The 140,909-nt window shown below is 39.5% G+C and overlaps 6 protein-coding genes across 10 annotated transcripts in view; 3 read left to right on the top strand and 3 right to left on the bottom strand.

The window, feature by feature from the left end:
- Nucleotides 1-5,532: 5,532 nt before the first annotated feature.
- On the bottom strand, nt 5,533-14,465 carry sdhaf4 (succinate dehydrogenase complex assembly factor 4). Its single transcript, XM_038296108.1, has 4 exons — nt 14,158-14,465; nt 10,604-10,824; nt 10,414-10,527; nt 5,533-5,758 (listed from the first exon to the last, which is right to left on the bottom strand). Exons 2-4 carry the CDS (start codon nt 10,680-10,682, stop codon nt 5,649-5,651), a joined length of 303 nt encoding a protein of 100 aa, XP_038152036.1. The 5' UTR covers nt 10,683-10,824; nt 14,158-14,465; the 3' UTR covers nt 5,533-5,648.
- LOC119790544 (p53 apoptosis effector related to pmp22) lies at nt 14,091-28,146 on the top strand. The gene is made up of 3 exons (XM_038296107.1): nt 14,091-14,460; nt 24,314-24,451; nt 26,207-28,146. The coding sequence occupies exons 1-3, from the start codon at nt 14,256-14,258 to the stop codon at nt 26,416-26,418; spliced, it is 555 nt and encodes a 184-aa protein (XP_038152035.1). The 5' UTR covers nt 14,091-14,255; the 3' UTR covers nt 26,419-28,146.
- A 13,072-nt stretch (nt 28,147-41,218) lies between these two features.
- Nucleotides 41,219-60,786, top strand: tnfaip3 (tumor necrosis factor, alpha-induced protein 3). 4 transcript variants are annotated; one of them, XM_038296111.1, is made up of 9 exons: nt 41,219-41,370; nt 53,022-53,418; nt 56,828-57,018; nt 57,107-57,248; nt 57,400-57,570; nt 57,653-57,833; nt 57,910-58,895; nt 58,998-59,206; nt 59,700-60,786. In XM_038296111.1, exons 2-9 carry the CDS (start codon nt 53,112-53,114, stop codon nt 59,979-59,981), a joined length of 2,469 nt encoding a protein of 822 aa, XP_038152039.1. In that variant the 5' UTR covers nt 41,219-41,370; nt 53,022-53,111; the 3' UTR covers nt 59,982-60,786. The 4 variants fall into 4 exon arrangements, with proteins under 4 accessions (XP_038152039.1, XP_038152037.1, XP_038152038.1 ...); XM_038296109.1 differs by lacking the exon at nt 41,219-41,370 and adding an exon at nt 43,360-43,693; XM_038296110.1 differs by lacking the exon at nt 41,219-41,370 and adding an exon at nt 43,700-43,999.
- Nucleotides 46,508-52,038, bottom strand: LOC119790540. The gene has a single exon (XM_038296100.1). The coding sequence runs from the start codon at nt 52,036-52,038 to the stop codon at nt 46,714-46,716; it is 5,325 nt and encodes a 1,774-aa protein (XP_038152028.1). The 3' UTR covers nt 46,508-46,713.
- An 11,539-nt stretch (nt 60,787-72,325) lies between the features above and the next one.
- On the top strand, nt 72,326-133,092 carry sdccag8 (SHH signaling and ciliogenesis regulator sdccag8). Its single transcript, XM_038296099.1, has 18 exons — nt 72,326-72,587; nt 74,354-74,506; nt 74,591-74,676; nt 74,815-74,928; nt 75,836-75,916; nt 76,034-76,093; nt 77,906-77,970; nt 78,058-78,258; nt 78,335-78,473; nt 78,578-78,730; nt 79,330-79,464; nt 79,977-80,093; nt 83,508-83,650; nt 106,491-106,618; nt 115,639-115,747; nt 117,135-117,266; nt 132,427-132,553; nt 132,772-133,092. Exons 1-18 carry the CDS (start codon nt 72,521-72,523, stop codon nt 132,808-132,810), a joined length of 2,049 nt encoding a protein of 682 aa, XP_038152027.1. The 5' UTR covers nt 72,326-72,520; the 3' UTR covers nt 132,811-133,092.
- A 6,368-nt stretch (nt 133,093-139,460) lies between these two features.
- Nucleotides 139,461-140,909, bottom strand: part of akt3a (v-akt murine thymoma viral oncogene homolog 3a) — an 87,427-nt gene continuing 85,978 nt past the window's right edge. For both annotated transcript variants that reach the window (XM_038296142.1, XM_038296144.1), the window contains exon 14: nt 139,461-140,797. In XM_038296142.1, the coding sequence (XP_038152070.1) occupies nt 140,712-140,797 (86 nt within the window). In that variant the 3' untranslated portion in view covers nt 139,461-140,711. The remainder of the gene's footprint in view (nt 140,798-140,909) is intronic.

Below are 140,909 nucleotides of genomic sequence, written 5' to 3'. Positions count from 1 at the left end.
ACTGAACTAAATGAAATGCTTACCAAAACTACTGTCCTGTAGAAATTACTGTTTTGCATAAGTTGCATTTAACTATTATGTAAACTCCTGCATTTATAAGAAAATACATGTACATGTAAATTGATTGTTTAGGCCTGTTTACACAGGCCAGGTATATTGCAGATCCCCCTCAAGGCATGGCTGAAGGGTCTAGGATACAGCAAAGATTGTCTGGCTTCATGCTGACCAGACTGGCGAGCTAACCGTTTAACGGATTGGGATTGTCTGAGGAAACTCTTCCGAACTGGTTGGAGATTCAGCCCAACAAGTCTTCACTGAAGGAATTGGATTATTATTTTTGTTTTTTCTCCCTTTCATCATCAACAAAGACTGGTTGACTTCCTTGGTTTAAGGAACCCATTTGGACTTTGAATTGTGGAATAACTTGTGTATATATTGTAAATAATAATACAACTCACTAATTTTGCACCATCAAACTGTCTCTGTGTTTACAATTTGCCACCTCCTCCAGCAGACGAACCTAGTCTATAAGAAAGCACATGTGTTGACTTTAATTTGGGTTATTTCTAATCCTAGAATGCAACTTGGGTTACAAAAATATCATAAAATATGGGCAGAGTAAGTTAGCAGGCTGTGGCTGTTCATTGGAGCTCCGCTGCTGGTCCTCCGTGTGATGCAGGGCTGTCGCAAGACACCGGAGGCTGGCTGGCTTACTGTTTGTTGACGTTAGCAACAGGGCTGCGGCTCTTGTTGTGAATTAGACATGAAAGTTATAAGGCTAGCGCCCCCAGTGGCAAAAAGTTACCTGGTGCGCATTTAAAGGAATGGTTCAACATTCTGATGTAACACAGATCATTCCCATTTTTCCCATAGATAAATACATTTTCACTGATCTCAAATTTAATAATTAAATGATAAGTAAACATACACTATATTGCCAAAAGTATTTGCTCACCTGCCTTGACTCACATATGAGCTTAAGTGACATCCCGTTCCTAATCCATAGGGTTCAATATGACGTCGGTCCACCCTTTGCAGCTAGAACAGCTTCAACTCTTCTGGGAAGGCTGTCCACAAGGTTTAGGAGTGTGTTTATGGGAATTTTTGACCATTCTTCCAGAAGCGCATTTGTGAGGTCGCACACTGATGTTGGACGAGAAGGCCTGGCTCTCAGTCTCCGCTCTAATTCATCCCAAAGGTGTTCTATCGGGTTGAGGTCAGGACTCTGTGCAGGCCAGTCAAGTTCATCCACACCAGACTCTGTCATCCATGTCTTTATGGACCTTGCTTTGTGCACTGGTGCACAGTCATGTTGGAAGAGGAAGGGGCCAGCTCCAAACTGTTCCCACAAAGTTGGGAGCATGGAATTGTCCAAAATGTCTTGGTATGCTGAAGCATTCAGAGTTCCTTTCACTGGAACTAAGGGGCCAAGCCCAGCTCCTGAAAAACAACCCCACACCATAATCCCCCCTCCACCAAACTTTACACTTGGCACAATGCAGTCAGACAAGTACCGTTCTCCTGGCAACCGCCAAACCCAGACCCGTCCATCAGATTGCCAGATGGAGAAGCGCGATTCGTCACTCCAGAGAACGCGTCTCCACTGCTCTAGAGTCCAGTGGCGGCGTGCTTTACACCACCGCATCCGACGCTTTGCATTGCACTTGGTGATGTATGGCTTGGATGCAGCTGCTCGACCATGGAAACCCATTCCATGAAGCTCTCTGCGCACTGTTCTTGAGCTAATCTGAAGGCTACATGAAGTTTGGAGGTCTGTAGTGATTGACTCTGCAGAAAGTTGGCGACCTCTTCGCACTATGCGCGTCAGCATCCGCTGACCCCGCTCCGTCAGTTTACGTGGCCTACCACTTCGTGGCTGAGTTGCTGTCGTTCCCAAACACTTCCATTTTCTTATAATACAGCTGACAGTTGACTGTGGAATATTTAGGAGCGAGGAAATTTCACGACTGGATTTGTTGCACAGGTGGCATCCTATCACAGTTCCACGCTGGAATTCACTGAGCTCCTGAGAGCGACCCATTCTTTCACAAATGTTTGTAAAAACAGTCTGCATGCCTAGGTGCTTGAATTTATACACCTGTGGCCATGGAAGTGATTGGAACACCTGATTCCAATAATTTGGATGGGTGAGCAAATACTTTTGGCAATATAGTGTATAAATAGCTAAATGTTCCCTCTCCCAGTTAAGAGGTATTTATCTTTAAACATGTTTTTTTAGAAATGAAATTTATTAAAGGAGAAGCAGCAAGGAATAATCAATGGATCATTATTGTAAAGAAGCTTCTATAAAATCATGCAAAACTGGTGGATGTCTTTGCACTCGCAGCTAGGTGTCGATGAGGACAAAAACTGGAGTTGGAATTTCCCTTTGGTATTTATTGAGCTGTTTGAGCAGTTGTACATACATGAAGATGTGGAGATTGTAGAAGATGTGGTCTAAAATTACAACAGAAATAGACCTTATCAGTTTACCTGATGAATACTTTTGCAGCAATGAAAGCTGCTACTGTTAACTCACTTCACATGCTTAATAACTACAAAATAGCTAATGGGAATGGCTTACTGACAAGTTAAACAAGTTAGAAGCTTAACAGGAGCATGTCTAGTAAAAAAATTGTTACTAATAACAGAACATAAAACTAAAATACTAAGAGTTACTAAGAAAACTCAAAACCGCAGTAAAATAATGGGAAGAACTCTCTAATTACACAGCACATGTTGGTAGGAAGAAGATAACGGTGCAGCATGCTAATAACGGTCTAATAAATTTCTGTATCATTATGCAACACAAACGAAACTAGTGTAATATAATGAACAAGCATTACTTAATAAGTCCATAACACACATAAACCACAAAGGAAACTGTCGTTATCAGCTACATGCAAGCAGAGATGGGAAGTAACGAAGTACAAATACTTCGTTACTGTACTCAAGTAGATTTTTCTGATATTTTTACTTTACTTTACTACTTATTTTTATGGCGACTTTTTACTTCTACTCCTTACATTTTTACACAAATATCTGTACTTTCTACTCCTTACATTTTAAAAAATTGGCTCGTTACTTTAGTTTTGAATAATTTCAATGGAGTTACCGTTATTATTTTTCACGTCATCAATACCAAATTCAATCTAATTGGATGGGAATCTACGTTGCATTTGACGCACCACTACAAGATGAATCGACAGATTCGGCGGTATTCATTCGCGACAAATCATTGCAGCTTGGTGGCGGTGGCGTTAGCATAGTAGTATGGACGACGAGATGATTGAAAATGAACACAACGGAGATCTAGTCCTATTGGCAGACATCCATTTAAAATGTAGGCAACGGCATGAAAAAAGTGGTTTCTACTTTTACTTTTATACTTAAAGTAAATTTACAAGCCTGTACTTTGTTACTTTTACTTGAGTAAAGAAGTTTAATCAGTACTTCCACTTTTACCAGAGTATTTTTTAACACAAGTATCTGTACTTTTACTCAAGTACGGAAAGTGAGTACTTTTGCCATCTGTGCATGCAAGTACTCACAGACATACCTCTGCAGTTTTATAAAGTGCTGAAAAAGCTCACCAGCAGGTGGCACTCTTACTCCATTCAGGCTTCCACTCAGGTTCAAAATAACAGAACAAAAAGTACTCAACACAATTATGCAATGTGAAATATGAATATCCAATAAAAAGCAGGAGCATTTCTAACAATTATATATACCTAAAACTAATACGTTTGTGGTGATTTCATGAATTTGTTGTTAATCGGTAAGAATAAAAACAATTTTCGTTGCGACCACCGAGTTTGGGAGCATTTTTACTCAAATATAATAACACTGTTCTCCGGACATCTTCCGGCAGTGACATCACGGTGCGGTAAGCCTAGCGCCATTCTTCCCGCTTTACAAGCAATATCAATGGGAACAACTAGACACATCTGTGATCAATTATTATAGTTAAACTGACAATGCCTACGTGCATGGCAGTTGGATGTTGTAATACATTGAGTAAAAGTAAAAAAAAAAAAAAGAGCTATATCACTATTCCGATTCATGATCCTCCACGGACAGGTTCGTCATTGGATTGTCAGCTTGGGAGTGGAAGGATTTGCCATCGAACTTCCGGCCAGAGAAAAAACACTTAATATGTAGCCAACATTTGGAAAAAGAATGTTTTCAAGATGACGCGGGTTGTGACAAACACCCGATACAGCACTGGGACTTGATAAACAGCCGATACAGCACCGTGACATCATAAACCAGGTGGCAGCAGTGTTCCTTGACAAACATGGATGTCTCCAGTAAAGCACATTCAAATGAAAATTAATCTTAATGAAAACCACTTATTTATTTTACAGTATGTAATTATTTCATATTTAAAGTACTTTTAGAAGTTTGAATTCTGAATAAGATCAGACTTTTCCTTTAATCATATAAATCTCAGGGAGTTCTGCCTCTTTACTCCCCTCTAGTGGGCAGAGCCAGCATCACATGTGTAACAGCGGCCTGCTTTTTCTCACATTATGGGGCTTTTCTGCGTAGCTTTGGCAAAATAATCAGAGGTGTCCAAAACATTCACTTTTATTTCTCGAGTGTAAATCCTGCTGTTTAAAATGCTTTTGTAGAAGTCAGAGGATCAACTTCAGCTTTTCACTCCAGTAAAAGTCTAAACGTACCATTTTTAAAACTCCTTAAAGTATAAAAGTGAAAGTAAGGCAGGAAAACAAAAATGTTAAAGACAGAAGCTTTACAGCACTGCCCTATTAAATAAACATTTTTCTACAATTCTGGATAACTTCCTTAGACTTAATTTTTTTAGTTTTATAAATAATGGTAACAGCATCAAATTCAACTTTGCATCATCTTGAAAAACCGATTTATTTTGGTATGTGGTGAGCAACAGGTTGGGGCAGCACAGAGTACAACCACAAAGAAATTGTCTGGATGAAACTAATCATGTTGATGTTTTGGGGTTTTTTAAAATACCAACAGGCTATAATGAAAATGAGCTTAAATGAAACAAAACTGAGTTGTTTTTCTTTTAATGTAAGAAAAAGTAAAAAGTCTAAAAAAAAGTATATCTATACTCCAGTAAAGTATAGATAGCCATTTAAGGTAAAGTATTTAGACTTTGTTAATACTCTGCACTAAGGACATTACAGTAAAAGAGCAAACTGTAGAGAAGGAGCTTTGGAAACGGGACAGAAGAGCGGTGAAGAAACTGAGCTGCTCACTTGAAATGTTATTTTATTACTGCTGCTCCTTGTGACCCACAGGAGGGATCAGCCCAAAACATTCGGTCCAGCTGAGCTTCCACGTTTGTCAGGAACAAACATGTTGGATGGAGATAAACTGGAGCTGGAGGTCCTGGAGAACATTCAGTGGTTTATTCTCTGCTGTCTCTCATTTTGATTCATCCTCCTTTAACTGAAGGCAGAACCTCCTGGACTTTAATGTCTCTCTGGGGACACTTCTAAGCAGGATTTATTCTGGGTACAGCGATCAAAAGAGCCAGAACCGACAGCGATTACACATACATCTTTTATTTTCATGGGTTAGTTGTTCGGAATATAAACAGATAAAATAATCCAACAGAAAGACGGAGCAGCTGCTCCTCTGGAGGAGCTGCAGGTGGGCTGCTAGAAGTCCACGCAGCGGCCTTTCCTCTCCCAGTCTCCATATCTGGTGGGTTCTGGGCCCCGGGGTCCGCCTTTTTCCTTGGTCACTGGGTTGACGTCGTCAGGAAACTCTGCAGAAAAAAAAAACACAGTTGTAAATGTCCAGTCGTTCACACCAGCTGCTTCCCCAACTCCTGCTCAGAAACCCGCACACAGGTTCTCTTCCCCAGAGGATTGAAACCCAACATTCAGGCTCTGAGATCATCAGATAGAGTGTTTAAACAGTTTGGTTGAATTGGTTCAGCAAATTTTATCCGTCGTCCACAGACAGAGGGAGCCACAGAACAAGCCTATCTCGGGAAAGTTGAGTGGACGGAAAACTGAGCCCTACAGCCTGCTGATGAAACGCAGGCAGAACCAGGTAAGGAAGTTGAGCAGGATGGACCAGAAGCCCCAGCTGCTGGAAGCCTTTCAGTCAGTGATGTGGAACATTCTGGACCAGAAGTCTCCAAAAGAAAAACCTGGGCTTCCACCGGACACAGGCTTTAGGCTAGCAATGCATACACCCTTTACTAAAAACATGAAGAATTTACGCCCTGTTTTTGGGAGACTGGATGATAATTCATTGGTTAGGGCAGGGGTCTTCAACATTTTCCAGAACAAGGAACCCCAAACTGATGGCGAGATGGAGCGGGGATCCCCTAATTATATATATTCAATTAAATTGTGTTATATCAAACTGGTCCTATAGTCATTCTATTACAGATGGAGTAATGTAATGAAAGTAATTTCTCCCTGGGATTGTTAAAGTATTTCTGATTCTGATTCCTGGTTGATGGGACAGGTGTTGTGAATGAAATGGTGCCCAGCTTGAAAGAGCTCCTGTGTGTCGCTGAATGTGTGCATTGATGACTGAAAGACATCTGCTGCCTCCATTTATCTGTTTACTACAGTGTGTTGAATTCATGTTAATGTGTATTTAAAGACATTTCAATTACCGTATTTTCACGACCATAAGGCGCACCGTACTAAAAGGCGCACTCTCAGTTATGTGTCCCATTTCTGTATTTAACACACACATAAGGCGCACCGGACTATAGGGCGCGTTTTTTATATACAGGTGCATGTCCTCTACTACCTTTAAATAGCTCTACTGCGTATTTAAAAATACAGCGGGGGCAAAACTGAGTATGACTGTGCTTTATTCATGTATTTATTACAAAGTATTAATCAAACCTGGCAGCTGGCCGTGAGACAGACACATTGCAGATGACACAGCGCTGTGATCACTCCTAAATTAACTTAAAATCCTGAAACCTGCCGACGGAATATGTTCGCTTTTATTACCGGTATCCTGGTGCCTGCAGTTTAAATTATTTAGATGAAAAACACCTGCCAGCAGCCGCGGTGAACCTGGAGGCTACCCGTTCTAGAGGCTGCTGATGAAGGGATTTCTACTGTCGGTGCACCGCTGGTATGTGGGGGTCTGAGCGCCTCCGACAGAAATAGATAATCTAGATGAACTGACTGCAATTATGAAGTTTTCAGTTGGACTTTCTCACTTAAAAACATATTAAAACTACATTATTCCCACTGATCACAGCAAATATAGCTGCAAGATTTAGATTATTTAGATGAAAAAACACCTGCCAGCCGCCATGGTGAACCCGGAGGAGACCCGGCCCAGAGGCTGCTGTAAGTTTTCAGGTAGAAAAATAGAGCGGGAGCAAAACTGAGTATGATTGTGCTTTATTCATGTATTTATTACAAAGTATTAATCAAACCCATCAAAGTCATCATCCTCTGTTTCTGAATTAAACAGCTGCGCTAAATCAGACATGCCAATTTCCCCTTCTTCGCTGTCAGAGTCACTTTCCGTGCAGCGCGGCTCCTCAGAAATAATACCGGCTTTTGCAAAAGCTTGAACAACAGAGCCAGCAGACACGTTAGTCCAAGCATCTACAATCCATCCGCAAACGGTGGCGTAACTTGCCCGGCGCTGCCTTCCACTTATCCTGAAACTGTGGTCTCTGTCGGCCATCCATCGCTCCCACGCCGCTCGCAGCCTTACTTTGAACGGCCGCTTCACACCGATGTCGAACGGTTGAAGTTCCTTTGTCAGCCCCCACCGGGATAACGGCGAGCACAGCGTTCATTTGATTCACCTTTTTTTTTCACATCGGCTGTGAGATGGGCACGCAGCGATGGTGATGCGTGGAAAAAACCAACTGGTCTCCTCATATACACCTGCCTCAGCCACGCTTTCATCATCTCCTCATCCATCCAGCCTTTTCCATTTGTGTTAATATCATATGTCATCAGTGCGCTGTCTGTCTCGCTGTCAGCTCCCAGATCAGCTGCTCTGATTGGTTGATGCGGCGCGTCCAGCAGCAAAACTTCAATTTTTCCATAGCTGCAGCAGCGCGTTGGCGGTGCATCAGATGCTTAAACGCTCCCGACGCGCTGCGCCTGCTGCTCAAAACGCGCTGCAGGACCTTTTGCTGCACCTATACGCGCGTCAACCATTGACTTTGCATGTAAACTCGCTGCTTCTGCTGCACCTGCTGGGTCCGGTTCACACCGATGTCGAGCGGTTGAACAGCGAGCACAGCGTTAATTTGTTTCCCCATGTTTTTCACATCAGCTGTGAGATGGGCACGCATGGAGTTACATATTAACAGCGATGGTGATGAGTGGAAAAAAAAACACCTGGTCTCCTTACATTCAGCCACTCTTTCATCATCTCCTCAATGAGGTGGTCTCAAAAGTCGCAGTTACAACACACATAGGGCGCACCGCACCATAGGGTGCACCGCACATTTTGAGGGAAAAAAAAGACGTTTAAGTGCGCCTTATAGTCGTGAAAATACGGTAGTTCAAAAAAATGCATGAGGAATATATAAAAAGTCTAATCAACTAAAACTTTCTGGACCCCCATGCAGTATCTCCGTGGACCTAGGGTGACCACCCATCCCGCGTAGCGCATGCGCACACAGCGTTTGAAGCCCAATTCATTCGTCCAGCGAATTGAGACCGTGTCACGCATAATCAATGCAAGAAATATGAAAAAGCTTATGGTCGACAAGTTGTGCTTACTCTCATATGACAACAGATGGCAGTGAAAGCCCAAATTCATGAGATTAAATGTTTGAAGTCAATTTTTAAACGTCTTTCTACCACTTTTTTGTGATTTGAATCATCAGTGGCCGGTCTAAACATTTTCCAAGAATGCAGCCAGAACGCGCAGTGACGTAAAAAAAGCGCGCTCGCGTAAAATACCAGTTGGAACTGCGCATTATTGTACTTTTACACTAATGTAGTGAAAGAGAAGGTTCTCCTCAATGCTGCACGCTCCAACAAGAAATACAACTTCAAGAAGAAACCTGAAGGTAAGAAACCTAGATATGTAAGACCCCATTTGTCTAAGATGAAGTTTGATTGATTTTGAACATTGGTGGGCTGTCTACAGGGGTGCAAATGTGTCACTTTTAGGAAACAGTAGCCTTTTAGGTCAAAATATGTCATTGTTTTGCATAGGATTGTATTTTGGCACCTTTTTGTATTGTTTTGTATTGTGATGGTGATAGGTTTGCACTCCTCTGTCTATACTGGAAAACCATTTGGAAGCTTATCATAAATTAATTCTGTCTCTTATCTTTCTTATTTTATTCAGATACTGGTGAAAAGGTTTGAGTCCTAAAGGTGACCCCAAAGTCAGTTCAGTGTTCTGGTGTCCCCAGAGCACTGAACAGTTTTTTTTTTTCCCTGTTCCAACATCCAAGTTCACCATCCTTCCTCCCCCTTCTCGTTCTGTGAACCTCTGGAGTCGTGAGTTAAGCCTTTTTTTTATTTTTTTAAGTTCCTGTGGTGTAGAGCAACTACAATTCCTGTTAATCCTTTAATTTCAAATTATAATTTATTTAAAGTGAATAAATTGTAATAAAAAATAAATAAAATTGAATAGCTAAAGTAAATCGGAATTGGAAGTGCATCTGTTCATTGAATGTTCAAAGTATTATGAATCTTTATTTAGAAAGAAACACACATTGGTTGGCCTATTCATGAGCATACATCAGCAATTACACATGTTAATGGGAACAGGGCATTATTAATATACCATGTAAGGTGGTATGTGCTAGAAATGTGTAAACCTCTATCAGTGAGTCTGCCCGTGAGGTGGGGGCACCGCTGCACCAAGCAGTGTCCCACTTTGTCCCTCAGAAACATACCCCTTGTCCCCCCTTGGGCTTATTAGCAGGTGGTCACCCTACGTGGACCCCCTGTTGAAGACCTCCGGATCAGGGCACAGAGCTTGGAATCCTGAGGTTGTGAGTTGAGGTCCACTCCCACAAACTAACAATCTAGTTTTGTTTTTTGTTCTTCTGGGCAATATCGTCTGTAAAATGGGGAACTAACTTGAATCGATAAACGATCCTAACTAAAGCCTGACTGGAGCTCAACAGAACCACAGGCTGATCCATGCAGAAAGAGCTCAGAGCTGGTACCGAGTCCAGACAATGAACAGAACATGGGCTTCCTGGTCAGTAGGTCCCCGTTTCTGGATCTAAAGTCTTTTCTCCGGTTCTGATGAAGGGAATGTTGGGTTTCTGTTAAACAGAACCACCAACAGAACCACACAGGTCCAAACCAGTCCTTCCATTGATTATCGAAAAATGTAACTATTTATTATCGATCATCAGAGTTCATGTCCACCTGATGGAACCAGAAAGATAACTGCAGCTTTACAGGATGGAAACAAGCAGACAGGTTCGGTTCGGTTCCTTACTTTCTAGAACATCTCTGCTCTTCTCCTCCGGAGCATCGAACCGGCCCTGCGGGGTTTTCGGCTTCCTTAGCGGCTCCTGATCCTTCAGAGCCCCGCTGGCTGACCGGACCGAACCTGGACAAAGACAACACGATCACAACAGAACCCGATATACCGGTACCAGACCCACCTACGAGCCAACAGAACCGACCTGGAAACACTGGATCCAAAGCTGCGGTTCGACACCAGAGCCGTCTGCCGGCGGAGACACACTGCCTGAGGAGGGACATGGTGGAAGATACCGGTACCAGACCGACAGAATTCCCTCCGAACCAGCTCAGAGGACTGTTATGCAAAGATGTTTATGTCCTCTTCTTCTTCTTCTCTTAGTTTCTGGCAGTCTGGGCACCTTTGGTGCTTTGCTGCCCCCCTCTGGTCATTAAATATAAAACACCCATCAAAACATTACTGGAAAAGAGAACTATGAAGTGATTTTTCTGCCAAAACGTTACAAACAAAAAAGCATCAACTGACAATAGAAAAATTATAAGTCAATATAAAACACAAATATAGATTTAATTACTTAATTTCACAAAGGATAAAGTAATATTCCTACAGGGTGTAGCCTATAACACATACACTTCATTTACTATTACATGTTTATTACAAGACTATGGTTAACATTTGGACACTGTGAAACAATGAGATATTTGTTTAAGGTACGTTTTAAAGTGAACAAGGAGCTGTTGGTTTTCAGAGAAAGGAAGAAATGGAGAACGGTGTGACAGCTTATCTGTGTTAGTCAAATTTGATTGGTTAAATGAGCTACAATGTCAAAATGTACAAAGGAGAGGGGAGCTGATCCTGCAGGTGATAGAGACGAAGCATGCTGCCGGATCCCACCTGCCCCTCGCTCAGCAGCGTTTTCGTCTCTATCACCTGTAGGATGAGCTCCTCCCCTCCCTCCATCCAGGCTCCATTTACTTTGGCTTCAAACAGCCTCTGCATGGAGCGTAGGTTTGATTTCCACTTTGGTAGGGACACTATTGGTCTCCAGTATCATTGGACTAATGTCTTTGGTCCTATGCAAAAATATGCATGCTCTTTTTTTATGCTTAATGTTTCTATTATACAAGTACATTTTTAATAGTAAATGATTCAATTTAAAGCAACCTTTTATCATCCTATATTGCTTACTGTCTTACTGTTTAAATAGCTCCTTGTGTCTATTTTACTGGCTTCATCTACAAAGTACAACACTAAGAATGAGCCTAAGTTTATTCAAATATAAAATCATTTTTCACAATCATAAAATACAATATAACACTATCTTATCTGTAATGTAATAGTATCCAAAATAAACAGCTAGATTCAAGCATTATGTACCAGACATCAATGTTCATACTAATTTTCTTTTGGACCATGTGGAAATCTAGAAAAAAAGAATCAATGTAAAAAGTGTTCCTCTGTTTGTCTTTATCCTATTTCTAGAAGTAGCAGTGAATTAAATAGAACTATTTTTATGTGGAAAACAAAAAATAGCAGATCTTCAGCATCCTTCTTGTGTTGTTACGTTGTAAAAAAGAAATAACACCTGTTATTCATACCTGAACTGCCGTCAAAAATGAAAACAGTAATAGATAAGAAATATTGGTAAAAGGGAATCAGAAATGTTGATAGCTTACAGTCTTTGCTTGTTCATTTTAACAGTAGTTTTCAGAAGTCCTGTCTGACTCAGAATTTTTTGTTTTATAAAAGAAATCCTAACATTGGTTACTTAATCTCTCAAGTTCCACAAATCCAAACCCTCTCCTGCTTCTTTACAGAACTGCAATCAGAACCTTTTGCCTGCTTTAGGGTAGATATTATTTAGCTTTTTTTAATTGGGACTAGTTTCGTAGCCTAATATTAATTTTGGTAACAGCCATATTCTAGTGTCTTTTTTTATTTTTCGCGGTCCAAGCACGTTTAATATGGGAAAAAAGTCAGAATTCTGACTTTAATCTCAGAACCCTGACTTTCTCAGAATTCTAAATCTAATCTCAGAATACTGACTTTTTTCTCGGAATTCAGAATTTTTTTTCAGAATTCTGACTTTTTTCTATGGAAGAGGATTAGTTTAAAATGGGAAAAAAGTCAGAATTCTGAGAAAAAAGTTAGAATTCTGACACTTTTCTCAGAATTCTGACTTTTTTCTCAGAATTCTGACTTTAATCTCAGAATTCAGACTTTTTTCTCAGAATTCTGACAGCTAACAAACATGTTAGCATCAAGCCATAGCCAGGTCTGTTTTAGAGACTAGCTCTCTTGTTTTAATGACCTTCTGTTCCTCCATTAATGAGGGGACCCCTCGGGCAAGTCAGAATTCTGAGAAAAAAGTCAGAATTCTGACTTTTTTTTCCATATTAAACTGAAAGAAAATTTAAAAATCAGTTAAGTTTTATTAATTTTTTTCAGTGGCCCTAATCCTCTTCCGTATTTTCCCATATTAAACTGAAATAAAATTTAAAAATCAGTTAACTTTTTTTCCTTTTTCAGTGGCCCTAATCCTCATCCATACGCACGCGCATACATACAGACTAGAAAACACGCAATCAGGATGACGCCTGAGCGCAGCAGTTGCTCCTTAAACAACCGACTTCAGCCCAGCTTGGATTGGTAAAGGGGGAAATCAAAAACCAAAATCATCCAAACATGCAAAGCACAAAAAAAAAAAAAGAAAAATGAAATAAAAGAAAAAAACACAATCCTGTTTTCCCCCGTGAATGTAGTGTTGGTGCGTGCCACACAACCGCTCCAACACTACATTCCCCACAATGCATCTGAAGCCCGCAAAGTCACAGCAGCGCATAGCAGCAGTGGCCTGTGGGCCGTTTCTAATGGTAAATAAAAATCCAGGGGGCCATGGATAAACAATTGGCGGGCCTTGACTTTGACATATGTGGTTTAGGCAGTGATAAAGCATTCATCCTTGTTGTAGATTGTAAAGAAAATATTAATGGTTAGGTCACCATGTCTGTGACACGCCTTAAATCTTTAGTAGCAACCTGAAAATGTGTAAACCAAAGTCAGGTCTAAAATAGAGTATGAAAAAGAAAAAACAAACAAACTTAACCTTGTTAATTTTTCTAAAAATCAACCTTTATTTGTATGTATATTTTTCTAAATAAAGGTAAATTATTTATTTGCCTTTGTTGTTCTTCATGCTCTAAGATATGTATCACTAGCATATCTTCTGCAATGTGTATCTTTAAAACATATTTTTTGTGTGGGAAAACATCTTCCTGATGATTCTCTGGAGTAAAGGATTACTTAAAGCAACCCATCCTTGTTTGGAATAAAGTCCCACGCTTTGGTGGACACTCCTGTTTGACTCAGACCTGACGCGTTTATGCGTAATCACTGCGTCGGTGAGTATTTATGGTAATGAATTAAGTATAAGCTTTAATTTTTGAGCTGCTCTGCCATCTTCCGGCTGAATATTGCACTGCTGCTTCATTCTGTTTAATTAATTCTCTTGTCTCTGTTGTATCCAAACACTCACCAAGTAAAACTTTTGAAATATCTCAGACTTATAGTTAGACTTATCTTTAATAAGCTTTAGTTTAGAGTTATTATTTTGTTTAGGGCCCCCGGTAGTTGTGTAATCTGACACTAAGTGGGGGCAGGGCTATTTTTCCTGGGACAACACTGTCCCGACTGCATTTCTCTCTCGGGTGTGGCAGACATTCTTAGCTCTCTCCCGCACCCTCTCCGTCCACTTACCTTTCTCGCTCTGCGTAAAGACGCACGCATCCAACCAAAACTCTCCCTGTTAGACAGATTCCTGCTTTGTTTTTTGTTCCTACGTTTCCTCTTCAGACATGTTTCGCTGTGGGGTCGACTACAAACGATGCAGGTGGATCATGCCCCTGCTGCTGTTGTTCGCCGTCATTTTTGACATCATCGCCGTCGCGGCCAAGTCCGGATGGGTCGAGAACGATGACGGACCTTCTCACTACGCCAGCATGTGGGATGAGTGCCGAGGAATTGACGAAAACGTGAACTGCAGGACCCTCATGGATGAAAGTAGGTGTTCTTATTGTTTGTTTGTTTGACAGAGTAGATCAGGTCTTTGAGTTGCGTTAAACTGTAACCAGAGATAACTGGTGGGAGGAGGGAAGACTGCAGTCAGGTAGACTGAACTTTGGTCTCTCCTCTTATTTTATTCTCCACATTGTCAACCAGGATATATTTTTTTGTAGAAGACAATTTGACCTTTAGAAGACTTGATCAAAGACTTTCACAGCACATTCAGTCAATGGCAAGCTCATTGTAGCCACAGCTGGCCTGGGGCTCACTGACACAAGCACAGGCGCCTACAGGCCCAATGATCACCATCAAAAGGCAATGCAGGTGAAGTGTCTTGAGTTGGGATATGAACCGACGACCCATTCAATTCAATTACGTTTATTTATATGGTGCCAATTCACTACACATTGCATCTTAAGGCCCTTTACAGAGACAATGCAACCAGATCATAGAGACAGGTTGGTTAAAAGCTTTCTATTTAAGGAAAACAAGCTGATTGCATCCTCATTGACTCAAAGGCAATCCCTTACACCAAGCATGTTTGTAGCGACAGTGGAGAGGAAAAAACTTCCTTTTAATAGGAAGAAACCTCCAGCAGAACCAGGCTCAGTGTGAGCGGCCATCTGCCGAGGACGACTGAGGTTCAAGGAGACAGAAGCAGACATAGAAAAAGAAGCAGAGATATAAAAGGCAGCTGTCAACCAGCTCCACAGGTGGCCCCATCCAGAAAACATACAGCCAGGCAGACGAGCCCTGAGCTAGCTTCCATGTCAGAGGATGAAGAGAGCACATCCAGTTAGTCGCAGTCAGAGAAACAGGACTACACTGAAAAACAGGTCAAGCTCCAACATGTATACTGGTAAACAAAGGCGTTGTTGGCAGCAGCACAGCTGATATTTCTCTCTAGGATGGCGTCACAGCTAAACAGAGACACACCAGACAAAGCCACTATGATGAGAAAAAGCAGAGAGAGCATTACGTTAAAGGCTGAACTAACAAATACTGCAGAATGATTGAATAGAGATTGAATTACGGGGGGGGGGGGGGGGGGGGGGGGAATCATCTAGCAATCTAAGTCTATAGCAGCACAAGTGTAGAAAATAACTCAGGGTAACCTAAATATTTTGGATGAGGTATAAGAAAGGTAGAGCCACAATGTGGCCAAGGTAGAGCCAAGGAAAAAGAACTATCCGGACTGAAATTCTCACCCAGCACAACAGATTCACCCCTCTGTTGGAGGGCAAACTCCTGCATCTAAACTTTCACTTACAAAAAAAGTAGAAAAAAGAAACCTCTCATCACTTTTATCGATCTATTTACTTGAACTTGAGCTGATTTTTAAAGATTAAACTCAAATCAAAAGACATGAATACGCATAGAAATCTTCTGAAGATATTTATAGTTTTGAACTTAAAGGAATAGTACACCCAAAACATGATTAGCCTTCATTTTCTACTCACCTCCATGCTGAACAACACTCTGGAGTACTTTTTTGATATCTCAAATGCATCTGGAGATCTGGGAGGCTTCTTGCTGTCTGCTGACATTCAAATAATGGAGGTCCATGGCGCCCGAGACAGAAAGGTCCATAAAAGTCCACAAAAACGTGTCAATATTCCTCCATACTGCTCGTCCAATGTAATCCAAGTGTCCTGAGTGGGTAGCATCCAGAATTTACTCGAAACAAAGTCATTTAGAATGTTTTTAGAGCATAAACAGTAGTGTATAGGATTTCCTAATAGCGCCCCCATGCGCGCTCACGATTCTACGGAAGCCGGCAGACCAAACCGGAAGAAAGTGCGCATTCAGCGTCTGGTCTGCCGATAATGCAAGCGTAGAAGAAGAAATGTGCTGTTTACCTGTGCAAAGAAAGAAACAACGAAAGAAAAATGTCTGAGGACTTCAGTGTTGAGGAAGAGCATGAGTTCTTTGCCGAGCTGAATGCGCTGGTTTGGTCTGCCGGCTTCCGTAGAATCGCGAGCGCGCATGGGGGCGCTATTAGGAAATCCTATACACTACTGTTTATGCTCTAAAAACATTCTAAATGACTTTGTTTCGAGTAAATTCTGGATGCTACCCACTCAGGACACTTGGATAACATTGGACGAGCAGTATGGAGGAATATTGACACGTTTTTTGTGGACTTTTATGGACCTTTCTGTCTCAGGCGCCATAGACCTCCATTATTTGAATGTCAGCAGACAGCAAGAAGCCTCCCAGATCTCCAGATGCATTTGAGATATCAAAAAAGTACTCCAGAGTTTTGTTCAGCATGGGGGTGAGTAGAAAATGAAGGCTAATCATGTTTTGGGTGTACTATTCCTTTAAGTTACTCAACAAGAGATCATTATGGTAAAGTTGTCTCATCTCTAGTTTTATTTTACTTTATAGTTTTGCTTTTAAAAAGATCTACAGACCAAAATGGCAGGGTTTAACTTGCAGATTCTTGACTGAATGTTCAGTTTATTTTTTTAGTTTTTAGCACAATAGAAAATCAGGGACTACATGTTTATTTTGATCAAGATTGAAGAGATGTTATATAGACAACAGAAAGGTAAAGTCATCTTTAATCAGTTCGTGAGGTGACTGAATATGTTTTTGGGCGTTAATCAACCTTTTGAAATAAAACTTAAAAGGATTCATTGTCTCTTTGATTTTTTAAATTAAAAAAAAAAAATCGCTGCTGTTGGCAGCGCTGATTGTATGGCAGCCTCGTTTAGGTCATTCTGCCCCAGGACAGCTGTGGCTACAATGTAGCTTCGCTGAATGATTGAACATAATGCAAAGCTCTTTTGGGTCCCTGGACTCGATAAAGCAACATATAATGTCTAATGAAAAAACATGTCAACCCTAAAATGTACTTCAAATGAATTTTTTTTTATGATGGACAAAAAAAAAACAAAACAACAACAGCTAATTGTATAAAGGCTCTGAAACGTATAATAACATTTTTCATCATACCATGTATATGTTTTTTCTTTTTTGTCCTTTAATCAGATTACAGAGAAAGCGATGGAGGTTCTCTGGCTATCTGTGGCTCATAGTTACCCCCCCCTACCTGCGCACTGCCAGTCAGCTGGCTACAAAAGCATGAACAGTTTCAGTTTTAGAAAACATAGTAATATCCTGTTACTTTCATTCCTCACAGTGAGCCTCATAGCAACTTATGATTCATGAGCAGGAATAAATCACAAGCTTTTCTGAGATTTACTGTAAAACTTTAGTTATGGCTTGTTCTTTCCAGAAAAAAAAGAAATAATTATATAATAAAAAAACAAAAAAACATTTGTGTATTAAGTCGTGCTTCTGTTTCAAGATTTTTATCTGCAAATCAATTATTTCAGTTTTGTGTAGGAAGCCAAAAATGTTATTTCAGAACTGGCTCCAAGCCGCAGAACGAACCTGTTTTTGTCAAACTGACAGCGAGAGGACATGTTTTTACTGGCATGATCAAAATGGAAATGAGGAGCAGTTGAAAGAGGCTGACTTGTTATATGCAGATACGATCATATTTATAGAGAAACTGCTTCTCCTTCAGTCCAGTGGTTCGGTCAGGGACACATACCCCAGTGTCACACACTCAGGGCTTCGACCACGAACAGAACAGACACCTGTCTGCTCCTGCCCAGGTTCATTCCAACTCTTTACTCACCAACAAACATTGTTGCTCATCCATAGCTACTCTGCTTATGTCACTTACAGTCAGCCACAGCCGATTGCTCCCTAGGCGCCACACGATGGCAGCCCACTGCTCCCCAAGGGGATCGGTTGAATGCAGAGCCAAATTTCTCCAATGTGTGATCTAAGGGAGGTGGTGGCCTACTGATTAGTGCATAGAGCTTTGAATCCTGAGGTTCTGAGTTCTGAGTTGCCACAGAGGGTCCTTTAGCCAGACCCTTCATCTCAGACTGCAGCCTTAAAAATAAAGTTAAAAAAAAACCTATAAAAAAAAGAATACTTTATAGTTATAATTGTGTTATAAAGAAATGCTTAAATATACATACGATAATAAGTGACAGGAAATGGTTGGCTTAACTGTTTTATAAGTTTCTTTATCGTCACAAACTCTATGTGATAAACCATCTCATGGTAGATGACTCAGACGTCACTGAGTAAACAGAGTCTCTGTCTGTATCTATTTGATTTTCAATATGTCCCAGGATTGGAAGGAACATATAACCTGTCTTTTTATTTGGGTAAATCAAAATCATAGAAGGCCTCAGAGTTTTTTAGAGAAAATGAATCAGTGAACAGCGTCATAAAGATTAAGAAACCAGCAGATGGGTCAGAGCTGCCGCTTAAAGCTGAGTTACCTTATAAAACAATAGCCAAAGCTTTGTCAGAGGAGTGTTCATTTCATCATCTTGTCTTATTAACAAATCTGTCCTTTATTAAAGAGTGGAAATTAAAAAAGGGCTGTTTGGAGAAAGTCAATAGAATAGCTGTTTGTATGAGTCAGGAATGGGGGGTGGGGGGGTGGAGGAAGCAAGAGTACCCAGAGATCATGCAAACACAATTCAGATTTGGATTTAAACCTAGACCTTTTTGCTGTAAGGCATAGGCACCACAACTGCAGAACCATAGAGCCGCTCTCTTTGGACATGTTGTGTTAAACTAACACTGCGCCTCACCCTGAAAATAACAGTGAAATATGGTGGTGGCAGCATGATGCTGTGGGGTCTTTTTTCTTCCACAAAGATACCGAAATAGGTTGGTGTGGATTTTGAAAAACAAAAAAAGCAAACCACATGGTAATCCTGGAGAAGATCTGAAACTGGGGCAGAGGTTTTGAGCATACATCCAGAGCTCTAATATATCGCTCTGTTCTAATTGATCTAGATCTATTTTACCCATAAAACCAGTTGAAAATTTTTTTTTCTAGGCTTTTTCTAAAATCTCAACAACCAACTTACAGACAACCTTATGATTTTCTTACTGTTGAAAACCTTTTATACTGCTTTAGACATGTATGAAAGCCAAGAGAGCTCAAATGTGACTTACTTAATAAGCAGAAATAAGCAGAATATATCATTTCAAGGCAATCACTCATTAGCTGTAGTTCAAGTTACTGTTTGGCAGCAGCAGCAGCAGAGCTATCATTGTTATGAGTTTGCAGTAAACACTGATAAAAAAAAATGTAATTAGTTCCCATTTCTATCTGTGGGTCAGTTTCCCAGAGCTAACATCAGGCGTTCTAGCCTCTGTATTTTTATAATAAATCATGAAGTTCCTGTTTTGTTTCAGCTGCCCTCTGCTACTGTTTTGGCCTCTCCACTCTCAGCATGCTTTGGAGCAATAGAACAAAAGATGAATTCAGCTCTCAGCAGAAAAACACTTGCTGGATAAAAAATTGGCTTATTTTCTCCTGGAGGTTCTGCTGGTTGAAATACTTGTGGGAAGGATCAGAAAAACCAAGGAAACAAACCCAGCTGCTGGGTGTAAATAAGATTGTTGGAGCAGGTTCAAAGAATCCTGGAGGTTGAATAGAAGGAGGAGCTGTTTCAGAAAGGAACTGTAGCTTTCCTGAGAAATGCAAGAACAAACATGTTGGGTTTTTAATGGAAAAATAAATTATACAGGATAATTGGAGCTTTATTATGATTAATTACAAGCTGTGAAGTGTTGCATAATATATCAGTTTTATCTTGAGAGCAAATCTCTGGATGTTTGTGTTCCTTTTACTTAAATTCAAATAAATTTAGATAAAAAACCCACAAACATTGCTACTTTGGGTTAAAATTTCCCACTCTCGCTAGATTTGAACCCACTTTTAAAAACCCACTGTCCAAAGTAAAGGATGTGCAATTAGGCCCTTATTAGAAATTTCCAAAAGAAGTGTTTATTAGCAGAAAAACTACTGAAAAGAAACTGAGAGCAATGTATTCATGTTTGAGTCTTACCAAAATAAACTAACAAAAAAGATCTGATTGGTCAGATCATTAGGAATACCAAACCCACTAAAGAACTGTTTTATATTGTCTGAAAATTAAAATTGCAAAAATAAATGATTTAACTTTTTTTTTACCTTGTTTTTGCACCATAACAGATTTATTGGTAAGTAATTAGTACTTAGTGCACAAAAGTGCAAGATTACACCATCAGTCTTAGTGTTTTTTATTGGAAGGAGAAAACAGATGTCAAATGGCTGGAAGACATAAAATGGTAATTAAAACAGGAACAGGGTGTTCTTTCCCTAAACGAAGCAAACAAATAAATATATTCACAAATAATCTGAATTTTCTTTTATTTCATTTCTGATAATGTGATTTTTAAGGTATATAAAATTAAATCAGACTCTACCTAATCAACAAACAAACTGGGACACGGTTTTACACCAAATGTTTGCTCAAATGAATTCTTCATGGTGTGATGAAAATATTAGACTATGCTACTATTACTGAAAACTGAAGGTTACTACCGACCTTCCTTTTTCTGATGATTGTCTTTCTTTACCATCACATAATCTCATTGTGTGCTTTTATATTTCAGCCATTAGAGATGTACATCTAAAATAGGAGACAGAGATATGCTGAGTGTAATAAACTGCCTGTAGAAACATCATATCCCACCTAATGTTTAATCTTCCCCTCTGCATTTGCACACACAAGTATTCCTATAATGATTGCTATTAGGGATGAATGATTTTTTTCCAAAAATAATATTTTAAACCAATATAACAATTTCTATTTTATTTCGATTTTTCTTTGCTTTAACCAAAATGATTTAAATGTTTCACTACATGATGTCAGTTTTTTCATGACCTGAAAAGTTTGCTTGTCCAGTCTTTTGTTGCTGGATTTTACTGTAAACTGTCTCCCATCTCTGTGGTTGCAAACCCACTTTAAGCATATTGTCCCCAGCTAAAGGGCTGGAGGGATACATTTAGCTACTTACTCTTTTTAAATGTAATATTATCAAAATTGATTGCCTCTGTGATTTGAAAATTGTGTTTTTGTTCAATTTCGATAATATTGCTAATGCAATTAATTGTCCAGCCCTAACTGCTATTCTATAGAAAGTTAGGCTCAAGTTTAAAACCAGCTAAAAGAAAAAAGAAAAGTCAGCAAAACTCAAACTTCCATAAAAGTTTGATTATATGACTTAACTTAACTATTCAAGTTTCAAATTCAAATTTCAGTTCTATGTTACTGTACTTGGAAAGCCGTTTTCCCCCCCAATTTGTTTGAAAGTAGCAGTGACTTAGAAAATATGGTGACCAAAATATGACTTTAAAAAAGCACTTTTTCCAACCCTATACCACAAAATAAATAAATAAGAAGCTTTTATTGTCATTGTACAGAAAAAAACAATGTTATTTCATTTGACAGCTTCTCTTTAGCCGTAACATTTACATTTAAAATTGTGCATTAAGAGAACACTGAGCCTCTAACTCAAAGGCCAACTCTTAAAATATCGCAGTACTTTACAGTTTTCTGGTTTTCACAACTGAAATTACTTTTTAGCCCAAAAGAAGGGAAGTTGTTTTTTTTTTTCCTGTTTTTTTTTTTTTTAATAATGTATCATTTTATTCTGATAGGCATCAATCCAGCATCTGGGAGACAAAATAAGTTATCAGCACCACCTGAAGCATATCACCACCTGATTTATTTTACATTCCAAACTTGCAAAGTTGTTGAAGCTAAAACCAGTATCATCAGTAATGTGTTTCAGTATCGCTGATAGATGTCTGGAAATCATTATAAGTTACTGGAATTTCAACCTCACATTGGCTTATATTAAAATTATGAAAGGGAAATAGAGATTAAAATAATTTGTTATCCTTAAAAACTTTACGTGATATCCTGCCTTTGTTTAAGTTATGTAAGATTTTCCTCCTAACTTAATCATAAGAGGTGTGGAAAATGAGTTCAGTTGAATTTAACCAGACAGCACCCAACCGTTTTATATGAAGAAAAGAGAAACCGTTTGTCATGGAGGAACTTGTGTGTAACTTAACAACATCATCATTAGGTAGAGCAGTAAACCAGTGAAACCAGCTTTGTGTGTACATTTATTGAGCAGGAATGCCTCTGGCTAGGACAAGTCCGACATTACATGAACCCACAGTCAACAACATGGCTGTGAATAATTCAAGGGCGTAGGCTGATCCGGTAACTGGAAAACAGCTTTGGAAAATTCACACTGTGAGTTTGTTTGAAATACAGAACAACTGGATTATTAAGACATGAAATGTAGATTCAACATTAAGGCTTTGGATGTTTTTCTTTTTATCACCTCCTGCAGGAAAAAAAAATCTGTTTGGAGCAAAACATAATAAGAGTATGTCATAATATAATAAATGTCATAATACAAGGTTTCTGCACAAGCAACAGAGGTTTTTGCACATATTGGATTTAAGGGAGTCCATCTTGGTTTTCATTGAAAGAAATGAAATCTTGCACCCAGATACTGTAGAGCTGCAGTTTTAAGCAAAGTGCGGTTGTTAAGGTAACAACGTGGTGAGCTGTTCCTTTAGGTGCGGAGTTAACGTGTTGAAAGCACACAAACCGTCTCTGTCAGCCAAAGCAAGTTCTGGCTGCTTGTTTACAGAAAGAAAAAAAACAAAACATCAAACTGACATTTTTTACACAAAAGTCATCATGCTTTGCTGATAGATACTTTGACAAGTTGTTTCAGAAGACTCAATTGGGCTTTATTTATGTGCAAGGTCTTTTAATGATATTGAATTGAATGTAGCCTTACAGAACGGAAATCACATTACTTGCCTTAAATCCCATTTATTCACTTAAAGACCAAGACAGACGCACAGTTAGGTTTGAACTAAGCTGTTTGGTTAATCACTGTGTGAAGATGTAATTTTTTGGTTAAATTGTGCTTTTAAACAGCTTGGACCGAGCTTAAACCAGCTTTAGTTTCTGACGTATTATTGTAGATTGTAAATAGAGGGCTACAAAGCTAGGCTAACACTACATAACAACAGCATGATTTACCAGATGCAGCATTTTTAAAGAACGGATTTTAGAGAAAAGGGATAAATCAATTAATGATAGGGAGAAACATTCAGAATACAGTATGAGTGTGGATTCTTAGTAAAGTTAAGCACCATTTTTCAAGCCATGTGTATCTACCTTTTTGTCATCTTGTTGTCCTGATGGTTCCATGTAGGAGGCTTACTTTTCAAAGTGGTGCAGGTTAGAGTCCCAGCCTGTTGACCACTGTTGCTACCAACCATTGGTTTAGCTGTTTTGAAATAAAGCAACCATTGCCAATAATCTTTAAAAGAGCCGATCAACAGCACTGTAGTCAGTCATGTCGTACATTTTGGCTCCAGTAATAACGTTCATTCACCGTAATAATTGTTTAATTTGTTTTTATTGTACTTAGTTTAACTTCTCCTGATCCAACTAACCGCCACTAGTCAGAGATTTTTTTTTTTTACCATTTGGAGAAACTATTGTTTCCAATTTGAGTGCTTGCTGATATATTATGAGTATAGTTTTAATGTCATTTAGAAGTGGCCTATTACATTAGCCATGTTTACTGAAGGCTAGAAACTTTTTTGTTATGCTCACTTGTTAAGCAATAAAAGCAATACCAGTTCTGTTAAAAACATATTGTCGCATCGTCTTTCCACCAAATAACAGAAAAGTATCGATAGTGGTATCGATAAAGACTCGGATCGATAAGGAGTATCGATAAAGGTATCGATATCAATAAATATTAACGATCCCCATCCCTACTTACAGGTAGAATGCAGGGCAAAGGGACAACAATGTTTCTTTCTGGAATCGAAACATTTTATAAATATATAGTTTATTTAATAAATGTAAGGGTGAAATTATGTCTTCTTGAGAAAATGACCCCTTTTTTGTTTCCCTTTTGATTCCAGGTTGGGCAAAGGCTGTAGCAGCTCTGATGATTATTGGCCTCATCATCCTTATCATTGCCTTCATCCTTTCCATCGTTGCCATGTTTGCCCCCAGCAGCGGCTTTTTTATCGGGATTGGAGTTCTGCTTTTTATCATTGGTAAGCTTTGCTCCCAAACATATACAGAGAGACATATTTGATCTGTCAATAAATAACTGTAATTCAACTAGTCGATTGTTATAAATCATAGGCTACCTTTGAATGAGATACACTCAATAACTACCATGTGATTTCATTAAAAAGGAAATAAATTCACTTGCCTTAAATCCCATTTATTCACTTAAAGTACAAGACAGACTGCACAGTTAGGTTTGAACTAAGCTGTTTTGGTTAATTCACTGTGTGAAGATGCTACATTTTTTGGCTTATTTTGCTGCTTTTAAACAGCTTGGACCGAGTTTAACCAGCTTTGTTTCTCAGTATTATTGTAGATTGTAAACTAGAGCTACAAAAGCTAGGCTAACACTTACACTAACACAACAGCATGATTTACCCAGAGCAGCATTTTTAAAGAACGGATTTTAGAGAAAAAGATAAACAATTAATGATAGGGAGCAACATTCAGAACTATCAGTATAGAGTGTGGATTCTTGAGTAAAAGTTAAGCACCATTTTTCTAAGCCATGTTGTATCTGACCTTTCTTGTCATCTTTGTTGTCCTGATGAGGTTCCATGTATGGAGGCCTTACCTCTTCAAAGTGGCTCGCAGGTTAGAGTCCCAGCCTGTTGACCACTGTTGCTACCAACCCCATTGGCTCTTAGCCTGTTTTGAAATAAAGCAACCATTGCCAAAATAATCTTTTAAAAGAGCCAATCAAGCAGCACTTGTAGTCAAGTCAGTGATCGGTACATTTTGGCTCCAGGGTAACTAACCGTTCCCATTCCACCGACTAATAATTGCTTTTAATTTGTTTTTATTGTATTTAGTTTAACCTTCTCCTGATCCAACTAACCTGACCACCTAAGTCAGAGATTTTTTTTTTTTACCCATTCTGGAGAAGACCTGAGTGGCTGTTCAGTCCAAAACTATTGAAAAATAAACTTACAAAAAAAGAAATTAATGAATTAATAAAGGTTAAACCCAAAGTTACGGCCTCAACACCTTGTGTGCTTGTCTGCAAAGCTGGATTCATATGTCGAAGTCAGTCAAACACATTAGGTTGAAACAATTATTGGATTGAATTATTTTTTTATTTAAAAAAAAGCCCCAAGTATAGTTACAAAATCTGTTCTCGTTGTTATTTTTAGCACAGAAACAAGCCGGTTACCAAAGCACGGTATGTTCCGTTGTTAAGACATACCTGTTTTAATAGTACTTGTTGATCTTCTGTTTGTCGTTGTGTGAGATCAGATTATAAAACACATTCCCTGGCTGGGCTTTTTAAATGTTTTCAAAAGTTTGCCACTTTAAGTATGTTTGAGGGAAAAGATTTAAACTTGCAAGTGAAAGCAACTTAACTGAGTGGTTGTTTGAGATGAGATAAGAAAATGTCTCTTATATTTTCAATCAGCCAAACGATCAGTTAAATTTAATAGTTTCTGAGGAAATGTTGTGTGGTGATAAGTGAAAACCTTTAGGATCAACAAACTCAACTCACTTATTTTAATTTGTTGAAGCAACTCTTACACATTCGTGCGAAGGCATTTTCCACACCCTGCTGCTACAGTCACCATCAGGGCTGCCTGCCAGGATTTTTTTTAAGATTTCTGGATCATCAAGTAAAAATCTTTATCGAGTAAACCCTCAAAGTTTTGTTCTTTTCTCCTAATTTAAATACAATGTATATTTTTTTTATGTGAGCATTGTTTAAGGTTTATGGATCTTTAGTAAAGCTTGTCCATCTGTCCCTACAGCGATCCTCCAGATCATCGCTCTGATCATCTACCCCGTCAATTTCAACGACAAGATCTTCGAGGGCCAGTATTTTTACACCTGGGCCTACGGGTTTGGGTGGGGCGCCACCATCATCTGCTTGGGCTGCAGCTTCATCTTCTGCTGTCTGACAAAATACATAGATGACATAACCGGAGATGAGAAGGTCAAATACTTTTACGAATCCAATTAAAAACAAAATTTTGTCAACCTGCCTAGTTACGGTATTTCCCGTCCCTCCCACTGTCTTCCCCGTCAGTTGAACATCAACACTGAGAAAGCATAGTGGACCGTGACTGGGTGCTGCTCCAGCTTTAGTGCCTACATCATGGTTTTAGATTTTGCCTTTATGTCCAGACCCATTTTTTTTCCCAAAAACATAAAGATTTTCCATGTTTCTTCAGCGTTGCGTAAACTATAGGTTTTAAAGCAGTAATGCCAAAGTGCACTTACCTTGCTGACAAGCAATCAAGATTCAGGTGTGCCTTTTTTGCACTGGATGAATGAATGTTTATCATCCTGTGTGATACTTTTGGTACCTATAGCGTCTCCAAAGCTTCATTAACTCTACATGTCAGAAGAAGGATGGAAAGGCTCATACAAGCAAAAATCTACATGTTTGGTTTAAAAAAAACTAGTTTTTGCACCTTTTTTGCTTTTATATATACAATTCACATCTACTGATTGTCTTATTGTTTGTTTTTATGTGGTAATGTAGTCAAGAAGGGAGATGCTGGGCTGATTTTGAATGTTATTGATAGCTGGATACTGGGGCTAATGTTGGATCCACATCAGCTGCGTTTCCATTGACCATCAATTTCTGCTGTTCAATAAAAAAAAAAAGAAAGAATTGTGTTTTTCAATGATGACATTTTTTAGCTAGGAAGATATTATTTCTTTGGCCATATAAAATTTTTATATATTTCACAAAACCTGCAATGAAAACACTTTTTTTGCATCTCATGAGTCACAACCAGACGTCACAGCTGGCAAAAGGAAGAAATATAAAAGTTATCGTTTGAGCAAACTTATTCCTTTTGGGACTTCAATTGCATTTTTTTACTTTATAAAAACAGAAATTGCAAAATTGTGTTTCTATGACAACCGAATAGGTGCCCATTTGTAATGGAAATGCAGCTACAGATTCTTAGTTAAATATTTTCAGAAATGTTCCATATTTCTATTGAATTATCTATTTAAATACAAATGTTCATTGCAACAGTTTTAATCTTTTTGAAAACTGTTACAATAAATATTTTAATAAACCCTGAAACATATCACAAGATCCAACTGCAATCTTTACCAATAATGTCAATACTGGTTTAAAGGGAGCAATATCCATTTAGCTTACTCTGTTTGTACTTTCATGTATATGTTGGTTATATAGTCTTTTTCTATTCATTTCTTTTCAACTTTTTTTGACTTTTAAAAATGCCAGGTTTGATGGTGTTTGCTGGTTTGATGATAAAACATAGACCAAAGTCTCCAACATGACTCACTGTTTGAAAAGAAGCTGTGCCTTTACACTCTTGTTAATCCTAAAGTATTTAATCATACTGGAAGGACTGGTTTTACTCACGCAGTCTGCCCTATGACAGAACCAATTCCCTGCCCAGGCATGATTATATTTCTTTTATAAGTTGATACACAAATTTTCCAAGGACATCTTTTGATGGTGAGTCAGTAATTCAGATGAAACTATCTGTCGAACCCTAAAGCTGTTTAGTAAGATGTATTTTCTAACTTGGTAGAAGTTTTAAACTCATAATGGGCAAAGTTTTCTATGTTTAACGTGGGATTTTTACTGTAAATCATCAGTGCTTTTCTGTACTAAAGAGAAATATGTTTTTTTTCTGCTATTCTATGAGCTATTTTTGGTAGACTGTATTTTTAAACAATAAAGAGTTTTTATGTAGAAGAAGATCTGTTTTCTCTCTTTTTTTTATCTTGTCTGATATACAATTCTACCTTCATTTTAGAGCATAGGGGAACTTACATGATCTAGTCTGCCATGGGAAACTTCCCTGTAAGATAAAAAAAAAACAGTCATGCCTAAGTATGAGCTTCCTTTTTAAAGACAGTTCAGATGCCAAAAAATTCTGCGGTTCCAGAGATGCAAATTATGCTTTTGTCTTTTATTTTTATTTGTTCCCGGTGTTGCCATAGGAAGAAACTTAACGTGCAAGTCAAAGTCTTAAAGAGACGCACACACCCAGAGAGGAGCCCCACCTTCACACACAACAGACAGTTAGACTTTGCTCGGCATGTGCTGACAGCTCCAATTTCCCAGAGAAAAAAGGGTGGAGACAGAACTGAATGTACAGCAGAAATGAGGGGGGAGTAAAGTGACAGCAAGGTGATACAGGGGGCAGGGAGGAGGAGAAGGAGGAGCAGTAGGAGAAAGTAAAAGGAGGATACTAAAACAAAAAAAGTGAAGGAAATGCAGAGTTTGGAAAGTTGTAGATATTCAACAGGCAATTCTTTCCCAGCCAGACACTTCCTTATGATCGATGATTTGTACACTATATTCCCAAAAACTCACTTCTTCTAAAGGTGCAATGTTACACTCATTATCCTACATTCGTATGACTCTGAAATTATATAGATAACTGAGATTATATTAGTTTATATCTTAGCTGTACTAAACAACACTCTAAACATATTTGTTTTGTATAAATTTAGATCTGAGAGGGCCCCTATTAAAACAGAGCTCCAAGATTAAACATCTAGTGGCAGTTTTTAAATGGAGAAATTGAAAAGAAAGTTGAAATCAGTGTATTAACATTTCCCTCTCTGTTCAAAAAAACCTACTGAAAATAGGATATCTTTTGTTTGATAGTAGCGTACCTTATTTAAAGTTAAGTCAGTCCAAAAACAAATAACATTTTTTATAATCCTTTGCCTTTATATTAGGTGACAAAAAAGGCCTCACATGTTTATTTACATCAGGTTTCACTCAGGAAGATCTTTGGTGGCGCACCACTTTTTTTTTTTTTTTTTACAATAATGGCAGTAATATTGCCCTTTCAACGTACGAGTAGCCTGAGCTAAATAAATAAAATCAAAGAAGTGACCTACCATGATTAATAAGCTGATCAAAGTGGAAAATTTGTCCCTAACTGTTTAGACCAATGATAGCCATGCCATTCCAGGGACTGGCTTCAGTTCTATTGTAAGGTGCCTTGGTCAAGGTCAATGACCAGTGTATCTGACATGTAACAACCACACCATGCATATTGCTTTATGTTAATAGATTATCTTAATTTGGCTATGTGTGCTTCCAAAAAGAAATAGAAAAATTCCACTATTTTTTTATTTTTAACGACTAAGACTACTGCCAACAAGCAACTATTGATCAAGGAGTTTGAATTCCCTTTTCAGAGGCATGGGCCAGTATCTGGTTTTACAGGCCAACAATGACCTCAATGACTCCCCGTTACCAGAGGCGTAGCCAGAACATTTTTATAAGGGTGGCCAGTCACTAACCAATGTAGACTGAGGAGTGGCCGAAAGAAGATAGGCGCCAGCACCTCAGGGTCGGTCTTCACTGTTCCAACAGGAAAATTAACGAGCAAAATATATTATTTTCTAAATAAAGACAAACTATACTTTCCCACAACCTTTGCTAACAAATAGACAAATATATTCAAACATCCGTGCTTTCTAGAAAAATTGATATTTACAAATACTTATATCTACATAAATTGATAATTTGATAAGTTTTTATTAAAGTAATTATTTATCTATGATTTCACTGAAGACTCCTAGATGACTTGCAGAGACGTATCTCTTTACACTATAAAATACAAAATCTATTTCAGAAAAGAGCATAAATTCTCTACTTATCTTTAATGTTAGTATATTGATGTGCATAATTAACTAGTGTTTTTGTTGTCAAGTAATTGTTAATATATTAAAAAAATTTAAATGTTAATATTCCACTTGAGAGTACTACTGTTGCCACCATCTGTATTAGAGGGAAATAAATGGTAGGGTTGCCACAGGGGTGGCCAATGATTAGCTAAGGGTGGCCATGGCCACCCCTGGCCCCCTATCTAGCTCCGTCCTTGCCCGTTACTCCTATTATTTGCGTTCAATTTGCATGAGCCTGGAACTCAACACTACTCCAGACATTTTGAATTGAGAAAACTTTCTGGATGGGAAGTGAAGGATTTTCAAACTTGGAAAACAAAGTTAAGTGGTTTGTTTTTTTTAACTTTTTTTGAAAGTTTGAAGAGTACAACTTTCTGCCTTATAAGGAGGGTTTGACTCTGCTTTTATAGAACAGCTGTTTTAATTTGATTTGATTTCTAATAGATGTTTAGATAAATAAACCCACAAGCGATCAAATGTAATGGTGTGCTAGTAATAAATTTACGGTTTTTGTGACAGTAACATTCTCACATTGACCCTTTTTAAAAATATATATAGGCTTTATTTTACGTACATGTTTGAACTAAATTCAAAAAGGTACAATATAAAAATACTAAACTACTTAAATATAATTTAATATATGGGAAATAATACATTTGACTCAGTAATTTTTAAGGTTTACATTTTAGGATAATCAGACTGAGAACTGTGAAATGACTTGCTGTTACCCCAGAAAGTGGCCATGGTGTCACACAGGAGTTCACTTATCTGCAGTGTTACTGACCGCTATGTTAGATTAGCTCCTCCCATTATTCTGTCACCACCCACAGTGAGGTCAATGTTGAGAGAGGTCAAAAGAAAAGAGTGTTATCTTTGGCTCCCCTTGCATGTTTACTGTCAGATCCTTGATGCGTGCAACTGTAGAAGTTGGATACTCCAGGTCAAGAAAGTAAAAAAATCTGCCTAGTTTTTTCCTTTATCCTCTCAGCTGATCAGCCCCATGTCCATGTTGTGGAGCTGGAAAAACTAATGGTGGGGCCTAATCTCTGTAAAACCATTTTACTTTCTTAACCTCCACTTTTGGACCCCCCATTTTTTTGGACAGGTTTGAAAGAAAGCTGAGTTTACAACTCAAGTTCTGTTTACAGGCGTGTAAATATGAGATCATTGTGATTTGGTTGCTTTCTGTGCTTTATTTTCTATGCATGTAATTGAAACTGTTCTAGTCCTTGGAGTCAGCTGAATGCTGCATACACTGTATTTAGTATTGTCAGTAGTAAAAGAAAAAGGGAAAGTAGGTACCCCTTAAAAGTATAATGTTCAGTTATATCAGTTATGACGTAATATCAGTTATGACTGATATCACGTTGTTTTTAATATTTCATTTATTGTTTATTTATTTGTTATTGTGATAAAATATATATAAAATATATATAAAAAATCTCAAGGAAGCCAGCATGTTTCTCCTCTAACCGTCTCAAAACTCTAGTGGGCCTTTACTGTAACTGACACTGTAAGCTTTAGTAAAATAAGATTACTTGTTTTCAGCAGCCAAAACATCAGCAAGGTTTGGCAAAAATCTAGAAATACATTTTAAAGAGGCCTCTCTAAGTTAGGTATAGGTGCTGTGATGCTGTGGGCCTGTTTTCTTACAAAGGCCATGGGAATCCAGAGGGCACGGCACCATTAACCCTGAAATACCAGGATATTTTTCATAACACTTCCTTGGCATCTATCATTAAACTCAAAGCAATCAATTTTGTGTCTTTAAAATAAATGCAGATCTAAATCATAAATCCAGGTCAACAAAGAAATGATTCACTAGACTCAAAACCAATTTTTTATTTCATGAACATTTCAGTCAGTAGACCTTAAACCTTGAAAACTTTTGAGGTGATGTAAGGAAAGGAAAGCATAAGGGAGGACCCAGGACTCTTTCCTAAGAAGAATATTTAACGATTTGTGCACAAAAATTTTAAATATTATTTGAGAATGCTAAACACTGTACTCTTGGTGAACAACGGGATATTTGCATGAATGCAAATACATATTTCCCTGGTAAATTTTGAAAGAAAATCTAATATTAATCAAAATTGTACAATAAAGATTTTCTTCCCACTGAAAAATATCTTCAATTTAAGACTTAGATTTTTGTTTTTTAAGTCTAAATTTATGATAATCAGACAAAAAATACATTTATTTGAAGAATTTTTTCTTTTTAATGTTTTCTTATTACTAAAGGCTCTGCTGATTGCTGTCACATACAGCAGTCAGTTTAGAAGAGGAAAAGATATATTGTCAGCTGAAGGTCAAGACATAATAAATAAAGAAAGAAATTGATCAGTGTAGAACTGCAACACATACAGGTGCTGGTCATAAAATTAGAATATCATGAAAAAGTAGATTGATTTCAGTAATTCCATTTAAAAAGTGAAACTTGTATATTATATTCATACATTACATACAAACTCATATATTTCAGATGTTTATTTTGTTTAATTTTGATGATTACAAATGACAACAAATGAAAATCTCAAATTCATCATATCAGAAAATTAGAATATTGTGAAAAGGTTCAAAATTTATGGCCCCTGGTGCCACACTCTAATCAGCTAATTAACTCAAACCACCTGCAAAAGCCTTTAAATGGTCTTTCAGTCTAGTTCTATAGGCTACACAATCATGGGGAAGACTGCTGACTTGACAGTTGTCCAAAAGACGACCATCGACACCTTGCACAAGGAGGGCAAGACACAAAAGGTCATCGCTAAAGAGGCTGGCTGTTCACAGAGCTCAGTGTCCAAGCACATTAATAGAGAGGCGAAGGGAAGGAAAAGATGTGGTCGAAAAAAGTGTACAAGCAAGAGAGATAACCGCACCCTGGAGAGGATTGTGAAACAAAACCCATTCAAAAATGTGGGGGAGATTCACAAAGAGTGGACTGCAGCTGGAGTGAGTGCTTCAAGAACCACCACACACAGACGTATGAAAGACATGGGTTTCTGCTGTCGCATTCCTTGTGTCAAGCCACTCTTGAACCACAGACAGCGTCAGAAGCGTCTTGCCTGGGCTAAAGAGAAACAGGACTGGACTGCTGGTGAGTGGTCCAAAGTCATGTTCTCTGATGAAAGTAAATTTTGCATTTCCTTTGGAAATCAAGGTCCCAGAGTCTGGAGGAAAAGAAGAGAGGCACTTCATCCACGTTGCTTGAAGTCCAGTGTAAAGTTTCCACAGTCAGTGATGGTTTGGGGTGCCATGTCATCTGCTGGTGTTGGTCCATTGTGTTTTCTGAGGTCCAGGGTCAACGCAGCCACATACCAGGAAGTTTTAGAGCACTTCATGCTTCCTGCAGCTGACCAACTTTTTGGAGATGCAGATTTCATTTTCCAACAGGACTTGGCACCTGCACACAGTGCCAAAGCTACCAGTACCTGGTTGAAGGACCATGGTATCCCTGTTCTTAATTGGCCAGCAAACTCTCCTGACCTTAACCCCATAGAAAATCTATGGGGTATTGTGAAGAAGAAGATGCAATACACCAGACCCAACAATTCAGAAGAGCTAAAAGCCACTATTAGAGCAACCTGGGCTATCATAACACCTGAGCAGTGCCACAGACTGATCGACTCCATGCCACGCCGCATTGCTGCAGTAATACAGGCCAAAGGAGGCCCAACTAAATACTGAGTGCTGTACATGCTCATACTTTTCATGTTCATACTTTTCAGTTGGCCAACATTTCTATAAATCCTTTGTTTTTATTGGTCTTCAGTAATATTCTAATTTTCTGATATGATGAATTTGAGATTTTCATTTGTTGTCATTTGTAATCATCAAAATTAAACAAAATAAACATCTGAAATATATGAGTTTGTATGTAATGTATGAATATAATATACAAGTTTCACTTTTTAAATGGAATTACTGAAATCAATCTACTTTTTCATGATATTCTAATTTTATGACCAGCACCTGTATTTGGTTATGTAATACAAAAGAACCGTATGGTGCTGTGCATATACACAGAAAAGACCATCAACACCCATGATGAACATCTAATTAATATATTTCTGGTAGCAGCCAAGAAAGCCATCAGCAGGGAGTGGTGAAAGGAAACAATGCCAACAAAAAAGCCCAATGGACTGAAATTGTAGAAGAAATCTACTCGTTGGAAAAAATTCACATTTATCTTAAGGCTACAGAAAACACAATTAAGAAAAAAATGGGAAAATATGAACTACAAGACTTTAGTCGAGGAAAGAGGATTGAAATAAAAAATTAATTAATATGTTAATAATGTTACAGAAGCACTAAGTTTTACCTGGGTATCTATTTTTTCTATTTGTTCAGTTTACTTTTTTGCTGTTATGGTTAAAAAACAATAAGATTTAAGTGGAAAAAAACAAATAAAAAATATTAAATTAAGAAAGCAAAAGCACAAAGACATTTGTTTGCAGTTTTGCTGTATATTGAACTTCGACATGATCTCTCTGTGTGGGAATACAGCCATTAACTTTTTACCATAAGGTGCTTTAAGCCGTAAATGGAGATTTTTCACTAAGTAGAACCATGGTGATAAAGAATTCTTTTTTTTTTCTTCATATTTTACCTTATTTCCCACAACCCTCTTCAATGTTGCCTGCAGTTTTTCCAAAACTGCTGCCCTTTTGTTTACTTTTTTTTCCGTTTTATATATTTGCTTTATGGTATCTTTCTGTGTATTACTTTGTAATGCCTTTTTGTGTGAATGTGTTTTTCTAAATATTTTAAAATGGCTGATTTATTAATAAAATGTATTGCTTTGAAAAAATGTTGTGTTTTGTTGCTGAAAGATGCCACTAGAGGTCAGTGTCAGTCAGTTTAAACAGTTATATCCCAGATTTCTTCCTCTATCAAAACCAGCTTGAACCTTTGAGGTTCAAGATACCGCCCCCCCCAACCCCCCCCCCCCCCCCCCCCCCCCCCCCCCCCCCCCCCCCCCCCCCCCCCACACACACACACACACACCACCACCACCACCACCACACACACACACACACACACACAAAAAAAGAAAAAAAATGTAAAAAATGTATTAGCTTTAAGGCAATCAATAGTAAAGTGGTGTCAGCTTTAACCCCCTACCCTCCTACACACACATACCAAATCTGTCTCAAGTGTTGTCTTTGTGGAGGTTGGTTTCGATTTGCCTCTGAGGTGCTTTCCATTCAGAAGAGAAGCCAGAAGAACACTGAGATGTTCTTCATCACAGTTCTCCCCAGGGTTCTCCCCGCTTTTCTGACAACTCATATCGGGACGGGGCTCCGAGGCTTTTGGGGCTCCAATGGAACAGTCTGGGTTCAGAAGTCACTCTGAGGGACTGGCCACACTGTCAGAACACAAGAGACGTATGACTCCAGAAAACGTATAGAGGTGTGTATTAGGAAGCTTATAGATTAATGTAAAGCGCCCGGATTACCAGCAGATGGACGGTGGACGGTAATGTCTCCATTATCATAAAAGTGTGATTTCAGTTTCTGCGGTTCCTTTTTCAAATGACCTGCAATGTTAGAGAGTGTTCAATTGCAAAGCAGTAAAATATATCTTCAATGGAAGAGGAACATAAACCACTATAAGAGGATGTAACATTGTACACACAACATGGGGCATTTACTGTAAAGCCCATAAAGGAACAAGTTCATTCAACACTCCAACACTGCTGCAATCAAGGAAGTGAAAAACCTTAACAGTCACACCTTTTCCTTGTTTTTTCCATTGTCTAACAATGTAAAGGTTAATGTCAGCCAAACTCTCAGTGACAAAGACAAAAATGTCTTGGATTCTCATCCAAAAACACAATACTGTCCAGCCAGAGAAGGCCATTGCATGAGACTTCTTGCTGTTGCCTTCAAAAACAGAATCTTCCAGGTCATCTGCACTAAAGTTGAGCAAGCTTTTGTGTGAAGGCACTCTGTAAATTCATGTATAACCTCTGCACAGGACGTGTGGTGTTACCCATTTTACTTAACAACTAGATTATTTCCTATTGTACCAATGGAGGAATTTCATTGTCATTAGCGGTCACCAACACAAAACCAACCTTTCGCAACTTGATTCAGACTATTTCCTTCACTGACTCTGGTACTGCTGCTCCAGCGTACAACTTTACAAGATTGCACTTTTTGCCCTGGACTTTTAGAAAATATACAACAGGCTTCTGCTTTTTGGAAGCAATCACAGTGATTCTTTTCTAGTTAGTGGTACTCTATACCTGCATCTCCTTTTTACCAGATAGAAAATGCTATTTGGATCAATTATGTATTTTATCCTGCAACTTTTAGATGTGTTGGTGTTAAAACCTGATTTGATGCTGATGTGTACCTTTGTATTCGTGTGTGTTGGAGATGCAGGGAGGAAGTAACAGCTCTAACACTTTATGTAGATTTCCACTGCATACATTTCCAGGTAGGAGTTTACATAGAATCATTATTGGCATCAATGTCCTATTCATTTTGGGCTTTCTGTGATACATTTCATTACTTGCGGTTTTTTTTAGGGAGAAATGACTATGTAGAACACAAATGCAGTGATTTTTAAGGACGACACAAAGATAATCCACGTGTTTGCCTGTAACCATATATGTACATAGTGTGGCTGAGTCCAAGTTTTAGCAGCGTGCTGTTCTGCTGTAGCTCTGGTCTTTAAGTGTAGTATGTTTTCAATAGAGTTAAGGACAAGGCCATTCTTAAACCTTTAATTAAACTTCTTTAACCATTCCGTTGCCAATTTTAACCTTTTTGAGGATTCTTTTCCAATTTTCTTTTACATTTTTGCATTGAGACCCATTGTTGATCAAATAAGCCTTACCTTTATTTTTCCCAAAACTTTTCCCTTTCTTGTTCTCAAAATTCCAACTTTGTTTTAACTCTGGATGCTGCTTGGTCTGTCCTTGTGTGCAGTTGAAAATTTCAGCCAAGCTTGAGGAACCTGATTTCTAAAGCAGTCTTTCTTGATCCACTTATATTAATGCTATGATTTCCCCAGTTCAAAGTCAAGTCTAAATCCTATGGTTTTAATTTTTGGTCATTAAGAAGTAATTTTTAGCTAGCATAATTTGCTGAGGGTTAATTGATGTGAGTAGACTATCAATGCATGTCAGTAATTGTTCATTAAGTTTTGACTTTTTTACATTTTTAGGAGCATTAAGTCATTCAAGCTCAAACTAAGTCACACATAAGTAGTACAGGTCAGTTTAAAATACAACCAAGTTAGTCTCAAGTTATCAATTCTGGGACTTAGGTCACTAAGTCAAAAACCACACCTCTGCCGGTATCTTCCATTAAAAGTTTCAGTCATAATTCAATTGTTATTTTATCTAACATTTTAGAGTATTAATCATAGTTTTAAAGACAAAAAATGACTAACTTCAGTATCCGGCCTATTAAGAAATTATGGACTGGGCTTAAAAGTTTCAACCAAACCATCTAGGATGAATCTGATCGTTCTGATAAACAGGGTCAGAGTATAATACAAAGACCTTCTCGGTAGTTTCAAAAAAGGGTTCTTCTGCATCTTACTAAGAGACACTTGTTGAAATTTTTGTAGATATTTGAGCTTGTATGGACATATTTGCCTGACAGCCATTTTCGGTTGGTGATCATTGGATTTGTATGCAGTAAAGGGAACCACCCCCCTAAAAAAGAATGGTTTAGATACTTCATAAAGGCCTTAAATAGGTAGCTTATTCATGCTATTTTTGGTGCATTTCAAGTTCTTATAGGTCATTGCATGTTTGATTGATGAAATGTGTTACTGTGTACATTGCAAACAGCATACAGTAGAAGCAGTAGATGATCAATGATACCACCAAAATACAGAAAGAAAAATGTCTCTTGAAAATGCAGTTAAAATTATACAAAACAAGCTATTTTCTAACTAAATAATTTCAAGTTTCTAGAACTGGTTATAATAATGTAATAATGACTTAGTTAGATTTTTATAGTTGTTTTTTTTTTTGTTATCCCCATCTTTATAAAGTTGAATTATCAACATTAAAACTTTGTTGTTATCACTGGGATAAACAAACAGGACTTGATCAAAATTATTTTGTTGTAAACAAAAATCAATTATGCCTTCAGCTGCAAAAATAATCTATGAGCTTTAAACCATTAGGGATCCATAAATAAGATTTATTTATTATATACTTATTTTTATCCATGCATACTTAAGCTATTACTGTAATAAAAACATACAATAAAGTAATTTAGGTTTGCAAAACAAATGCAGCAATACCTGGTGGAGGGGCAATCTCTATTAGAAATAGAAAAGTATAAAAACTTTTTCTGGCTTTACTTTGACAGGAATTGAAACAATAAAAACAATATCTAGAAAGTCTTGTTTGATTTTTGATTTCATAGCTTTTTTTTTTTAAAAAAATGCCTATTTGATTATAAGAAGTTACAGTTACAAGAATAAAATAAAATATAAGTGAAATAGAAAATAATAAAATCATTTGACTTGCCTGAAGTGTTGGTGAAAAGATGGTTGCACTGACAGGCTTTTTAATAATAAGGATTTCTGTATTGTCTTGTATTTATATTTATGATTTGAACCGTCCAGACTGTGTGAGTGCTCATATTAATAGATGGTAATTTTTTATTTTCATCATGATTTTAACCATTAAACAGTTTCTTGACTGAATTTTATTTCTTACCATCTACTGTATTGATAAATCTGAGGTGTTCATGCTTTAGGTGAGATTGGATCATAATAACAATGAATTCTATCAGGCAAAAATCATGAAAACTACAAATATCTTTTAGATATTTTTATTTCCTTATTATTCTGTAATCTCAAAGACTACAGTGGACTTTGCAAGTCTGGTTCAAACCCTTGGTACAATTTACAGATATCAGAAGGTGACATGTTGTGCTCAAACCATTAAATGTAAACATATACAGTATGGGAGCAACTATCCATCACACTTTTTACTACAGAGATGGGTCCTGTGACCTAGAGACTAATTGTTTTATTGTAAAATGAGAGTATTTAAAGTAAAAGACCTTGTGAAGATGCGTTTAGAAGCTGATAAAAAAAAGTGTTTTTTACTCATGGTGTAATCTGCACAGACCTGGGCTGAAAGGCCATTTAGAGAGGCAGCTGTCATTACCACCACCCCCACCACAGAAAAAGACCAATTACTTTTTGCAAATGCAATCAAAGTCAAATTCCTTTGAAGAGATACCTCATGCTGAGCTCTGATGAAACTACAATTGAGGTGTTTGACCATAATGGCCGCCATTCTGTCTGGAAAACAGGGGATTTTGTAACCTTGAGGGCATCAAAAATGAAAGGAGTGTCAGCATTTTGTCAGTGGTATTTCCTGCTGCAGAAGAGGCTTGTGAACTTAATAAAAAAAAAAAGGAGGCATCATGAGAAAAGAACATGTAGTGGAAATAGTAGGGCAATATCTCAAGAGCTTAGCTAATAGAAATTAGAAATTGAACTTTATTAATCACACTTAACTTTGCATTTAATCTATCCTCTTGGGGAGCAGTGGGCTGCCATTGTGCGGCACCTGGGGAGCAGTGTGGGGTTAAGGGTCTTGCTCAGAGGCCCAGAGTGCAGGCTGTGGGGATTGAACCGGGTACTTAAAGCTTTTCAGAGCACAAGTGCACTGCTCTAACCACTAGGTAAAACACTCCCACAATAATAATAAATATTATCAGATTATGTTGAAGGAAAGAGTGAAGGAGACTTGATCATCGCCTCTTAGGACATTTATAGGCAGAGCTGAAATGTTGTAGGGGATTAAGGAGACCTAACAAATCTCACTCCTTCACAGCAAGTCTTTTAGCAGTAATTAGGGCCAAACATACTGGAGGTTATTGTCAGAGGCTTGTAAAACTGTTCCAAAAATATCAAGTGGTTGGGTCATTGTGCTTGTATCCCTGAGGTTCTGAGTTTCAAGCCCCACTCCCACAGACTGCCACTCTGGGCCTCTGAGCAAGACACTTAACCCCATACTGCTCCCAGGGCGCCGCACAATGGCAACACACTGCTCCCCAAGAGGATGGCTGAAATATAGAGTGTGAAATTCAATGCTTTGTACTTGTGACAGTGTAATGACAAAGTTGAATTTTATTTTCTATTCTATGAACGTCTGTGTCAGAAATGAAGTTTATGTGTGTTTTTTTATTTTATTTTTTACAGTGTCCTGTCTGGCAATGTGGCAATAAGAATAATTGTCTTGATGCCAAAAAGAGCCCAACAGATTTCACTTGTTTCATGCATATAAATTGCTTTATTATAATTATGCAGGGAGTTTTACAGTTTATATGGACACTGCAATGTAAATAGAGCAGCAAAACAGAAGAAGAAAAAAGAAAAAAGAAAAGAAAAAAAAAGAGAAAGAAAGAGGAGGTAGAAAGGAGACAATGACAAAACATTTTCAGTCTGCTTCATCACCTGTAACGAGATGAAAAAAGAACAGCACAACCGAAAGACATGGTACGAGACATACAATAAAGCAACACCTTGAAACTATCACTGAAGTAGTATTATTAAGTCTGACATATACTCTGTGTTACCTGAAGATATGAATCTGGGCTTTCTGTATGGAAGTGAATCTCTGAGTACCTGGAGCCAAGCACCTGTAATTGTTTGTGAGGGTGCACTTGTGCATGTAAAGTTTATCCATAGGAAAAATGCTCAATAGTGGTTGTGTCTTTTAATACACTGAACCTTCTTTCATCCATACTTTGATGACCTCTTCTCTACATTTCCGACAAGAGTGAGCGGGTAGACGTTGAGAACTGCTGATTTGAAGCAGATCAGTGGGTCAATTGTCTCCTCTGGGGGTTTCCATGTACTTGTGATGTGCTGCTTTTATTGCAACCATTAACAAGTCTGTATTGATCACAGACAGCGACTCAGCAGCATGTGACCCAATGTGGAACTTTTAACATAAAATCTGTAGAAGATTTGTATGACTTCTGATTTTTTTCTTTTTCTTTTTTCAATGTAGAAGGTGACTCAATGAGAATTGAGCTTTAAAAGGTGAGTCAGTGAGCTCATTCTTTAGGAATGCTTGTCAGGTGATTGATATGGAGGTTTCTGTTCCCCTCATCAGAGCTGTGGTTTCCAGTGTTTGTCCGGAAGAACAGGGAACCGGGAGGCTTTCCTCAGAGAAGGGAAAGGAAAGTGGAAAATGAGCAATGAACATCTACAAGTAGACATGGGCCAGTGTTCCCATTGATGAGACGACAGATGGTTTCAGCCTGAATCTTTACAGGTAAGTTAAATATTTCTGGACGTGATTTATATTTTCCAAGAACACATTTTCTTCTGGAATGTGATATTAGCTGAAGGGTTTGTCTTTTATGAAATTGTGGTTAAGAATGTGTTTTTTTTTCTCTGTTTAATATTACATATACTTTTTAACTTTTTCTCAAATAAAGACAGCACAATCTGGTCTATATTTTTATTTTTAACAGTAATATTACATGCTACTTTATTTTAAAAAAATCAAAGCAACAAACTAAATGCTGATTCTTCTAATGAATTCTTGCCCTTTACTGAATTGTGTTAGTTATTTTCTAAATAGATAAAGGCTTTGAAAACATTGCTTCTCTTGTTGTTTCATTCGTATCATCTCTGAGAGTCATGTTGTGAGAGATGGAGCCAAAGACAGATACTTGATGGGCTTTGTCACAGTCTGACATGTAAGCTAGTAATAAAGAAAGTCTGTTAACCACCTTAACCAAAAGAAGTGCCAATATTTGAGTGGGTTTCAACGTATGCAGTGTTTTTGCTTATATAGTACTCTCGGATGGGTTGAATGTTGCATGCATTTCTTAAAAAGTCACCTGCATGTGAAAGATTTTAAACCAAAAGATAAGCAGATAACGTTTTAGCACCTTTGAAAATGTGGGAAGGTCTCATTTTCGTTTTTCTCATGTAGATCAAGTTGAGAAAAAAAATTTCAAAATTCAAATTAGTAAAGTTTTCAGTCCACTGCAAGACCAGTTACAAAAGTTCAACATTACATAATTATAAAGGCTGAATAAAAGAACAGGTAGATGGATGGATAGATCAATAGATAAATGAGTGGATGGATGCATAATTATGACATTTAGATAATGGGGCAGGGAATAAAAATCTTGAAATGTGCATTTCCATAGTATAATATCTGTTTCTACACGTATCCAGACCCTAAACATACTTTGACTAGATTTCCTTTGTTAATGTATGGAACATCAAAGCGTTACACAGGTGCAGTTTTATTGTATTTTGGGTTTATTCAGCTTAACACGATCAACAGAAATAATTAAGTAATATGCCTCTTGATTATGCATAAAATACTAAATCATAGGTCTTAAACAAGGGGTCTGCGACCCCTATGGGCCCAGGTGCTGCTTGAGGGTCTCAAAAGTTTTGGTTGATTAGACTTTTTTTTTTTTTTATATCCCCCCTTGCAGTTCTTTCCACTAATTGAAATGTCTTTAAATACACATTAAAATGAATTCAACACACTGTTGTAAACAGATAAATATAGGCAGAAGATATATCTTTCAGTCATCAATGCACACATTCAGCGACACACAGAAGCTCTTTCAAGCTGGGCACCATTTCTTTCATAACACCTGTCCCATCAACCATGAATCAGATTTAGAATACTTTAATAACCCGAGGGCGAAATTACTTTCGTTACATTACTCCATCTTTAATACAGTGACTATAGAACCAGTTTGATATAACGCAATTTTACACAATATATATATTTAGGAGGTCCCCGCTTCATCGAGCCATCAGTTTGGGGGCCCTTGTCCTGAAAACTGTTGAAGACCCCTGCAATAAATAATTGAGTAACCCACAAATCGATAGAAAAAACAGGAAAGAATTGAATGAGAATTCAGATATCAGGAATTCTGTTTTAAATCCTCTGAGCATAATTTCCAAACAGTCAAAATAATACATTCAATCATAATAATGAAATCAAACACTGAAATGTTTATTAAAAACACACAAAGCAGCTTGTGAGTCAAAGCCTTTTTTTATTTTATGAATTAAATGTTTCTTTTTCTTCGTATCCTTGAGTCATTCGATGAGGCTGATCTTTTTTCTTTTTTTTTTAGGGGGGTTAATGATTTATTTCTAAGGCTGTCTCATGAAATAGAGTGTGACGCGGCCTGTCTCTCTCATTCACTGAAGGCTCCTTTGTGCTCAGTAGGTGGGATATGCTTTTCAGTATCGCTTCAGACAGTCAGATAGGGGCCCCCTAGCGGCGGTGCGGTAGAACTGCAGTTAGTGACTGAGAGAGTAAAATGGGTGGACGGAAAGTCCCCGTGTGGAAATCCCCTTGACTTGGAGTTTTTTGTCTCCTTTTTTTAAAAACGAGCACCAGCGGATGAGTGTAGTCTTTCGAAAGGACTCCTCCGAGCCACCAGAGCTCTGAATAAGACGTTATAGTGGAGGGGGGAGAAAAAAAAAGAGAGGCTTGAATGGCGCCGAGAGCCGCAGCGGTGAGGCTGAGTGAAGTGGCTGAGAGTGGACTAGCCTGAGCATCCGGGGAGGCTTTGTTATCACCCACCCCCCTCCCCCGACATATTACACAGGTAAGACAACACTTCTCCCCCCTCCTCCTGTTTGCCTTTTTGGCCTGGACTACATTCTTCCCCCGCCGAGGGGCTGGGACTTAACGGACACATCATGTGTGTTTTTTTGGGGCCTTGAGTAACATGTTGGTCGTGTTTATGGGGACATGGAGGAAAAACCTGCTCACGACAGTGGCTTTGACAGCCATTGTTTAAAAAGACGTACCCCCTAGGAGCGGATAACAAGGAGGAAGGAGCGTTTAAACGGACTAATTTCTGCAGCTCTCTTTTATCCAAACCGCCGCCGATCACTACATTGTCTCAGAGGTAGTTGTCATTGCAATTACGTAAGCCTTTAACGTCAGCAAAGTCTCCTGTTGTTGTCTTTTTTTTCTTTATTCGTGTGTGTGTGTAGCTAGCTATGCTAACCCCTCAGCCTGTGTAGCTGCTGGGGCAGCAGTCATCCAGCCTGCTGCTGCTGCCTGGAAGTGAGTGACTTTAACAGGGCCTGGATGCTGTTGCACCTGCTGCTGCTTGGAGAGAGAAGCTCCCCTTTAGCCTTCAGGTGGTTGTGAACTTCAGCAGCATCCACTGACTCTTTGTCAGCCTGTTGATGTGAGGATAAAGGGTGGACATTTAAAAAAAATCACTTGCTGACCTTTAATTTAGTTGAAATAGTCCTTTAATAGTCCTTTAAAACCCACCTTGCCCAACTCCTATATAGAGAAGTAAAGAATAACAGTTTTAGTGCAGGCAGAAAAATCTAAATTTATGATATTGGTGAAGATATGTCCTAATAACTGGTATCAAGGTAAAATTCAAGTTTGAAAAAAGTTTGTAAAAGCCTGCATTAGGTTTATTATTGGTTTATAAACCACATACCTCTTCCATCTAACAGTCATTTAAGTTAACTCTTTATAGGGCAAGTTACCATTTTTGATCCCTTGCACACCCCTTACAAATGGAGTCCAATCCTTCCCTCAGTGAGATCTAGAAGCACAAGATCTATATCCAGCCATTCAGCAAATATACTGCTACATGGCTGTACGTCTTATTTTGGCATTTCACCAATTAGAGGAGCCCTTGAGTGATATATTACCTACTGTAAATTAAGTCGAGAAATAAAAGAAAGTTATCAAGTAAAAAAAAAAGGTAAAAAGCTACTTGAAAAGCTAAGTAAATTTAACATGCTAATAAGCCTAGTTAACAATAATATTAGGTTTATAAAGTAAAAAATGTAAGTGTCAGTAAAAGCATTAATGCCTCTAAGATTATGTTGTACCAAAAAAAAGTGTTTCTTTCACTCTCAGGGTTTTTCATGAATTTCTTATAAAAGCTCTTTTTTTATTAATATATTCGGGTAAGTCGGCGTTTCTTGTTATTACATTCACAGAAATTGTTACCATCAAAATATCGATATTTTTTTAATGTAACAAAGGCAATAAGGTCATGTCCTGAATTCCAGTAAAACTATTGGCTTGACATTTTGATTTTCAAACCATTTAAGTGAGCGCTCTATAAAGGGTTAAAAGTACTTTAGATAAGATCCATCCATCTTCTTCCGCTTATCTGAGGTCGTCCCTCTCGTCAGCCACTTGGGCCATCTCCTCCGGGGAATCCCAAGGTGCTCCCAGGCCCTCCAAAGTGTTCCGGGTCTCCCCTTGGGCCTCCTCCCAGTGGGACATGCCTGGAACACCTCACCAGGGAGACGTCCTAACCAGATGCCCGAACTACCTCAACTGGCTCCTCTTGATGTGGAGGAGCAGCGGTTCTACTCTAAATCCTCCCCGGATCACATCTTTTAAGAAGATGTCTGGAAATAAACAAAAACTTAAAACTACAGAGGAATACGGGCTGAGCACTGCCCATTCAGCAGGCTCAGAAGAAGTATTTTCACCACTATAAACGCAGAATTGTAATTTTGTGAAAAAATACATTTAGCTTCAAATCAACTGATGTTTTTTTTAAAGGTTCCCTTCAAAACTACTGCCGCTAGAGACAGAATGGGGAAAACCGGTGTTAGACTTTGAAAAGAGTTTCTGTCTCTCAATGGAGCATAAATTGGATCAAGCCAAGCATTCAGGTTCAGCTTTTAAAGTTGGGAAAATAAGTTTGATCATTTAGGTAGAAGATAAAATCAATGCAATTACAGTTAGCAACAGGGAAACATCATAAACTTTCTACAGTTCAATATCTTTTAAAGCAGCGTTGTATAACCTTCAGCCACTAGGGGCACTAGAGCTGTAACGTCCAGGTTCCGCTCTGCTTAAGACAACTAGCATCATTGCGTGGATTTACTTGTAAAGACCGGGTCGCGTTTACCCATCTAGAATAAATCCTTATCCTACATCAGATAACTAGAAATATGTCTGAACAGTTAAGTATGTTATCTGTTTTGTTGCCTAACAGAAACTTTTCAAGTTTAAGAGGCGCTCAGGCTGCAATAAAGAGGCGTTCTGGGTCACATGACTAGTTCAATGACGGATCCGACCCTCTAACTTTATATAGGTGTATTTTTTTAGAATGGCAGCCTGCATCGAGCCTCGATATACACCAAGAGCTGCTCCCCAAGCGGATGGGTTGAATGCAGAGGTAAATTTCTCTAATGTGAGATCAATAAACTTCAATTATTAAATGATGCTAATAGTTGATTCAATTGTTATTGCTATAATAGTCGTTGTTGTGACTTACAACCAAAAATGACGAAGCGAGACGGTCAGTTTCATTTGGTTTAACTTTAGTGAAGAACGGTGAAGGAAAAAAGTAACATACAACGTGCGCCAGTCAGCTCGGCTCAACAACACTCTTTTTTTTTTTTTTTTTTTGCTCCTAGAGCATCCTGGGTAATAGAGTCCACTTCAATACAACTACAAATAAATGCAGTCCCAAATTTAACCACGGTTTCAAACATGAACTGTGTTATCAACATTAACGTTAACTTATATTTTTAACTCATTAACTTATCATTCAAAGGTTATGAAATAATAAGTCCTCAACAAATAAATTCACAACATCCTCCCCCCCGATAAACTACAGTTTATCTAAATTTCCAAAGAATACAGCAACTGAACTGGTCTCCGCAGAAGGGCGCCTGAACATGTTCGAACAGCACATGACCTGACAAGACCATCACGTCCTGGGAAGAGTTCTTGAATTCGCCCCATTTTCCAGCTCTGTCTTGGTAGATTATCCTCTCCGATTAGCACAACGTCTCCCACCTTCAGCAGAGAGGGCTGCTGGGAGTCGCAGCGATGGGCTGACTTCAAGTCCAGTAAATATTCTTTTCGCCATCTGTTCCAGAAGTTGGTCATAAGTCTCTGCCTGTAGCGCCACCTCCGTGTCATCTCCTCCTTATTTGCTGTTGGATGGATTGTTTCAGCTGGAAATGGCTTTGGGGGTAAACAAGTCAGTCTCTGACCCACCAAGAAGTGAGAAGGTGTCAGCGGCTGTGGTTCATCCACGTCATTGTGCACGTAAGTGAGTGGCCTCGAGTTTATTATGGCTTCAGCTTCAGCTAGAATGGTGCACACTTCTTCAAAGCCAAGTTTAGCTCTGCCAAGCACCTTCCTAAGAATTACTTTGACTGACCTTACAAGCCTTTCCCAGAATCCCCCCCACCAGGCTGCTCTTTCAGCGATGAACCGCCAGGTGATGCCCTTCTCTGAGAAAAATTCTTGTAGCTGTGGATCTTTGATGCCTTTCCAGAGTTCCTTCAGATCCTGATCAGCTCTCTTGAATGTTTTGGCATTATCTGAATAGATCACCTTGCATAATCCTCTTCTTGAGACAAACCTTTTCAGTGCCAGCAGAAAGTTCTCTGTTGATAGGTCTGAGACCAGTTCTAAATGCACAGCTCTGGTTACAGCGCAAGTGAACAGCGCTATGTACGCCTTGGTCATGGAGTTCTGTGTCTTCACATAGAGTGGCCCTGCGAAGTCCACACCTGTGATCTCAAATGGTGGTGACTCAGTTATTCTGTCCTTGGGCAGCGGTGCTGTTGTCTGTTGCCCAGCCTTTGCTTTGAACCTTTTGCAAAATACACATCTTGACACCACCTTCTTAACTACTTGCCGTGCTCTCAAAATCCAAAACTGTTCTCTCGTTTGCACTAAAGTGTCTCGCACCCCTGCATGCATTACCTTCTCATGTTGATAATGTACCAGCATTTCGGTATATCTGTGATTGCTGGGCAAAATCCATGGGTGTTTTTCTCTGTAAGAGAAGTCGGAATGCTGGAGCCTTCCTCCTACACTGAGCAGCTCATCTTGGTCCAGAAAGGGTTTCAGCTGTCGGATTCTGGAGTCTGCATGTGTGCATTTTCCTGTTTTGAGCGATTGAATTTCGGAGCTGAAACTCTGGTTCTGAATAACCTTTATCCAATATTTTCCTGCTTCATGCAGCTCTTCTGCTGTCAGTTCACCACTCATTTTTGTAGTTGAGCGGGCGTTAGCGATAAACCTTTTCATCCAAGCCGTCACTCGGAGCACGGTTTTCAGTCTACTGTACTTCTCTAGACACAAAGGAGGTTTTAAGAAGTTTGTGTCTTGATTAACAAGTTGTACAACAAGCTGATATTTGGATCTCAGCTCAGACTTTACCTCATCTTCCTGAATGTCTTCCTGACTGCTCTCTAACTGATCAGGTGATATCAAAGCACAAGGACCATTCCACCACAGTGTGCTCTGCTTCAAGTCCTGTACTGTTAGACCTCTAGTGGGAAGGTCAGCTGGATTTGTTTTTCCCTTACAGTGAGACCATGACTGTGGATCTGTTAGAGTCTGAATTTCTGTCACTCGATTTGCTACAAACTGTTTCCACTTGTGAGCAGAACTGCGAATCCAGTGTAGCACTATCATTGAGTCTGTCCATAGTCTCACCTGGGCCTTGTCAAGCCGCAGTGTTTCCTTGAGGGTGCTCCCCAGCCTGGCTGCTATTACAGCTCCCATCAGCTCCAGCCGTGGCAACGTCATTCTTTTCAGTGGAGCCACTCTGGACTTGGATGCAACGAGGCTTGTGGTCACTTTTCCGTCACTCGTTTCTCCCTGAAGATAAGCAACTGCACTGTAAGCCCTTTCACTTGCATCACAAAACACATGCAGCTTTAGATCCTGACCATTTGGCTGTTGTGTGTGTGTTCTATACCAACGTGGGATTGACAGCTGGTGCAGTTGGGGGAGCTCCGAACACCACTGTTGCCACTTCTTAGTCAAATCGGGCGGCAGCTCCTCATCCCATCTGAGTCCCCTCTCCCACATCTCTTGGAATAAACATTTTATCCTGATTGTGAAAGGGGTCAAGAATCCAAGAGGGTCAAAAATGCGAGCGGAAGACTGCAGAACACTTCTTTTAGTGTTTTCTCTCACCTTCAGAATGTCAAGCAGCCCTCTGAGGTCGAACACAAAATCATCAGTGGCAGGTCTCCACACCAGGCCTAGAACCTTCAGGACCGACCCGTGTGTTTCTGGCTGTGCAGTGCAATCCAACGAGATCTCCTGCCATTTTTCTCTAAGCTCAGGAGAGTTCGTCATCCATTTACACAGCTCCATGCCTGCCGCAGACATAATATTTTTGACTGTTGTTGTCACTGCCTGAGCTTCTGCCACCTCCTTTGCACTTGAGATAAAGTCATCCACATAAAGTGAGGAACGGACAATGTCTATCACTTCTGGGTGTTTACCCTCATATTGTCTCAGGTGCTTCCTAATGGTGGCAGCCAGTAAAAATGGGCTGGATGAAGCTCCAAACACCACTCTTGTCATCCTGAGGACACGCAGATTATCCTCCGTTGGTGGGCCTGTGAACCACAGAAATCTTACAGAGTCCCTGTCTACTTCTGAGAGTGAAATCTGTAAAAATGCCTTCTTAATGTCTGCCATGTATGCAATTTCATGCAGTCTAAACTTGATCAAAACACTCATCAGATCTGGATTCAAATTGGGACCTGTTAAGAGACAGTCATTTAGTGAGGGACTGCCATCTTCGTGGGATGAAGCATCAAAGACAACTCGCAATTTCGTTGTCACCTTATCCTCCCTCAGTACAGCATGGTGGGGTAAGTAGTAAATCCGACTGCTTGGTGGTGGTGTACACTCCTTAGGGACATCTTCAGCCATTCCTTGTGTTAAGTAGTCCTCCACCACATCATTGTATCTGCTGTAGAGCGTAACATCCCTTTGTAGTTTCCTTTTCAAACTCTCAAGACGCCTTTTTGCAATGCGGTAATTGTCTTGAAGTGGAGGATGAGTCTGTCGCCATGGCAACTCCACTTGATAACGCCCATCCTTAAAGATGGAGGTTTCTTCAAACCGCTGCAATGCTTCCACATCATCTGGATTCTCAGATTTCTCGCTTGTGATACCCAGGGACTCAAGCTCCCAAAATGCATGCAGCTGTTTGTCCATCTGTGCATCCTTGCTGAGCTGAATATGCATGCATGTTGTCTCTGTTATGCTGGACATGGCCACTGGGCCCTGTACTGCCCATCCAAAGGTGCTCTCAAGCGCCACCAGGCTCTCTGTCAGTCTTTCTACTCGGCCTGATACGATCTGCCAGTAGTAATCTGAGCCAATTAGCACAGAAAGTTCAGTTTCATCACCTCCACCAGCGAAGTCTGCGAGTTGAAGCCCTTTTCTTCTCATTTCGTTCTGAATGTGTTCACCAGGAACTTTCATCAATGCTGTACACACATTGGGGGTCACAACTGCTTCTATTTCAATTCTTTGCTGTCCATCCCAAACATTTTCCAAGCTGAGCTTCACTATGTTACGCTTCACCGTTGTGGGAGCAGTGGAGCCAAATGTGTGGAGGGTAAGCGTCCCTTGTCTGGTAATAGGTAGCTGCAGCGCCCTCACCACATTTTCATGCACAAAGCTTCCCTGGCTGCCTCCATCCAGCAAGCAGCGAACAATGTTCCTGCTTGTGGGACCTACCACCCATGCCTTGGCGGTTTGTAGCAGCACAGTGTTCTCAGTTTCAGTTTTGCCCCTTTTTGTTTGGGGAATTACAGAGGAAATGACAGTGTCCATGTTGGCAGAAACAACAGGCGGGGAAGCCTCATTTTTCTCACAGATGGCCACATGATGCCTGCCTCCACATGTGGCACATGACATGCCCTTTAACCTGCAGAACCTTGCAATGTGTTTGGGTCCCAAACAGATAAAACACCTGCCAAGTTTCTTCAGCCTTTCTTTACGTGCTGCCACCTGGTGGTCTGGGCAGCTTTCAGATTTGTGTTCAGCACGCTCACAGAACAGGCAGTTTTGTGTCTTCTCATTGGCAGCGTGTAGTGTAGCTGCAGATGTCATGCTTGGTTTCCTTAGTTTCACATCACAGGTTGAATATGATTTGCTGCATGTTTTGTGAGCAGACTGATTCTCTCTCTGGTTGTATGATCTGGTCATTTGTAAAGCTCTCTCTCGGCTGTTTACCTCTCTCTGCAGAAACTTTAGCACATCTGGCACCTTCCACTCATCCTGTTCTCCTCTCTGTCGGCTGTATTCAAGAGCCATGTCCTCTGGCAGCATTTGGAGGATTATTGGACATAACATGCCTCCATACGTGTCTGATACTACTCCCAGTGACTCTAGGCTTCTGATTTGAATTTCACAGTCATCATATAACTGCCTCAGCGCACTGACATCGGATGACTTCTTTACAGGAGTGAGATTCAAAAGCTTTGACATGTGGGCATTTACAATAAGATCCTTCCTTCCGAATCTGCTTTGAAGTATATCAACTGCAGCATTATAGTTACTGTCTGTCAGTGTGAGCCCTGCTACTGCCTTTGCAGCCGTTCCAGTGAGGTAAGTTTTCAGGTAGGTAAACTTTTCTTTACTGCAGAGAGCCTCATTGTTGTGAATAGCAGTCTCATACTGACTCCAAAACTCCTGCCATAAACTTACGTCTCCGTTGAATTTCTCAATCATAAGTTTCGGCAGTCGTACGGTCGGGTTGCTGCGCTGAGAGCCAGCGGTGCTTGCGCTAACGTCACTTAGCCGAGCAGGTCGGGGGTCCTCTTTACTCACAGTCTCCTGTGCACGGATTACTTGGTGAGCCCGCGCCTTCATCTCGATGATACGGTCTCTGTATTCCTCTGCGAGTTCAATCTCCGCATCCATGGCGTCCAGCGGCGTGTATTCCTCCGCTATGCGGTCCAGCTCGCGCAAACTGTCCTCTTTCGCCGACAACACGGCTAACATCTCTCGCACACGGTTAATGTCCGGGTCTTCCTTTGATACTTCACCGTCAATCTGGTTCAGCACCTTCGTTGTGGAACTCCGTATTGTCCGCCGCTTCCGTTTCGCTCTTTCAACCAGTAGTTCCTCAGCGTTCGGTTGCTCTTCGGTGCTTCTAGCTTCGTCAGCCATTATCTCCTTAATATTCCCGGGTTTCGGCACCAAAAAATGTTGTGACTTACAACCAAAAATGACGAAGCGAGACGGTCAGTTTCATTTGGTTTAACTTTAGTGAAGAACGGTGAAGGAAAAAAGTAACATACAACGTGCGCCAGTCAGCTCGGCTCAACAACACTCTTTTTTTTTTTTTTCTTTTTGCTCCTAGAGCATCCTGGGTAATAGAGTCCACTTCAATACAACTACAAATAAATGCAGTCCCAAATTTAACCACGGTTTCAAACATGAACTGTGTTATCAACATTAACGTTAACTTATATTTTTAACTCATTAACTTATCATTCAAAGGTTATGAAATAATAAGTCCTCAACAAATAAATTCACAACAGTCGTAGCAGAGAAAATATTGAATGACTTTTTTATGAGCAACAAGAATCAATGTTCTTTCTTTTTTCTAAAGATAAACGATTATAAAGTGTTACATATTAATAAGTGTTAGTACAAGAGCGTGTTTTATCTCTTGGTAACAGGATCCTATTGTGTCTTAACTTAACACCCTGATATGTTTAAACAAAGACCTGAAAGTGGCGGGGTGTTGTGAAGGGAGGAGACCTTGTGACCTTCCCATCAGCCTGGAAAACACTGGATGGCCCAGGGTGAAAGTCTGGAAAACACCAGATGATTGTTGGGAGGGTCTGAGCTCCGTAGGACAGTGGCACACCCTGTTGGGTAAAACTCTCAAAAGAGAGACTATAAAGCAACCTTTGTTTTTTTTTCTGTTTTAATGAACAAATTTCATTTAAAAGAAAAAAAAAAACATCTCATAAACTCAATGATAAATGTTTCTCTGTTTATAGGTGCTTTCCGAAGTAGGCTATAAATTAAAATGTGTTTAGTGTCTCATTTAATTCGAGGGGATTCTCCACGAAAAATTCCCATCTGAATAATCTGCCACTCTAAAATAACCATTCCTTTTCCTCCATTTTTTTTCTGTCCAGATTTCACGTTGCTCCATCATCGCCGCTTAGTGTCTCGTCCTCCTCCTCGATCCTCTTCCTCCCTTCCTTCCACTCTCCCGTCCGTCCGCCATGTCGCAGGGCCAGAACTTCCTCCCCAAATTCCTGTTCGTGTCCAACCTACTGAAAGCGGTGAAGATCCGTCAGCGCGTCCCCAACGACGTGGTGAAGCCCGCCACCAGCGGGGGCCTCATGCACCACCTGCGGGGGATGCACCGCTACACGCTGGAGATGATCGCCATGAACCACTTCCCCCAGGCCTTCAGGGAGGTGGTGCAAGCCGCTATCCTGGACCGGGCCATGCAGGCGTCTTTGGAGCAGGAGAAGAAGCTCAACTGGTGTCGGGAACTGAAGAAGATGGTGCCGCTGCGCACCAACGGTAAGGAGCATCAAACTGGTGGGAAACCGCCCTGTGTGATAACATTTTAGGTTTTGATAGTATGATGTTTCTGATGTTTTTGTCACATAATCTTTTAGATTATTTTTGCACCAAGAATGTGGAAGTTTAACAGTTTTAGGAACTGCTGCCATTTTTACCGCCTGTGGCCTTTGTTTCATTTTCTACAGCAGAAGCTTTTAGCTTATGAGTCAATGGGTTTTTGATATTGAAATTCTCAGATGTCATTACTCACAAGCAGGGTTACTGTAAATGACAACAATTAAGGTGGACGAGTTCCGCTTTCAGAGACTCATATAGCAGCACCAATGTTTTTTTTTTCTTCATGTGCTGAGCATGGCGCCCCGCTGCTAAGTCATGTTTTCTGTTGCGTGCGCCCTGCACCTCGGGAACATCCCGGGGTAGGCAAACATTCACAAAAGGGCGCCACGGTGCCTCTGATCGCAGTTTCTGCACTGGAAACTTCAGTGGCGTGTTGTTTACTGCCGGTGAGCTTTCAGACCAAAGTATTTCCAGTAGTTACAGCTTTGCTGGTTTGTCCCTCGACTTTTCTGTTTGGGCGTTTGGTTGCGCAAGAAGTGTGTAAAGACCTTTAGATCTGAAGCTTACCTGCCAGAATTTACTCCATCAGTCCATAAATTTTAAAGGGAGAGATAAGCAGGGCATTTTCAAGAAAATCACCAGCTGTAGTGTTAATAACAAAAAAAAAAAAAAAAAAAAAAAAACAGGAAGTGGAAATCAGTCTGCATTTTAAGTTTGACATTAACATTTTAAGTTTCCATCGGAAAAAAAAAAAAAAATCTTCCTTCCTCATGTGAGAAATTCCTCTACTGACCTAATCCGAGTTACTGAATGTTTTCTCCCAAAGGGTCCCTGTTGATTTTGAAGTAATAACCCAAGTGACTCACTGCAGCTTTCATCAGGGCGCAGTTCCTCATTTAGTTAGACCTTTTTTATTGATGACAAACCCCCGGCTGACTTTGGCTGCCAGTAAGTAACCTGAGTGAAATTTCCTGGCTTGATGAGGCAGAATGTTAGAGCCGGACGGTCTAACGTTGAAGGACCCAGACGTGACTTTGAGCAGAGGACGGACGCACATACACACATAGATATATATTCAGAGAGGATCTGACTGATGGATGCTGAGTCACTGGACCTCAGCTGAGAAAATGTGACGAAATAAAATGACGAAAGTCCTCCAGAGAGCTTCCAACATCTCCTTTTACTTAAAATAGCTCCCAAAAATCCTTCTTTTTCCCTCTCCCAGGCTGTTTCCTGTTTAAAGTTGTACTAGAAGCTCAAACCCCCTTAGGATTTTGTACAAATAAATAGAATTAACCAACATAAACTGCAGCGTAATTTAGAGCAGAAGATTCATATCCGTTTTCCTCTTTCCATCCCAGCAAAGTGAGATCTCATTAATTTTATTGTGACTACTCTCGGATGTCTAGAACGCATTCAAGGGATTTTCCTCCAAGCAGCGTCCCATGTCTGTCATGTGTCCCCTTCACGCAGGATTGGTTCAGCTACAATGAACTGACTCCACATACTTTAGCAGCAAAGACGGTTCTCTTAATACTCCTTCTGGTTGTGAATCTTTAAGGATTGGAACAGTTTGGGGGGGATTTTCATGTGCATCGTTCTGATTTTAGCTCAGAAATCGCCACACACGAAAACCTGGATTCCCCTTTTTGGCTGTCTAAGTTGTGTACTTCCATTAGTAACATCAAAAGATTTTCATCGTTTAACCTGCTGGATATAAAGCAAAAACATGTAGGGTTAGGCTTTTATTTATCACAAAAAAGGCATTAAGTATTAATGTCAGTTATAGTATGATTATTACATTTGGTTGTGCATGCAATATTTCAACATTTTTCCATCTTTGAGTTGAACATAGCGCGCTATTTATCCAGAGTTCTTTAATTATTGCTCCTATCAAATAGTGCTCCAAAGGAGTGGTAATTTAGTTCTCATGTTATGAATTTTCGAGTCCAAACTGCTGTCTTTTTGGTATGAGAGAAATAGCAGCAGGTAGGGGAGGGGCAGCATCACTGTATCCAAAGTTTACAAATGAAACTATAGTGTTATCTAATTCCTTTTATTCTCTGTAAATTAAAAAAAGCTGCATCTAGTCAATAAGCTGCAGAAGTTATGAGTTATGATAAGGATGTTGATGTAGTTTTTTCAGTTGTTTCTGCAGCCAGCTGAGCAGCAGTGGCAGCAGAAACTTCTTTTATTTATTTATTTCTACCCAAGCATGGTGAAGGAATCTATACTTAGATTTACGCGCCGGAAGCAACTGTCTTTCATCTTCGGGCGACAGCTCTCGATTCACGGTCAGAGGGCGTTTTGTCGACAATGTGTGTCTGTGTATGTCGCTGCTGAGGATGTCTTCTTTTTCTACCACCGTAGAGCTCTGCATTGTGTGATGCAAGAGGACGGAAATGCAACAACAGCTTGCTAGTCTGCAATAGGAGGGAATCATTTTTTGTTTTTTCTCCTTTGAGCTCTGATTCCACCTTAAAGGAGAACAGGATTTTATTTTTAAAGTGTTAGATAAAAAAACACTTTTTTTTTTGTTTAAGAATGTTAATTTTTAAAGTTTGTTGACTGAATTCTGTGAGCTACTTTGGTCGTCTGGATAGAGATCAAGGCAGAGCAAAACGTACACATCACAGGATCTGTAAAAGCCATACATGTGAGGGCTCACCTTATCGGAGGGCCCATTAATCACGTCCTCATCGGCTGATGATAACAGTAGTTTAAAAACCCTAACATTCCTTCTTCTCCAAGTCACGCCTCTGTGGAAAGTACAGGACCTGCTGAGTAGCATTGATGAGCTGGGATCAGACAAGGGATCAAACACACTCTCGCATGCATAAGCAAAGAAAAAGCAGAAGTTAGCGCAGGGAAATTCCTGTGTTTAGTGTGACAACAGGGGTATTTCAGAGCTGCACACATTGACAAATACAGCCTCTCCTGTTTCACAATGAGAAAAAACACCCAGCAGTGCTAAAGGAGTGAAAATAAAATTCCAGGGTTTTTATTTGCTCACACAAATGCTTCCTTTTAGCAACCCAGCAGCTTAAAGAAACATTAAGCAGGTTATTTTGAATAGAAGTTAATTTCAGCTAAGCTTTTTTTATGAACAAAACCCTGTTTGAAGATTGTGTGTGAGCTTTTAGACATATAAGGGTCAAGTTATAATCTACAAACCAGATAGTGATGATTAGCCCAGCGGCCTGGAAATCCCCACCCTTTAGTTACACACAAGCGGCGCGCACACAGACCGCAGTCGTCCACCAGTATTTCAACATGAGCACGCACCTTTTGAGAATCCAGTGTGCAAAATAAACGACTAATCTCCTGTGGCGTTTGTGTTTGTCTGCAGGAGACGGGAACTGTTTGCTGCATGCAGCTTCGCAGTACATGCTCGGCGTCCAGGACACAGACCTGGTTCTCCGCAAAGCTCTCCACGGCGTTCTGAAAGAGACGGACACGGCTGTGTTCAAGGCTCGTTTCCAGGCGGAGCTGCTGCAGTCGCAGGAGTTCACCCAGACAGGACTGAGATACACCACTATGGTACTAAACAAACCCTGCGTTAAAAGTACTATAGAGGCTTAATGAAGAGGCATTTATAACTGGATTGGTTTTGTTTGCAATGTCCCAGAACTGGGAAGACGAGTGGGACAAGATCGTAAAGATGGCGTCTCCGGTCTCTAGTAGCAATGGGCTCCAGTTTGACTCCCTGGAAGACATTCACATCTTCATCCTCTCCAACATCCTCCGCAGACCCATTGTCGTCATCGCAGGTACTAAATAAAACAAGCTGCATGTTGGAGCTCTGTTTAATCTTTTTTATGAAGAGCTTTATGGTCCTTTGCCTTAAGATAAGTGAGATCTTTAACTTGTTTTTGTTTGAATCAGTTCTGCTAAACATTTTTCTCTGGTTTCCATCAACAGACCAGGTGGTGAGGAGTATGAAATCTGGCTCCTCCATCTCCCCTCTGAATGTGGGTGGGATTTATCTGCCTCTACACTGGCTGCCCACGGAGTGCTACAAATACCCGATAGTGCTTGGCTATGACTCGCAACACTTCGCACCCCTCATCACCGTCAAAGACAGCGGTCCAGGTAGGACGAGAGATGGCTGGAACCGATGGGGTGTGATGCAGCGTGTGTGTGGAGGAATAAAAACAAGCATGTGTTGTTTTAGAGATCCGCGCTGTTCCGCTGATCAACCCTAAGAGGGTGGGCTTCGAGGAGCTGAAGGTCCATTTCCTGACGGAGAAGGAGCAAACGCAGAAAGAGCGGCTGCTTAACGACTACCTGCAACTCATAGAGATCCCCGTCATCGGTTTGGGTCATGAAACCGCGTGGATCATGAAAGCTGCAAAGTATGTCTGATTTATAACTCCTTTCCTTTTAACTTTGTTTAAACCGAGGTGAAGTTAACCGTGTCCATCTCCTTAGGCTGGATGAGGGTAACCTTCCTGAAGACATGAACCTGATGGAGGACTACCTGCAGCTGGTCAACCATGAGTACCAGCGCTGGCAGGAGGACAAGGAGCAGGCCTGGGCCGCCCAGCCGCAGCGACCGCCGCCTTTCTCCGTGTCCCAGCTCTCCCTCATCGAGATCCGCTGCGCCACGCCGAGGTGCACCTTCTATGTCTCCGTGGACACGCAGCCTCATTGCCACGAATGCTTTGAGAAGCGACAGGCCACCACAGGAGGCGGGGCCAGGATAGAAGGGGTGGTTCAGACCAAGGGCGTTCAGGGAGGACTGGGAATGATGGCAGGAGCGGAGACGGAGGTGAGCTCCAGAGGAGCCCGAAGCAGCAGCCCTCCTTGCTCTTCCTCTGGGAGAGGGGTGGTGCTGTCGAGTCCTCGCTCTGCCCCGCCCACCGCACCAAGCCTCAGCCTTTACAGCGAAACACACGCCATGAAGTGCAAAACACCCGGCTGCCTCTTCACCCTCAGCGTGGAGCACGACGGCCTCTGCGAGCGCTGCTTCAACGCCAGGCAGAACCACGGGCCCCCCGGGGCTGGAACGGCTGCTACAGGACCCCCGGCCTCAAACGGGGCGCCTATCGCTTCCCACCCGGCCCAAGGCCCTGGCTGGACCCAGTGGGCGGGCTGCGACTCGGAGACGGAGCGATGCAGCATGTGCAGGCAGGAGGTGTTCAGGATATTCAACGGCCTGTGTCCGCCCTGCATGCAGAGGCAGCAGGCCCCAGAGAGGGGGGAGCCGCAGCAAGGCAACCACGGGACTGAGGCCTCGGCTTGGAGCCAGGCCAGAGACATTGAGCAGCCGTGCCTCACCCTCACCCCAGCACACACGTCCGCCTGGCAGACTCCTCTGGCCCAGCGCTGTAAACGATCCGGCTGCCAGTTCTTTGGGACTCCGGAGAAATTGGGTTTCTGCACTATTTGCTATGTAGACTATCAGACCAACCACCGTAAGTCCTGACATCACCTCACCCTGCCTGTCGCAGTGGTTTCCAAATATCTACCAGACTTTTTACTAAAGTCGTTTCCCAATTTTTCTTTTTTTTTTCCAGGCTTGACTCCTCCCCCTCCTGCCCCAGTCCAAAGCAGGCGAGGTTTGGAGACGGGTTTCCAGAACGCAACGCGGTGTCGGGGGTCCGGGTGCGGGGCGGTGGGCAAGGCGATGCTGGAGGGCTACTGTGATAAGTGCTACGTCAAAGAGCAAAGCGCACGTCTTAATCAAGTGGCGCATCGAACGCCACACTCCCCCCCTCTGGTCATGGTAGGTCTCTACCCCACCTTTTGTTTTGCTGTCTCTGTCAATCTGTGGCTGCGATTAGAATTCAGCCAATTAGAAAATAGATCTAGATTTTGTGTAATCTGTTCCCAGAATATGTGAAGGCCTGAGCATTAGTGAAAAAAATAGTTCTGTGAAGACCAAGAACCGCAGCAGGACAGGTCAGGGATGGAGCTATATGCAGATTGATGAGATTATCATTGGTGAAACATGTTGGTGGCAGCATCGTAATGTCAGGATAAGAATGGAAGCTGGTTAGCGATTGGAGCTATGGAGGTAATAGACAATTCTGCCAGAAAAACTGCAGATGGCCATCCATAGACCCTCTCCTACCCTGCAGCTGTTTTCTTTTTCTTTTTGCAACTTTCCCACAAGAACAACTTTTAAACTGCACGAGGTTTAACATCCTTTTCTGCACGCCTGGTTTCCTGCTGACCTTGTCCTTCTTCTGTCTCTGCCCCTCCCATCTGCTTTGAAGCGTGACCGAGCAGCTAAACCCAGATCCTCGCAGCAATCCCAAACCCAGACCCAGACTCAGTGCCGGCGGAGCGGCTGCAGCAACGTGTCCCCGGGTTGCACGGACCTCTGCCCGGAGTGCCACACGCGAGGCCAGGGCAGGGAAGCAGGCAGGCGGGCGCAGGCGCCCAAGGAAAAATCCAAGCAGAAGTGTCGGACGCAGGGCTGCGACCACTATGCCAACCAAGAGAAACAGGGCTACTGCAACGAGTGTGACCACTTCAAACAGATCTACCGCGGCTGAGCGCGCCGCAGCACACCACGCCGACGAGGACGACCACACATTGGTAGCAAGATGGAGCCTCCGCCCTGCAGCGGGCTCCCCATGCCAGTCAATGCACCTCTGATACTAACTAACCAACTAACTAACTAGCTAGTGACTAACTAGTAACCTTATGGCCTGAAAATCAACCCCCTCCCCTAATGTCGAATGTGAAGAGAGTGTGTGTCCGAGGGGGAGGGGATGAATGAGTGTGTGTTTTGTTTTTGTGTTTGTTTGTTGTTTTTTTTGCTGTAGACATGGCCTCCAGAATACCTCTTTGTGCAATTATTATCATCTGATTCGCTGTGTGCTCTTACACGGCCCGAGGTTTGGCTCCATGTCCGACCAACTGACTGAACCCTTATGTACAGTATGTATTTAGAGGTACGTAGGGAATCGTGCCGGACAAAATGATTGTATATTGGCTTAACAAGAAGCATCTGACATTGCTTTATAGACCACAGCCAAGGATTTTTACCGTGTCTGTCTGTCTTAACCCACCTGTGTTATCCGTCTGCCCGTCTGTCTAGCGTTTGCTCTGTTTTGAAGTGATAGATGCAGTAGTTCGGAAAGCCTGGCTAAGAAGTCAGAGGAAGTAAGAAGCAGAAGTGAAATCAAACTGAGCAGATGCAATGGTCCTCACATGTTTGGAGTTCAATTGGCCTAAATCTGTCCTTAGGCATGGGCCGGTGTGAGAATAAGAAAATATGTCAACCTTGACTTAAAATACAGTTTTGCACACGAATGTTTGAGGCAAGAGGTACTTGTTTTTGTTGAAGAAAACAGATAAAGAAATAGTTCTGGTAGCTGCTAAGTCTCTTTGAATATGAGAAAAAAGCAAAGAATGCAATAATGTTTGCTTTTCCAGTTTATTAGTTCTGATTCATGAAAGATTAAAACAAGCTTCAATTTCTAAGAAATTCTCCACCTCAAACAAAATAAAAAGTATTTTTTACCACTGATTTATGATTAGATTAGTGTATCTTTGTTTGGTGACATCACTTTTGATTTCGTGAGGAGCTTAACTGATCATTTTGGAAACATTTTTTGTTAATTTTTTATTTTTGAACCAGTGCCGATTTTGATCCACAGAAACCAGCCCATGCCTCTATGTTTAAGTCCTATTTGCCAAAAGATCAGTTTTATACGATTCTCAAATAATGATTAACTCCTATTGCTCAGTTTTCCTTTTCAAGTAAAACCCATAAACTGCCACTTCTGCAGGTTACCTAGCTTGAAATGGAAAGGGAAATCAAGCCGTGCGACTAAACGGAGCGAGACAGACAGGGCAGGTCCCTGCTAGTTTTGGTGCTACATGTACAGAAACATGAGCCTTTCCCCATCGTAGCCGACACGCTGGTGTCAGCGGCCCAGAAGGCAGAGCACACACTGAAGACAGAACTCATCCTATTCCTCCTTTCCTTCTTCTCCAAAACAGATCTGTTGCCTTGGACATTGTTTTCATGTTTACTTGCAATTTAAGCACCTAGAAACATTTACACGCACACATACTGTATTGTAGTAGTTCCGGTCCTACCAGTGAGACACATGACACACATTTGCACATGCAAACGCAGCTCCGGTGAGATTGTAAACAGTCAATAAACCCTTAAAAGGTTCATTGCTCTTTTTTCGCTCCAGTCGGATATATGGGAATGAGTATGGGGCGTCTGAGAGCAATCCCATCTGAATGTGTTTAGTGCCGTTTTTCTCGTGACGGCGCTGCTATCGGGGCTCATCTTTGATAAGTTTTGCCTTTAAGTACTTCTGAAATGTTACGGACCATAGTAGGTGTGTTGGGGGCCTGATGGGTGTCACAGATCAGCCCTCCCACCTTTCAAAATGGTTTTGTGAATATGGAACCTAGTCCATATTGTAGGACCTTCCAACCCGATGCCTCATTTTACAACACAAACAGCAGAATGCACGGCTCTGTGCGTCTGTATGATACACACACAGACAAAACTGACATTTCTGTTTCTCCTTTTGTTGGTTTTGGAAGTTTTTAATGTATTTTGATAAATTTGTTTTTTTTTTTCTTCTTTTTGCCAAAAGACAAAAAAAAAAAGAAAAAAATGTGCCATCAAAACAGTTGTTGTTACCTCCTTAAAACGGCCAGCCTGGGTTATTCTAGACGAACTTAAAAGTGCCACATATTGACATCTCCGATCCTATGTTACCTTACATGAAGATCCCCCTTTTCTTTCCCTGAATGTCTGTTTGGTTTGACCAGTGAGAAAATATGTATCTGCAGATACCCTGAAAAGCAACAGTCATTCGCCTCAGACCGCTGCCAAACGCCCACTCCTCTAGATGTCCATCTGTGGCTGTAGTGTAGAAATGACAACCAGGCTCCCGGTCTGCCTTTTTCATTCAACTGTAACTGAAGCTGTCGGGCCAGCCCACACATGCTGACGGCCCGTGCGTAGATCTCTGTGTGCTTTAATCACCTCTAGACGAACCTTAATCAATTAAAGACCAATTAGCGGTCAGCTCATCGGGACCCATCCTAACAGATTTTTGGAGGTGGGTTCTGACATGTTTTTTTTGTTTTGTTATTTGCCTGGGAAGAGATCATATAAATTGCACATAATTTGTCTAAGCTGCTGAGGCATTTAGGACTTGTCTAGGGACATTCCACCGGTAGAGAAAGCATTGGTTTAAAGCAGAAGGTGTAACAAAACATGCAAATTGTTTGGAGGTTTCTTTTGACAGTAGGATATTGTATGAAAAAAAAGCCTGGTTTTATTTGTTAAGTATTTATTCATATCAAAATATCTGTATTGTGTGATTCAATAATTTATATGTTGTGAAAATATGAATTATTTTTACTAGAACTCTTGACTATTGTGGTTCTTGGCTCGTATTGTGTGTGTGTGTGTGTGTGTGTGTGTGTGTGTGTGTGTGTGTGTGTGTGTGTGTGTGTGTGTGTGTGTGGTTCTGCTTTGAATGGCTGCTTTAACAAGACTGCTAAAAATGAGACTAAAACTGGATTGAAGCTTTTATTTTGGTTAGTAGTGAAGGTAATAGCAAATAAATGCAAAGTTAAGTTCTAAGTATTGCAATACAGCTCATATGAATTCAACATGAAGTATCTTTCAATATTCTAATGTAACATTAGATATTTTATACCAGAGAAGCATCACCCTAAGCAAAGTAGAGAGTAGATTTTCCGTGCTGTGGTAAGGGCTGGTCTTGTATCAGTGAATGCATCCAGTATGGAAGCTGTCACACTTAAACACATTCATGGGTTTGTTGCTTCTTCACTTTTTTTTAACTACTAAGCATTTTCCTTCCACTCAAGTTTCCAATAATATCCAGGAATATACTGTCTACTGGTCATATCTGAAGACTGTCAAAGGAAAGACCACAAAGCAGTCTTTTACATTAAATGAGAAGGCCATATATCTTTATAAAATAAAATACAGTTTGTGTCTCATCTTCGAAAACACATTTTTTCAATGCTTCAATACAGATGCATAATTTTGCATATAAAATTAGCAGATTTGCAACAAAAAGTAACCCTAATGATTTTATTTTTAAATTTGCAATAAACTTTTGAATAATATTTCTACATAACTGAACTGTGTCACTGCGTTGACGTGTTTCTGTTTGAGAGGAAGAAGCGTAATTATAGAACACAAGCGTAAACACTCCACCATACGTTGAAGTAAACCTTTATGCCGCCTGAGGCTCATTGTTGCACAATCGTAGCATTTCCCCGAAGACGTCTATTTCTCTGTGCTATTTCTAGAAAAAAAAAAGAAAAGCATCTGTTTTCTGAATCCATCTTCAGTGTAGGAAGTTCTGTGGGTGCTGCAAAAAGATAGCAGATCACAGACGCCTGGTTCAGATGTGGCACAAAGCACCATTTTTACTGTATACAGACCTAGTTTACCCCCACCCCCCCATACACATATCTTCCCTCTTCCTCTCTTGTGTGTTTCTATTTTTTGTTTTTACTAATTTCCATAAAGTCAAGTTGAAATAGTGACTTTTTTTTGGGTACTTTTTCACATTATTCTTTTTTTTTTTCCACGCTATTGTTAGAGTGTGATATGTTTTTTTATACTTCTGAAAAAAGCGATCCCCCACCCTCTGGTAAAAATAAGATATAATAAAGAGCTCACTTGGGAGGAATAGATGATCTGGTGGGAGGGGAAGTTTGGAGTGAGTGGAGATAATGGCAGTTAAGAGATGGGGAACTGGTTACAAAGGCTGAGACAGGGACATTTAAGAAGAGTGGGACAGCAGGGTTTGCGTAGGCCTCTTGTGGTTGGCCAATGTGGTTTCCTGGAAATACCCAGGCACGCAAATACATTTATAAAACAAAAAATTTTCCTCTGACAACAAAAGTAGCAGCCTGTTATATGAGCCCCTGTCCAGTGTAAGATCACAGTTAGGAAGCTTATTTATTGGCCTTTGTTGAGATAATGCATAGAAAGTATGTTGAAAAAATTAAAATGCATCAGAATTTAAAAGAAAAATAGTGTCTCATATGAGTGAGTACACTCCTCACGTGTTTGCACATATCTTTATGTAACATAAACTTATTATATGTATGCTGATGAAGATTCTCAGTCATCCAGGTCATAACCATTCCGTAAAAGTTAAAAAAACAATCCACTGGACTTGGTTTCCAAGTTTTGAAGACTCAATTTGAATGAGAAAGCTTCCTGGAGAGGTAGCGAAGTGTCTTCAAATCTTGGAAACCAAGTCCAGTGGATTGTTTTTTAAACTTTTACAGAATGAATATTATATGTTATATAATCTGTACAGACAATCTAATAGTAATAATTTCTGTTCTTTTAAGGTCTACTTTATTATTAGCTCTGAGTTGAACAGAGCTTCACAGGTTTCCACTTGGATCCTCTCCTCCGTGTAGATATTATTGAGCTGGTTGATGGACCTCTTACTCTGAGGATGACGCACAGATGGCTCAACAGGCTTTAGGTCTGAGGACAGCACCTTAAGCAGTGGTCCTCTTCAGATGCGTTTTTGGGGCCTTCATCTTGTTTGAATGCTGCCCTTTGGCCCAGTTTCAGGATGTCAGGCATACCGAATGAGCTATAGTTCCCTTCAGCATTCAGCACCCCCAAACCACAATACTCCCACCACTATGCTTGATTAAAGGCAAGACACACTTTTCTTTGTAACCTTTACCTGGTTGCCACCACACACGCCTCACACCATCCAAACCATATGAGTTTATCTCGGTCTGATTAGACCACAGGACAGGGTTCCAGTATTCCATGTCCTTATGGTCTGCCTGTCTTTAGCAAACTGGCTGACGAATAGAATAGAATAGAATAGAATAGAATAGAATAGAATAGAATAGAAAATACCTTTATTGTCCCACTATGAGGGAATTCTGGTGTTTACAGCAGCAAAAAGATTAATGGTCATACAAATGTGGACCTTAGAAAAATGTATAAGAATAACATAATAGTGAAGAGTTAAAAGATAAAAAATAAAATACTGTAAAGTGTTTTAACAATATAAAAACTGTGCACCTGGAGAATAAATATCCAATATAAAGCTATGGACATTTTTACAGTAATGGATAGTTGAAAGTAGCAGCAACATTAAAGATGTACAAAATGACAGCAGCATGTTATTTAATTGTCTAGAAACTGCAAAATCAGCTGGAAGAAAGGATATGTGATAACGCTCCCTGATGCATTTAGGGTGCAGAAGTCTGTCACTGAAGGAGCTCTCCAGTTCTGCAGCGTCAGATGTCTGGTTTGTGCAATGATAGGTTGACAATCATCTCATAGCTCAGACCATCTTTAGGTAGAGAAATACTTTCTTTGAAGTGGATCCTTAAAAAGTTATTCGCTCTAAGGGGTCAAGTTGAGGATTAGTTGAGATTTTCAATTTTATTAGCAGCAGTTTATACATAAAAGTTAGGAGTTGGGTCAATAAATTAATAGTTATTGTTCTGTTTATGGACTACCTTACATTGTATCAAAGAGTCAAATTTTTGATATTTTCCCAATTAAATATATGACAAAACATTCAAAAAATTATAAAAGAGGGACCCAATTTTAAAAACTCCATATATCAAACTAGATAAGGAAACATCTTGCTCCATTGAGGCGGATGTGTGGCTAAAAATGGCTACAAGAAAACAGCTACTCATCTAAACTGGCCGTATGGTCAGATTAATATCTAAAGCGAATAAAACGGTTTAGATCTGATAAAAACAAAGTTTCCTGTTAGAGATCTGCAGCAAAAAGCTGCATCTTTAAGGTCACCAAGTCTCAAGAATAGCTTTTATGTTCCAAGTGTGTAGGAGTTTATTTCAACAAAAACAACCTTTTCTGTTGTACCAGGCCAAATATGGACCTCTGGGCCGCTTATCCATACAGGGCTTAAGCTTTAGTTTGAGCCTAAATCTAATTGTTAGACCAAGACCTACTGAAGCATTTTTTTTTAATGATTAAAGTACCTCCAATCTATCAAATAATCGGATTTTGGGAACAACACCTAAAGCAAACTTAACTAGGTCAAAATGAGGATTCATGTTTAAACTCTGAAATTTAAATTCAGACTAAAGGCTTCTTTTTCCTGTATGGTGCTTGATGAAAATATTTAATCCTAATTATATTAATAATGCTAAAACACCATTACCAAAAAATGCCAGAGAGAAAATTGGTTAAAACAGCAGTAAGGTGTTGAAATGTTTCCTTGTGACAATTTCCATATGAACAAAGTCAAAATAGCTGAAATAATTTCTTTATACCTTAAAAAGAAGCATTGATGAGAATTCACCTATCATAGTCCAACTGTTTTTAATATTCTTTTTTGTTTCTGCATTTTTTATTTTATTTTATTTATTTTTTTATTTATTTTTTTTTCCTACTTGCTTTGATTCTGTTTTATTTTCCTATATTTTAATCATGTAAAGCACTTTGCATTGTCTTTGTACTGAATTGTGCTATAGAAATAAATTTGCCTTGCCTAATATTTTTTTGCGATTTGGGAATGTGACACTTAATTGTGAAACAAGGGGTTTGTTTTTCATATATTCCCATAAACTGTAATTCTATATACCATAATCAACAGAAGAGGAAGAATGACTAATAGTTTTCACTAAGGTTACATCCCCATTATTTAGTTCTCCAACATTGGTGCAGGTTGATCAGGCTAATAATTCAGAATTTTAAAAACTCCTTATGTTTTGATATTAAATCAGAACATCTCTCATGTTATCCATCTCTATCTTCTTCTGCAGTCCATTTGAAACCAGATTTTAATTAAGATTTAATTTTTTTTTGTTGTTTTGTTCTGTACCTTCAGGTAACACAATAATTATATTTACAGTTTTGTTATGTGAGATAACATACTTCAAGGTGAGTGATGTGTAAAATCAGGACTACAGAAATTATGAAAATATTCTTCATTAAAGGTACTGAAAGGTTTACTTTATTCAAAACTGGAGTCTGTCATAATGGGTCTCTAGTGTATAAACCCACATGCAGAACACCACAGAAACGGGGTAAAAGTTTAACAGTTTATTAAAGGTTGAGCACACAGAATAACAAGAGCTGGTTCTGGTACAGGTCCGGGACAGCAATCACTGAGTATCTGCAGAGATGGATTGTTTGGTTAGCCAGGCAGCGGAGAAGACTTGATTGATGTTTGATTCAGATTTGTACCTTGATGAGGTTCAGACAGATCACTGGAGAGGGGGAACCAATTGGGTCCAGAGACAGTGGGTTCAGCAGAGAGCTCAGCAGCAGCGTCTAGCTTCAGACTAGAGAGTTTTAGACCTTGAAGTGATGTCCTAGCTCTCCCTTGAGAGCTGGCTGGGGAATCCAGACTGATTGTCTTCAGGTTTGGCTTCCTAGGGCAGGTAGGCAGGTTTCCAAGCTAGCTCCTCCAGAGCTACAGACTTCAGACAGACTTTCCTGTGAGCAGAGAGGACAGAGGCTGGTTAGAATCTAGTTTCTCTCAAGAGTAGACTGAGATTCTCAACGTGTAACAGAGGCTCAGGTTCCGCTAACCAAAACTGGTCAACACTCCGGCGAAGAAGACAGGTCTGGCTGCTGCTTATGTAGGAGGTCTCCTGATGGGCTGATGATCCTCAGGTGTGCTGGAGGCTCCAGCCCAGGAGACCCACAGCGCTCTCTGCTGGAGACAGGTGGCAGATCTCCAGATCCCAACAGAGTCTATGCATAGATTTTTCTGACTTTATTTCAATTTAGCCACGAGAAACTCTTTTGTTAACTAAATCTTTTGCTTCTTCTTATATTTATTACTGAATTTCTTTTTTAAACGTTCCCTTTTACTGTACCCTTTCTCATTCTCTGCTTGGGTCAAGGGTCAAACTGGAGATCTATACACTCTATTAAAGCTATTAGGGAAATTATCCTGTCCCAGGTTTCCAGGGTTTCCTGCCCTTTGCAACAAATACACATTTTTAATCTGATCTTGTCCTTCAATACTTCAGTCTGAGACGTACAAAAAAAATAGAAAAACAATATAAAAAAAAAGACCTTCATGCCCATTGTTAAGCATATTGGATAATCTGTAACACTGTTGTACTGTTTTGCAGCCTTGTTGTTTTAAACACCAGGACATTTTAACAAAAGTCATGGTCAAATCATCACGAGAATGGCTCAGCGTTCCTGTAAAATCAGTGCTCTGAGTGCTGGATAAGCCTCTGATGGAGGATGTTAAAGTCCAAAAACCGGATCACGGTGTCGGTCCCTGGGTGGTCCATGCACTGCTGGATGAAGAGTAGGCCCAGGCTGGCTGCACCCTCCGCCGAACTGTTCATACTAGAAGCCGAACCAGAAACAAAGACGCTACACACAAATAAGGGTGATTTCATTTGGCTACAATTTTTCAGCAATAATAAAGAACTCAGAAGCGGTCACAATTCAAAGACTGAAGGGTAATAATAGCACTGAGCATATTATACTAAAGCAAAATTAGAAAAAAGTGTTATTATTTAGCAAAAAGTCAAATGAGAGAATGTTTGTATGACATGCGCATCTAATACATACTGCTGTTATCTTATGTTGGATTAGAGAGCTTCATGGAGTGCAGTTGCAAGGTACCATGGGATTACCGAGGTTTTTCAAAATGTGCCTTTAGTGACACAATTTATTCCAAAGAACTCGCTGTCAAAGTTGTGCGTGGAACAAAAGCGTGTTGCTTTTGATGTTCTTTGAAGTCAGAGGCTGCACAAAACTGAAATTTACTCAGCAACAAAAGCCTCTCAGGGCCGATTCAGCTCTGTGTTTAAGCTGTTAGAAATAAACTAGAAGTGAAAATGTCAAACCTAGTTGAGAAAGCATTGTCAGTTTATGAATGAATGCGCCCCACTCTGACTCATCGGCTCTTCTGCTGAACACCGAAAATGTCGCAAAAATCAAAAGTACAGCTACCGCTTGTTCCACAGGAAGTTTTCTGCTATTGTGCAATAGGAAGAGGTTGTATCCATGGCAACTTTGACCATTTTGTCAGCACCACTATAATCACTGGCTATTACTTTCCACTGCATGGAACCACACCAAGAACCCCCGCCCCCCCCGAATCTGAGTGGGTCGGTTTTTAATAGCAACCAAAAGTTCTGACATTTAGTTTATAGATCTGAAACATACAGCTCATAATTAGAAAATAACTGGAGCATTATTGGTCCTGGATGTTCGCCTCAAAATAGCATTAAATAATAAATTGAAAAACAAAATAGTAATAAAAAGAGCTTTAGCAGAAATTTGATTGATTAAATACTTCAGTTCCTGTTTCACTTTGATTTCAAATAATAGAATAAAAGAGAAGTTTTGGAGGTCAGAGATCAGAAACGTTGTAGGTGTCAAGAAAGATGATATATTAAGAGTCTGAAGAAGAAATGAGCACTGCCAGTTAATCCTTACATTTGCAAGGTTTTATTCCAAATCAGAAGAGTGTATAATATAACAGATTGCCAATTGCATGAGGACAAATAATCTGGGGTTGAAAACTCTGAAACACTTAGAGCAAATTTCAAAACACAAAAAATGCTGAGTTTCTAGGGATTGTTCAGGAGTTTCGAGGAAACAAATTGTAGGCCGATGGTATCAAACATCTTAAATGCAGCTGATAGCTCTTTTGATTGTAACTCCAGATAAATTGATCATGGAGGATGAAGCTCAGCTATAGTTAAAAATGGATCAAGATCCGTTAAAATGTTCCATTTTAAAAGAACTCCAGTCTCAAATATGTTGTACTGGTTTTCGTCTAATGATTTCATCAGACAATTATTTAACCTCTGTGATTACTCTGAAATTGGAGGTTGGAGGCAGTGCCAATGATCTTCCTGTGTTAAGCTCACACTGAAAATAAAACTAAAGATTTTTGGTCACATTCGATCTCTGAAACAGGATTAAGGTGATGCAAAAATGTATACAATCTTCGTCATGTTTCTGTTTTTTTTTTTTTTTTTTTTTTTTACATCAAAGCTAGTTGCTAGAGGAGCCAACACCAAAATGAGCTTCTTCTTAAAATACATTTTTATGAATGCACTTTTATTTATTTTTTATTCAAAAACATTTCTTATCTAGGAGAATATTACTGTAATAGAAAAGCTAAACATGTCTTCACATACTAGCTTGAATATTTAAATGTTGCTCTCATGGCCCCTCACACCAAAGAATCTGACACCAAGGGTGTCATTGGTGGTAAATGCTTAAAAACCTAATATGAAAAAAACCCAAAGGCTAATCCTTTAAAGTATGTCACTAAAGGATATGAAAGAACAATAAAAAAGGTATTCAACAAATTTTGCAATTAAAAAAGTTGTAAGTTTAAAATTGTGTAATTATAATAAGCTGGCAATGTAACATGTTATACCATTTTTGGCCAATTGATATAATAAAAGAATCAGTCATGTATAAATGTAGTGACTTTCACACATCCCAAAAAAGTGACCGGCTATGAAATTATGAATTTACATATCAAAGAACATAGTGATTCTCTTAATAAAGGTATGTAAAAGAAGAATAATCTCAGATTAACTCTGAAGATATAAGATAGTCCATTTATTTTTGGCCTATGCCATCAACTACTAGCATTGTTTACATTCAAATGCATAGAAATAAAATAATGACTTTATTTCCCAGAATAGCAGTCCTAGATATATATTATAGCCTAGAATAGTTCCAGTTATATTATTGATGATGTAGTAATAATGTAAGATTTTATAAGCAAGCTAGCTTCATACAATACAAAAAGGATACAATTCTATAATAGCCAACTATTATATTATTTTCTGTTTTAGGTGCAACAAGATAGGTGTGGTAGGTTCACCAGAAATATGTCTCTTCTTTTCCAGAGTAATACTGTTGCTCATTTTCAGTTTTCCAACCAGCTGGACATTTTCAGATGTAGAGATATTCTTTCTTAATCAGAAACTGCATCATAGTTGCTGAAAGGACTAACTGCTATCAGCAAGTTCACCAGCACATAAACCCAGTTTCCTCAAAGATAGAAGCTATTTTCTCTCTCTGGTTATATCAAAATTAGTTAAATTCCAATAATTAATATCCTATTGTTCATGTAGCTTTTACTGTAACTAAAGATAAATATAATAACATTTCTAAAAGTTACACTAACAGATTTAATTATTGCTTGTTGAAATTATTAAGTTTTGGGCTTTTTTTTTTCTTCTGTTGTTGTTTCTTTCTACCACTAGGTGGCAGAGCTACACCCTAGACAGGTTGCAAGTCCATCACAAAATGATGTTGAGAAACCACCATGCACTTTAATCTCTAATGTCAAATTAAACAGGCAAATTGACATGACCTTTTTTTGTTGTGTCTTTTTATAATAAACATTTTATTTAAAAAAAATTAAAATACTATATATACCCAGTATGACATATTGGGGTGTTATTATGACTTGATGCACAAATTAATACAAAAAGTATCAGCGTGACTATGTGATGTTGAAAGATATACCTCATGTAAAAAAAAAAAAAAAAAAAAAAAAGTTTGGGTGATATACGTATATAGTATTTTTACATTTTAGCATTAAAATGTTTATACCACGGCACAACTTTAAAGCCATCATATCTAATCCCATTGAAGCATAAGCCTACAAATACTTATATTATAATTTTATAATAAAAAATGATAATATAAGTACATAATTTTTTAATAAAAAATATTACTTGAATACAATGTATTTAGACATTTACTCACTACAGAATCTGCCAAATCAAAGCTGAAAAGACTACATTTCCCATCATTACTTTGTGTTTACGGAAGTGCGAACCTCAGTAGCACGGCAGATGGGTGCTTTATCTATGTACCGGCAACTCACTGGGGTGTTTTAGAGGGGGGCGGTGAAGTCGTCAATTAAACAAAATGACTATGTCGTTTTCGTAACAAGCAAGGGTGTGAAAAACTAACGCCGCTTTTCCTGAGTCCGTTATGACGTCTTTGTTATAATGGCTGTTGTTGGGCTGATGTGTGTAGCCTTGCAGCTTTATTGACTCTGTGTTTAGAATTTCATGTAGGTTATATTTATCAATGAAAGCATTTGAGTCAGATGAAGAGGAGGCAGAGCACCTGGGCGCCAAGCAGAAGGAGCAAAGACGTAAGCTAACGCTTTTATTGAACCGTGTTTTCTAACTCGCTGGTAAAGTAGCGTTCAAACATATACAAGTTGTTAAATGGTTAATTTTTGCTCTATGTTTAACATATGACTATAAGATAACCCTGACCGTCATTATGTCAATGAAAAAGTTCTAGTTTATATTATTTGCTAAACAAATGTTAGACGTCAAGTTTCCCATTTTATACATTACACTTTGCAAAGCCGAACACATTTAAAAATGCGAACTTAGTGCATATTTTTGAAGTTATGTTTCCAACTTTATAATTTCTGCATGTTTGAGATTTATATATACTTGCCTTCTCTCAAAAACAAAAGTACGGGAAGCCGAAAAGGACACTGAAAACAATTCAATTTTTTTGTATCTAGCAATTCACAGATAAAACTGTAAAATTATTAAGATGTTTAAAGCATTAATATTCAGTGTTATTTAAATAATTGAATTCAGAATTAAAATAAAGAGAAAAATGTATATTTATCCAGTAGTGGTGTGGGAAGAAAATCGCTTTGGCGATATATCGTGATTTTCCTGTGCCTGACAAATTTCGATCTTTCAGTTCCTAGTATTGATTTTTTGTGAAAACAAAACACTTTTACTTAAACCTATAAGGGAAAACGGGCTACCTCAGTGCGTTGCAGCGCCACATCTATAGTTGAGGCAGTCAGAGTGGAAATTGTGGACTGTCTCAGACACCAAACAACATGGATATCAAAATAACCAAATGATCAATATCTTCCGATGAACATATACAGCACTTGCTTTTTTTAAATACATTTTATTTTGATGGATGGAAAAAATATCGCAATATATAGTGACAATGCAATATCGTATCATGATCCAAGTACGCAATACATATCTTATCGCAACACCCATGCCGATACTCACCCCTATCATCCGGCCAGTTTATATATTATAAATGAGTGGTTAAACATTTGTTTGTGCACAATATGTCCATTGAACGTACTGTGAGACATCAGAGATGTCACCTGCTGGGCTCACTGAGTTCATCAGGTCTTTTAACATCTCTGCCAGGCGACCAGGAGAGGTAGAAAAGAACAGCAGCCTATTTTTAACTATTTAGGGCCAGTTGGTTTAGGACTTTGGAGAGTCCTAATTATTCTATATGTGGAAAGTTTTTTTTCTTTATTGTTTAATTTTTCATCATGCAAACATAATAATAATCTGTTGAATTTGATATTTATATTTATATTTTCTTTTCTCCTAGTTATGTTAAATGTCGAAAAATGTTTCTTAGTGCCAACTACATATGGAGCGTTAGCTGCAACCTCCTCCAGTAAGGTGGCAGAATATCAGTACCAAACGTGGGAAGTTTGCTTCAGACAAAATAGAACTGGTCAAACCATACATTATATAAGAATTACAGCGAGGGTCTCATGAGTCCCAAAACATTTTATCTATGCAAGTTTTTATTAAAAGGTTTTTTTTTTTTTACTCCTGTGTGGAGTACGTTTTACAGTCCTCTCTAAATCTTACTCCACCTGCTGTTCAAGTGTGGAAGTGACTGCAATTTGTGGGAGTGAAAATCTTCCATTTATGGACCGAAAAAAGAAAAAGTTATAGGACTATAATAAAACCTGTATAGCCAAATAATACTTTTACCCTATTTTGTCAAAACATCAATCCTAATCCATCAGTTAATGTATCATTGCTTGTATATTACCACTGAGCTGAAATACTGCAACTGTTTTACTTCCACATGATGCTATTATGTGTTTGGCCATTTCAGAGCGAGCTAACCTGAGCTTCCAGCAGCTGAGAAGCACTCTGGAGCAGCTGGACTCTGATGGAGAGGACGTCCAACCCGGTGGAGCTAACCTCCTCACAACAGCGGCTGAAGAGGACAAGGCAGCGTGGACTCACAAGACGCAGAGTGAAGCTGGTGAATCACTGTAACTAAACCGTCTGTATATAAAGAATACAGCTACACTATACTGAAACCTGTCTTGTTTGTTTTTTTGTGCAGTTAACCAGCTGAAGAGCCTCCTTCTAAAGCAGAGCAGGGAAATCTCCTCCTCTCTGCCTCTTCCAGAGAGACGATCTCCATCCAAGGTACATGTGTTGCATTAATTATTAAACATTTATTGGGACTCTATACTTTTTAATCAGCCCTGTTTATGATTAAAATTCTGGCTTAACGATCATTTCAGTACTTTATGTTGTGCCATTTTATGATTCTTCCCCCTTTAGAGGGCGCAGCAGGAAGCCAGGCCCAGTTTACCTGCCTTTCAGGACTTGATTCCTATGAATTATGATCAGTCAGGGTACATCCAGCACCTAGAGGCTGAAGTAAAGTTCTGCAAGGTTTGTACTCATAAATGTGTACGTATATAAACAGAATCCTCCCCATATAATGATGACCCCTAAAATGAGGTAGCAGAATATTTAGCCTAAGCTTATAATTTACTGCAGTAGAAAATCTCCTCACTGAATGCTCAAAAAAAGTTCATTCTAATATATTTTTTTTCTGTGGAAGGAAAAACACAAACAAACAATAAATTATTTCATAGGTTCACTGGCTGCAGTGGATGTCAAAATGGGATTTTACTGCAGCTAAAGATGTATTTCATCACATTTTTTAAAAAATTTACCCAAATAGACATATAATTAATCAATACATTTATCTAAAAGAGTTTTAGACATCCCGCCATTCCCTTGTCAATATGTGACAATGGCATTGTATGTGTGTATATAACGGGGCTGGGCAATAATCAAGTTTATCATTTAATAAGTTTTTTGGTTTATGAAGATTTATTTTTTGAAAAATGTAGATTTTTTTTATACCAACCACTCCTCGGGTTTCGATAACTCAGACTGACATCACTGCATTACTTTTTATCTATAGATTTGTCCTTATAACTGATAAACTAGCTTACTGTGTAATTCTACTAGTTGCAAACATCTGCTATGTTGTATTTTTGTTGTGAAACATGATTTTTTTTTAGTGGTTAAATTGCAGTTTAAAATAAATCCTCCTCCTGGAAGAGAAGATTGAAATAAAAGCAATTTTTCTGTCATTTTATTTTCATATATTTAATTTAGAATTTTTATTTTTAAACGTAAGTGCAAAATGAGAAATTGATAAATTGGATTTCGTACAGAAAAAAATATCAACGATTAAATTGTTAAGCCTTATCGCCCAGCCCTAATAAAAAATCTGGTCAGAATTACTGTGAGTTTTGAGCCGTTTCCTGTGCATGTTTTTCTTTAGGAGGAGTTGCAGGAACTGAAACAGCGGATCAGAGTTGTGGTGGTTGAAAATGAGAAGCTACAGTCGGAGCTCAAATCAAAGGTCATTGATAGAACTCTGAAAGATTTGTTAAATCTATATAATAATTAGAGTTGTGATAATTAACAAGTAATCCAAGAGTTTATACTGTATGGTTACCTGTATGTGTTATTTCTTCAGGGGTGTGAAGACAGCGTGATATCCTCAAAAACAGAGACAAACACATGGAAAAATTATCTGGTAAGCACAATGAGGGTATGCATAAATCCCTTATTTGTGTTACAATAAGTTTTCAGCCTTTTCATATCTGGAAGCCTCTTTTACAAAATAAAGCAATGCACATAAACATTAAAAAGTGCATGCTCACTGCTCTCCTGTATTTTGAGTTTGTCCTTTTTTCCCACACTTTAGACTTTTAGATGCCTTACCACATTTTACATGTAACTAAGTCTTCTTTACAGATTGTCTCCCAGCAAACGGCTGATTTAAAGTCTTTTAACAACATCTTAATTCCATCGCAGTCCAGATTTAGCTCAGGGTATTAATTAAATATCAGCTTTTAGAATAATACATGGGAAAAGTAATAAAAAAAACTGTTCAGTGCTGAGCTCGTTGATGCGGTGTGGGTTAGGGTTAGGCTCAGTTTCATGGGCTGCTGGTTGGACACTTCTTTAAGGCGGGTTTCTTTAATCCTGGTCCTCTAGCTCCGGTGTCCTGTCCCTGCTTTAACACACCTGAGTCCAAGAATCAAGTGATTAGGAGGACTCAGGGTAACTTTACTCCATACAGAGGAGGTGTGTGGGAACACAGATACTTCTGAGAGGCTGGATATGCCCTGCTGTAAAGCTTTCTGATAGAGTATGCATTAATGCATGTTTTCTGGATCCTGCAGCGGCAAACTGATCCCAACGATTATACTACCACTACTGTTCTTGATCTTTGTTTCTTATATGTTGTGATTTGCACTCAAGATGTAACGGGATGTAAGACTTTCAGAAAACTTCACTTTTGTTTCACCAAATATTTGTCCAAAGGTAAACTGGGATCATCAAGGGGTTTTGGTTTAAAAATGCCAGAAATGCTGGTCAAAATAACATCATGCAAAGATCTTTTTTTTCCCCCTACATCCTCTCTTTTGTTGAATCATGAACTTTGATGCTCCTTTAGGTAAATTAATCCATTATGGTCCTAAACTGCAGTCCTTTAGGGCTGGTTTCCTTCAACATTTAGATGTGTCTCTGCTTTAGCATCATTATATGCTCCTTAGCAGTGCTCTGCAGAGACTGGCTACATGCTATCAAGGGAGCTTGTTTATTTACTTCAGGTGTGTGAAGTTAAAGGACTTGTCTGAAGGTAACCGGACGACCTGCTTCTGAGCATAGGAGATTATTTAGATTAGAGATTATTTAGGGGAGTGTTGGCATAGTGGTTAGAGCAGTGCGTTTGTGTTCTTAGAGGGCTTCAAGTGCACGGTTCAATCCCCACAGCCTGAACTCTGGGTTCCTGAGCAAAGACCGTTAACCCCAAACTGCTCCCCGGGCACCACACGGTGGCAGCCCACTGCTACCCAAGGGGATGGGTCAAATGCAGAGCTAAATTTGTCCAATGGGAGGTCAATACAGTTTAATTATTATTATTGTTTGATGCATGCCATCTCAAGGTACTTTATAGAGTCAGTTGAATGAAATCCCACAGACAGATTGGGTGAAAAGTTTTCCAAATATGGAAACCCAGCAGATTGAGTCAGTGAACTGCAGAATTCACACTTCCTGGATAAATGTATGTAGTACTTATTTTGTTTCTTAATTCTATTGGTCTTTTGGCGGTCAGGCCTTAGGTGGGGGAGAAAAAAAAAGAAAAGATGGTTAGACTTGAGAAACCTGAACCTGGAGTCTGGTTGTCCATAACACAGTTTTATGAAATGTTGGCTCATATGTATATTTATATGTGTATTTTTGTTTTACACATTTTCCATTTAGTTCATGTTGTATAAATGCTGTTGGCAGTATATTATTTGATGCCCTGACATCGATCTCTCCTGTCACTATAAAGGAGCAGCTTAAAGTGATCCACCAGGCCCAGATTGAAAGCTTGGAGGCTCAGCTGGTTTCTCTCAGGTCAGTCTTTTCAAAGCTATACACGGCATATTTTTTCTCTCCCCCGTTCCTTTTGAGATTGATCCACTTTTCTGCTGCTGTTGACAGAAAAGATCTCTCAGTCAGCCAGAAGGAGTGCGAGGAGGTGAAGGTTCGGTTGAGACACAAAGAGAAGCAGGTTGCAGGAGCATCAAAAGCTGATGGAGCTCCCTGTGTGGCCGGGTTGTGTGTGCAGTGTGCGCAGCATGAGGCGGTGCTGGCTGGAACTCATGCAGATCTGCATGTGCAGGCTATTGATAGGCTCACTAAGTAAGTTGTCAGGGCTGCCATCGGAAGTTGGGAGAACCATCCGAAAAAGAGAATGACTGTGCTCTTTACGTCTCAGGGAGCGGGACGAATTACTGGCAGCTCTGCGTGCGGTACGGGCTAGTCAGCAAGAGGCCCAACAGAGGGAGTGGTCAGCCTGTCTTCAGGTCAAACAGGCAGTGGAGATGGCAGAAGAAGCAAATCTACAAAAAACTAGAGTCAGTAACGGTTTTCAGAGTATTGCTCATAACATGTCTGCTATTTTCATTCCTTTTCTCCTCTCCTTCTGATGAGCTCTCCGTATCTATTTGTGTGCGAGTAGGTGGAGGTGCAGTGTGAGCAGCTTTCCAGGGAGCTGGCGCGCCGGAGGGAACAGCTGGACAGAGAAGCACATGTGCTGCAGGCCAAGATGACAGAGGCCAGAGAGGAGGGCCGGGCGGAGGCACGCAAACAAAAGGAAGAGCTGGCACAAATGGTAAATCTCACCTAACGTGATGAAACCCAGCAAGTCAGCGCGTTTGACTGGGGTTTTATACAGTAAATATTTATAAAGAAGGTAGGAAGGAAAATAATTTGCTTTTAAAAAATTTCAGAAATCCAAACCTTAAAATGTTCAGTGTATTAGTCTTATTAATTGGATTTTTAAATGAGCTTTGAGTCGTAACTTTCAGGACTTAGACCTGCTGTGTGTGACTTAATTGCTGTATTGGTGCAGCTGTTTGTAGGAGGCCTTAGGTGTTATTTAGAGAGCATTGATGTACAAGCAGCAATAAGGATGCAACAGACAGGTTAGAGAGAAAGTTAAAAAAACAACATTATTCTCTTTTTGAACATCTCACAGAGCTCTGTTCAAGCCATGATCTAAAAATCTGGAAGACTACATCTTGACTAAAAACCCCTAAGGAATCATGGCCATCCACTTAGAAAATCTATAGATTTTAAATGTGTACAATTGCCAAAGATTGAGGGCATAGTAATATCTTTTTAAATGTGACTGAAGTAATAAAATCAAATAAAGCTAATTAAATGTATTTCCTCATAAGATGCCTTTCAAAGTAAATGTCTGTTTTCCAGGCATCCGGCCTTTCTCAGCGTGTCGCTGAGCTGGAAGGGCAGCTAGAGCGAGCTCACCGGGACAAGAGCTCTCTGACCAATCAGCTGGAGGACGCTCTCAGCAAACTATCCAGCTGGGAACAAGACAACACAAAGGTGCAACTGTTTACACTTTACTGCAGCTTTTATAATACCTCGACTTGATGTCAAGCATAGAGCCTGGTCGGACATCTTTAGCTTTAACATGACACAGCAGTGAGGTTGAAATATAAGACCTACTTCCCCTTTTTCTGCTTGTCCCATTCTTAAAGCTGTAGACTGAGGCAGGCTATTTAAACATTGGAGATTTGTAATGACCCTGTTTTTCCAGCAGATGGCAGCAGAACATCAGTTTTGGCATTTTATTTGTATTCCAAATAGAATAAAGAATTTAATTGTTTTCAGTTTTGAGGTGTTTCGTTTAATGTGGCATTTGACTTTCAAGAAGGAGATAAAAAGTAAAAAAAAAAAAAACATACATGCATCAATCAGGGAAGTTAAACATTTTGTGATCCTTTTAAAGTATATCAAAGCAGGGGTGTTTGCAAGTCACTTAAAACCTAGCTAATTATGAATAATTTGCTATGTCGACCTGCTTTTTTTTTTTAATGCATTGCGCTCTTCTTTAGGTATCCATAGATCTGCGATATCAACTCAGTAATGCCAGCCTGAAAAAAGAGGAGGCTGAGAGAGAGCTCAGAGAGCTAAAGGCCAAGACAAGCCGAGAGTTGGAAAAAGCTGCACAGGTTAGTCTTCATTCAGCTGCTGATTTTATTTTTTTTTATTTTTGCAACTGATTAACATAAATTATCAGTTCAACCTATGATTGTAATATTTCTGCTATTTCAGCCTATAGATTGAAAAATGGTGCAAGGGAAGCCCATGCTGCCTAATCACTGGCCTTCAGCTTGTCTCAGATGTTTAATGGCTACTGAAGCAATAATTCTACCTGCAGTCTTGGGAATTGCTAACCCATTAGTTCTCAGACCTCTACGATGGCAATGTCTGTGTATTTTAATGTCACACAGTAAAACAAACAGTTACACTTAAAGTAATTACGCTTTAAATGTGTTTTGTTTTACTGCAATATTTGATCTACTGCTGTTGACTTTTCTTGTTGAAAAGTTATGAGAAAAAAATCTTCTAAAGTAAAGGAGGGGGGAGATAAATGTTTGGGAACTACCGCCTTAACCAACCCTTGATTCAAGACATTTTCCTTTCATACAGTGTTACATTAAAAAACACAGGCAGCTTCTTTAACGGAGACCTTTTGTTACTTATCTTCTACACAGAGGAGTATAAAATACTGTCTTCTGGACAATATTTCTGGGCTACGAATCTGTTTATTTTATGAAGCACAAGATTTCCTGTGAGACTTAATTTTTGGTTTTCATTATCTGTTGGGAGGTCAGGACATTGGTTTTTACTATTATTTTTGAAGTGATCCTTGAGGCATATGGAGGAATAGGAGTTATATTCAAATCAATTAAAAAAGTTATTTTAAATAATTTGACTTATTTATCTAATTTAGATTTAAATATTAAATATGTGATGATATTATAAAATATACAACTGAGTAATTAAATGTCCCAAATAATTAATAACAAATTTAAAATGATAATTTAAATAAACTTTGTCTAGAAATGCATTTATTTATTAATCGAATACATTATAAATATACCATGAAATAAAAGGAAATCAGAAAAATATCATTTAAAAATAAATTTTGAATTCTAAATTATATATTTAAAGGAGGAGAGATAAAGTATGCTCCATTATGTGGCATGTTGCAGGTTAGCTACAACGGATGGCCGGTACAGAACTGGTACTGACTGCCCTCTTTAAATGGGGATTTTGTTTGTGCTTTGTAAAGTTTAGGAGAGCAGAGTGGATTTCTGTCATAAAGACAGACTCGGTTTGCAACAGTACAGCACACAGATGGTAGGTATAATCCCTATGTGGAGAAGAAGGCAGAGGAGAAGGCAAAGGACCTTCTCTGTTTCATTGGACGTGAATCATTCCAACTGTTGTAACCAACCAAGGTCTTTTTTTTTTTTTATTCCTGAAAGCAATTTAATTCCAGCACATCATTATTTCAGACACCTCAGAATAAAAAAAAAACAAAAAACATTGGTTTATTACATTGAGAATTCATGTATTTTTTTACTTACTAAATATTTTATGAAAGAAAAGTGAGCAAAAAATTTTTGATTTTCCCAAAATAAATCCTTAAGAAATGTTTCAACAGGTTCAAAAACAGAAGACAAAACTTTTATCTTTTTTTTTTTTAAAGAGCACCTTCATGTTGATCAGTGCTGCAGTTTGTCAAAAAAAAAAAAATCCTTCTCAAAAGACAGACCGGTTGTAAGCCACAAGTTACAAAAAAACCCAGACTTGTTGTCAGTGGATAAAACACACAAACCTCTCAGGTTTTCTGCCTCAAATCCTTTAGTTCTTTTGCTCCACTTATTGGAAACAAACTTCCAGAAAACTGTAAAAGTGCAGAGTCTCTAAGTTGCTTCAAATCAAAGGTAAAACCCGAGTTGTTTAGAGCTTGCTTTGACATTTTTTTTTTTTTTAATATAAACTGTTAACTGCAACCGTATTGGTTTAAGTGTGTTGTCAAACTTTTCTGTACCTGCTTGTTTTCCTTTTTTGATCTCCGTTCATTTACAGCATTTTATTCGTTTTGACCCTGAAATATGTTTAACAAATGGACAGAAAAGCAACACAGCTAGGAGTTTTCCCTCAAAAATAGTATTACTTGAAAGACGACGTCTCTTTTCATTGCTGAAAGTCCAAATATGTTGCCGTCTGTCATTGTGCCTATGCTTCCTTCTTGTCACAATGGTTGCAGATATATCTGCATGTCAGTTAGCGCCTGCCTTTAAGTGGTCTTAATATAGACACAGAAACTGCTTCCACTTGTTTCAGGTTTGATGAATCACAGCGCAGGTGGTATTTTATTCCATTTGTAAAACCACTTCCCAGTATTTAGCATTTTCTTATGGTGAGAATATGTTCTACTATTAACCCTTTATAGGGCAACTTACCATTTTTGATCACTTGCATACCCCATACAAATGGAATCCCCCCCATCCCTCAGTTAGGTCTAGAAACTCAAGATTTATATCTACTACTATGTGGCTGTTTATGTAGTTCTGGCATTTGACAAATTAGATGACCCCTTGATTTATATAATACCTTCTGTAAATTATGTTGAAAAAAGTAAAAAAGCTAAATGAAATGTTAAAAAGTAAAGTTAAAAACTCAATAAGCTAAGTCAAAAAAGTACTACTCTAAATACTCTAAGGTTATGCTGTAACAAAAAATCTGTTTCTTTCACTCTGGGAGTGTTTTTCATTAATTTCTTAATGAAGCACTTTTGTTCTTTTTCTTAATATATTAGGGCAAGTGGCCGTTTCATGAGATATACTTTTGATATCAACATATACAGATTTTCAATGTTACAAAAGTTATAATATCTTGTACAGGATTCCTATAACACTATTGGCTCGAAATGCTGATGTCCAAAATATTTCTCTGAGTGGCCTATAAAGGGTTAAGCTGACGTCACAGATGCAAACATAGTCTGCACCTGGTTAGTGGATCAGTTTTGCATAGGTTTTTATACAAGCCAGTTTTTAGTACAGAGGTTTGAAGGTTCAGTCCTTGAGGGGTTGGGTTTTTGCAAAATTTCGATGCGTCTTTGCTTCAACACACCCGACACCAATATGATTAGCAGAACTCTGCAGAACTTTACTGGATGCTAGTAAGGTAGCTAAGCATATTTATTCAGGTGTGTAGGGCAAAAGGGACACATGAAAAAGTTTCAAGACAATGTTCTGCAAGAATTCGAGTTTGAGGCTACTGCTTTAGTAGATTAGAGCAATATATTTCAATCTCTACAATTGATAATAGTATTAAACGTTTTACTAGATCTGTACTTTATTTAGCTGTTCTTATAGATAAGAAAATGTTGGTTTATTTCTTAGCTTCATTTAGAAAATAGTTTTTTTTTTCTTTGCTTATCAAGCAGTAATCATGTTTACTACCTTGTAATCATGGTCTAGTGTTATAAATGTGCGATGGTAGAAGACTGGTGTTGTGAATGATTCCCTGGCCTCGCTAACTCCTCTCCTTCCCTCTCTGTGGGACAGGAAGTGGAAAGTCTGAGCTCAGAGCTGGTTTGCTGTCGACAGCGTCTGGATGCGGCCCAAAGGGTTGGAAGCCAATGGCAGACCAAAGCCCTGAGCCTAGAAGAACAGCTGGCAAATGCCCAGCACCAACTGCACCTCACCAGGTAACACCTAATCCTATTATACATGCCACCACACTCTCACACACACACTCACGGGCACACAGCACCCCCTCTGCCCAGCCCCTGCCCAGCTCAGCTCAGTCCAGTTCAGAGCAGCACACCAACTGTACCGCACCAGGTAATGGTTAATCCTATTATACAAGCCACACACACAGACAAACGCGCATGCATGCCGCTGTGCGGCGGTCCCGGTACCAACTGGACCTCACTAGGTCACCTCTAATCCTGTTAAGCATGCCACAGCATAATGCAATAAACATGCTCACACATATACACGCTGCCTGCTTCGTGCTACCAGGCCAGTGCCCAGCCCAGCATCAGCTCCAGCAGAGCCAAATTGTCGCCTAAGCCTTTCTTCTATCCCTGGCGTGCACACACGCCTCAGCACACACAAACACAACAGCATGGCCGATGGTCACTGGACAGCCTGGCCTCCGTACCTCCTGCCTGAGCTCTGCAGCCATCCTCACTGCAGGCACTACCGGCTCTCTCTCTCTGTTTTCCTTAAAAAAAAAAAAAGAATAAATAATCAGAATTATTATTAATAATCTTTAAGTTCAGGGGATTTTTGTCCTTTTTAGATTCCTTCCTTGCCTCTTTTAATAACTTAAACTGTTCCAGAAGTTAAATGAAAATAAACATTATTTCAAACATTATTTAACACTATTATATTCCTTCCTTCCTTCCTTCCTTCCTTCCTTCCTTCCTTCCTTCCTTCCTTCCTTCCTTCCTTCCTTCCTTCCTTCCTTCCTTCCTTCCTTCCTTCCTTCCTTCCTTCCTTCCTTCCTTCCTTCCTTCCTTCCTTCCTTCCTTCCTTCCTTCTCCTGTCAGCTGCTGTTGCTCACCCTCTGCTGGACCACCCCAGCCGCTAAGGACTCTGTCTCACCCCCGTTACCCTCAGCCGATGCTTGTGAGCCGGGCACAGATGTGGCAGAAATGTCCTGTGGTGCTGGGGGCCGTGTGGTGCTAGTATTCTGGATCTTTGTGTGTTTATTTGTCAGCGTTTGTGTTTGAGTTTGTTGCAGCTTTTTGCTTTAATCTCTTTTCAAGTGTGTTAGTCTGTCGGCTTGCCAGCACTTACACATTGGCTTCATGGTGGGCTGGTGTGTGTTTAAAGCTAGAGACGGTGTATGTGTGGGTGTGTGTTTTTTTTTATTTTTCCCACCAGCTGTGGAGAATGATGTGCATATTAATGTGGCAAACACAATGACTTTGACCTGTGTTGGAGGAGCCACTGTACTGAACCATTTAACTCGGCGTGTGTCACTGTGTGCATGAATGGGTTTATAGTTTTATCTGTCCTCTGGTGCGGATTAGATGTTTGACAGCTGTTGACTTGGCCCAGCATGTAGTCATTAAAATTCAATTTTAGTCATTTGAAGCAAAAGCAACTCAAGATTTTAATTTTTACCAAAATATTCCGTTCTAACAGAAATATTATGATTGCATTTGAAAGCAAATGATTGCGACACGTAAAACAGGAAACGTCCAGCATACCTAGGCTGGTACAGCTCTCTGTGTCAGGTTGCGTCTCCAGGAATATGTAGCCCTATTTTGTACCCAAGTATTCACATTTTGTCCCTCATACCTTCTATTTTTTCTTTGATTCTGGACTGTAACTTTTAACTTTTATTTCTTTGTGGAGTATTTTTGTAATTGTGGAAATTAAAGCACAAAGTAAGGGACACTTTATCAAAAATAGATCATCCTGACTTCTCCCTCTCCACAGTGAAGCATGGTGGTGGTAGCATCATGCTGTGGGTAGTCTTTTCTTCATCTGGTACGATAAAGCTGGCTGGAACTGATGGAGAAAATGAATCTGAGGGAAGAGGCTCACCCTTCAGCAGGCCGGCAACCTTTAACTATGTGCTCTTACTATTCTTCTTCTTCTCTGTTCATATAAATATTTCTAGGGATTTTATCCACTTTACCTTCCTAACTAAAAAGACATGTTAGCGTTTGTAGCTTTAGTAGGAAAGCTGCAGCTAAACTGGAAGTTATTTGTGTGATCATCCTTTGAGTTAAAAAAGCACTTTGATCTTTTTGTGACTTTTTCCCTCTACTCTTTCACATGTCCTCTATTCATTCGAACAGTTGACAGAAGCGTGGCCAACCATCCCTTACTCACTTTACTCTACATGTGGTTTTCAACCAGTTGCACCCCAATTCGTGCAAGTTAATTTCCACAGACATGTGCATTCGTATGCACATCAGCTGAACCCACATGCCTCTACACACAAGCGCTCATACACCCGCAGATGCAGGCACGCACTCGGGGGGGTCCCACGGCGGCTGGTGCGCCGCGCTGTGCTCTAGGATTGGATCATCAGCCAGCTGTGAGTTGGACAGCCCAGGATCTGTCCTAATCCCCAGCACTCTGCTCACATCGCCTCGCACATACGCACACATTCGCTCCAGTCCCGGCCCCAGCCCAGCAGAGGGCTTTGCTAAGTTTGGTTTGTTTGTTTGCTTCAGTCTTTCTTTACTTTCTTCCCTTCTTTTGTTGTTTCCATTGCGGTTCATATCTCCCTTTGTTGTGTTCACACATCCCAAAGGCCGGCCTGAAAAGCGCCCAGCAAAACTCCACTCCCCACACATGCCAGAATAGAAATGAGTGGCCACTGCACATTTGCATGCGTTAGGGATTCAATGCTGGCAGCCTGCTTCGGTTCGGGATAAGTTCGATATCTGTGAGGCAGCAAATCTTCGACCATTTCTGTTATCCCCATGAAATCAGGCATTCATGTTCATGAGAGTGACAGCAGAGAGTCAGACACATTACTAGCAGACAGTTGATGGTGAACTTTATACAGAGGGTTAAATCTAACAGAACAGATATTTTCATAGGATCTATTGATAAACAGCTAAATAACATTCTACGAAAACCCCAATGACAGGAAAGTAGATCAGTTTAGGTTAATACAAGTTTTTAAAGATTCTAATTGTAACAATCTGTAACTTAACAGTAATTAAAGGGATATAGTTGGTAAAAATTGTGAGTTAAGTTCAATTTGTTTCTCATTGGTGGAAAGAAATGACATTAATGTAGAGAGGAAGTAGCAGAGTCTGGTCTGAATAGCAATTTTGATTCTTTTAAACAACCAGTTCTCTATATTCCTTTGTTTTAGAGCAATGTCAGGAAAAACATGGTGTCCCATCCCTAATAGTCATCACAACATTATCACAACATCACAACATTATTTTATTTTAGAACGGTTCTTAACCAAGAGTAAAACCTTTTTGTTTTGTTTTTGTTTGTAAATATCTTTTGTAGAAAGCTGTAAAAAAGGATCCCTATGTCCTCCAGCAGTCTAAGCCTACAGCAGCATAACTATAGAGATAACTCAGGATAACCTGGGCCACTATAACTACAAGCTTTATCAAAAAGGTACGTTTTAAGCCTAGCCTTATAGTAGACAGGGTGTCTGCCTCACGGACTAAAACTGGTAGTATGTTCCACAAACATACTACCATAATAATAATAATAATAATACATTTGATTTATACTGCACTTTTCATCAGAAAGACCTCAAAGTACTACAAAAAAGAAAAGCATTAAAAAAGAAATACATAAAAATATTAATAATGACCAAAAGAAATAATAATAAAAGCTGTTTTAAAAAGAGAGAGAGAAAAAAACAAAAATTTAAAGGGGACCAAAAGTGGAACTGCAATGCGTTGGTCTGAATGTGTTGGTTTATGCAGCTTTGCAGTCATCCATTTCAGTGATTTTTCGTAGGTGCTTCACAGCGACTCCTTTTAATTATTTACAATAATAACACAAAGTGTAATCCTGGTATGGTTACTAATATGTTCAATATAAAACTACATGTCAGATACCCGTTAAGATATAAATGCTACCACAATATGAATGAACACAGACTTCCTAAAGACTTTTAACCATTAGGTATCATGACATCTCCAATGCTTGTTCCTCTACAAACTGCTTCATTCTGTCTGTTTTCTATATGTGCGTTCTGAGCTGAGGCTTTCCAGAAAAAAAAAAGTCATTATAGGTCCAAAGCAACTTGAGCATGTCTTTTATACCAGACCCCTCCATATTTAACGAGTTAGCTAATGCTAACATCAAGAACATTACTGAATGTATCCGAGCTGCAGAAGCACTGGTCTCCCAAGTGCTCCATATAAACAAAAAAAACTTTCTTTGATGATGTATTTACATTTTAATGACAAAAATATACTTAACCAGACGCTTGAAGTAGGTTCTAGTGCTGGGGAACGCTGTAATGACTTATGTAAGTTAATACACCCAATATCTACGTTCATCCACTTGTTGATTTGGAGTCCTTTAACTTGGACTGAAAAAAAAAAAACTGATAGAAAATGAAATAACTGGAAATATATATGGGGAGATTAAACTAAAGCTTTCTGAAAATCTACATACTCACAAGTACCCAACAAATGTTTTGTTTTTTTGTAAAAAGTAGAGTTTGCATAATGTGTCTACTATAAGAAAACATATTCTAATATATAAAGAAATATATTTAAACTTTTTTCCAATTGTATTAAATAAAATTAAAACAACAAAGCTGACACAAGGCAGCTGATAAAGCAGCTTAGAGCTGCAGAAGATGGATGTTGTGTCACGTGGAACGCCGAACTTCAGCTTCAATGCACAATTTTCTGACCACCTTTGCATTATGTAAAAACAAAGTCTTTAGCTTAAACGTGAGTTTATGATAGAGGAAATGTACGATTAACAAATCCACCTGATTGCTCAGTTTAACAATATCGTTGAAACCTCTCAAACCTGCATTTTATCTGGGGTTTTGAAAAGGCTTTGCAGTGATCCCAGTCTGTTTGTAATTTCCGCTTAATCGAACAAGATTCAGATACATGATGTAGATTCTGCTTATGTGCAGACAGTATTTTTGTTCTTATGTTCATGGGTGTTTGCCAGCATTTGTTCTCTTCCAACAGTAGCCTACTTCTTTTCCAGGATGTGAAAGGAAGCTGTAGAAATTCCTCTTTTCTCCTCACATAAGCAGTCTGTGCTTTACTCTTAATGTGGTTTCGGTCTTAATTCTTTATTTTTATTAAACTTGTAACTAACACTGCAGCACAGGTTAAGAACAGTTCCTCACAATCGCTGTCTAACCAAAAGAGGAGACCTTTTGAGAAAAAGCATGATAAGGGTTCTTTAAGAGCAGAAAACGTGAAATGATTCAAGTACACTACAGTACCATAGCTTTCAATATTTAATCCTTAAGACATTTTTTCCCCCACTTAATTTTGGTGTTTTTTTTTTCAATAGAACACCATTTCAGGTTAGTACTACACACTCAGGTGTTAAAAAGAAAGTTAAAGTACTGATTTCATGATGAAAAAACGCTTTCATTCGTTTGGCTTGAGCACTGAGGAAATAAAGAGAGTCATGTATAAAGGTTATTATAGAGGTAAACATGCAGGAGGATTATTTAAGAGAAAGACATTGCAAAAACTATTCAAAAAAGGTAGAAATTTCTTAAAATAAGTGTATTCAACCTTCATTTGAGCATGTTTATGAGATAATCTGCCAAATGAACAAGTATTTTTACACTTAAAATAAGATAATTAGATATTATAGACTTGAAATAAGACAATACACTGTTTTTTTCTCATTTCAAGTGTAAATTGTACTATTCCATTGGTAAATACTCTCATTTAAATTTAATTCAAGAAGAAATTAACTTATTTTTAAGAAAAAATGACTTAGATTAACATGTTTTGCATTTTGAATTTATTTAGTTGTGTAACTTCAGCAGAGGCGGAACACAAAGTGCTAAATACATTAAAAACAGTTTTTATCTGACAAACTAGCTTCTGTGAAGTTCAGATTAAATTCTTTCTTGATCTTTAGAAGTGAGGCTGGGGAGATGTTTTGCCTCTTTTTCCAAATTATTCTATATATGAGAAGAACATTAACTAATTCACAGGTACATGTCATGTCTTTGTCTGTACTATTATTTTAGAGAGGGATCCTGAATTTCTAAGATGGACGCCCAGAGGCTGTAGGACACAGACGCTCTGCTTGTGACCAACTCCTGCGACCCTCACACACAAACTTCCCAGAACTCTATTAAACATGCCACAATGCTACCGCTCTGCACCTTTACCCCCCTCCCTCCTGTTGTAAATCGTGACAGTGAGGCCTGGGAGGGCGTTGAATCGAACCGAGTGTGTGTGCGAGGGCGGAGAAGTGTAAATGAGGAAGGTGAGGCAGCAGATGCCTCATCCTGCCAGAGGCTCGCTTTGAGCAGCGAGTGAAATCTGGGCGCGACAAAACTGCTGCAAACCAACTCCACAGGAGGCACTTGTCCAATCACGGCCGGGAATAAAAGGGCCGGGGCGCCGCGCGGGCCACAGCCGCTCAGGAGAAGCAGGGGCCGTAATGAATCTTCGAATGCTGCCAGTGAATAGTCGCACATTTCAACAGGCCATTGCCCTTTCTCTACCTGGCATTAACGGCGTCTAACCCCTGTCAGCACACACATACATGCACCACACTCTGCAGTAGCCGTGCTTGTGTGTTGCGGTTGTTTGTTGATGAGTCTGTGTGCATCTCATTGGGGGGATGTTATGTGTTGATACCTTTGGGCCACACCTGTGTCTGTGAAGTTTGATGTGTGTCTGTGAGGGCGAGAGTGATGGCAGCAGGGCAGTGCCAGGTACAGGGTTTGTCGTGTACCAGAGAGTGAGTGTCTATGACAGTGTGTGCTTCTCTGGTCGGCGGCCACGTTGTTGGGTAGCAGATGGCACCATGGTTGGCAGGGGAGGGGCTGCTTAGCACAACTAATCAGACAGTTACGGATAGGGCAGCTGGGAGGGCTGTGGGCCAGCCGTGTGTGCGTATGTGTGTGTTCAGCACAGAGTGGCATGATGTTGACAGTGGTGGGCCCGTTGGCCCGGTGACGAGACCTTGCTGCTTCCTCCCCTCCTCGCTGTCAGAATGCCCTCTCTGCCATCCTGCTCATCACCTCCCTCTCTTCCTCAGCTTCACGTTCAATCTGTTGAGACCCACTTTTATTGTAATATGATTTTCAACGCTTTGTCTCTCGTTTATGTTATGCTGCTACCCAACCAGTTCCTGGGTGTTTGTCATGTCATTTATACATAGAAAGCACTTTAGGGTTAACAGACAAAGGTTTTTTTTGTGGGGACCATCTTTATAAATAAAACGCTGAGAGGATTAACAGTCCACAAAGTCACATTAGAGATCCTAACATCTTACCGGAAGGATGAGATGAGACATTTTCTGGGAAACAGGAAATCAGGATTTCTTGGTTGGACAAATGAGCTGGCTGAATTTATCTTGGGTTTTTCTAGATATACTAGTCATTCAGGATCAGTAGAGCCTAACTGACTCAGCCACACTCACCAATGAGTAAGAATTTAAACCGGTGGATGGACGTTCTTCGGGATTTTCATGTAGGGAGAAGAAGTCTTGGTCCTATCTTTAGCCGAAAGGAATCTGGATCACGAAGGAACCAGTTAATGTTTTCAAATCAAGTGTTAGTCTTACCCAACATCGTCCAAAATGGTCCACTTCTAACTCACTAGTACTAGAGAACTGCCCAATTAGTCTTGGCGATCAAAAGACATTCTTTGGAAAAAATCCTTGTCCTCCTTCTTAGTCTTTTTGCTTCTTCCTGCTTCCCCTTTTGACCTTTCTGAGAACCCTTTCAAACTCTTTTAGTGATTCGCCGCCTCACTCTCCTCATGAACTCATATTCCTAATTCGTGTTTCAGCAGTTCAAGTTCATACGTTTCAGGTCAGCTTAACAGAAGTCGTGCTTCGTTTTTTTAAAAAAATGAAGACTATCAGAACCAATTGTCATCTGTCCGTCTGGCGGAGCTGGGAAGGGAACGAGCAGACAGATCGCTGACTGAGAGACCTCAGGCAACGTGGAGGCAAATCTGTCGGCTACAACTGTTGCCACCCCAGCCAAGTGTGCCCTGGGACACTGGCCTACATACACAAGCTACTGCTAGAGGACAGACCGAAAGAGAGAACCAGCCCTCTGCCATCTACCCGCTTCTCGGTCTTCACCTGATTCTCTACTTGTCTCGTTCTGTCGGTGCTGCATGCTCACTCTCTAGGCGTTACTCCTTATCTCTGTCGGGGTTACTTTTATTTAGTTTATTAGGGGTTAAGCAGGAGTTTCTACATTATTAAGAGCTATGCTGGTTGCATTGTTTGCAACCAGCACACACACATCTACTGTGTAGATGTGTGTGTGTCATCTGGTCAACTTCGTGCCTTCACACACCCCTGCTGTGTGGGTGGCAGCATCAGTGGCTTTACTCGGTGCCCACTGCCCAGTAGGCACAGCTTTCATCCAACATGACAGAACCCCTCTCTGCTCCTCCTTTCCCCTCATTTCTTTCTTTTATCACTGTCACTCTTTTACCTCATTCATCTCTCTTTTTAGCCTTTCATCTCTTTTTATCCTTCCTATAGCCTCTCTTTTTCAGTTTTTTGCTTTAACTATTGCCCTCCATCCTCAGCTCTCTCTTTGTTTCCTCTTATGGCCGCAGCAGTAACCAGGTCTCATTCGTAGAAGTCGTGTCTCCTTCACCTGGTTGTACCAGGAGATGTTCACAAAACGGAGTAAGTGACAAAACATAGTAACACAGAAAGTACAAAAATTTAAACTAGGAAATAGGAAACTGAACAATTAATAAAAATGATCTTTAAACACACTGAATTACGGATATTTTCTTTGGTTTTACTTCCCACTAAAGGCTTCCTGCTTGTTATTCAAATGTGTTTAGTTGGAATATATATATATATATTTTTTTAGCAATTTCCAAAAACATTCATATCAAGACATTTAGAAACAATTCATATGCAGCTCCTGAGAGCAGTTAAGAGCTTCAACATGTCAGGAAAACATGAAACTTTAGCACTGTTGCTGCATGCATACACAAGAAAAACTCCAGAAAGAACCCAGGCAAGGATCTGAACCCAAAACCTTTTTGCTACAAAGCAATTTAATGTGGAGATTTATTTTTCTAACACTGAGAGGGCCTTTGCAAAAGAGGACTTCTATGTCACTGTTATTCTAGAGCAGTGGTTCTCAAACTTTTTCTGTCATTCCCCACTTTGGACAAGGGGGAATTTTCAAGCCCCGCCTGTCCCCATCGCCCCAACACAATGCTAATGAAATATGCAACAATCTTAAAATTTTCCAATTTTATTGAAGTAACAAGTAGTATCTAAATACAAACTATCTACATCAAATAACAGCAAGCTCAAAAATAAAGAAAATAAAAATGCAGCTGTGTCAAAATTTGTATCAAGCTCAAAGATAGAAAAAATTAAAGTGCCACTCTGCAATCTGTTAATAAAAGAAAAGAAGTGAAATCCATCTGGCAAGACAGGTCTATTTATCCCTGCATTAGTGGCTGCAATGAGCCTGTTTTGCATTGCACAGTTTCTCAAAACGGGGTTGCAGGCTTGATACTGCCACTCTCAAGTCATGCTCAATGTTCAGCTGAGATCTGTATTTTGTTTTCAGTGAAGCAACAGTTGAAAAGCCCATCTCACAGAGATATGATGTAGCAAAGGGAAGAAGAATGCACACAGCTCTCTGCCCGATGAGTGGAAACTCCCTCTCCACTCCAAACCAGAATTCACTATTAGTCTGAGCATTAAACCTGAGCTTCAGGGTGGAGTCAGACGTCATTTCAATAAACTGGTCCTATTTATTTAAGATAAAATATTTCAAATTCAGTTATTTATGATCAACCTGCGCCGTCAATCCCGGCGCATGTGCGCTTTATTTGCAGTCTGGACGCTGAGGGTAAACATGCTGTGTCTCTGCAGCGCTGAGAGGGACTCCTGCGATAGCGGGGGAGAACGGGGTTGGGACGGGGGAGGCGCCCCACGGCAGCACCTGCCGCTGGAGGACAAGAAAAGGAACGATACGTGCTTTCACGTAAGAGTCTCCAAAAGTCGCTAGATTTGTCGCTAGTCGCTTTTTAAAAAAAGAGTCGCTGGAGGGGTCTGAAATATAGCAACAAAGTCGCTGAGTTGGCAACACTGGGGCGCGAAAGTTTATTCCGTTACAAATAATATGCCGACGTCACGTCAATCATTATTTTGGCACTTCAGTTCCAGGTGAAATTTTTCTCATATCTAATGTTCTTTTAATTAGACTGCATGTAGGCTAGTAATGATTACTTTGTGGGTTTGATTGGTCTAAAAAGCGGCAACATACAGCTATAAGGACAGTTTGCTCTCACACATTCTACATTTATAGTCACACACACACACACCGGAACTTGGCGCGCCCCACCTGTCACGTCTCAATTCCCCACCAGTGGGTCGCGCCACACACTTTGAGAACCGCGGTTCTAGAGTAAGATTACATAAAATATTAGGATTCAACTCATTGTAAACTTCCTTAAACTTCTTAAGAATAACCTACTTAAATTAAACTCAAATGAAAAATCTCCAAAAAAGAAAACCTCTCTTACTTGAACAGCAAAACTAATTAAAATAATTGGCTTAGGAGAAATTGGCAGAAGGCTTGGAAGAAAAAATGTAGGGTGGGTTAGCAGACTGAAGCGGTTCCTGTGCCTTCCTGCTGGTTGGCCCTGTTATCATGACAGGCTGGGAAGGTGAGTTTCTTTTCAGACATTATTAGTGATGTCTCAGGTGGGAAGGAAATTTCAACACATGTAGAATATAAGCCCAGCATGGAGGGTTTTATCCATGTGGTCAATAAATCTAAGTTGTTCTAGTAAGGGCTCTTGTCTTTATTATTCAAAATGGTTATGATATTGATAAGGCTAATATTATTGATCTTTATTAGAACATTTATGCATCATTAAATAAAATTGATCAGTATTTTATTTATTAGTGATTTGTATATTAGGTGATTTACATTTTCTGATTCAGTATTTGTTTAATTGGGTGCCAAACAACCAATTGGACCATTAGTTAATCTTGTAACAACACTAAACTACTCTAATGATGATTTATAAGAAAAGCAAAGTGAACTCAAAGGAAGCTGAGTTTTATTAGATGATTAAAGGGCTACCTTTATCAGTATACATCCTTCCAGTTCATCTCTCTACCTATTTAAATCAAAATCTGGATAGATTTGGAAATGGTGGCTCTAAATCTTAAACTAAAGTTTAAGCAAATGTTTCAAATAGAGAACATTTTCAGAGGGAAGAAGGCTGCAGAGGTGTCTAGTAGGATCAGTAGCCAGAAAATGGGCCTATTTAAAGTGATAAGGGCTAATATAACCCGGCCTTAATGTTGATCTGGATTCTGTTATCACCCCTCAACCGGACTGGGTCTCTGGATCTGCACAGTAAATTCAGTGTCAAATATACAGTGTTAAAGTACATTTACTCTTAGAGTTATTACAACAACAACTGGAGTAAGATATACACTATGTAGAGAGTTAATTAAACACTATGCTCTCGGATTGGGGCTAAACTTAACCCTTAAAGTGTTACTTTAACACTGCAAAATTTACTGAGTGGCTCATATCTCCTGTCAGTTTTAACTGTGCAGTCTGGCCACAGGTTCTTCCTGTTCTCACTGGTTTCTTTCTTTAGTGATAAATATTTTATGGAATCTTTATGTAGAATGAGTTGGTTTTTCTTTAAGGAAAATTACCCTTGAGAAACAAGAATTAACAGAATGAAACCCTAAAACCGAATCCTAAGAAAGTCGACTGATCTTGATGAATTCATCCGAGCTTCGTACATTTTCTAGTCTTTTTCTTCTATAACTTATTCAGTAATAGGTAAGTTTATAGTCACCTCATTGGATTATTTAGGTGCTGATAACAGAACATGTTACACAGTCAAACCTGTTTTTGTTTGGACATTTTTAGGCTGAGACATCTCTGTTACAGTAAAAAAAATAATTTAATTAAAAATGGCTCTAAACATAATTCAAAACTGAATTTATTTCATAAGCTTACAAAGTAGGAAAACTAGCAGACGGCAAACATTACTCTGCAAACACTGACGTATATTCACAGTTAAAGTTTAGCTTCAGGGTCTTAAATGTTGTAGAAATGTTTATGGCATTAATCTCAGAAACATGAACTGTGTAAAAGTAACGGCTCAGTTGAAGATTATGATGAAAGCTTTCCTCAGGTGTTGGTCAGATTCTAAAAGGTCTGCACACGTTTCTGTAAAGCACTGCTTTACGAGCATCTTATTTCTACAGTAGAATCGAAGTCTAATGAGGACTTTTACATAGATTTGACCTTCAACATTTCCACATATGTTAAACACAGCCCTCTCTGCAGGGCCCAGATTTAGCATTGATGCCGTCCTGCGTTCTGGATTGGGTCAGTATGAGAGCATATTGTACGTATCTTGTATGTTTATTTTAAAATAATCACAGATGCCTGCACTGCCAGGCTGCTTCTCTTGTGTTAAGGCCATTAGTCGCCTGGGCCAATTAAGATTTTTAAACTTCTCTCGCTCTGTTTTCTGAATAGATGAGATGATGACAGAGGCCAATCAGCAGCTAATTACTTCAATCTAGAACAGTTTTTTTTCTCTGTGGGAATGTCTGCAGCGACAGCAAATGTTTGTCTCAGTTTGCTGCTATTCCTGCCACTAATAATCATGCACTGTATTGAAGACTTAAGATGATCATATTTGCAGCATTGTCCAAACTTCAGGGTGGAGATGAAAATTAAAAGCTGCAGTATTTTGCTTTTTTTTTTTTTTCCAGCAGAGTTGACTTAATGCTGACCTTCATGACAGCAGGGGAGGGGCCTTTAGCGTTCCTTGAAGAAGAAACGAAGCTCCGGCCACCCGCTGTAAACAAAGTTGACTTGCTGACAGATGGATTGAATGACAGAGAGGCTAACTGAGCCAGGAGCGGGCCTGGCAGCATAGCGGCGAGCAAAGAGGGAGGGAGACGAGAGGGAGATTAGGGTTGGGGGGAAGAGGTGGCCAACAGGAGAGGAGGTGTGAACAGGTGCAGGGCCGCTGAAGGAAGAACCAGCAGATGGAGAGAGACACAGCCAGTTTAGTTACAGGAAAAAAAAGGGTGGGAGGAGAAAGAGGAGGGAGCGATGGAAACAGCAGAAAACTAGATGGGAGCAGAGATGGAAACGCTCTGGACAGATAGACGGACGGGTAGGTAAAGAACTGGGAGAGCACTGAGGCTCCATCCGGCTCCTCCTGTGTTTCATTTGTCTGTTTAATATGGCGGAACGGAGAGACGAAGAGTAAAACGAGAGCAGTGATTGATTTGCATCACCCAGAGGTTTAATAAAAATGTGCTAAAACGCACTGAGGTGTTTATGAGCAAGAAAAAGAGAAACCTGACACTTTTTTTTTTTTAGCACAAAATAATTCTGATGTTTATTGTGTGCTGCTTCACAGCAAACCATCAATAAGTCACTGTATTTTCTCTGCTGTGCTCTTATTATTCTTGGCAGAACCAGAAGACAGGCTTTACAAGGCCTCTGTCTAATCAGGTCTCTGTTATGGATGCAAACAGGCAGGCAGGCATACTGTGAGCAGGAAGCATTTTCCTAGTTCTCCTCTGCTCCACAAACTGTTTAATATGGATGTAAGTGTGATTGATGCAGTCCATCATACATAGCTGTGGTTGCACTCTGTAATAATGAATCAGCATTTTTGCTCAATATTACACTACATGGAAGAGGATTAGGGTCATTAAAAAAGGTCTACTGAAAAATGTCAGAATTTTGACTTCAGAAATATTGAAGCTTTAAGCTATCTTGAATTGTATTTAAAATTACAACACGGAGATCCATAAGTGCTTTGGAAAAGTACCCAGATTTTTTCAATTTTAAAATTTTTCTACCAGCCACAAATTTTCAATTTATTTTAAAAATATTGTAATGTACTGGATACGATGTTGAACGTAGTTGTGAATCTTTGCTGCTGTTCAGGTTTTATCTGCATTTCTATCCATTTAAGCCAGGTTTGTTTCCTCTGTTGCTCCACTGTATCTTGTTGTACCCTAAGGCACAATGTTTGGATCACTTCTCTTTGTGTTTGCTTCCCCCTGGTCTGACTTTCAAAGATATGAACTGTCATTTAAGTGTCTTGCAGATGCCATCCAGCTCTATCTCTCGCTCTAAGCTAATGGCAGACAGCCAATTGAGAATCTGCTAAAATAGTTAAAAGATGTAAAAAGATGGACAAAGCTTAATTTTCAGTGTCTAAATAAAAACGAGGCTAATGTGATTCTTGTTGGTAAATCTGATTTACTGACTAGCTCATTATTGCCATTGGTCCTCTTGACTGAGTTGTTTGTCGGAAATCTTTGGAATAACTTGACAGCCATCTTGAAATTAAGAAGAAAGTCCAGTTTAACTTTTATAATCTGATGACAATCAACAGAGTTTAACCCCATCTTTCTCTAAATCCCCTCAAAAGCATAATTTGTGCTTTTATCACCACTAGACTGGACTACTGTTGTTCCCTCTATGGTTGAAGCCAACAGACCCATTGGCCTCGTCTTCAGCTTGTCTAGAAGGCTTTCTAGGGAAAAGATGACGAGAGTACATCACTTCTGTTCCCTTCTTTACACCGGCTGCCTGGGCATTTTAGAATTGCTTCTAAGTATTAATTGCTAGTTTTTTAAACTTGAAATAGTCTGGAAAGTTCCTATAAGGATGCTGAGATCTACAGATCAAATGCCTTAAGTCATTCCAAGGACGACTTAAAGGGGAACGCCGGTTCCTTTACATTGGCCCCTTGATTTTACGTTATTGCTTCATGTTCTACTCACCCATATTAGTTTTGTGTCATTTGGAGCTGTTCCGAAGATATTCGGTTTTGTAATCCATGTAACATCTTCCTATGGGCAACGACTTGAAGGCACAAACTAAACTGTTCATAATTTATCATTTATGGTACGCCAGCATTCATAACACGTAGGCAAATCACTGTCCCCCAGACATCCGCGGTTTTATTTTATATTTATATTTTCTTTAAAACAAAGAGGAGTGTGTATGACATCCGCGCGCGCCGGCTACCGTTCACTCATCCTATCCGCTGAACTGCTGCTAGTTTTACTCACATGCCAGGAAGATATCTAGTGCTACTACCACAGATGATCTCGCTCTCAAAATGGAATTGAACGATTCAGATTAGGTAGCCGAATGAATAGAAGGGGAAGAGCGTAGCCGCCTGTGGCCCGGGCTGCCTCGGCTCCAGTCAGGCGTGCGGATGACGTCATGCACACTCCACTTTGTTTTTAAAAGATATAAATATAAAAAATATAACCGCAGATGTCTGGGGGAAAGGGATTCGCCTACATGTTATGAATGCTGGCGTACCATAAAGAATAAATTATGAATAGTTTAGTTTGTGCAAGTCACTGCCCATAGGAAGACGTTACTTGGATTACAAAACCGAATATCTTTGGAACAGCTCCAAACGACACAAAACTACTATGGGTGAGTAGAACATGATGTAATAAGGCACTGGTAACTAAAGATGACCGAGGTTTTTCCTAAGCTGTGGATAAGGACATCTATACATTTACCATAACCTAAATTGTTGGGATCCTGAGCTTTAGTTTTGTGTTTTCTATCGTGAATTCTATTGTTGAAACTTTTATTTATTCATCCTATTGAAGCATGGTAATTTATTGTGTTATTTTTATTGTATTCTTTATATTACCGGCAAGGAACTTGGACATCTCTTCACTGTGTGTAATAATGGTATATGAATAAAGGTTAACTAATTGAGTGGGAACGGTATACAGGTGCTGGTCATAAAATTAGAATATCATGAAAAAGTAGATTGATTTCAGTAATTCCATTTAAAAAGTGAAACTTGTATATTATATTCATACATTACATACAAACTCATATATTTCAGATGTTTATTTTGTTTAATTTTGATGATTACAAATGACAACAAATGAAAATCTCAAATTCATCATATCAGAAAATTAGAATATTGTGAAAAGGTTCAAAATTGATGGCCCCTGGTGCCACACTCTAATCAGCTAATTAACTCAAACCACCTGCAAAAGCCTTTAAATGGTCTTTCAGTCTAGTTCTATAGGCTACACAATCATGGGGAAGACTGCTGACTTGACAGTTGTCCAAAAGACGACCATCGACACCTTGCACAAGGAGGGCAAGACACAAAAGGTCATCGCTAAAGAGGCTGGCTGTTCACAGAGCTCAGTGTCCAAGCACATTAATAGAGAGGCGAAGGGAAGGAAAAGATGTGGTCGAAAAAAGTGTACAAGCAAGAGAGATAACCGCACCCTGGAGAGGATTGTGAAACAAAACCCATTCAAAAATGTGGGGGAGATTCACAAAGAGTGGACTGCAGCTGGAGTGAGTGCTTCAAGAACCACCACACACAGACGTATGAAAGACATGGGTTTCTGCTGTCGCATTCCTTGTGTCAAGCCACTCTTGAACCACAGACAGCGTCAGAAGCGTCTTGCCTGGGCTAAAGAGAAACAGGACTGGACTGCTGGTGAGTGGTCCAAAGTCATGTTCTCTGATGAAAGTAAATTTTGCATTTCCTTTGGAAATCAAGGTCCCAGAGTCTGGAGGAAAAGAAGAGAGGCACTTCATCCACGTTGCTTGAAGTCCAGTGTAAAGTTTCCACAGTCAGTGATGGTTTGGGGTGCCATGTCATCTGCTGGTGTTGGTCCATTGTGTTTTCTGAGGTCCAGGGTCAACGCAGCCACATACCAGGAAGTTTTAGAGCACTTCATGCTTCCTGCAGCTGACCAACTTTTTGGAGATGCAGATTTCATTTTCCAACAGGACTTGGCACCTGCACACAGTGCCAAAGCTACCAGTACCTGGTTGAAGGACCATGGTATCCCTGTTCTTAATTGGCCAGCAAACTCTCCTGACCTTAACCCCATAGAAAATCTATGGGGTATTGTGAAGAAGAAGATGCAATACACCAGACCCAACAATTCAGAAGAGCTAAAAGCCACTATTAGAGCAACCTGGGCTATCATAACACCTGAGCAGTGCCACAGACTGATCGACTCCATGCCACGCCGCATTGCTGCAGTAATACAGGCCAAAGGAGGCCCAACTAAATACTGAGTGCTGTACATGCTCATACTTTTCATGTTCATACTTTTCAGTTGGCCAACATTTCTATAAATCCTTTGTTTTTATTGGTCTTCAGTAATATTCTAATTTTCTGATATGATGAATTTGAGATTTTCATTTGTTGTGATTTGTAATCATCAAAATTAAACAAAATAAACATCTGAAATATATGAGTTTGTATGTAATGTATGAATATAATATACAAGTTTCACTTTTTAAATGGAATTACTGAAATCAATCTACTTTTTCATGATATTCTAATTTTATGACCAGCACCTGTAGACATGACAGATGGTTTTAAAACCTAAAAAGTGTGATATGCATTTATATCCAACCAGTCATAGTCATTACCTTTTTGATAAATTCAAATTTCAAGCCTTTTGATTAAAAGCTCTTGTACTTTTACACATTGAGAGACTGAAATTGTTGCCTTTCTTTCTCTAAATATCTTAATAACTATTTTGAAATTAAAAGTTTTAGTTGGAATGTAGGTCAGCCATTCTTTTTTTTTTTAGCAGGGCCGATGCAGCTTCTTCCACATTTACCAAGGGGGAGTTCTTTAGCTATTCTTCATATCTAAACAAAATTAATAGTGTATAATCCTTTCAATTGATTCCCATCCCTGAGCTGTGGATCCATCCAGCTCCTCCAGAGCTAACATCGGCTATCAGTAGGCTAATCTTCTCTTTGTCTGGGCAGGTTTCCTGTCAAGTAGAGGTAGATGATAGATTTTTCCAGATTAAATATCTAAAAAATAGAGCTTTTAATTTCATTTTATGCAATGACTTATATTTGAATAACACTCTATTTTTTATTTTCTATAAAATAACTGTGGTCAGCCTTTTTCTCTCAAATCTCTTAAATTAGACTGATTGTCTTTATTTGCTTCAAGTTTAGCTTCCAAAGCATCGAAAAATTCTGTTTTATTTCTCTTCAAAAAATAATAAAGATTACAAACTGTGCTTTAAAGGGGCTGTATTTACAGTGGCGTGCTCTAGTCCTGTTCTCATGTGGATTCTAATTAAGAGCTGGAAAGAGAAGGTTGAAATGAAGCTTACTTTGCTGCAGAATCAGATGCTTCAAGTGATGATTTAAATCTCAGGACCTTTTGGTGAAAAAGATGCTGATGTTTTGTGATTTGTGCAACATGCTGACAGTTAATGTTTTACACTTAAATATGCAGAACGTTTTAAAGGTTTATAGCAAAAGCAAAACATATGCTTGGTTACCTAATGCCTGAATATTGATTGTGCATTTTCACCTGAATGTTTGTAATAGAGTCTGAACAGAGGTCAGAGTGCCTGGCATCAGCAACTTTCTTCTGGTTCCTCCAAATTCACCGTCTGAGTTTAATTTGTGCTTGTCCTTTGATAAACCGAGGCATTTGGTGCTTCTGGCGTGAGATGCCGGCTTCACCATGGGGTGCAGCAAACTCTGCGCTTGGTCAGGCCCTGGCTCCCCACATCTAATGGGCAACAGCTTGAATAGTGCCCACTTAAGCAGGCTGTGCGGACTGGGCTCCCTTTTTCTTCCTCATCACTCCAGCCAGCTTGCCGGCCAGCCGCCGCCTCTGCCACCTCCCACTTACCCAGCAGCCACTGTACCTGGCTGCAGCCCCAGAGCCATTCCAGCCTACCTTAGGCCTCTGGCCCATGCAGCTCTCGCCACACTTATCAAGCTGTCCTGCAGTGCATCGGGCCATGCATATACAAACAGGCCCAGCTATCTGCTGACTGAACATTCATTCTATTGCCTCATAGGCCCAGACAAGTTCCTGCCACAGGCAGCGTCCCAGAGCCCATTCACCAATTAACTGGCTGGCAGATTATTGCCCAAGGAGATCTAAACAGCTCCAACCCTCCATATTCCGCCTCTGCTCAAGCCGGAGCCCTAAACACCTGCTCCAGGTTGGCTTCCTACCGACATCTCTCCTTTGCTCCATGCTTTTTTTATGCTTCAGTTTGGTAGTGGTCGTCAGCAGCCATTTTAGGCTTACATTTAATTGGGTAAACCTAATGGCGTGGGCGCATAACCCACATTAGTTTGATTTGATAACTTTAGTTTGATTTTAAGTTGAGTTCAAATGGGATCCAACCCCCCCTACCACCCCTACATCCTACTCAATCCTAAAAATGAAGACCTTTTTGATCCGTTCATTGTGTTTGTACTCTTTACCTCAGAAGGTAATGGAGATGAGCATGAGCAACCAGGTGCCAAATGTTTGTCTCTGTCTTTTTTGCTTCCCTATCTTTAGTTTTTGTCACCCTCCTCTTCATCACCACCACTCTATAGCTGACTGCTGGAACTTTCTGGCGATCTGTCTGATGCTAATTGGTGGGTAAACAGGTCTGGTGTGAGCTCCCCCTCCACCCCCCTGTTCCTGATCTCACACACACAAACTCGTACACACATACATAGACAAATACACGGCCCCCTGGAACCTCTTGCAGGACCAAATGGCTGGCAATGCCTGCCCGCCGTCTCCCGCTGAGCCCTGGTGTGCGCTTTGGTGGCTCAGGCTGCTGTTCAAGCCCAGCAGGGGTTCATCCACTCACACTCATACGCGTACAGACACACACAGTCTCCTTGTGTCCCCTGCACACCCGCCACCCGCTTTCACACCCCAGACAGCAGGACAGCAGGAGAACACACACACACACACACCAAGGAACAGACAGACGCGGTCACTTTAGAGATGCAGGCCAAGCGCTGTAGGGGAGAAAAGTTTTCACTTAAACTGGAGAATTCTCTCATCATTAGCGCCTTTGGACTTCAGGAAGAGTTCTGTTTATTTGTTCGGATTTTTTTTATTTGTGTTTTTTTTCTCCTCCTGTCTTTGTAGTTTTTCTCCTCTCTCTTTCTTTGTCTGTCCCTCTGTTGTCTCAGTGCGTTTGGACTTAGTTGAACTATAAAGTTTGATTCAAGCAGGAACAGAATGCAAAGCCGACGCTGCCTTCCTGTGGATCTTACCTGCTCGGTTCTGGTGATTAAAAGGATTCGAATGAAACCAAAGATGTCTGCAGTTCAGGCCACACTGTATCCTGAGGCCAGGCTCAGATAAGTTAGGAACTTATGATGCTGTCATTGCATTTAGCATTATAAGTTCCGTTTTAAATCTAAAAAAATGACTTCTACATCTCTGATCCCTCCTCATCTTTTCCTGCAGCTCATTGCAGACATATTTGCAGAGCACTCCGGAGAACCACTTTAAATGTAGGTGACTGTTGGACGCGCTGCCATCTTTAGTTTTATTTTAAAATTTAATGATACCTGCCTCTAAACCTCTTTTTATCATACAGTGACATCCAGTAGTGCTAAATGTTGGCACAGAATAAAAGGATTTGCTGTTTGTTAAAATAAAAAAAGTTTCTGCAAACTGTTTATTCTCATCATAAAATATAATTTCATCCAACCACTTTCCTTTAAGGGTCACTCATACTTCAATAAATACTATAAATCCCATTTAAATTCAGCCTAAATGAGTCGGAGTACAGCCAAGGTTTACTGCAATTACAGCTTTGAGTGCTTTACAGTATTCCACCTAGAGAATGCGATTTATACTTCTTCTTTGCAAAAATGGCCGGACTTTAGTTAGATTACCTTTTGGGACATCTTTAAATGTCACCACCAATTCTCAATTTTTATTTAGCTCTAAACTTTTCCTGGTCGATTCTTACAGATGATGCTTTGATTTGAGTCTTTCTGTTGCATCTCTGGCTGAATCCTGGAGGCTGAACCTCTGCTCTAGCATCACACATCTTGCAGCTTCTGACAGGTTTTGCTTCCAGGATTGCACAGTATGTAGCTCCATCCATCTCCCCATTAGCTCTACGCAGCCTGTGAGTCACTGCTGAAGATATACAGGTGCTGGTCATAAAATTAGAATATCATGAAAAAGTAGATTGATTTCAGTAATTCCATTTAAAAAGTGAAACTTGTATATTATATTCATACATTACATACAAACTCATATATTTCAGATGTTTATTTTGTTTAATTTTGATGATTACAAATGACAACAAATGAAAATCTCAAATTCATCATATCAGAAAATTAGAATATTGTGAAAAGGTTCAAAATTGATGGCCCCTGGTGCCACACTCTAATCAGCTAATTAACTCAAACCACCTGCAAAAGCCTTTAAATGGTCTTTCAGTCTAGTTCTATAGGCTACACAATCATGGGGAAGACTGCTGACTTGACAGTTGTCCAAAAGACGACCATCGACACCTTGCACAAGGAGGGCAAGACACAAAAGGTCATCGCTAAAGAGGCTGGCTGTTCACAGAGCTCAGTGTCCAAGCACATTAATAGAGAGGCGAAGGGAAGGAAAAGATGTGGTCGAAAAAAGTGTACAAGCAAGAGAGATAACCGCACCCTGGAGAGGATTGTGAAACAAAACCCATTCAAAAATGTGGGGGAGATTCACAAAGAGTGGACTGCAGCTGGAGTGAGTGCTTCAAGAACCACCACACACAGACGTATGAAAGACATGGGTTTCTGCTGTCGCATTCCTTGTGTCAAGCCACTCTTGAACCACAGACAGCGTCAGAAGCGTCTAAAGAGAAACAGGACTGGACTGCTGGTGAGTGGTCCAAAGTCATGTTCTCTGATGAAAGTAAATTTTGCATTTCCTTTGGAAATCAAGGTCCCAGAGTCTGGAGGAAAAGAAGAGAGGCACTTCATCCACGTTGCTTGAAGTCCAGTGTAAAGTTTCCACAGTCAGTGATGGTTTGGGGTGCCATGTCATCTGCTGGTGTTGGTCCATTGTGTTTTCTGAGGTCCAGGGTCAACGCAGCCACATACCAGGAAGTTTTAGAGCACTTCATGCTTCCTGCAGCTGACCAACTTTTTGGAGATGCAGATTTCATTTTCCAACAGGACTTGGCACCTGCACACAGTGCCAAAGCTACCAGTACCTGGTTGAAGGACCATGGTATCCCTGTTCTTAATTGGCCAGCAAACTCTCCTGACCTTAACCCCATAGAGAATCTATGGGGTATTGTGAAGAAGATGCAATACACCAGACCCAACAATTCAGAAGAGCTAAAAGCCACTATTAGAGCAACCTGGGCTATCATAACACCTGAGCAGTGCCACAGACTGATCGACTCCATGCCACGCCGCATTGCTGCAGTAATACAGGCCAAAGGAGGCCCAACTAAATACTGAGTGCTGTACATGCTCATACTTTTCATGTTCATACTTTTCAGTTGGCCAACATTTCTATAAATCCTTTGTTTTTATTGGTCTTCAGTAATATTCTAATTTTCTGATATGATGAATTTGAGATTTTCATTTGTTGTCATTTGTAATCATCAAAATTAAACAAAATAAACATCTGAAATATATGAGTTTGTATGTAATGTATGAATATAATATACAAGTTTCACTTTTTAAATGGAATTACTGAAATCAATCTACTTTTTCATGATATTCTAATTTTATGACCAGCACCTGTACATCCATGCTTCCAGTGGGCGTTTAGTACAAAATCACATGTGTTGAGTGTGACTGTAACATGTAAAAAATCTGAGGTTTTACATTCTGATATGTATAGAGATTATTTCTTTATTTACTTTAGTATAATAACCAGAGAATTCATCTATTTTATGCATCCATGATTGTTCTTTTCTTTCATTTTCACCCTTTTGTCATGTAATGTGGAGGAGGGCGCATTATAAAAAGATAATTTATTGCACCTTTATAGAACTAAAGCAATGGCAGCATTAACATTCTTATCGTCTTTTGGTCAGACAGGACAGAGAGAGTGCAGCGCGGGCACATGTGGAGGAAATGGCGTCTGTGACCATCTCAGCGCAGGAGCGGGAGAAGGAGTTGGCGGCCATGCTGCAGGAAACCGAGGCGCAACACCTGCAGAGAGGTCAGTGTTTTTTTTCCTTTTTTCATTTTTACCTAGTTTTCTAACATCAAAGGGAATTGGGTATTTATTATGTATATATTATCAATGATAAATCACTTGATGTAAATAGTGAAAAACTTTTTTTCCCTTGGTCTTAGTTCGCTGGATCGCATGTTACACTTTTCTGCTTCGTGTTACTTTTCAAATACTTTCACATGTAAATCATTCCTGTTCTGTCCCATTTTATTTAACTTTGCTTTGCAGATGGTTTTAAATCGTGTTTTCAGCAGGTTGGCAGGTGCTTATAACTCATTATGGTACATTATCTACTGCTGCTGCCTGCTGGAAGGAAGTCAATCACTAATAAATGGGTGATTAAACGCTAAGTATAGATTGGCTGAATATAGATACACGCATTCTGATATGATGATTATAAGGCGGAGGAAAGTGGGTATGAATCCTCACATATGGCTGCATTTGAAGGCTTTCAGTGAGGAACCCAACTTAAATAAAATCTTGAAATTTTAAAAGTTTCTTTGTTGATGTGTTAACAGATGTGTGGGCATAACCTCCTGTTAGAGAAGTGATGTTTAATACAGAAAAACATTATGGTCAAAAAACAAACAACTATTGGAAGAAAATAATGAAACAGAGATTGTGTTACTTTATGGAGGTGTTTTCACTTTTCTGGAGGCTTTTCTGTTAGAAATATGTCAATCTTCAAATCTTTAACAGGGCCTTTTAATCAACAAAAAATATCAGCTAAATTTCTAAGATCACCTTTTAATAGCTATTACTGTATTTCCTAAAAGTTGTGAAACATAATTTTTGTTCCTCAGGATTTTGAGGGTCGAACCATTTTTATACATCAACTTTTATTCTAGATTATTGTAATTTTTAGTAATTGCTTGAGCTCATACAAAATTTTTACAGGAAGCAGTTAATGGGATTTTAAACTCCAGGTCTGGATTAACTCCACTGACTTCCTGTTGCTTACAGGATTGTTTTTAAGATTTTGCCTCTGATTTTTAAGGGTTCTTAAGCTTCTGCCTTTTAAAATTTAAAGTATCTTCTAAAACATCTCCCTAAAGACCACTAACATGAAACAATTTGTTGCTCATAGATATTCTGAGAACCAGTAAGAAAATCAGAGATGATCATACCTTTGCTGTTGCAGCCCCCAAACTGTGGTATAATCTGTTAGTCCATATAAAAGGAACTGCTAAGATGCCTTAATAGACAGTTACTCTTTGGCTTTTGAAATAAATATCATTTCACCCCTTTTCTATTTGTTCTTACAATATTTAATAACTTTTTAATACAAATTATTAAACAAATGTCATTTTTTGTTGTCTTTTTTCTTTTCAACAACTCATAAATATCATTTTGTTTTTCCTGCTGTGCTTTTCCACTTGGTGCATCATCTTTGTTAGCAATAAGTAAAGTTGCCAAACATTCAATTTAATTCAATTCAGTTTATTTATATGGTGCCAATTTACATCACATGTCATCTAAAGGCACATTACCGAGACAATTCAACCAGATCATATAGTCAAACAGATTTTCTCAGATTTCTATCTAAGGAAAAACAGCTGATTGCATCAACTCATTGAAAGCAATGCCTCACACCAAGTATGGTTGTAGCGACAGTGGAGAGGAAAAACTCCCTTTTAACAGGAAGAAACCTCCAGCCGAACCAGACTCATTCATTGAATTAACGCAAATTGATGATCCCTTTAAACGTATCAAATTTCTTCCTCTAACTTACAAAGTGAAGAACCCAAACATTTCGGAAATGACGTAGTGATGAGACCTGATAAAAATCTGCAAATCAATATATGAACAAATGGTAGTAAAAGACTGACGCTCAGCTAGGTGACCCATTCACTTCAGTGACTTTAAACCCTATGAGGAGAGGATGAGCACCAATGCAACAGCCACACTTTAATACAAAGGGGGAAATTACCCCCAAATTTGCTCATCTAGAGACGAGAATAAAGAGTGTTTATGGTTGTATTTAAGCAATAATGAGATTTGGCTGAGACATTAGCTCAAAAGGCAGATGAAAAGACACTACAATGAAAGCACGGATGTGCATCCGTAGTGGAGACTTAAAAAATAAAACATCCATTGTGGTTTTCCCCAATTATAAGTAGAGGTTTTAAGGATTTACCAAAGTATAAAAAACACGAATTCAGTAGCTGGTTTAAAATAAATAAGTTTAAAGTCACAGTGCCCTATGGCTGATAATGACCTGTGCCATCACCGAGGCAACGGTTGCCACTAAGCCATCGCTGGATGAGGATGTTTTCCAGCCCTTTGTGTGACGGTTGACAGAATAGTTTAATTCAGCTACATATGAAAGTTTTCTGTATGGCTGGGCAATATATACTTTAAAATGTTATGATATTGTGCAATATTATTGTGAAAAAAAACATTATTCCTTTGCCGTCTTTCTTGGGTAACTTTAGTTTTGTCATTGCTTACATAATAAGTACGATTTAGATCACTAAACATATCCTAGTAAGTGCATTTAATCATATTCTTCAAATTAATAAATGCCCCAATCGGAAAAAATAGAAACAAAAAAGAAGAAAAACAGTCAAAATAAAAATCCTTACTATTCACTTAGTGTCTAGAGTTTTTAATCATCATTGATTCAAATTGATTGTTTTTACAATAAATCTAAACTCTTATCATGACTAGAAACATTTCATAAAATACAATAAATGATACGATAAATGCTGGCCCCGAGTTTTCAGGATAAGCAGCATGTTTAGGGTTATGCTTCTGCATCTCGATTAGATGTAAATCTGAACTTTGACTAGGCCACTCCAAAGCCCACAGTTTATCTTTTGTTTTAAAAACTTGCTCAGAGGTAGATCTGATATGCTGTATAACCGGAGGATTTCAACTTTCACCTGCTGATGGACCGTTGTTCTAGAAAATAAGTAGAATTCAAAGTTTTCATCAATTACAGCAGAAATCTTGGTGCAGCGTAGTAATGCCAGTACATCACACCTCCGCCACCATGTTTTACTGTTTGTTTGATCTATTTCTGAATCATCTCATCTAGGGCTGAAACAATTAATCGAATTAATTATGATTAATCGATTATTGAATAAATCATTAACTGATTCATTAATTGATTAATCGTTAACTGGAGTAAAGAGACTGTAAAACATGCCTTTAGATGACAGACAAAATACAAATATATATATGTATTTCATTTGAAAAAGAAATAAATTTTTATCCTTTCAATATGCTCTATCCAGAACTTAAAAGTTGAAAAGTTTTAGTTGCATGTGGTTTAATTCTCTATAAAATCTTCTTTAAGGAACTTTTCGCTATCTGATTAATAATCAATTAATTGAAAAAATTATCAAAATAATAGTTGCAGACCTAGTCTCATCAGCCCATAAAAACATCAGGATGTTTTATAGAAAATATAAGAGGGGTGCTCTTCTAGTCGAATGCTTTTTATTTTACAAAATAAAATAATTATTTGGAAACAGATTTCTTTATTTATTCAGGTTTTTTCTTTGCTTTGAAATTTGTTTGATCATCATTTATTTAAGCAAACATAAAAGTATTTGAAATGCCATTCCCAAGCATCCAATAAAGCAGAGTTTGTCTCCATAATTGATCAGATCTGAGCAGTTTCCCATAGCTTGAAGGATCCGTCCCTTCAGAGCGTTCTGCTGTGGTGCTGATGACTGTTGATCAGCTCAACCAAAGTAGCAGTGCAGCAGATTATGCCCTCGTTATCATGGAGCCGTCACTGCACTGTATTCCTGTATTTAAAACAACTCATACTGAGGTTTAAAAGCAACAAAACACGAACGTATGGCTCACTTAAAGCAAGTAAGTGAATCTTATTTTTGTTTTCTCGTCTCTACCTAAATTTGGTGATGGGCGTTTTAAAACAAGGCAGTATGGCTGCATTTAACTTTTATAATTGTTTGTTATTTTGGTGATTCTTTCCTATTTTATTGTCACTCTCATCACCCCTTTATTCGCTTTTCTAGCTTATATACATTTGAAGTCATGTTACAGCGCCCCATGGGTACAGCTCCGTCGCCCCCCCTCCTCCTTAAACTCCACATATCAAACTTTACTTAGAACCCAGACAACTGTCTCTGCCAAATGTGCTCTGAAGTCCAAAGATTGTCCACTTGGACATCAGCTCTAAAAACTAAAGGAGCTGGGGACTGACTTTTAAAAAAGGAAGATGAAGGTGTCCCAAGGCGTGGAAACCAGATGGGTCCTACGAGCTGTTCAGGTTCTGTGCATGGAGGATCTATCTGGGCTGCTTTCTAAGCTGGAAGGAAGAGAACGTTTGAAGAGGTCCTTCATCTAACTAACTGTTCAGTAACAGCTCTTTCTGGTGCTTTATGTTTTTATTTTTAAATTATCTTTGTACTACAGCTACAACTCAGTGTTAAATATAATTCATGTATTTTTTCCCTGAATATTAGAGAAATCAAAGCAGTTGCCTGTGCATATGTTCAATACATCTTTACTAAACAGATTTTATGTTATCTTTTTGTTTATACTATCTCCTCTTTTTTAATCAGGACTTTTAGCCTGCCTTTAGTTTGCATAACTCTTGTTTTAATCTATTCATCAAGTTAACTTATGTTGTCTGTACAGGCGGCACCCTTTGAGTCCAACGCTTTGACGTGTTTTTTCAGATCAAATGAGAACATTGTCATACAGTTGGAGCTGGTTCCTGTTGTGCTTTAGCTGGACCAGAAAAAAAAAAGTAACGTGACTAATGGAGACCTTGAGTCGGCCTCTCTACAGATTCATGGCTTCTATCTCCTCCGGAAGGATCTCTCTGTGGGGTGGATCTTTGCTGGAACGGGGTTTTTATGTTTTTCAATAGAAGGATCCCCACTATTACATGTACTGGAATAAATCTCAGCTGAGCTAAATTGACCTTAAGAAGAAAAGGACAGAAGAGAGTATTTAAGAAGATGATAAAGAGCAGACAAGTGAGGCTGATGAGAGAAGGTGATGGGAGCAGAGTGGGACCCTGCTCGGAGTTCTCTGTCTGTCTGCACAGCAGAGCTGCTGCTGTTACCACATCTGTTGTGCCATCTGGATCCCCCCACCCTCTAACACCCTCCCTCCCTCGTCTATCTTATCTTTTTATTTACCTGTGGTTCTCTTCAAAAAACCAGGGAGCCTGCTGGTACACAGAACAAAGATGGAGGCTATAGAGGGAAGAATGGATGGCGGCGGTGGTGGTGGGTAAACAAAGCGTTACTTTCTGGCGCGTGTCGGCGGCACACATGTTGTCTAAAGAGAGCTGACATCAGAGCACAGCAGGAAACTGTGGATAGGGAGGGTATAGAGGGGTGGATGTCCTTTAGTAGCTCGCATCACTTCCTATCCCCATGCAGCCCAACAGACGAGCTGGATAATTAGCTTTCCTGCTCTCCAAATCCCGCCTCTTTGTCCATCCGTTTGTCCATCTATCCATCCGTCCCCTCTCTTCCATCCTCTCTGCTCCCCTCCCACCTTTTTTTTCCTCCTCTTTTTTTTTCATGTTTCTGTTTTTGAGTAAATGTGTACAGACCAACCCCTAGATGATATCAGATATTTGTCCCTCCATCCCTCCCTCCTTCGCTCCCTCCCTCATTTTTCCTCTGTTTGTTTCCAGTGCCAGTTCTGCTGTGTCTCTGTGTCCCAGGGTTCTTTTTGGCCTACACATGGCAAGACATATTCAAAGCCCGCTCAGTTAATTAGCATTCTTCATACAACTTTTGCAGCCCTGACCAAAACTTTGTTAAGCATATGCTTGAATGCACGGCCGCAAGATCTTGTGGTTTTATAGTTTTATGGTCTGGTGCATCCTATTTCTGCAGTAGCCCACACAGATTACAGCAGATAATGCACAAACAAAAAGTCTGAATTCTCCCTATCAAGGCGTAGTTTTTGGGAAACTTTTAAAAAAATGTTTAAAGTAAAGGATCAGATTTTAACAATGCATTGTAAGACAGTGCTGAGACCAACAATCTGCTTTTTGGCTTGAATTGTTAATGCATGCAGAAAACAAATATGTGATTGACTTGTTCAAAGTCTTTTTGTTTGAATGTAACAGAATGCTGGAGCAGGTGGATCAGTCCCACAATCCAAACGGCAGCCATTGTTTTTTTTCTGTTTGTTTTTTTTTCTTCCCCCCACTTCTTTTAAAGAGCAGACATATGTTGGAGAGTGAAACGTAGACCATTTTCAAAGGAGCGATAAAAGCCCGGTGTTGGATTGTTCAGAAAGAGGCCCCCGTGTGTGGATGAGGACGTGGCAGGAAGGCTGCAGGAAAAAAAAAGAAAGAGAGCACTTTCAAACAGAAAATCTCGCTCCTTTTACCCCCCCTTTTTTTTTTGCACACTTTAGATTCCCTCTCTTACTTCAGTGTACGGCTGGTTCTCTCTGTTCACCGGCTCCTGTTGTTTGAGCAGTTTTGATGTTAATGAGACTGTTGACAAGTGCAGTTTTGGATATCCTTTAAAAGAGACATATGTATCTTTCTTTTGCTGCAGTTTTTCACAGTTGTTTTCATATGGCTTTGCTATGGCCATAAGGTAATGGTTGTCCTCTGATCCTACTGTTATGTTTTTCTTCCAAGTTACATTCTATCTGAATGCAAAGAATCAAACAAATGAACAAATTTTACACAGAAAACTATATATTTTACACAACTTCACATTGACTGAATTTTAATGTTTTGGTTTGTTACTGATTTACCTCCAATCTGAGCGGGCAGAGCCTTTTAACTCTATAATAATAGTCATCATGAACATTATCATCACATCATTTACTCTTAAGGAACCAACGAGCTTCTCTTTAATGCCAGTGAGAAAACATGTTAGATACTCGGGCAATGAAGCAATCATGATCAATATTATAACAGCTACCTGACCAATATGAATAGAAAATAGGTCCCATCAAATGTTCTGTATAATTTCCCTGAACACTGATCCAGAACAGGCCCATGTTTTGAAGGATGAAGGCAGAGGAGAGGATCAAAAGCAGGACTCAAATATTTAGTCAAAAAAAGAGGTGGGCGTTCTTCCTGTCACTTATTGTTATCATGATAAATGTCTAGTCATAACTAGATGGTACATACATTTTATGTACCATCTAAACAATAAAATTTTAATTAATTGATAAAAAAAAACTAAATGGGAATTTTATTATTAGCGTTTTCCTTCTTTGACATATTTTTTTTCTTTGTTAAATTTGTAGAATTTGATTAGGTATGTGTTTTGATTGATATATTTTACAATTCTTTATGTAACTGGAGTCCTGAAGGAGCTTATTTTAAATGGGTTTAGATTTTCAAGAGTAGTGTTTGTGATTGTTGGGCTCTGATTAAGGTCTCATGCAGCTACAGCTATGTAATTACCTAAAAGCGACTTTAAAAAAATTAATGAAGAGTGTCTTTATCCTCAACTGTATCGTTTTAACACTATAGTATCTTGAATATTGTGATAAGATTTTAAGAGCAAACCTGGCTCTTGTCCAAAATCCAAATGACAATTTTTTTCGACAAATATTGTGATTTTATTTAGATTGCCTCTATGCTAACTAAAAGCCTGTAGATGTTTGGTTGTTTTTATGAGCTTGAAAGTTTGCTTGTCCAGAGTCCATTGTTGCAGGATTTTACTGTTGTTGTTGTTGCATTAAAAAGTGCTAACTTCTACTCGCATGGATGTATCTGTGCGCTGGCTACAACTCTATCTTACCTTTAGCCGATATCAAATTCACTGTATAACTGACCATGTGACTGAAGCCGTTGAGCTTAACATAAACATTGTTAGAACACTAGCTGCTGTGTGTGCTCTGCGTGATGAGGTAATCAGTGTTGAAATCATAAAATTTAGGTCATTAAATCACTGTTTAATCACTGTTTTTATTGCTGCGTATGATATCAATGAAAATTAAAAAGTCATAATATTGGGTCTGTTACATCCATGCAATATTTTATCTACCCAATTAGTTGATATTGGAGCCAATATCCAAACCGAGTGGAAATATCGATATTGACAGATTTTAAAAGGCTTCAATCATGAAACATTTTTCAGCCCTACTCTACGCTTTGCCACCTAAGGAACAGCTAGCTGTGGCCACCCAACCCTGCAACCCCTCCTTGCCATTTTCCTAAAGTATTATTTCTGTATATTAACACTGTTTCTATTCTGTTTTCTTTACCCATTTCTACTTGATCTGTACAGAGTAAGTTGGATATATATTTTGCAATTCTACTGCAGATGCAACATTTGACATATTACAGCCTGTTCTGATATCTGTTGGTTTTTTTTGCATGTATTGTATGTATTTTTATTCTGTATGCTAGCAATTAGAGCCAGCACTGAAAGAACAGCTGTGTTTAAGTGAACTTCCCATGAATTATGACCCTTTGACGTGAGTTTTCCTAAAGCCTTCAGTTCAATTCAGTTTATTTATATACTCCTAAAGCACAACATATTGTTATATTAAGGCACTTTACAGAAACAGTTCAATCCAATCATAGAGACAGACTGGTTGAAGGCTTTCTATCTAAGGAAACCTGTTTGATTGTCCAAGGTGCCGGATTTGCCTCCTCCTAGACGAGCATGTTTCAGCAGTAGACATTCGCTTGCAAGGCTTTCAACTTTTCAGGTTGAAATATCAGTGAGATAAAAAAAAGCTACTTTTTCATACTCCATTCAGCCTTCCCGTTACCTTCTTTAAGTCTCGCTCTCTAACCTGATTGAAGAGCAGACATTGACAGGCTGTATAAAGGTAGCATCTGTTCCCTTTCTTTCAGACTTTTTTAGTATTATTGTGATCTTGTACATCTTCTGATGATGGATTACGATCAGACATCAGAGAACAATCATAGTTTTTTCTTGTTTTTCATCAGTACGGGCCTTTCAGACTGAAAATCAGCGAAAGTCACAGTGTTTGTGTCTAAACAGTATCTACCAGTTTGTATGTAATGTGTCTTTAAGAGGATAAATAGAGTAATAGAGTAACTTTATCTTTTTCAGTTGGAGAGATGGAGAATCTCATGGGTTCCCAGAATTCCCTAATCAGGAAGCTCAAAGAGGAATGCTGCAAACTTGGGGCCAAACTGGAAGAGTTTTCTCATCACAGCAGGTCAGTGTTTCTTCCTAAACATCCATTCCCTTAATGATAGTTTTGTTTCCCTCATCACCTCTCCTGCTGACTCAGTGGCATAACTTTTTGTTTTCTGTGTCAGGGGAACAGTTGTTTGTTCTCTCACTTTGTGCTTTATCCCCTGTCTGTTTGACGTCCGTGTCATCGTTTCACAAAATCATCATCCGTCCAGGCTGTTGGGCAGAACATGTTGGAAAAAAAAAACAACAACCACAAACTGCTCTGCAGTCTGACCTGTTTTCTCGTTAACCTGATGCTACAATAGTCACAGCAGGCCGGCCCAGCTCTCCATCTGGGCTCCTTGTGCGTGTGTGTGCACGTTCGCGTACTTCAGCATGTACATGTGTGTGTGTCTATGTACGGGCCTGACCCTGGGCCCAGAGTCCTGTCAGCTGTTGGAGCTGTGCTGCACATTAGTCACATGACAGCCCTCAATCTGGCCGAGACAGACCGCGGCGGCCTCACCGAGCACAGAATGCACACACAGCCCAAAGTACACAGAGTCCTTTCCTGTAGTACTCCTTCTATTCTGTATTTTTAAGCTAACGTTTCTGTGTTAAAGGATGCAGAGCCTTGCAGACCGCCCTCATGGCGTTCACTCTGCTGTATGAGCGTGGGGCTGCGGTGTGGTGTTTGAGGCTGCAGGCTGTTCGCACCCATGGGGTTCAGAGCCGCTCTAGCGGTTAAAGTCCTGCTGGACTGCTGAAGTTTGGTAGCAACAAGGCAGCTGTAGCAAGAGGAGCTAATAAACTGATGCAGTTAGTCTTGCTAATGTGTTAGTCAGACTTCAGGCTGCCTGTTCACCTTTGGTGGGGGAGACAGATTTTAAGGGGTTCAAAGAAGAATCAGTTTCTGCCTCTTGTTTTTTCTTTTGCTTTATGCGCTGCTTATGATTTCTATTTTTACATTACTAATTGGTCAGTTTTACAGTGAATCTGGATACATTATTGACCTATCAATGTGAGCAAACACATTGGGTTAGATAATCAATCACTCTCTTTCTCACACAAGTGTTTTATTTGAGTCTCAATGTTTCTACATAGTTGGAAAGAGTCAAAAATGTATCAACATTTTCCAGGAAGTAAAATATAAACAGCTTTGTTGCCTATCTCACAGTTTTATCCTTTTTTTCTGTCTAAGGTTCAGTTTTAAAGACTGACGCTGTTAGAATATTTAGTCAATTAACGCTACTTTAAACTGGTATAAAAAAATAGGTTAAAAGGATATTTTGACCTGAATGTTTTTTTTTTAAATTTACCTCTGATCTTTTTTGGTCATTTTTAGTGCCTCTTTATGTTGCTATCCTAACAGACTGAGGTATATTTTATGTTTTTCACTCTTTTCATTTCTTGCTTTCTGTGCACAGGAGTGAGCTGGAACAGCTGGCCTTGGAGAAGCAGCACTTGGAGGAGACGGTGAAGAGTCTGAGAGCTCGCTGCTCAGAAATGGAGGAGCAGTGCGTCCAGCATGGACGCATGCACCAACGCATGAAGAACAGGTGTGCCACTTTTACGCTGAAAGCTCTCTCTCTGTTACCCACACCGATGGAGTTTTCCTTGGACCTGAGGGCTCAGTTTGTTAGCAAGCCTTAGATGTTCACGTCTGGATTATTTTGTAGTCATCTTTGTTCATAAAATGGACTCGTTCATAGTCTGGCTTGGTACAAGTTTTAGAGTCTATTAGTTCACACAATATGTCTTTGTTGAATCCAGCAGCAGGGGGCGCTGTAAGTGACAGAAAGGGTATTGGTGACATTGTTTGGCCCAAATACATAGCAACTAGTCATAAGCTTAATTTCACCAAATTGATTTCATGCAATGAAATATCACACAATTATCTTCTTATCTAAAGCACATATATACACGTGTGTAAAAATGTATATAAAATTTTCACTTGGTGAAAAGACTGTTGCCCTTGTCCATAAAGGCCTGCTCACACTGGTGTGTGTAAGAGATATATAAACTTGATCTTGTGTCACCTTTCTCTTTTAAAGTTTCTTCATTTGTATTTGATTGTGAAAATCCGGCCTGGATTTCAAGTGCCTGAATCTTTTTGTTGTAATAAAGACAGTGTGATTAGTCAGAGCCGACATTTTGAATCAGGATTCAGGAGAGTTTTCACCTTTTGTCAGGTGCGTCTCTTACTGCTGGTCTTACTACTGAAAGTTAAATATGGAAAAGGGGTTTTAGATTCTTGGACTGTGATTTTTGTCATTTTCTTTAGTCACAGCAGGATTCTTGCTGATTAGAGTCTGACTAAATCTTAATCAAAAGCAGTTCATGGGACCTAAACTATGACTAAAAGCTACAGACCAAAACTTCAAATGGGGAAGAAGTATTTGACAACATTTTCACCAAAATTGTTTTGTATTGTCAAAAGACTATAGGCTAACATTTATTTAGAATGCTATCAAAATTGACAGTTTAATTATATATAATTTGGATAATGTGTGTGATTGAAAAGGTGTCAGTTCAGGCATTTAATCTATTAGCAATGGCCTGCCATTGGTTACAGTATTTCCCTTTTAATTTCCAATTAAACAGCTGAACTTCCCTATCAATGAAACCCGACATATATTCCTCTTCCTCCATTGTCCCCCGTGAACTCCATGATCTTCTGCACCGGCTGCTTATATGCTCGGCAGCAATGATTAATTAAAGCGGTCTTGCATTAGTGATATTAAATAAACAAGGCATAATGAGCCTAAGTTGAGTCAGAATTGAGCATCCAAGTCTGGCTTTGCTCTTTGAGTTTAATAAAATGCTCCTCTGGTTGCTGCAAAATGTTTCTTCTGAAGGTTAGTTTCTAAGTCTGAACCGAACGGAGCAAAATATTGCCTGTATTTTATTTAGCTTTATTTGACGTTTCGGTCAATAATTTGATTTGAATTTTTATCTTTAAATATTTAAAGGTACAGTGGAGGACTTTTGCAAATCTTTCAAAAGACACGCCACCTCCACTTTTAAAAACAAAATGCGCAATCCGGTACCTGCTCCCGAGAGGGAACGCCTCGCACACACGATGCCCGTGTGTATAACAGACCATTCACATCACCGGAATAATTGACAATTAGGAGGACCACTTATTTTGATGATCCACTCGGAAAAAGAACATCCTCCACTGTACCTTTAACAAATTTATCTTTTGCTGTGAAATTTAGAAATGGGAGAACAAATGTTCTAAAAATGTGAAAATTGTTGATTTAGGAAGCACGCCGATGGGACCTAGGGAGTATTTTTAGGGATCAAAGAAAAAAAAAGTAAAAAATCTGTATAAAAAATCCAAGTCATTTTATACAGACATAAGAAACAGAAAGTTTTCTTTTCTGTTTGTATGAATGTAGAGAAAGACTCCCCTTTAATAAATTCGGTGAACTTATAAAAACACTGTGAACAACTGTGAAATCTAATTAGAAAGAAATATGGATTCTCAGCATGGTTTCCCTTTCCTGTTTACATGACCACATTATTATTTCCAGAGTAACCTTGTTGAGTTTTACTATTAGCTGTTTTACTAACTTTGAAAAGTTGCAGATAAAAGTTGTGTGGATGTCATGTGCGGGGGTCTCTTCCTCCTGAGTACAGAGCCCAGTTGGTGCGTGTCTCCACGGGGCGCCTGGCATGCCGCCTGGCTCTGCCAGTGTGGGCGAGGCTGTGTGGGTGTTGTTGCCCCACTCTGCAGGATCTCTACCCCAGTGCCCGCCCCGCCATCACTTCCACATTGCACCAACACACACACACACTTTCACCCTTCTCTTCCACTCCATCATTGACGCCACATATTGTCTTCCACCCACCGGTGTTAACCTGCCGACAGTCGGGGCGCTGCCAAAAAAAAGCAAAGTTTACCAAGTCACAGCTGTCTCCTGGTAATGTCTCCCGTTTTTGAGCAAAAGAAAAAAAACATTTTAAGTTGTCACGCATTGCCGAGCCTTGAATGTTCTGTGTTTCCTTGCATATGCTGTGGTGGTATTTCTCTTTTTTTCCCCTCATGCGCGTGTGAGTCTGCGTGCCCGTTCATGTGCATATGGGTAGTAGATATTGCACGCTCTCAGGAGGCTAAGCAGAGTTGGATTCTGGCTGCCAAAAATGGATTGGCTTGGAAGTTGGCGCCTAACTTCTCTCTTCTCCCAACTGAACCACGATAATCACTCTTGGCATTTCTGAAGTTTTATTTTCTGCCTTGACACTCAGTTTGTTGATGAATCCTCCTGATAGTTGAAACTCTCCAGGGTTTTCATCTCTAGCGGAGGTCAGTTGTGGAGCGAGTGTCGATCCGTTTGACCATGTTTCTGCATCCTAAGATGTGTGGTTTTCTTTTTTTATAATTTTTTTTATTTGTTTGGCTTAAGCAGGAAATGCATGTAGTTTGTGTTTGATTTTGTTGTTTTGCTGTAAGGAGACAGAGAGATGAAGTAAAGCAGCATTACTTAAGTTTTATTGTTCCTTTTATTTGCAGGTGGGACTTCTGAGGCTTTAAATCCCTCAGATATTTGGTTTGCAGTCGAATAAACACGAAATATAGTTTTTTATTGTGTGTCAAAGCTTTATAGAAGTATGTAACCTTGAAACATTCTGATTTCTTATCAGTTTGTTTGCATATTATAAGCCAACATGTATTAAGTTCCTCTATTCATCTGAATAGCAAGACAGACTCTCAGTCCTCCTGCTAGTCTATACATTGGGTTTTGTTTGTTGGTCCCTGCAGGCCCTGATTGCTCCACGGACGCCCCACTGCGCCGTTTGGGGGGGGGATAAGGTGTATGTGTTAATAAGCTGGTGTAAGTGGGTTCAATATCCAGCGCCCCGCCCCTCCCTACAGCCTCTCCATCGGCCTGCAATCTGTGCTGCGAAGAGCGGCAACAGCGCACCACGCACAAAACATTTGGAAAATCAGCTTGATTTATTTTTACATGAGCAAGCCGATTGCCAAACTACACAGGGGTTTTAGCACACAGTGTTTTTGCTGCGCCAGTTAATTATTTATTTCACTATTTCTGTGTCATTGCTTGTTTTTGTTTTTTTGTATTGAAATTGGAAAGAGGGAGAGGGAGGAGAGTTGGAGCGGGACACCAGAGAGGTAGAGAAGATGCAGAGACAGACGCTGGAAATGATTAACTTTCACTTCTGGAGATTAATGGTGTAAATTTAGACGTATTATTTTGAAGATTTTTTTTGTAGAAGAACAGAAGGAAAGTTTTTTTTTCTTCCACTGATGTTTTTGTTGCTTATTATAACTTTATATTTATCCAGTAAAGGACACAGATAAAGACGGCACATTTTTTTTCTGACCAAACGGATCAAAACTCATAACTTTCAAGGAATTTAATGACTTTATTTAATTCACATAAAGGTTTTAGGACTGAAAAAACTTCTTTTACATCTTAAACTACTGAATCTAAAGAAGAACCCGTAATTATCAGCAGGTCATATGTCGAAGAAAGTAGGGCGTGTCTGGTCAGAGCATGCCTTTAAACATGAATTGGATGTTTGGAAATATTCAATTCAGATCAGATTGACCCAGTTTTTGCCTAAAATGATTTTCTCCACCTTTAAAAACACATCAGGTCCATCCAACTGGCCAATCACACGGCTCATACGTGAAACACGGATGTATGAAATGCTTCTATATATCTTAGTCTGTTGGCTTTCAACGCTGAAGTTAACGAGACTTTTAATAATGAAAAGAGGCATATTTTTCTTTCTCTGTTTTTCAAAATCATGTAACTAGTTAAATTTGCATTTCAGTTTTGAAACTGTATTATTTAGGTATATTTACATCAAAGATACTATTAAAATAACTCTATAATATTGAGTAGGGTAAAAAAAGGTGGGTGGTTGGAGTGAATCTTAAAGCCACATCTTCTATTGGATGGAAACAGATTCGCTTCCAGCCGCCATCGTATCCGTTTCAGGTCGATCTTGACGTAAAGACTTTTCTTTAACCTTCTCTCAGCTGTGATGGCGCTCATCTTTTTCTCATCCTTCTTCCCCCTCTCCTTCACTTGAACCTTCCTCCTCTCCTCTCCTCCTCTCGTCCTTCTGCACTAAACACCTCGCAACCTTTCCTCACCTCACAGCTGTTCGCAGCCTGTTTCACCAATTATCACTACGCACGTACACACTTAGGTCACACGCACATATAACAGACCAGCATCGCACTAGCAGTTATTTAAGCAGTCGTAGCGGCAGCAGAGTGTGTTTGCCAGAGCGGATGTGAGTATGTGCCGTGGAGGTTTGGTTTTATGAGGAGACTAGCAACATATACGCAGATGTGCCTGTAGATCCACAGGCTTCAGTCGGCCATATGGCCTCCACCAAGAAGGATTGGGCGTACGTCTGGAGGAAGAAGAAGAGGAGAGGGATGGGGCGGAAAAAGGATGGTGGAGGGATGGAGGGCCATGTGTGACAGGAGCTGTGCAAGCAGTTGTTGAAGTATGCACGCCTGTGGATGTGTGCGTGCGTTAGCACCAGAGGCTCCAGCAGATCGGTTAATGGAACAAATGGTCGCGGCGGGGCCGGGGAAGAAGGAACAGGCTTGCTGCTACCGCGGGCGGACGGTGAGCCTCGGGCGAGGGCTGCTTCATCTGGGATACCGCCGCACACAAACACAAATACGCACGTTCTGCTCCCCCCTCCCCGCCCGTTCCCAAACACACAGTGTGCTGCCATGCCCCAGAAGCAAAAAGAGCGCTCCTCCAAAAACTTTTCATTTGCAAATGAAGTTGGCAGAGGCCGGGGGTTAGAAGAAAGGAGGGCAGCCTTCATTTGCCTCATCTGTGTGTGTGATCTATAAGGTTCAGACAAACAGGGATGATGATGCTGATGAAGATAACAGAGTCACCAAGAAGGCAGCACAGTTCTTTTTTTCTTTTCTACACAAATGTACCCCTCGGTTATGATTCACATAGCGCCGCTAATATCAACAACACTCCTGTCACTGCTTTCGTATAGATCACATTTACAGATTTCTCTTTACACATTTCTCTTTCCTTTTTTTTCACATAAAAGCAGCCTCTGCACAGGAGAAATGCAGAGCGAGGATTTCATGTGGTTCTTCAGCTGTTAATGTTTAGGAAATGTGTAATTACACATTTAATGTTCCATATATGAGGATGTTAAACTCTCATTCATGATTGTGTTACATTATCTCCCTAATGTCCTATTTTCGGAAACGCTTGCATGGAGAAACATGTCGGCTGCATGCAGGAAGACCTCAAACCGGGTTATGAACCCAGGATTGATGCTAATGACCTCTGCACCATACAGCCCTGGTGTTAACCTTTTAACATGGATATAATAACAATTCTGTTTTTCTACTTGTTTTATTTATTTATTTTTGTTGTTGTTGATTTATTTCCTCAGTTAGATAACTTTCAGAGACATATCTGTTGTTCTTTATCATTGTTCCCATTTCCAACCTTTTTATTTCCACTCCATCCCCTAAAATAGAGAAAACCCTTTACTTATATCTGTCATCTTTTTGCTTCTCCTGCATCCTTGAGCTCCTACCTCTGGATGGCGCTGATCAGTCATCTACTGTTCATCCTCTCCTCCTTCCTCTGTCATCGCTCCCATCTCCGATCTGCCCAGCTGGCTTTTGTAGCCAGGAGCGACCGCAGGGCAGCCTGCTGAAAGAGCATTGTCAAACGGTGGCTTTACAGCTCAGTCACACACACACACACACACACGCAGACGCACAGATTTGCAGCTCAGATGTCGGGCTGTAGCCAGAGGCTTGCAAGCTGGAGCGTTAACTGCGTATAGCGACACATCTCAAGCCCCACTCACTGACACTGAGGCAACTTTATAAAAACACAAATGGAAAAGCTGGGGCAGTAACACCTGTCCTTTTCTGTCAGACGGGGAAAAAAATCTAAAAGTAACATCAGCAGAAACACTTTTATGCTCCAAAACGGCACATTAACGGGGGCCTCACGGCCATGACATTAAATAGATGATTTAGCAGCCTGCAGCAGCTCTGACACCTCAGCTAATACAACCAAAGCCTGAGCCGGAGTCAGAACTGCTGTCAGATCCCCACAGAAACTTTTCAATCAGGCTATAGAAGAGTGGTCGCTGTTTCATGCTGCTTGATCTTGTGTCAACTGCTGCTGAAGCACTGCCTGGAAACATTCAAATAAATAAAAATAAAAAGAACAAGAGCTTCTGGCTGCTGGAAATGTTTCTTACATTTATCGACTTTCATCTTCTATCTTTGGATTTGTTGCATTACAATATCTAAATGTTTGCATTTGAAAAAGAAAAGTAAAGGATGTTGAGTGAGGCTGAGAATAAAGCACGACTGCAGGGGGTTGGTGACCTCCTTTATTCTAAGCAACATATAAATCCCCCCGTTTGATAAAGTACACCTTTTTTTTTATTTTACTAAAATCTATAAATTATATTTTTTTCATCTAAAATCCTTAGAGTAACATAAGCATAGAAGTAATTCCTAAATCACAATAAAGCTCATTCAATAACCCCAACATGCATCTAAAACAATAATGCGTGCTGTAAGATTCTAAAAAGTTAAAAATATTAGAGTCCTGGAAAAAAAAATACCTTCACTGTCATCATTTTGCACTGATTAGATGTAAAGAGATATCTGTGACAAACAGAAAAAAAGGATTAATAAGAATATAGCTTAAAAACCCTCCAGTAAACTATTACCGTCAACAAAGCATTTAAAAAATTGAATTTCTAATTAATGTCTATCTGATTTTATTGAAAATAAACTGTTGACTATACTGTAGGTGTTTTCTGAGGTGTAAATAGATTAAAGCGAGGAACAATTTTTTTTTTAGTTCTTTTAATTTTATATATCAGGTGATAAGCATGGCAGATGGGCTGTAAGGTTAATGTGCGACTGATGTCTGGCACATTAGACCTGTAACAAAAACACAGAAAAGATTTTGTCGGGCACAGCTGGAGAACATCTGGATAAAAAAACACTGAGAAACAGACTCTCTACGACGGGGGGCGGGCTGCTTTAAATGCTTAAACACTTATCAGCTGGTATTATTTAAAAGGCGACTTTATTTTTACTGCTGAAAAATTGACAACAGCCAAACTTCTTCACCATGTGAGGAGAAACGGGGTGCTGGCTGTCAGGATACTAATGGTGGCATTAGAAGATGACCGGTAGTTTTTAAATGAGGGCAGAAAAGTAAAACATGCTCCTTCTGATCCGCCTCCACCCAAGCCGTCACCGATCCTATCCTCATGTTAGCGAGAGCAACAACTGGCATGGCAGGCTGGTGAAGAAGACGCGGGGCATGGCCTCCAGGCCGGCGCCAGACACACGGTGCGCTGTGTGCCAGCCAAGATTTAGCTGGAGAGCCGGGGTGTGAGGGTGGTGGTGGGCCTGGGGTCGCTGTGTGTGTGTGTGTGTGTGTGGCAGCTGTAGCCATCGGGCCTCTGGCAGCTTTGCTGTAACCAAGCAAATTGAATACGTCTGCCTGTGTTCTTCAACCAACTCCCCCCCCAGACGATCAAGCCCCACAAACAAACAGACGCACACAGCTACAGAAAGTCAAACATCTTTCTAATAAAGTTTTGCTTCAGATTTCATTTTTTATTTTCCCTGTTCAAAGCTCCAGTTCTCTGCCTGTTTTACGTTACAGCTTCTGTCCACGGCCTAAAATAAAGTCTCCTCAAGAGTTATTACTCGAGTTTTCCAATAAATGATTTATCTCACCCCCTCCCTCACATATTGCTACACATTTCTACTAAAATAAGCTATTAAACCAGTGCAGTGATTGGAAGTATATTGTAGTAGATTCCAGGATCATTCATTTATTCAACCTTATCCCTGATCAGCTGTTTAGAGCCCCTTCCTTTAGTTATGCCTGCACACTGCCTGTGTGCTGGCTGAAACAAGACAACTACATTGATCCCTTATTTATATTATATTTTTAGTTGAACCAACAACAAAAATCAGACAGTGATAGGGTTGAGGCTAAGTGATATTGTTTTAGAGTTAAAAAGCTGACAAATAGCCCAGCTAATTACCGTATCAAGCTAACACCAGATCCTGTGTTACTCTAAAGAGCAGGTCACCATAATGATCAATTATTCTGTCCTGGTCTGGTTTAGGTTAAGATTATTGTAATAAATCATGTCTAATTTAAAGGTAAATGTTTATTTCTCTGTCTTTTATAAATGCTTAAAAGATGGAGGTCAGGATGTCATATTGGCCCAGATAAGTTCCTTTCTTTCTTGATTTTCTGCTTATAAAAATCCTTGACTTTGGATGGTCTCTCAGTCTGACCCAGTTTACCGGTGAATCTGACGTTTTCCTAATGTTTGTTATTATGTTCCGCTGGATGAACGCTGCTGTGGAAACAAGCGGCTCACATGGAGCTGCTGAGTGACAGACCAGAACGCCGCTCACAGATCTCCTGGATCAGTGCTCCTCTAAAGTGGCGTTAGCACTTTCCCTTCGGAGCGTGCCTCCAGGACATATGCTCCCACCTGTAAATAAATATGCAAACACAAACACAACAGAGTTCAGGCGCTAGCTGTGGGCTATGACTGATATACGCCACAGAGAGAGGAAGTTGGTGTGATGTAATTAAGCTCCTCGGTTGCAGCAGTCGATGGAGAGAGTGCTGCGGTTTGGAGGTGCAGAGTTTGATTATTGGGCCGTCAGGGGAAATTACAGCAAAGTGCCCCGCAGCTAAACTTCAGTTTTCATGTCTGCTGGAGAGCAAAACGCACACTTAGAGGCTGTTTCAGGTGGGTTTTTTTTAAACGTTGGGCTGATTTCAGTGCAGATAGAAGTGAGCTGGTGACTCCAGCAGGTGGTGTCCTTCCACCAGGTCAGGAGGGAAGCTCTCCCTCTGAAACTCTGACGGCTTTCACCGTCCGCAGACCCTCTCCTCGTCTCCTCGGTCCAGCTGAAAACCCAAACTTCCTTCCCTCCTCCTCACTTCCCAGCAGCCGGCAGAATGTGTGCGGATTAGTGAGGGGCACTGTCTGAGCATTAGGCTGTATTAAGCCCTAATTAAAGAGTGTGCCAGTCGATGGAGGCCAGTTATTGGATTTGCTGCTTTAGCTGCTGGAAGGGGCGCTACCTTAATGATGCACACACACACACAGCTTTCCTCTCAGGGGCAGAGCACGGAGGTGAGATGAGGTGGATTAGAGCGAGGCCAGAGGTTGGCAGCCTTCTGGCCGCGTTTGGTCATACGTGCAGCGCGGGTCACAGCTTTTACTCACCGCGTTACATAAACCTTCAGCTTACAACCTGCAGCTGAATTAAACATCTCAGGCCACGACCCGGCCGGCTGATTTACTGAAACCTACCAGCATTTTTTACACCGACTCATTAGCATTTCCCCAAGCGAATGGATTCATATACAACCACATGCTGTGATGTGTTTTATTGGGATTGAATAACACTAACAGAAAAAACTGTTTGTATTCAGAATTTAAATAATATTAATATTTTATAGAGCGGGAGAGGTGATGATCCCAAACTGAAAGCTGTTTGGTTTGCAGAACCTCAAATGCAATTTATCATTAATAAACACAATAAATCTCAGTTCTTATGACAGAATATGATCCCTGACGGATTGGTTCAGTTCTTAAGCCTTGTCATTCTTCTTTTTTTCTTTCTTTAAATTAGTTCCTGGAAGCCTTTAAATACGTTTTGATCAAAACATCAATGTTATAAGAGGCTTTAGCTTCAGTCCAGTCTGTTTCTTCTGGACCTTTTAATACGATCTCTCCTAGAAATGTTATCATATTGATCTACATCTTTTTTTACCTGCATGATACCACCACCACCGTGTTTCGCCTTAGGAATAGTGTGCTCCAGGTGATGTTATTCATGCGTACAAAAAAGTTTCAATAATTAAGCTCATCTTTAAATCTAATTGGTAAGATTTGTTTTTTATTCAGGAGTATTAACAGATATGAGGGTAATGCACGTTACTCTTAAGATTTGTGTTAACAAAATAAAATAAATGAGGGATGAAGTAGATGGTTGAAGAGGTGTGGGGTGTGAATGTGGCGATGCTGCATGATAAGTCTGCATTGATCAGACTATAAAGATGAAAACATTCAGTATAAAGTCAAAAGAAGAGGCACTGATGGCAGATTCTGCTTCTGTTTGACTTGGCAGGCTGCCTCACATATGTCCCCAGCAGAAAAACGACATGTAAAACTTGTCTACATATTTCAGATTGAGATATATATATTTAAACTTTGCAATCAATCATAGCTAATTCTCTGTAACAAGCTTCTTTAAGTTCCTCTTCGATCGACTAGCAGCGTTTGGTAGACTCTGTTTCGCTGCGTCAGACAATATCTAGATAAGGACTGACATTTTTTACTGCGTGACTCAAACTAGTTCAGCGTTACGGAGCTGAAGGCCTTCAGTGGGAACATTCTCAACACTTCCCTCATCAAACATTTAAAGAACAACAGGCTCTGTTGCTGACCTTTATGCTGCTGTCTGCTGCGCGCTCCATCTTCAGCAGCCACCTCTTCCTGGTTGGGTTGTTGTGAGATGTCATGCTGTGCCATGGTGTAGGAGGGGAGAAGCAGAGTGGGAGGAAGGAGTGAGGAGGCGGCTGGTCAGGACAGCTTGGGAGCCGGCTGCAGGCTGGGAGGGGGGGGTCGCTGCCCTCGGCCTCCAGATACCGGACAGAGCCTCAGGTCTGCCATCAGGCGGGATGAAGTAGACCGGTTGGAGCTGAGCATGGAGGGAGAGGACGGTGAGGATGGTGCTAAAGGTGGAGGGGGTCCAAACAGAGAGGCAAAGGAGGATTTAAGGGCGGACAGTGTGGGGGGGGGGAGCAGCTTGTAGCAGAGTTGGGATGTTTGCCTCCTCCGTCTGTCACACCGAGGCAGGAAGGCCTCTGCCAACATGACCAGCAGGGTAGGGGCATCTGCCCCAAACCCTCATCATCCTCCCCCTTTGTATCTAACCAGCTTCTTCCTGGATGAACAGTAATTTAAAGACTCTTTACCTTGCAGGTCCAAGATTTAGACAGAATCAGTATCTTTACCCATCACTGCTTAACAGAGGTATATCCTGAATATCAGGGACTAACCTCTACCACCAATAAACAAGTCGTTGCTCATTTCCCAGCATCTCTGAGACGTAGAACTTTGTCTCTGTAGATGCTATATATACAGCAGATGTAGCTGACTGTGAGTGGCTCCCCGTCTCATTATCAGGAAGTGTTCACCGATTCTCTTTAGAGAGGAATGGATGAAACACCGGCCTGCTGGTGGGAAATGTTCAGGCAGGTTCCTTCCCTAAACACTCCAGCCTCACACGCTCGCTCCCTCTAATCCCAGCGCTGTGAAAGGGTTCATTGTCTGGAGGAGCCCCTGTCAGAGTGGAGGGGCGGACTAATTGGGATGTTGTGATGAACCTTCACACGGACGCATTCCCACAACTTTCTCTGAAGAAAAGAAAGCATTTTACACAGGGATGCTTTGTAGATGAAACAATGCTCAGAATAAAAACCAATATATTGATATATGTCCGTGATGTAGCTGACTTCCAGTTGCAGCTTCTAACTTGTCTGACTAAATGTTTATAAAATCTTAACTAACTCTGCTGCAGCTTTTGTTTGCTGCTTTTCAATGGACTGGATCAACAGTTCAGAGGCAGAAGATTACAAACATATTAGAGAGAGATTTATTCAGTGTAATCATATCTGAGTGGTTAACAGAATAGAAATATAATATTATTAGAATGATATAAAGAATCCAAATCCTAAAGTAGTACAGGGAGCAATATTGGATTAGGAAAGGACTTCTGGGATGTGATAAATCCTTCCCTCGCTCCCAGACCCTGGGCTTTAGGTTTAGTAGCTGATGTTCTCACAGAGGATGGAGAAAACATGGTGTTATAGTAAAGATATTTACCTGATATCTGACTGCACTAGTTCCTTAATTAGTTGCTTTTCAAAGTTTCCACTTCTTATTTCAGCCATTTGGAAAATATATAAATATCAGAAGGTCACTATGAGCTCAGGTTAGATGGTTTTTCATTGCCTTTAGATATGAAATTATCAATATAAAAAAGTATGGCGGGACAAAAGTACGGAAGAGGATTAGGGCCACTGGAAAAAAAGAAAAAAAAAGTTAACTGATTTTTAGATTTTATTTCAGAGATTAAATTTTAATTCTGAGATTAAAGTCATAATTCTGAGAAAAAAAATTAAGAATTCTGAGATTAAAGTCAGAATTCTGAAAAAAAGTCAGAATTCTGATTTTAATCTCAGAATTCTGACTTTTATCTCAGAATTCTGACTTTTTTTCTGAATTCTGACAACAAAATTTAGAATTCTGAGATTGAAGTCAGAATTCTGAAAAAACAGTCATAATTCTGAGAAAAAAAATTAAGAATTCTGAGATTAAAGTCAGAATTCCGAGATTAAAGTCAGAATTCTGAAAGAAAAGTCCGAATTCTGACTTTTTTCCCCCTGAATTCTCACTGAATTCTGACAATAAAAAAAGTTAGACTTCTGAGATTGAAGTCAGAATTCTGAGATTAAAGTCAGAATTCTGAAAGAAAAGTCAGAATTCTGACTTTTTTTCTGAATTCTGACAACAAAATTTAGAATTCTGAGATTGAAGTCAGAATTCTGAAAAAACAGTCATAATTCTGAGAAAAAAAATTAAGAATTCTGAGATTAAAGTCAGAATTCCGAGATTAAAGTCAGAATTCTGAAAGAAAAGTCCGAATTCTGACTTTTTTCCCCCTGAATTCTCACTGAATTCTGACAATAAAAAAAGTTAGACTTCTGAGATTGAAGTCAGAATTCTGAGATTAAAGTCAGAATTCTGAAAGAAAAGTCAGAATTCTGACTTTTTTTTCCCTGAATTCTGACAATAAAAAAAGTTAGACTTCTGAGATTGAAGTCAGAATTCTGAGAAAAAAGACTTTTTCCCATACTAAACTGAAATAAAATTTTAAAATCAGTAAACTTTTTTTTTTTCCATTGGCCCTAATCCTCTTCCGTACAAAAGAGAATAATAGAACTCAAAGTTTTGATTAAAGGTTTAAAAATATAACGTAAAAAGCATTTTGTAATTGCAAAATTTAAATTGAATTATTATAGGAAGAGAGGACTTGTAAATTTTTATTAATCCTTTATTAAATACTGCAATTTGAAAACATATTTTTAAATCCTATTTTGAAATGACGATTTTTACTTTATTCTCTCTGTGTAGTATTTGTGTGACCGTTCTGGCCCCCGAGGATTTTCTTAAAAGTTTCCTGTTTAACTTTTTTTGACCCTTTTGGTTCCTTTGAAAATATATAATCAAATTGCAACATTTATTAATAGCTGGACAAATAATATTAACAATTCCTCTACAATATTTTAAAATCTGCAATTGCAAAATATTTGGATTTCCAATTGCATGTTAGGGTTAGGGTTGCCTGTTAGTTTGCTTTGAACTTAAAATGAAAAGTCTATTATATGTAAGAGTCCTGCTTTGGAAGAAATGAGACGTTAAACTTTTCAGACTTTTTGTTCACATTAAAAGATTCACATTTTCCACAATGAAATGAATGCAGAAGCTTGTGATACAGTATAAATACCTGTAACTATTTGTATTTCTACTAAACAAAATTATATGATGATATAAGCATTTAATGATTAACATCCATAAATAAGAAATCGTATTAAATGAAATGTTAAATCTTTCATAATCAGCAGTGGATGCTTGAAATGTACTGTAGCAAAAATATGCACAAGATGTGAGATCTGCTGTAGCGCCTCACATCTAAGTGCTGCAGCCACCATATATACTTACAATGTGCTGATTTCCTTCATTTACTTGAATGAAAAATGTTGCATGTTGGATGGCAGGACTGAGTTTAACTGTTCTGGGAGCTTAGGCTGATAAATATCTTGGATCGCCTCCACATATTCTTTTTGTTGGATTCACAGTTGTTTCTCGTATTGGTTTTAAGTTGAAAAGCAAACGATACATGGATTCAAAATGATGCAGAAAAAAAGCATTGGTCTGATTTACAGTTTGTTGAATTTTAAGCGCTACATACATTTTCTTATGTGCTGAGAATTTGCAAGCTGGGTGCAACCGCGCAAACACGGAGCTTAGAGGAAACATTGGTTGTTTTTCTTTTTCATTGACTCTCTTGGTCCATAAGGTCGATGGATGCAGGATATAACCAGCAGCATATGAGGCATTAAAGTAATTTTTTATTTTTCCATTATTTAACACTATGAAATTATGGTTTTGATCTTCCAAACAATTTTTCCTCCAGGATCTTTAAAATCGTTTTGATTCCTCAGCTTTGATTGTTTGTTGAAGTTCAGGTCTGATTGAAATATTTATCCCCAAACCTGAAGACGTCCCCTTAAGCAAATAAGACCTTACTTAGATGGCCAGAACATTCTCCTAATTCACCATGAGGTCCATCCAATAATCTCTCTACATTCCAAGAACACCTTCAAGAAATGGGATCACATCTGGCCTCCATCCTGGTTATTTCCATAACAGTGTCATCATATCCATGTGAACAGTGTTGGTTTTAGATCCAAACAAAGTCCAGTGAAATTAGAATCTCTAATCCAAGATTCAATATTTACATTAGATTTTTTATTAGCCAAGAGAGCTGCTTATTCTCCATCACTTTCACTCAGTGTGTGTGTGTTTCAGGCTGCAGCAGTTGGACCGGCACTGTCAGAGCAGCGCGCAGCAGGTGTGTGAGCTCCTGGCCAAACAGAGCCAGCTGATGCAGGAAAGAAACGCGCTCAGCGAGGAGATGCAGCAGCTACGAGTAGAGGTACAAACACAAGGACACCAGAGGAGCTTGTGACAAAGTGTTTACTTACCAAATAAATCTGGAGCCGTTTTCCCTCCGAGTGGGGGGGGGAGGCTGTCTCGTTTCAGCTGATGAATTCCGCTGGTTGTAGATTTGTGGGAAAGTTTTCTGCTTAGCACCGTTATCTGATGTCACAAGCAGGTGTGCTGGTACTGAAGTTGTTTATTTTCTCTTTTTAGTTACCAAACCTGAGGAGAAATGAACCCCTGAGTGCATGAATTCATCATTCCTCATCTTCATCCTGGACTTTTCCTCTGTAACACTTTTTTTTAAAACAAAGCAAAGTGTATTTCCAATCTCTTCCCCATCAGCAGGCATTTTATGTCACTTTCACTCTGAATGATGTTTCATGGTTACAGAAGCCTATCGTGCTTCAAATATTAGTAAAACTCTGAGAAAAATAGTTTTAAATGTTCTTGATATACATATTTGTTTTATTCATGAGTTGTTTAAAGGATTTATAGGACCATTCATTTTATGAAATAAAGTTTGTATTTGTGTTTCTGTTGAAATGTCATTGTCAAAATTAAAATTATTTTTCAACATTTCAACTCTTTTCTCTTGCTTTAGGAATAATAAACTCTCTATTACTGATCCATACAATGACTTCAATAAAAGAGTAAAGGACTGCGGCCATGTTGTTTGCTGCAGTCTTCTTTAGATGAACCAGTCTGAGAGTCCTGACACAGTCCAGCTAAACTTGTAGTGACTTCAATGTCTGGATTAATATGGCGGGAGAAAGCCTTTGTGAATTTAATCCACAGGAAAACATGTAATGAGCTAAATTATCAAAGAGTCATATTAAAACAAGGAGCAGGCAATGTAGCAGTAGCAGGTCATCCAACCCTTGCAGGATACTAATCATTTGCTGAGATATGGTCTTGTTCTTACTCTAAAAACAAAGTACAAAAGATCTCAATGTGACCTTTGGCTAATTATTTACAAAGCCTCTTCTTTCCATATCTATTTTTCATTTTACATTATATTTTAAATAATGTCTATTTGCTGTTGAATTAGAAGAAAATTTACATTATTTTTGGTTTTAAATGAAGCCGTAATTGGAAAAAGCATCAGGGCCAACTAAGTAACACAATAAATTGGATCCATAATATAGATTGACAGAACATGAAGCTCCCCTTTAAGCTTAGCTTTATAAGTCTACAATATGAAGGAAATTCCAGCTTTAACATAAAGTTCAATTGGAATAATGTTCTTTTAATTTTAGCAGAAAAATATAAACTGCTATCATAAGTTTTTACCAACTTTATAAGGACACTTTCTAGCATTTTTAACAATACAGAGTAAAGGTTTCATTTAAACAGTTGGAAAAGATAACCTGCCAAAAACAGAAGAACAAAACTGAATCAAGTATAATTTTAATTTGCACACATTTACACAGTTTGGGCCTATAATCAGTAGAGGATCAGAGGATTTCACTGCAGGATCGTTTTCTCCCCAGCAATGACAACGATTATGTGTAACATGCAACACCGATGAAGCGTGTTCTTTTTATCTTCAGGTTTCATTTCAATCAGGAAAGTAGAAGAGGCACTTTATTTTACATTCTGCACTCTATTCTTTTGCTCCTAAAATTTTGGTTTCCATTGAAAATGTTTATTACATTGAGATATATGGAGTTAGAAAATAAAAATATTTTCATAAATATTTTTTTAAACGGGTAGATTAACAGTACAGGAATTAATAACTTATCCTAGAGGAATAAGGAGGGACTTTTGAGTGACTTAACACCAGGAAATTCGTTTTTTTTTTTTTTTTTTTTATTATAGAAACAGAATAGAAAAATCCTGCAGGGGTCAACATTTTTGCTCCTCATGAATAAAAACAATAAGCTTTTAGATGTATTGTGCCATAATTGCAGATCGAACAGTAAAGACGAATCAACTCTGCAGCAGATTGACATAGTGCTTTATTGAAGCCGTCTGTAAGGAAAATAATGTGCATCCCTATTTTATACATCTTATGTGTAAAAATACTAAGGATGTACAGAATAAATAAAAAAAACAGCTCCATGTTGATGGTAATGCGTTGTTCTCTCATCCTGACATAAAGGCTGTTTGATCTCTGCTGCTGTGTCCTTTCTTGGATTCAAACATCACCTCAGAGCAGAACCGCAGCCTTTTCCTCTTCTGCTGTTCAGCTACAGTGAGTAATTGAAACGCCGTTGAAATATTTATACATGTTTGCTGTTTCTAAATGAATGAATCTCATGCTTGTTATCGTGTAGGAATCATGTTAATGAGGTAAACTGAGGAGGGATTTGCTGCTGAAATGAAGTATCTCTTAAGAGATGTAACTTTTTTTTTTCCTTTTTGACAGAAAGCTTTGGGGAATGTCTGGCTGATGTCAACAAATGAGACGGCTCTGTAGATGTAGCAGTAGCAGCTTTAAGAGTGAACGCCATCAGTATAGCGTCCCAGATTTCACACGCTGTTTCATACGATGATGATGATGATGATGAATCCTGTGAAAGCTGCGAGGAGGCAGAAACTGACTTTCTAAGACGTCTGCCACGTGTGATTCACTGTCGGTCAGGGAAAACCCCACACTGTTTAATATTAATAAGTAAGCTTCGTCATCTCGGCTCATTTACTGAAAAAAAAAAAAAAGAAGAGAAAAGCTGCTTTCATTGAGTCTGACCCAGAATTCACTGGAAGGAAAACCAGCGATCGATGAGCTACACCAACATCTGTTCCTCTACTTCCCTTACAGGACACTCCAGCCAAGTCTGTCTAATCTATACATCGGACCCATGCCTAAGCCAAAGGTTTTATCTGGAGATTTCACCCGTTTTCTTTAAAAACATAAAAAAAGGAGCTAAAAAAATCTCGCTTCAAAGTGGGGCTGAATCAAATTCCTCTGGATCGTATCAAAAGTGATGAATGCGAAAGTGCTGTGTCCAAAGCTACAAAGCTGGAATTTATTGAACTCGGGTTTCTAATGGTTATTGGCGCAACATGTGCACATCCAGCCAGAACTCCTCAGCCGACCTGAGTCAAATCAAAGCTGAAACCCTTCCAGATACTTGAGAGCGCTTCCTTGAGCCTGTCAGGGTTGCCAGCTGGGTGGGATTTGGACTTCCCTGCCTGACAGGCCCCGTCGATCACACACACAAGTATTTTTCATCGGAGTTCTGAGCGCCACTCTGACTCAGGGCTGATGGGCAGATGAGAGCTACAGCATGCAGGCCAGCAGCGTCCTTTTTCTGAACTTTCTACCATAAAGCATGTTTTTATTTTTTCTAGCTATTTGTAGTTTAATGGTAGTGCAACAGTAAAGCATGTGGACATAAGAGCAGCGGAAAAACAGGGAGGAGGTTGTTTAACACACATATCTTTAAACAAAGAAAAAATAAAAATAGAAACTTTAAACATTACTACAACCCCTCCATACTGCTAAAGGCCCATTCAGAAAAAAAAAGTGAACAAATAAATTAAATAGAAAACAAATTCAAGTTATTCAGACATTCAAATAATAAACACACTGGAATAGTTTTCTCTGATCATCATCGGATCACATCCCCGATACTCTTGTCCGTAAGCCAGATGCTAAAACACAACAGGGTTTCCTTTGGGTGAAGTTTGGCCTTTTCTGACCTTGTGAGTGAAGTGAAACCATAAGGCTTTGGAGACGAAGAAATCAAGGGGAAAATTCTTAAACAGTGTCTGAAGGACACAAAGATGCAACAATTACAGACATACAGAGTCCAGACCGGAGAGAGGCGACGGCACGGAATGAAGACTGCAGCTACACAGATCTGAGGTTTGGGGCCAGTTCACATTTAAACCAAGAATACAAATACCAGTGTTCAAAATATGTTTCCAGCAATAAGTGTTGTCATCTGTAATATCAGGGTCAGAGGCAAAGTTTCCCTCCTCTATTTTAGATGTGATTAATCTACCTGTTAAAGGGATATGTACCAAAGGCTGTTTTGGTTGTTGTAATTAAACCTTTATTTAAGAAACTGTCTCTTGACCCAGATGACTTGGTCAGTTACAGACCTACAGTATATCCAATCCATCCTCCTGATGTTCAAAGGTTACCTGTGGAGTACCACAGGGATCAGTGCTAGGACCAATTCTCTTTACTACATATATATGCTCCCAGTTGGTAGAATTATTAGACAGCATGGGATTAATTTTCACTGTTATGCTGATGATACCCAGCTATATCTGTCTATAAATGCAGATAAAGCTAACCCATTACACAGATTACAGGCATGTCTTGAAGACATAAAAACCTGGATGACTCTTAACTTTCTGCTCCTGAATGCAGACAAAACAGAAGCTATCGTCTTTGGACCAGAGTCTTTGACAAATAAGCTGATTAGTCACTCACTTCATTTGGATAGGATAAAATTGATAATAAAGTTAAACATCTTGATGTTGTTTTTTTTATCAGGACCTGTCATTTAAATCCCATATCGAAGAGGATTCTAGAATTTCCTTCTTTCATCTGAGGAAGATTGAAAATTTTTTAAAACTCCTGTCCAGGGGTGATGCTGAGAAACTAGTCCATGCATTTGTTACTTCCAGGCTGGACTATTGTAATTCTTTACTATCAGGAAGTCCACAAACTGTAGTTAAAAGCCTTCAGCTGATCCAAAATGCTGCAGCCAGAGTTCTGATGAAAATTAAAAAGAGAGATCATATCTCCCCAACCCACCTTTACTTCAAAGTCTTCCTGTTAAATCCAGAATGGAATTTAAAATCCTCCTTCTCACATATAAAGCCTTAAATGGCCAAGGTCCCTCTTATATCAGAGATCTGATTGTTCCTTATGTTCCCAACAGAGCACTTTGCTCTAAATCAGCAGGTTTACTAGTGGTTCCTAGAATTTCTAAAAGTAGAATGGGAGGCTCCATTACTACCAGTTTTAGTCCGCGAGGCAGACACCCTGTCTACTTTTAAGGGTAGGCTTAAAACTTTCCTTTTTTTTTAAAGGTTATAGTTAGAATGGCTTGTGTTATCCCAGTGCCAGCTCTATAGTGATGCTGCTATAGGCTTAGACTGCTGGACTCTTTTTTTCTATCTCTATTCTCCCACTCTGCAGTATTTGTTAGTGTAATCGCAAAGATTATGCTCTCTCTGTTTTTCTCAGCAGATGGCCACTCACACTGAACCTGGTTCTGCTGGAGGTTTCTTCCTGTTAAAAGGAGTTTTTCCTCTCTACTGTCGCTACAAGCATGCTTGGTATGAGGGATTGCCTTCAAGTCAATGAGTCGATGCAATCAACCTGTTTTCCTTAGATAGAAAACTTTGAAGCAATCTGACTGTATGATCTGGTTGAATTGTCTCTGTAAAGTGCCTTTAGATGACGTGTTTTAATAGGTACTATATAAATAAACTGAATTGAGTGGGAATTGGTTTTAAATTACAGTATTTGGGGACAAAGGGAGCAAAAAGTACTACCAAACTTAAGAGCAGACAGACACTTCTTATATTAGCGGTTAGCACTTGTACAACATCAGCTCCTGCAGACCCTTTTAGAAGTATCAAGACTCTTATGATTAGTGATTAATAAAATCAAAAGGTTTTTGCACTTCAAATTTATCCTCATGATTCAGTCAACTACGAATTAAATTATGTAGCTCTTTAAAGCCAAATCCTGTTAAATATCCATTTATAAACATCAACAAAAAAAGATAGTCATGAAGAATCCTCCTAACAGATATGCTAAATCCTTAGGTTTATTTGGGACTAGCTGGGCGGTTGACTTTCTTGTTGTTACGCTGTAATACCTCATAAATCCCTTGTCGGCAATAAACAGAACATTGAATGTCTGAAGCTTTTCTCCCAAAGTCCAACGATTTGAAAAAAGTTATGAATAAACCTATTCTTGATGTTTTAACTCCTTTTAAGGCCTAAAGCAGAGACAAACCAATGTGGGACTCTTGATATTTATGGCTGAGGTCCTAATCAATTAGTCTTTTGTCTCTATAACAAATCCTCCCCAATGTTAGTTGTTCCCTCTTTTTAAGGAACTTAATCAATGACAACTGATGAATCCTGTCACTGTTGTGGTAACAGGACTGAGCTGTAGTCATTTTTTTAATGTAGAACAGCTTTAAACTTTATCTGATTTCCTTTCAAATGTCTCACTAATCCTTACAAATAACTAAATTTAACTTTTTCATTCAGTAATAACTTCCATATGAGGTGCTTACGTATGATGCATTCACTACTTAGAAAAGAAACTGTATTCTTTGTGTTTACCACTTGTCTGGTCACTCCAAAAATGGTCTGATTAACTCGACCACCCGACTTGCAGGTGCATCTCAGCCCTTTAGATTAAAACACAAAGCAATCATCCACACACTTACGAGTTGCTCTCCACTCTCCATCCTTGTTCTCCTGCTTATTCCACTTCCACTTCCTCTTCACTTTCCTTTTTTAACTCTACCTCACCCAGAACCCCAAAAAATATCAGGACCATTCAGGTTTTGTTTACATTTAACCAATAAACAGTCTTCAGCGTGCCGTCGCCTCAGGCCGTCACATTTTGGTCACAGAACAACACGCAATAAAAATAAAAATGGAGCAGGAAGGCTATCTGCTTTCCCTCCTACATTCTTCAGCCATTTTTAGTTTCTTGAGGTGCAACATTTTTCTCAATCTTAAGAAATAACATACTTTTTTAATAATGTAATAACAATAGAAAAGGTTAAATATAAAACCAATGTGTAGAGCAATAAATAGAACATATATATATATTTATATATATATATATTATAGCAACTGCTGTGATTCTTGTAAACTGTGTTTACTTCCTCACAGACTGCGTTGTTTTAAAACCCTTCTTTAGAAACTTGCAGCAAACAGTAGATAAGCTGTTACCTCACTACATCGTAAGTGATCACATTATAAATTATTAATATTGCATTTTTTTTTTTTTGTTTGACTCCTCTCCTGTCGTAACAGTCCCTTTTTCTATCTGACATTCTGGGCCCTGACACCAAGAGGTACAGCCGTGCGAATCTCAAAGCCATGATCACCGCATGTCACAGTAAAGCTTTTTCTCCTTTAAACAAAGTACCGTTTCAGTTAAGTTGTTTTTTTTGTTTTTGTTTTTTTTTCCCTTTTGTTGGTTTAAGGTAGATTGAAATAAAAGCAGGAAGGAAAAGTGGGGTTTAGGAAACATTCCCACCGGCTGATTTCTTCCAATCAGTCTGGGCGGTGTAGTAAAGCTAATTATTCATCTGCCGGAGCTTCATCTGCTTGACCTGCTGAGCTTTGAGGCAAACACATGATGACTGGACCTTCGACACAAAGGCGCGCACCGACGGAGCGCATGCCATCATCTGTTGAAACCTCAGAGATGACATTTAAGAGCAGCACAGTAAAGTAGCAGCTGTACGAGCATAGATGGTAGTACGGGTGTCTTGCTGGCGCTTTGGTAACGCTCGGCGAGTAGCTGTAGCACCGGAGTTCAGTAGTAGCAGTAGAAGGTGGTAGGAGGAGTAGTACCTGTAGACCAGGTTGAAATAGCAGCAACGACATGACGTGCACTGAGCAGCACCTGAGTCAAATCCTGCTTGACAACATGAAGAGCGTCCACCGATGAAGGCTGCTCAGTCCATCCCGGGATCGCTGAGCTGACGACACAAAACGCACATCTGAGTCTGTGTTTGCAAAAGCCTGAGATACAACCCGCTATGGCAGTTTGGGTTTCGACGACGTAAAATGCTGTATCTCTGTCGCACGGAGACGAACACTACCTGAAAACGCGTCGGCTAGCATCTAAATAAGTGTTTGCATTTTCCATTTCATTTTTTTTTTTACGGCTTGTCCGAGGGCCGACCCGTTGTCAAAGCACAGCAGGACGCAGGTGAAGCTCCAGTCGTTAAAGGGTCGTTTAAAACCAACTGATTCTGTCACAGTTTGGAGTGCGGGATTCAACTCTAATTTTGCCTCAAGGTTTTAGTCTCATGAAAAAAGAAAATAAACAATAAATAAAGAAAGAAGCAGATTGAAGAGAAGGAATGGAGGAGAAAGGACGGGTGGTGGGGTGAGGATCCTTCAAGTCTGGGTCGGTCCGAACCTGCGGGGTCTTCGTGTCCTACGCTGGCGGCCTCAGAGACAATGTCGCCGTGATGGACAGTTCATTCTCGCCCGCTGGCCGAGTACGAGAACTGCGGGAAGTGCGGTCGCCTCTCGTTATCCAGACAGTCCATCCCATCCTCATCGACTTAATTATGCAAAGATTCACAGGTAAAGAATGTCAGAATACTTCTTTCATACGTTTATAGACAGAAATTTACATAAAAAAAGCTCATAATAAAGTCGAATTATGTCATATC

The sequence above is a fragment of the Cyprinodon tularosa genome, unplaced genomic scaffold (assembly GCF_016077235.1).
Source record: "Cyprinodon tularosa strain WSP-4 unplaced genomic scaffold, ASM1607723v1 ctg368, whole genome shotgun sequence".
Classification (NCBI taxonomy): Eukaryota; Metazoa; Chordata; class Actinopteri; order Cyprinodontiformes; family Cyprinodontidae; genus Cyprinodon; species Cyprinodon tularosa.
Note: the sequence above shows the minus strand (reverse complement) of the source record. Positions and strands in the feature narration are given on the sequence as shown.

What these genes read in the sequence shown, in the direction of transcription:
- sdccag8 (XM_038296099.1), top strand. Translation starts at nt 72,521, where the DNA reads ATGAAAGCATTTGAGTCAGATGAAGAGGAGGCAGAGCACCTGGGCGCC. An exon ending in AGTCGGAGCTCAAATCAAAG is followed by an intron (nt 75,917 to 76,033) that starts GTCATTGATAGA and finishes TTATTTCTTCAG; the next exon opens with GGGTGTGAAGACAGCGTGAT. An exon ending in ACACATGGAAAAATTATCTG is followed by an intron (nt 76,094 to 77,905) that starts GTAAGCACAATG and finishes GTCACTATAAAG; the next exon opens with GAGCAGCTTAAAGTGATCCA.
- tnfaip3 (XM_038296111.1), top strand. Translation starts at nt 53,112, where the DNA reads ATGTCGCAGGGCCAGAACTTCCTCCCCAAATTCCTGTTCGTGTCCAAC. An exon ending in ACCCATTGTCGTCATCGCAG is followed by an intron (nt 57,249 to 57,399) that starts GTACTAAATAAA and finishes TTCCATCAACAG; the next exon opens with ACCAGGTGGTGAGGAGTATG. An exon ending in TGGATCATGAAAGCTGCAAA is followed by an intron (nt 57,834 to 57,909) that starts GTATGTCTGATT and finishes CCATCTCCTTAG; the next exon opens with GCTGGATGAGGGTAACCTTC.
- LOC119790544 (XM_038296107.1), top strand. Translation starts at nt 14,256, where the DNA reads ATGTTTCGCTGTGGGGTCGACTACAAACGATGCAGGTGGATCATGCCC. An exon ending in CAGGACCCTCATGGATGAAA is followed by an intron (nt 14,461 to 24,313) that starts GTAGGTGTTCTT and finishes TTTTGATTCCAG; the next exon opens with GTTGGGCAAAGGCTGTAGCA. An exon ending in AGTTCTGCTTTTTATCATTG is followed by an intron (nt 24,452 to 26,206) that starts GTAAGCTTTGCT and finishes CTGTCCCTACAG; the next exon opens with CGATCCTCCAGATCATCGCT.
- sdhaf4 (XM_038296108.1), bottom strand. Translation starts at nt 10,682, where the DNA reads ATGTCCCTCCTCAGGCAGTGTGTCTCCGCCGGCAGACGGCTCTGGTGT. An exon ending in TTTGGATCCAGTGTTTCCAG is followed by an intron (nt 10,528 to 10,603) that starts GTCGGTTCTGTT and finishes GTCTTTGTCCAG; the next exon opens with GTTCGGTCCGGTCAGCCAGC. An exon ending in GAGCAGAGATGTTCTAGAAA is followed by an intron (nt 5,759 to 10,413) that starts GTAAGGAACCGA and finishes TTTTTTCTGCAG; the next exon opens with AGTTTCCTGACGACGTCAAC.
- LOC119790540 (XM_038296100.1), bottom strand. Translation starts at nt 52,038, where the DNA reads ATGGCTGACGAAGCTAGAAGCACCGAAGAGCAACCGAACGCTGAGGAA.